This window comes from Acinonyx jubatus, chromosome E4, assembly GCF_027475565.1.
Source record: "Acinonyx jubatus isolate Ajub_Pintada_27869175 chromosome E4, VMU_Ajub_asm_v1.0, whole genome shotgun sequence".
Lineage (NCBI taxonomy): Eukaryota > Metazoa > Chordata > Mammalia > Carnivora > Felidae > Acinonyx > Acinonyx jubatus.
This window is the reverse complement of record NC_069395.1, coordinates 56,961,957-57,106,135: the sequence shown is the minus strand read 5'-3', so window position 1 is coordinate 57,106,135 and position 144,179 is coordinate 56,961,957. Positions and strand designations below refer to the sequence as shown.

At 46.1% G+C, this 144,179-nt stretch overlaps 1 long non-coding RNA gene across 12 annotated transcripts; it reads right to left on the bottom strand.

Annotated features, from left to right (window-relative positions):
• Nucleotides 1-33,765: 33,765 nt before the first annotated feature.
• On the bottom strand, nucleotides 33,766-143,947 carry LOC113595619 (uncharacterized). 12 transcript variants are annotated; one of them, XR_008292922.1, is made up of 7 exons: nucleotides 143,582-143,921; nucleotides 111,060-111,124; nucleotides 41,376-41,596; nucleotides 40,011-40,223; nucleotides 39,301-39,536; nucleotides 36,177-36,250; nucleotides 33,766-35,699 (listed from the first exon to the last, which is right to left on the bottom strand). It is a non-coding gene; the product is annotated as an uncharacterized LOC113595619 (long non-coding RNA). The 12 variants fall into 12 exon arrangements; XR_008292918.1 differs by having other exon boundaries at nucleotides 36,177-39,536; nucleotides 143,582-143,947; XR_008292919.1 differs by having other exon boundaries at nucleotides 33,766-38,393.
• Between the last annotated feature and the right edge of the window lie 232 nt (nucleotides 143,948-144,179).

Genomic DNA, 144,179 nt, shown 5'->3' with positions numbered 1-144,179 from the left:
GTTTTGTCCTATTAAAAACAAGACAGCAGGCCCCAAATGGAATTGCTTATGCTAAGCCCCACGTCACCAGAGACTTGACTTAATACAGTTCCAGCTCTTCCAGAAATGAAATCTTAAACCAGTCAAGGATCACCTGATCAGCACTAGTCAGATAATGTGCTTGATAGACTCCTACTATCCCCTAAAGGAAGACAATTTAGCAATAACCAACCAATGTGGCTTCTTCCTGCTCCCTTCTGCCTGAAAAGTCATTCACTTCAGAGCTTCTTTCTATCTGCTAGATTGGATACCGTGCAATTCAAATCATTTTTTTGCTCAAATAAACTCAACATTTTCAATACATCTCAGTTTATCTTTTAAAAGTTCTTAAGACAGGGGCGCCTGGGTGGCTCCGTCGGTTAAGCGTCCGACTTCGGCTCAGGTCATGATCTCACAGTCCATGAGTTCAAGCCCCGCATGGGGCTATGTGCTGACAGCTCAGAGCCTGGAGCCTGCTTCGGATTCTGTGTCTCTCTCTCTCTCTCTGCCCCTCCCCTGCTCATGCTCTGTCTCTGTCTCAAAACTAAATAAAAACATTAAAAAAAATTTTTTTAAGTTCTTAAAAGAGCCTTATGAGGCAGGTACTGACTACTGATCCCAATTTCTAGGTACTGAAAAAGTTGAGACTTGCCCATGTTTTCCCAGCCATGAAGAGGTGTAGCCAGAATTCAACCAAGGCACGTCAGTGGCTAAACAGTGCCTGTGTTCTTCAAGTCCAAAGTCCCCTCCCACACACACTGCCCCAAGTGGCAGGGTTCCATGAAAAATAAGGGCAGCCGGTGTAATCAATGCAACCTCAAGGTTATGTGTGCAATTTCCAACTCAAGGTTGTGGGCATAGAACATCGTGCACTTTACATTTTAACAGGGATGACAATTTCATTATAGGCCACAGAGATTTAGAGTAGCAATGAAATCGCTCCTGAAGAAATGCCCTCTTCATATTCAAAGAGATGCCCACCATTGGGTAGATGAGTTGAGCTACTTTACCCGTGACAAAGATGGAACGGCCAGGTACTCTCCGGGAGCCCTTCAACTGGCCAGACTGGTGATCAAGGACTTAGATTTGCAAGATTTGGGAGTGCAGAAAAAAAGAACGCTAAGCGGCCCATACAGGGATCAAATACACAAATCTGTGATTGTTAATAAGTACCATTAATTAGCTAAGCAAGCTTGCCAAAATTACACTGACATCAAGTTTATGTGCACAAGAGAAAACAGTTGCCCAGCAACTCTTATAATGGAAAAGAAAGGGCTGTTCATTTGCACATTCTATTGTATTGTTGCCAAATAGCATATCGAATTGCCCCTGTATTCAAAGCTGGTCCCCCCTTAGTGCTGGCGGCACAGGGGTGAGCCCTGGAGGGAGACTGCCTTGACTCTCCTGCTCTTGGCCCCTCTCTGGGCCCCTCTCGGGGCACCGGGGCGGCTGCCAGCAGCACTTTGGATCCTGCGGGACTCTGAAAAGGAGAGAGAAAGGACAAGAGTTTTGACATGATCTTAAAGAGACGATCGCCCCGGTGGATAGGGTTTCATTTCAATTAAATATTGGCCCCAATTGTAGATGATCTTCCTGTGCTCTTTTCAAAAACTAAAAGTTAAAAATAAAACCTTAAAAAGAATCCTACCATCATTTACAAAATAGGTATTTCCACTTGGCTATTGTTTTCCTCCACCAAAGGGTGCAAAGCAATTACTCAGAGGGATAATTATGGCCACCGGAAGGACTAAGGACCTGAGCCACCTCCAAATTCGTTCTCCATGCAATCTGCTCATAATTACCAAACTCAGATAACGAGCATGACAGGCCCAATGTCACGTTGGAGATACATGCCAATAACATCGACAACATAATAAGGTAAAAGATATTCATGTAATTGTGTTTTAAAGATACTACGAGCCGTTCGCCAGCTTGTTTAGAGAGAAGCAGAACATAACAACTCCTTTGTTAGTCCAACTTGAATGTCCCATCATTATAAGCAACGCAAGGCACTTATTTGTGTAAATGGGACACATAAGAAATGTACTGCAATTGTTATGAGATACGGCTAAATGTTCTGGGAAGACCAAACGATAGAATGTACGAGACCAACCTACCAGGATACCAGAATGGCTTCACCGAGCTATCGCAGAAAACTACAACATCTCGTAGAAGGGTAGCAACACTTCCGAGAATGGCTTCAGCCCACGAATATGACCACAAAACTGTGTCTCAGTCCGATACTCTAATTTAGTTATGCTTTGTTTTAGGCGCTTGAAAAAAAACACGAATCTCTGTACAACAATCGGTATTTCGTCTTACTGGAGAGCTTCCTCCCTAAAGTAACACTGTGTGAAATCTTTTTGTCCAAATGATCATCCTTATTTCATTGGGGCCTGCGGCCTCCAGAGGCAGCAATGTAACAGTATTTACTGAGAGGAAAAGGGAGGGGGGAAAAAAGAGGGGAAAAAAACACCTGTATGCCTTTTTCTTCCCTTCCTCATGATTCCTGAAAGGGTTCGCAGGAGGGTAATCAGAGAATAAAAACACACATCGATTGATAGGTTCTTTCCTCTGTCCCCGAATCTCGCTGGGACTTAATCACAAGCTCTTATTGGACGCTAATAATGCATAATGGTATTTCCATTTCACAAATGTGACTTCTTACATGAAGAAGTCTGGCTTGGCCAAGGCTATGGATACGAATGACATTCACTCAAAACGGTTATGAAGAAACAGTGACAGAACGCCCTATAAAATACGAAACCAACACTGAGAAGCTCTAAAGGAGCTAAAATAAATCCCTGGTTCCGGACAGAGCTGGCACAAGAGGTTCTCTCTGCTCTTCTCGGCCTCTCCCAAAACTGCTGTGGCCTTGCAGACCCCGCTGAAGGCAGGGTGACAAAAGGAATATCTGAAAGGCCTCTCACATGTTGGGAGAGTTAGTTCGCTAACTGTCGATGGTGGGGACGGGGGTGCCTTTCGGCATGAGCCAAGGGCCGGAGGCACGGAGAAGCCGAAGGCGGCTAGGGCTGAGGAACGAAGTGGGACATCTACAGTAGGGAAGCGCTGGGCGATGTCTGCGGGGCCGGGAACCACACCCCCGGGGAGCTGAGTACGCTTTTTCAAATGTCTGTGCTCGGGACAGCATTTCTTCCCAAGCACGGGCACCGTGCATTCAGCCACAACATTCCCATGGGCCCGGGAACACGAGAATGTGCACGGGCAGAGAGGGGCGGAGAGCCAGCAATTACAACGTCGCGAAAGTGACATTTATCCTCGGCCGCAAACAAAGAGAAATCCGTGGCGTGTGTTCTCCGCCTGGGACTAGTTGATTTGGGCTGTAAGTCTTCGTTGGGACTGACATGAATACTGTACCCTCTAATTTTCTAAAAATTGCAAGGTAAGTGTTGAAGAAAGACAGATGAAAACAGGGATTTGGTCCTTTTTGGGTTGTTTTTTTTTTTTTCTGTGCTCAACCTGAAGGGTGAGAAAATAAAAACTTCCTGCACGTCTCCACGCTCACGCAAAACCCTGGGCTCGTGCATGACCGGGGGCCGCGCTGTGTTCTTCCCTGCGGGACGCAGCGCTGCGTGGTCACCTGTGGGTCACGTCACATGAGGTGTTACGTTTCGGGCTCGGTTCTTGGGGATCCAGGCCAAAAGCGGCTCACGGTTCCAAGCAGGATCTCCAGTTACTGGGAATGAGCAAACCTTGTTGGGGTGGGCGGTGGGGGGTGGGAGGGGGCGTTGGGGGCAGAGAAAGGAGGTGTGGCGGGTGCCAGTCTGCCATCCAGCTCCAAGGTCATGCGGTATTATCCCATTTCTTCCTTTTCCTTTTCCCCCTTCATCTCTTCCCGCTCCGGCTTCTCTATGATCTCAAGCCCCGGCCCCATCTCATGGTTAAAGGAGCGGCTACAAAATAAGGACGAATTCCCATGGAATCAGTTTGGGGGGAAAATTTATAGTCTATCAGTTCTAGTGAAATTTTTCTCAAGGACTCAAAAAGATCTGACACGTGCTCTCTCTTCTCAGGGCTCATATGTGTCAGCGAGCCTCGCAGTTCTGTCTAGCACCTGCTACTGGGCTCTAAGCACTTTTTCGGTGAAATGTCTTCATTGAGCCATCTCTACGGCCCTAAACTACTAGGTGACCGTTTTCTGGATGAGAAACCCGAGGCAGGGAAAAGCAAGAGGTTTTCCCAAGTCTCAAAGCTAGTAAGTGGGAGAGCCAAAATTTAAGTCTCGGCAGCCTGTCATTAGAGCCCCCCCAGCCGAAATGCGTCCATGAAACCCCAGATGTAGAAAATAAACCGAATTTTACCAAGGCCCTTTCATACAAAGTTTTTACATTTTAATTCCAGTATAGTGAACACACATTATATTAGGTTCAGGTGTACAGTATAATGACTCAACAGTTCCATATACTACTCACTTCTCATCAAGATAAGGGTGCCCTGAACCCCTTCACTCGTTCACCCATCTCCCCACCCCCTCCCCCTCTGGCAACTCTCTCTGTTCTCCATCGTTAAGAGCCTGGGTTTGGGTTTGTCTCTCCCTTTTTTTTTTTTTTTTTTGCCTTTGTTCATTTTGTTTGTTTGTTGCTTAGATTCCACCTATGAGTGAAATCGCATGGTATTTGACCTTCTCTGACTGGTTACTTTGCTTAGCATTGTACTCTGTAGCTCCATCAATGTGGTTGTAGGTGGCAAGATTTCATTCCCTTTTATGGCCGAATAATATTCTATATATAATACATATTATATATTTTATATAATTATTATATATAATAATAGTATAATATAGTATAATATATAATTCCATATATAATATTATATATTATATTCTCTATATAATAGTAAAATATATTTTATAAACATTTTATAAATTTTATAAATTTTATAAATATAAATTTTATATAAATATTTATATAACATAAATATAAATTTTATATAAATATATATTTATATAAATTTATAAATAATTTATATAATATTTATATAAATTTATAAATAATTTATATAATATTTATATAAATCTATAAATAATTTATATAAATTTATATAAATTTATAAATAATTTATATAAATTTATATACATTTATATATAAATGTATTTATATAAAAATTTATATAAATATAAATTTTATAGATTTTATAAACATAAAAATATAATAATATAATATAATATAATAATATTATATAATAATATAATTATATTATGTATAATATATAATATAATATATAATATAATAATATATAATATATTATATAATTATATATTATATAAATATAATAATTATTATAATATATAATAATTATAATAATAATATTATAATATATAATTTTTCTTTATTCTTTATCCATTCATCTACTGAGGGACACTTGGGCTGCTTTACCAAAGCCTCTTGAAGGCAAATTATTTGAATCCATGAGAGGTAAAAACACCGCTCTTACACACCGGTTCTCCAGCCCACGGTGTCTGAACTACTGGACCACTGTCCGCTTGGACCTTGACTTCCCAGCCACCATCGTTCCCGAATCACCAAACTCCTCACCGCGACCCTGCCAAGCGCAACGTGCCCTGCTGACACGCGTGTCCTGATGTACAGAGTCACAGCACCAACTATTCTTCTGTCCCGCTTCCCTTAGCAAACGGGATGAATACCCTGCTATCGCAGAATGCCCACGAGGTCGTACGAAATTCAGTGAGGGAAGATGCTAGAGTAAATGCTGCAGGATTCTATTATCCGGCACTGTTTCCAGACCGCTCAGCATGTCACATTGCCCTGCAGAGCTGGGAATGCAGAAACAAAGGCCTCCAGTGTCGTTTCCATTTGTAAGGAGACTGAATTAATGTTGCCAGGGAAACAAAACCTAAGTTTCCTATTAAATTTACTTTCAGCTTCTGTGTCACACCTCCGCTAGCTTGGCTGAAATCCGATAAAGGAAGAAAACCACAGCTCTTTTATTAATACCTCTGCAAGCACGTATTTCCCAGGTAAAGATAATCCACAGGAGAAAAGATTTGGACAAATCTCACCTTCAAAGTGATTTGACTCCACTCAGATAGTAGTATAGGGTGGAAAAAACCATGTAGAATCATGCACCATCTGCATTTCTCTCTGTAACCGCAGGAGCACCCAACCCAGGAATGGCTCGTCTCTATTCCTGTGGCCAGTCGCAGCCTAACGTCCGTGAAGAGGTGTGTAAGCCAGCAACACGAGAGAGGGGGAAGACGGGAGCCAATGCGGTGAAGGAGGAGGCTAGCTGGTGAGGTAGAGAGTGGGAAAGTGGGGACAAAGAAAACAAGTCAGGGAGTCAACCCAGTCATTAGGGATGAAGCATGCTTTGAAGAGGGGGTTGACCAGTTGACTGACATTGTAAAATAAATGAAGGAGAAAAGTTCACTGGCTGCATTGAACCAAAACAGGTGTCAAGAGACGATTTGAAGGAAGAATGTAGATGCCACGTGGATGAGGTTGTATCTACCCAAGTATGGGCTCCTTTTCCCTTCGCTAAGTCTGCTGCCAACTTAAGAGCAAAACCTAAGCAAGCTCTCTGCTGATTGCTCAGATGTTAATGTATACACACTTCCAGTGGCTTGTCAAATCCCAGGCTTAATTCACCCTCCATCCCAAGTAGTACATATTTCCCAAATCTCAGCTCAGATGTCATTTTCCGGGGACATCTACCCCCATTCTGCAGACTAGATTCAATCCATATTCTACACTCTCAATGCTTGGCTGTCATTTCCTCTAAATAACTCACAGTTAGAAATGACATAGGTCAATGATTCTTTTTTTTTTTCCTTTCTGTTTTTCCTTTGCTAAATTGTAAACTTCTTGAGCGGAGGAAGTGGATTTGTTACCGCTAAGCACTGTGTCTCACGTTCCTGCGCAGGGTCCAGCATTTAGTGAGTGCCCACCTTACGTTGTTCGGTGAATGAATGAATGTATCCTAAACAGATACGTCCAGAAGGTAAAGAAACTACTCCATGAGGAATAAAGAGAGCAACCCTGCAAGGCCATCAGGGACCCATAGACGCACAAGTCAACTTCTGGCAGAACTCCCTTCCCAGAGGACACCCTTCCACCAGACCCAGCGCAGAAGGTGGGTCAGACAAAATCTGTGTCTGGGATGAGTTTTTTCTCATAGCCTTATCTGGCATACGACGTCAGTGCCCGGCTTTTCTTCTATGGCCACGGGAGGCTTTCAAAATGAGATCCTGAATAACTTCTTGGGGATTTTGGTGTACTACCTTCAGCCAAGGATCACTTGTATTTCCCGTGACCGGAAAGATTTGGGCCTCATGAGTAAACAGCCTCTTGGGGTCCGTCATGGGAATCATCTCAATAGCACTTGGAGATTCCCCAGCAGCCTGCAACTAACTACTGACCCTGCCAACATGGGGAGTTAGGATCCCCTTGCAGATTCTATAAATCTCCTTCCTGTTGAAAACAAGTAGCCGGAGGCACAAGAGAATAGTGACTACACACATTCTCTTTCTGCAACTGCAGGAGAATTCTGAACTACATCTAGCGCCCATGAGGAAGCAGACGACCATGTACTCAAGACTCATTACGGAAGCTCTTTGAGGCACACTGCTTTTAATCAAAAACTGTTGTATTCATTCGTGCTATTTCATTCGTAATACCAGAGTAGGTAAGGGGGAAAGTGTCAAGAAATATCAGAGGATACCAGAGAACGGCCAAGGGTAAATTTATAAGACCGTACTTAAGCTGTGCCTTCATCAGGATCAAGGAGAAGGGCACCAAGGAAGGACTGGTTCCGACAGATTCCGAGCTGTTGGGTCTTTTTAAAGTAGAGAATTTCCTTAGAAGAAGCAGAATGAAGGCTGAGTCAGAGGAACTCAGACCTGAATACTGGTTTGGCCGCTGAACTGTATCATCTTGGGCAAATTAGCCACAGTTGGGAGTCTCAGTGTCCTTATTTTAGAAACGGAGATAATAATTTGCTTTCCGTTGTCATTTCAGAGTTGGAGCTAATATTCAGAGAGATGCCACATTGGTGCCTGGCCCATAGTAAGTTCTGTCGTTCATGCCCTTCTTTCCATTGGGTGACCTCTCCCAGTCACCCCCCACCCCCCCCCCCCCCGCCGCTTCTCCATTTTTCTTATCTCTGTTATTGTCCTGGACCAAGCCTGTATCCTGTATTCATGCTACTGTTTTTCATGCAGCTTGCTGAACCCCGTGGTATCCTCGTCCTGGCTTTCACTATGACAGTAAGGACTTGGATTGCATATTACTTGCATTTTTGTGGTCTCATAGAATGAGAGAGAGCCAGAGGGGCAGAGAGAGAGAAAGAGAGAGAGAGAGAGCAGACGAGGACAACCAGAGACCAAGACAGAAACAGAAACCATATCTCATTATGTGCATTTGTCAGAGGCTGTGCCTGGTGCCCCTGAGGCTTGGGGACAGACCCATGCAATGACCAGGAATAAACATTGCTGGAATGGCACTCAGAAATGTGCTGTCCGCTCGGGCCCTCTTCATGGGTATTCTTACTCCTCTTTCACTCCCTGGTCTGTTCCCCCAGATTCAGTCCTCTCTGTTTCTGACCCAGCCTTTGGGCCTGCCCTAAACCTGCCTTCCTTCATGACCAGCTTGGTGAACTTTGGTCCCTGGCTTCCATGCTTGTCCCCATCCTCGATCTAGTCCACAGTGGCTGTCCTGTGTCCTCCGGCTCCATCCGACCCCAGGAGAGCCTCTGCAGTCTCCTCTCTGTTGGGCCCATTCTGGCTCCCAGTTTCTTCCCCTTCCGCCCCGCCCCAAAAGATTTCCTAAATCCAAGACTGTCCCCATGGAGTTCTTGGCCTCTTTGCTTTCTGGCTCTAGTTCTGTCTCCTGACTTGCTCGTTTTCCCTTCCCATCTTCTAGAATGAGGAAGGCCAGGAAAATCTCTTGGTAGTGATGTTTGCACATCCCAGGGCCAACCCCATCCCATCACAAGCCTGACTAAATGGTGGCCTTGAACTAGACACCGTGTGGGCCATCCAGATATTAAAACCTGGGATCTTGCCATCAAGAAGCTTACATACTTTTTTTTTTAATCTTTTAAAATTTCGTTTTTTTTTTTCCGATTTTTAAAATTTAATTTAATTTTTTAAGTATAATTTATTATCAAGGTGGCTAACATACAGTGTATACGGTGTGCCCTTGGTTTTGGGGGGAGAGTCCCATGATTCATCACTTACATACAACACCCAGTGCTCATCCCAGCAAGTGCCCTCCTCAATGCCCATCATTCACTTTCCTCTCTCCCCACTGCATCAACCCTCAGTTTGTTTTCTGTATTTAAGAGTCTCATGGTTTGTCTCCCTTTCTGTTTGAAACTATTTTTTCCCCTTCCCTCCCCACCATGATCTTCTGTTAACTTTCTAAAGTTCCACATATGAGTGAAAACATATGATATCTGTCTTTCTCCGAGGGGCTTATTTCACTTAGCATAATACCCTCTAGTTCCACCCATGTTGTTGCAAATGGCAGGATTTCATTCTTTCTCATTGCCAAGTAATATTTCATTATATATATAAACCACATCTTCTTTATCCATTCATCAGTTGATGGACACTTGGGCTCTTTCCATAATTTGACTATTGTTGAAAGTGCTGCCATAAACATTGGGGTGCATGTGCCCCTCTGAATCAGCACTCCTGTATCCTTTAGATAAATTCCTAGTAGTGCTATTGCTGGGTCGTAGGGTAGACGGAGACCTCATAAAAAAGGAGAATTACAAGCCAATATCCCTGGTGAACATGGATGCAAAAATTCTCAATAAGATACTAGCAAATCAAATTCAACAGTATTTCACATGATCAAGTGGGATTCATTCTATTTTTAATTTTTTCAGGAACCTCCACACTGTTTTCCAGAGCGGCTGCACCAGTTTGCATTCCCACCAACAGTGCAAGAGGGTCCCCTTTTCTCCACATCCTCGCCAGCATCTGTTGTTTCCTGAGATGTTAATTTTAGCCACTCTGACAGGTGTGAGGTGGTATCTCATTGTGGTTTTGATTTGTATTTCCCTGATGAGGAGTGATGTTGGGCATCTTTTCATGTGTCTGTTAGCCATCTGGATGTCTTCTTTGGAAAAGTGTCTTTTCATGTCTCCTGCCCATTTCTTCACTGGATTATTTGCTTTTCAGGTGTTGAGTTTGTAAGTTCTTTATAGATTTTGGATACTAGCCCTTTATCTGATATGTCGTTTGCAAATATCTTCTCCCACTCTGTCGGTTGCCTTTTAGTTTCGTTGATTGTTTCCTTTACAGTGCAGAACATTTTTATCTTGATGAGGTCCCAATAGTTTATTTTTGCTTTTATTTCCCTTGCCTTCAGAAACATGTCAATCAAGAAATTGCTGCGTCTGAGGTCAAAGAGGTTGTCGCCTGTTTTCTCATCTAGGGTTTCGATGCTTTCTTGTCTCACATTTAGGTCTTTCATCCATTTTGAGTTTATTTTTGTGTATGGTGTAAGAAAGTGGTCCAGGTTCATTCCAGTCCAGTTCTTCAAGCACCATTTGCTAAAGAGACTGTTTTTTTTTCCCATTGGATAATCTTTCCTGCTTTGTCAAAGCTGAGTTGGCCATACATTTGTGGGCCTAATTCTAGGTTCTCTATTCTATTCCATTGGTCTATGTGTCTGTTTTTGTGCCAATACCATACTGTCTTGATGATTACAGCTTTGTAGGAGAGGCTAATGTCCCAGATTGTGATGCCTCCTGGTGCTTTGGTTTTCTTTTTCAACATTACTTTGGTTATTCAGGGTCTTTTGTGGTTCCATACAAATTTTAGGATTGTTTGTTCTGGCTTTGAGAAGAATTTCAGTGCAATTTTGATTGGGATTGCATTGAATGTGTAGATTGCTTTGGGTAGTATTGACATTTTAACAAAATTTTTCTTCCAATCCATGAGCATGGAATGTTTTTCCATTTCTTTGTATCTTCTTCAATTTCTTTCGTAAATTTTCTTTAGTTTTCAGCATACAGATCTTTTATCTTTGATTAGGTTTATTCCTAGGTATTTTATGGTTCTTGGTGCAATTGTCAATGGGATTGATTCCTTGATTTCTCTTTCTGTTGCTTCAATTTTGGTGTATAGGAATGCATTGATTTTATATCCTGTGACTTTGCTGAATTCATGGATCAGTTCTAGCAGTTTTTGATGGAGTCTTTTGGGTTTTCCATGTAGAGTATCATGTCGTCTGCCAAAAGTGAAAGTCTGACTTCTTCTTTGCCAATTTGGATGCCCTTTATTTGATTTGTTGCCTGATTGCTGAGGCTAGGACTTCCAACACCATGTTAAACAACAGTGGTGAGAGTGGACATCCCTGTCATGTTACTGATCTCAGAGGGAAAGCTCTCGGTTCTTCCCCACTGAGGATGATAGTACCTGTGGGCTTTTCATATATGGCTTTTACAATATTAAGGTATGTTCCTTCTATCCCAACTTTCTCGAGGGTTTTTATTAAGAAGTAATGCTGTTTTTTGTGAAATGTCCTTTCTTCATCTACTGGCAGGATCATAGGATTCTTATCCTTTCTTCTATTAATGTAATGTATCATATTGATTGATTTGTGAATATTGAACCAGCCCTACAGCCCAGGAATGAATCCCACTTGATCATGTGAAATACTGTTGAATTTGATTTGCTAGTATCTTATTGAGAATTTTTGCATCCATGTTCACCAGGGATATTGGCTTGTAATTCTCTTTTTTTATGAGGTCTCTGTCTCGTTTGGGAATCAAGATAGTGCTGGCTTCAGAGAAGGAGTCCAGAAGCTTTCTTTCTGTGTCGATTTTTTGGAACAGCTTGAGAAGGATAAGTATGAACTCTGCTTTAAATGTCTGGTGGAATGCTCCTGGGAAGAAGGCGGCTTACATATGATTGACAGATAACACAGACATATTGACAACATAAAAAAACTAGCGGTATTGAAGTCCCATGTGGAATAATAATATTATGGAATAGTGCTTATCTGGGAATGAAAACACCTGAAGTATTCAAGAGCAAAATAATTCTAAGTGGATTTCTTTATGATCACCCACTTTCAAAGTTATGCCAATTTAATGAGTAAAACATGATTTGCTAAAATACAGTACCTGGGGGAAATAGAATCTGCTAAGGTAAGAATGACCAGCCACTGATTCCATAGAGAGCAACTTACTGGATACAGACTACATGATGCCCAGTGTAAGGTACACCTCCAAGAACATCCTAAAAATCTCATCAGCCATCGATAAATCGATAGTTCTTTATTGTCTATAAGGATATCAACTAATGGAATGTTCTAATGCATTGAATTTCAAATAAAACACACAACCACACACATACACACACCGTGCTCATGCATCTCTTTTCAATCATTGTGCGTTTTTACAGTTAAATATTTTAAACGTTACAACTATTAGACACAAATCAAGTTGCTAACATTGGATAATGCCATTCATTATCCAAACAAATGCAAACAAACAAGGGCTATTGGTTAACGAAAGAAAGCCTTATTATTCAAATAACTGAACTGGTGAATTAAGGAAACACGTCAATTGAGCATGTTAGCGATCTGCAGGAAAATAGTGTTCAGAGAGTATCTGGCCTCTGGTAAGAAGCATTTCAAAGGGGAGTATTTAATCAGGACTGCAATAGTCTCAGCCGGGTTCCCAACTTGAATGGTTCAGAATTCTTCCTTCGGTGTCTTAACTAAAGGCCATCATGATGGATAAGCTTCAGGGATATTTATTCCAGAGTTGAGCTTGATACAATGGAAGCAGTGAACATGAGATTGATGAAATCTATTCCCATGCGCTGATCCAGAGATTGTGTTTTCTGCTATCCTACCAGAGACTCCAAAGCCAACTGGAATAGTCACAGTGAGACAGAATATGAGATGTTCCCTGAGGCTTCTCCTTTCTCAGCCCCATCAGTCTAGACCCACAAAGGCACTGGGATACTTCTCATTTAACTATGGAACAAACGTGGAAGGAAGATCTATCACATGCCGGGCACTATTTTAGGCACATGGCCTGCATCGTTAGACACAACAGACAAGGTCCATAGACGCATGGAAACGAATGAGGGAGACAGAAAAGCATGAACTGAACAAATAAAAACTTCAAAAGGATCTGTGCTTTGAAAAAGATTAAACTGGATAGCAGGATCGCAAGAGAGCAAGGATTACATCATCTGGGCATGTTGTTTTGAGCCTGTTCTCTGCACTCCTGCTCATAGAGTAACATTCTTCTCTGAATTGTTTTTCTCTTTCTGTACTAAGTGCGAGATGGGCCTGGGATCACCTCCCTTTCAGAAGAGAATCATATTCCTTGAGAAGGTCTAGGGGGGAGGGTGTTAAGGCAGTTACCCTTTCTCCTGAATTTTCTTTCCGTCTTTCTTCTCTGCAACTAACTGGTGAAGATATCCAGGGTCCAGGAACTGGGTCCAGGACTGTCTTTAACACATCCTTTTGGAAAAGGACAAAGAGATTCTAACGTACCTCTGTGGAGTAAGAGAGGTATTTTTTCATTTTTTGCTGACTTTCTGTGTACCTCCCACGTGCGTCTTAGGAAAACTACAGGCTCCTAATGGAGACCTTGAGAGTTCAGGATCGCCAAGGTCTTTCTCTTTCGGTGGTGAAGATATAATTAGTATTGCCACTGCTTTTGTTAAAGGATTACCAGCAGCGGAACGAAACAAGTTTCAGATGTCACCTCTGTACAGACCCTCCCAAAGCCTCGAGAAAGGAGCTGGCCATGTGTTTACATGGTCACATATTATTGTAAGATTTACAAAAGATAGTGCATTTTTGTATCATTTTCTCACATTTCGTTTCAGGCTCCAAAACCCACGTCTGCCACCGAGGATGACTAGACATAGATAGAGCTTACCCAACTACAAAGCCAAGTAGGCTCCAAGTCCCCAGTAGCTCTGTGTTATATTAAAAATGGTTTAATTTTTCCTTTATTAAACTTAAAGATAAACTTTCTTCAAAGGGATGGTATGGGTACAACTAACTGTTCTGACTATTGAATTGTCACCTAGATAATAGTGCCCAGTTACAATGGTCCTCACCTCCCCAAATCAACAGAAATGGAAACTCATCCACTCACCTTTGTCTCCCAAAGTAAGTGAATAAACCACTGCGTTGAACTGAACTCTTAAAATACTTGCCCTTCAACACAGATGTAAGTAAAGGTGTGGTGAGCTTGTGTCTGATATGAAAATGTTTGAACGATATTTGTTAGTAATGAGTTCAGTCCATTTGCTTCCCAAGTTGTCTTTTCTTTCAGGGATGAGGGCCGCCTCAATAACGATGTGAAGAAGCGAACCACAAGTCGTGAGACATTAGGACTTCCCATCTCATGGACTTCACTCTACGGCACACACCTTATAAATAAAATGTGGCCTATGTGCCATTAATGGGCTAGGAACCACAGAAGCTCAGACTAGCCACTAGGGACTTCAGGACTTCAGAAGTCGTCCTAGAATTATATGGAAGACAAAGGATTTTACTGTGTCCTTAAGGCAGTGATAAATGGAGTCTTTTGTTCAAATTCATTCATAAGACAATGACAGTTTACCTCTAGATAATCCCCCCAAAGTGGTCCTCGGAGGCTCTGTAGTTAACTTCTGCAGGAATGAATTGAGTGACTGCAACCATGTCAATCTAGACGTGAGTAAGGAACTTCTATCTGGGTAGTGGAACTCAAGGGTCGACTAAAATATCACCAATCTCAGCATATCTGAAACTCCTCAGAGATTCAGACTCCTCACCTTCAGCTTCAGATTTTTTTTATTTCCCTCATGAAAAAAGATTTCATCAACCACACATTAAATTGTTGTATATAATTGTCCTTGATGGGGTCAATTCAACAGCATTACATATATATATATATATATATATATATATATATATATATAACAATGAAGTTAGATGAGAGAGAGATAAAAAGACTGAGTCTCGGGAGATGAGAAGAACTTTTATCTTCAAGGTAGTATATTTTATTGGATACCTGATAAGAAATTTATTAGCCATCTCTGTACATATCTCAATAGAACTTTATTTTAGGGAGAGAAGGAAAAGATAACTTGGTTTTTTAGTGTGATATTAGGATATTTCAAGATACATACTCATCTGATAAAGAACCATGAATATGCGTCATATTTATGCACCCATAATAGAAAATATATGTCATTATTGATCTATTTTGCCTCTCTCCAAAATCATACTTTGTCACCTAAAAGTCAGACTTGAGTAGGTCTGACTCCCCTTTTAGATCATAAGGATCTCATCTGGGAACAGAGACCATGTTTTTTTTCTTGTGGTAGTCTCAGCATCTAACACACAGGCTGGGACAAAACTTGCATGGAATAAATGAGGTCTGAAAAACAAAAAGGGGCTAATTAAGTTAATCACCAAACATATTTTAGCAGTCTAAAGGGACAAGAAGAAATAGAATATTTTCAAGGCTCACAGGAGTACCTTTATGAAGATGACAATGTTTTGTCAGATACATTATATAACTTCAAATTATGGAAAGCAAATACATGGCAAGATCATAAAGAAGCATTCTGGATATTTATGAAAACAGGCTTTGAGGAATATGTAAATTCCTAAAACAAAACTTCCCTGTTTTAGGAAGAAATCTGGGAAGGTGACAATGGATGATGATGTCCAGATAGAAGGACAGTCCAACTTCTAGACATTTGGATCGTACAGTCACAATTCCTATTGGTTGAAAAGAGCAAATATTTCCTCTTTCAACATTCACAACTATAGTTTTGCACAACTATCTTCTAATTTGCCTTTCCTTTTTAGTCATATTTCTTACACCTAAAGCAGAAGTTACAAACTGTTCGTCCCGGGGTGGGTTTAGACTTCCTCCAAATCCCATTTGGTCTGTAAAAAGCTAGATTTCGTTTTTCATATTAAAAAACCCAGATGTCCAGAGTTGTCTTCTCTGGAGAAAAAAAGTGTAGAAATGGGAGCATTAGACCCACGTGTTCAGTCTTAGCAAGAGTCCGGAGGTGGGGAGAAGCTGTACTCTTCACACAGAGTACTCCAGGCTCTGTGGGCAATCACATCCCTACCCAATCCGCATCACTTATTTATGTCACCACATGGCCCTCCTGTCATCTGAGTATATAACCTCCAAATAGATGGACACTCTTCACGTAAAATGAAATTTTTAATTGCAAGTCTCTATTTAGTCCGATCGGCTATTCCCAACCACGTGTTTAATAACCACAGTATTCTGGTATGCAAAGGATCTACATGCTGTCTTAACTGAGAAAATATTCTACTGCATGTTTACTTACTGCAAGGGTCCCAAATGTAGCCTGAAGACTTAGGTAAGACATTGATCTAAGTTTTTGTTGCACTGAACTTCTATTCTTCCTCCCTCAATCCTTTGTTGAAGGAAGTATTTCTGAAGTTAACACGAGTTAGGATACAACAGTTAGGATACAGGAATTTGACTGAGCACGTTCAATTCAGAAAAGGTAGGACAGCAATGAGACATGCCCCAGAGATCGCATAGGTGGAGGCAGGCTAACAGAAAATTTCGATAATCATATATAGACAGTAGCACAAGGGAGTAAAAGTTCCATTCACCTTACCTGGTCGAATCCCTATCAGACCCACAGGTCTGCTTAAGGCAAAGGAGAGTGACATGGGTAGTCTAAAATAGAAATCACAAGTAAATACCCCTGATTTCCTCTTGTCCATGAAAATCGCTGACACATAAACAATATAGGCTTGTGTAAGTCTTGCCAGCCATAAGGATTTTATTGGGATTTTCTCTCAGAAGTTGTTGTTACAAAAAGAATAGGGTTCTATATTAATTAAAAATGGTATTTTAGCAGTGATTATAGCTTTTCAAACTTTATGTACTGCTCCAAAGAATTTGTATGACTCCTAGGGAAGGAAAGGATGAGAATTGCTCCTTCAGGTCAATGCATGGAACTTTACAGTTTAGATCAAGTTAGATCTCCGTGGAATATCCAAAGTAGAGCCCTTGTCGTAAACTACATTCAAATCAGTGAGTCCACTGTGTGGCACTCCATGGGCAAGAGTCTCCTGAGTGCTCTTAAAACCATTACTACACACGTTTTCCATATTTAAGGACAATTGCTTCTGGAAAGACATCTCCAAGATTATGTAGTCATCTTAAGAAAACATACAGGCGCTCACAAGGCAAATTTTCATTTTAAGGAACAAAACACGGCTGTGCTATTTGATATCTAATTTGGAACTTTATTATGTTAACAATTACATGAGTGGAGTCTTTTCCAGGAATGTTTCCATTTGGTAATCCTAACCATTTCGTTCTGAATGACCTTTGGGCAAAGACAGGTATCACAAGCTCATGAAGAGAGGCAATTCTGAGTAGTATGGGCAGGAATGAGTCATAGGCATCATTCATAAAGTAATTATGCACCTGCGGTAAGGGTATTTCATCTCCAGGAAATATTGACATGCCCCTTCCACTCCATTGCAAGAGGAGGATTTATTGGAGGGTGTGTTGTACCAGACTTTTCACAAAAGTCTTCGTCTGGGGATAGTTTGTTTTCTAGAATAAAACAAATACAAGTCACTGGGATTTATAGTCAAACCTGAGCTTAAGGTAGACAATAGAATTAAGTACAGTGTTGGATACGAGGGATAAGAAGAAATCAGAAAACGAAAAGCCATGGCTTCGAGCACAAGAACAGGAAGGAAAATTTACCAATTTACCAGCTAGAACCTAAGGTGAAGGGAAGCATCTATTCTCACAACAGAGGCCAGACGCAGAGTGATGGCAGGCTCAAAATCAATCAGTTATAAGTACAATTTTTTGCAGGGAGGGTTGGGGAGGGGAGAGTGCCACTGAAAACACCCAGATTTTGTTCTCTAAAGATCCAGTTGATTCTTGACCCCTGTGAGTTGTCCTCGTCTCATCTGCCGTGACCCCCACACCTCATTTCCTGTGACCCCCCCACACCCATAGCCAATGCTCCCGTAAGAAATCTTACTTAGTTAATTCTCTTTTTATCCTGCTGAAGTACTTCCGTTGTTCAGGATGACTTTTGCATTCACATAGTCAAGGCTTCCAAATCAATTACTTGGCCTCGCCATCACTAGGGCCTCTCCCTCTACCCGCTTAAACTACCTCCTCCCAAAGCCACACCCTGGACTCCCCATGCCATTCCTGACATCGTCAGTTCAGGCTGTCCAAATGCAGTCTCTGTCCTGTATCCCTCGTTCAATTACTCCCACTTCACCTGCTCAGGATCCGCACATGCCCTCCAGTCCTTTCTCCCTTTCAAAGACTCCTCTTGTCTACACATCGTCCCTTATTCAACCTGGAACCCACGTCCAACACTTGGGTCACTGTCTTGCCACAACTTTTGCTACCTTAACCCTCTGTCTCTTCAATGTTCTCGTAGGGTAAAAGCCTAACATTGAATTAACCCATATCCATTGTCAGTTAGCCTTGGGTAGCCTGCTTCCAATCTCCCTCCTCACCTGCACCCCTCCTCATTATTGCCAGATGACCTTGCCTTTCACCTAGTGGAGAATACGACAGACAGCCATGAAGGGGAGACGACCTCAATTCTTTGTCCCGCCCCCTACGAGCTTACCTGCAGCAGCCATCAGTGCCCGTTTTTGCGACCTCACTGCCTCTCCGAAGCAGAAGTTGTCTATTTCTTGTCGTCTGAGTACTTCCTCACCCATGCTCTGGGTCTCGTAGCTTCCAGCTCCCATTTATTTATTTAAAAATTTTTTAATGTTTATTTATTTTTTTTAGAGAGAGAGAGAGACACAGAGTGTGAGCAGAGAGAGAGAGACAGAGGGAGGCACAGAATCCAATGCGGGGCTTGAACTCACCAACCATGAGGTCATAACCTGAGCCAAACTCGGGCACTTAACTGACTGAGCCACCCAGGCGCCCCCTTCCAGCTCCCATTTAATTCTATTTTTCTCATAATTAAAAAAAATTTAATAATTTTAAAAAGGAAGTAATTTCTTTAATTATATATACAGTATCTCTCTTTAGAGTATGCAAAATCACCATGGCTCTTTTTAAAAATATAGCCTTTCTTTTGGCCAGTTTCTCCAAAGCACCCTTTAACAACAGTGCTTTCTTAAACGCCTAAACCAAGTATTTGACATTAATCAGCACCTGCCACATGATGCAGCTATTATTCCTGTTCTACTGATTAGGGAACTGGGTCTCAGACAGAGTCACGCAAATTTCTTAGCATTCCAAGTGACTGTGGCAAATTTGGGGTTGAAATCCAGGTCTGCCTGTGCTGCTGTTTGTCTGTTTCCTTTTTGCTACTTTGCCTTGCTTGATTACCCTCCCCCAACCAACAACGCATCTTTTTCCTGTTCCTATCTCCTTATATCTGGAAAAGTCAAAGCACGGCTGGTAACAGTGGGAAGGAAGAAGCACTCACCGAGGCAAGGAACTTTTGTTCAAGTACTCGAAACAGAAGGAATTGGTAATACTCAAACGAATCTCATCCTGTCTTCTCCAGAAGGGATCTAAGGTGAGTGAATTGTGCCCTGAAGTGGAGAGGTAACATGATGCCCTTGTCACATGCTTTCAGAGACGGGGCCGCGGGGAGCGGGACCACATCGTGGCCCGGCACCTGGCGGATTAGCTTCGGATCTTAACCAGCAAATGGAAGTCACGGATCCCAAGACAAATACCAGCCGCATACAGAGCTACACTACTCACAATCAGGTGTTCCGGTGAGGGCGCACACGCTAGATGACTGGGTATCGGGGATCTGTTACGGAGTAAACCCTGTACTACGAAGGGAGATCATTACGGTTCCTTCTCAAAGTCGTGAAGTTTTTCAACAAACCATGATATCAAAGAGAGAACTGAAAATCCACGTGAGCATACCGCTCTGTGTACAGTTCATCCAGTGGTGTTTCAAAGATACGTTAATCCGATCGTCTGCTTTGGCAAATCTTGTAAAATTAAGGTGTAAATCTTACAAAAGATGTGAAAGGGCACATAAAGTTATGAGCTGAAAAGATATTATAAGTAATTCAACACAGACTGCAACAACACAGAGAACAAAATACACTGCCGCAAGGTTTTTAAGTATCTAGGCACTTGTTAAAATACAGATTACCAGGCTCAAAAGAGCGAGGGTCAGCAAGCTTTTCTGTAAAAAAGTTACAGAGTAAATAATTTAGGCTTTGTGGCGATATTTCATCTCTGTAAGAGATACTCAAATCTGTTTTTGTGGCAAAGATGCAGCCACACGAATTACGTAAAAGAATAGGCCTGGCTGTGTTCCACTAAATTAATTTCTAACAACAGCGAGCATTCAACGAAAGCTAAAACTAGTGGCCAAAACTTTGACAAGAAACAGGATATTTACATAATCACAAAGTAGACTCCCCCCAAATCCACGTAAGTACTTAAAACATATTTGTTAACTTCACGGTGGAGAAGCCTGGAAGAAACGTTAGCCAAGTGGTAAAACCAGCATCGCCGGGAGTAATGTGCCACCGATGCACTGAGACGAACACGGTGTCATTTCTGAGACACTCCGGCCAAAGATGCAAAATCTGAATCTAATCACGAGATAAAACCCAAAACGAGAGATCTTCTCCGGAGTAAAGGGTTTGGACGCATCAGACATACAAGTTCATGAAAGAGAAGGAAAAGCCTGAGGAACTGGCCCCGGTCAAGAGACTAAAGAGATAGGGCAAGTAAATCCAATGCACGATCCTTGATTGGATCCGAGACCTTGAAAGGAACACGATAGGGGCTATTAGCAAAATTTGTATGGATTGCATGGTAGCATTGAACACTTTCCTGATTTTCATGGTTGTATGGTGATTATTTAGGAGAGGGTTCTTGTTTTTAGAAGTACATACTGAAGCATTAAGGTAGAACAGGACAACAGAGCTTTCATTGACTCTCGAACCGCTGAAAAAAATTTAAAAAAAAACAAATGTATAACGATAGGGAATTAGAGGATGATAAATCAATGCGGTGAAACATTAATAATTGAGGGATCTGAGGAAAGGGTATATGGGGAAATGGTTCTTCACATCATTTTTGCCACTTTTCTATAAGCTCAAAATTATTACAAATAAAAAGTTAAAGGAACGGCAGGGGGAAAAAATGCCCAAACCTCTGGGAGTACATGGAAAGGATTTGAAAGCAATGAGAGACCGGTGTGACCAACTCATGCACGGGGCAGAGTGTCAACTCCTCAGAAATTTCCAGCTGACTTTGAACAGAAGCTTCTTATCTTCCAGCGTTTTCGATGAAGGAAAAAACCAAAACAAAACTGAGCGTAGCCAAATAGAAAATGCGAATGAAACCATGGTATACTTCAACATCCCCCAAATAATTCCACCAATGCTAAAGAAGCTACACGGATCAAATTTATAAGCATGGGTTATAACACAATCGTGTGCCACTGTGGTGATGTGTGTCTTACCAATGGTTAAGAGACGCCACCAGATTTAAATTTAAACCAATATGTCGTAACTAACTCTTGGTTGCAATAGGGCAAATCTAGATTATGCTGGTCCCTGGATTTAGGTAACTTGGAGATTCCTCTCTGGGAAAAACAAGATAAACTTACAAGTAAAATTAGGTACAACAGTAGATAGTTCTTACAAAAGAGAAGATAAATCATAACAAATTACAAATTTAGAAAAAAAACGGGCGAGTACAATAATCCAATAAATAATGTAATGTTTTTATTAATTAGATGCCCGACATGATTTCTCAAACATTTTCCTAGATTTTGTGGCTACTTATTCTTTGATCATGTTTTTATATGACAAAATTCTGGAATATCGTAGTCTACACGGAAAAAAGAAGGAGATCGTGCTAGTGAGGAGTCCAGAATCCTAAGCTTCATTAGCTACAAATAAATCCACCTCTGCCTGAAAATGTTTCTCAGGGATGTTGCAGTGCGTGCGGAGAACATCAAAAAGATGATGTCTTAGCTGACAAAGGCCTAGGTAAAAATTAGAAGTCCAGAAGCTCTACGTAACCCACTAAGCAGGCTGACCCTTGAATCATTTTATGGATTATATAATGTGAACGGTTAAATAATAAGCTTTGGTAATGATGGGACCTGGTGTTTATTTATGTATAAGAATGACATGGGATTAAAACCTATTGCTAAAGAAAAGCCTGGAAATGCTCCTTCAAAAAGCATAAACGAAAATTCTAAGGGGCGCCCAGGTGGCTCAGTTGGTTGAGTGTCAGACTTGGGCTCAGGTCATGATGTCACAGTTCCTGAGTTCGAGCCCCACATTGGATTCTCTGCTGTCAGCGCAGAGTCTGCTTCAGATCCTCTGTCCCCTCGCCCTCTGCCCCTCCCCTGTTTGCACTGTCTCTCTCAAAAATAAATAGACATTAAAAAAATATTTAAAAATTCTAAGTGATTAGACAGCATGGTGCCATGGTTTACTTGACCACCCCTTGAGTGTGTGTGTGTGTGTGTGTGTGTGATACATAAAATATTTGTGTATCTTATAATCAAGATACACAAATTTTATAATATAATTTTATTAATTTTTTATAATTTATTTTGCTTTCTTGCCTGTTATGAGGAAGTCTATCTGGCTCATAGGCCAAAGAGAGTAGGACAACTAAAACAAACCATTTACAACAAATGAAAACTTATGGTGATTTAAAACCCACTAGGTTGTGGGCAGGGTCGGGTCCAAGTGGATCAGCTAGGGGAAGTCCCAGTAGGATCCCGGTGGCAAAATGGAACAGAAGGAAGCGGGAGATGACGGAGCCAGAGAACGCACTTGAACTAACGTCCTCGTAAAGCTATAAAGTGCAGAAACCAATTCCAGAGCAGGGCAGGGAGGCCAAGAGTGAAAGCAGGTGGAACTTGGCAGGCCACCAAGAGCCGGTCCCTTGGTGAAAGTCCACGCGGCTCCCGCCTTGCTGTCCTGTCTCCTGATGGGGTTCCAGGAACACGGCCGGTAATCATCTACCACATCAGGAGCAGTGGAAAGAGTCACACCCGTTTCATCAGGAAAGCCAAAACCAAGGTGTTAAAAGCAGCTTCACATGACGGGACAAACAGCCATGCAGAAAAGGGAGCAAATTTATGCCACACGGTTCACGCAGCAAAATGAGAACCGACATGGGGCATTTACAAGGAGACGGATTCTGAGCACGGGAAGCGTGGACGCTACTAGAAGCATTTGCCTGTGTTCATCTGGAACGGTGCCTGGGTCATTCCAAATTGTCGATAATATTGGATTTGGCAGAGGGGAGCTGGACTGAAGCCTGCCACCATACAGGAGGTGAATTAAGTGCTCTTTTCCTACTTTCGGCGAGTCTCGGATCATTTTGGGTATCAGTTCAGTTTTCCTTGATGTCGGATCCCCTACCTTATTTTTGGCTAGTTTCATCTCGATGGTGGTGAGGCTGAACCTTCAGCCACGGCAAACGGAGGGCTTGTAAGGTACCATGACGCTTGAAGTGAGACACCAGATATATGGAGCGATAAATCCCGCTGGACCACGGAAGTATGGAATAAAAACTGAAACCTATTTCGCTTATTTGTTTATTTATTTTTTTGGTCTTCCTCCAGATTTTCCACCTCACCAAAAAGTGGCATTTGCTGTTTTTTTTTTTTTTTTTTTCAGTTTGCAAGAACTTAGAGAATTCAGCAGTCCCAGCTCGGTCCCCCATTAGGAAGGCTCCCTCAGCCTCGGCCACATGACACACAACCTTCTGTTTATTCCACTGCAGTTAATTCAGAGTCACAAAGCGCAGGAGCTGGTGATGTGAGCAGTGGGGGAGCCACACCGAGTGTGCCCAAAGAATAAAAACCACGTCAGTGGTCGTAATTATAGTGCTTAGGGAAATGCGTAGACAGGCAGGTGTCCTGGATAACAGGATGTACTTCTCAGCTAGGAAACTCTATTTCCGACGAAGACGTGAAAACATTTTGCTCTGAGGTTTCTCAAGGAATCTCAAGAAATATAATGTAGAACCGGATCCCCTGAAAAGGACTAAGCGTAGTAACAATTACCGGGCAACGGCCAGGTGGCACCATCCCTACCAGACATTTTGACATGCTTACCAAATTGAATCCTCCCAAAGCCAAGTTCACTAGAGGGTAAGCAGCAGAATTACAGTCTGAACTCAGTTCCTCGTGATTCCAGATTCATTGCCTTCCAACTCTATGAAGCTGCTCGACACATTAAGCGATACTTGTGAGCGGACAAATTCGCCTTTAGCAACGCATGCTGAATTTTCTTCCCCGAGCCTAATGGCCCATCGGATGTCTGATGTGGCTGTTGCGCGAGGTTACGCAGCCACACTGGCTAGCGAAAGTGTTCAAGAGTAAGCCCTTAATGCAACTGGCAGCAACTGACTGATGGTGCCAGAGCTGCGAGCGTTACGAACTTCTCAAAAAGAAAGCTGGGAGCAACTGACATTCTCAGTCTGGAAATGGTGGAGAAGGCAGGTCGACTCTAGAGCGACTCTATTGCACACTGGCACGTGGGCCTTGCCCACGTGATCTGCAGGCTGAAGCCTGCGCGTGTACACATGTATACATGTCTTACGTGATGAAAGAGCCAATCGAGGAAGTGCAATCCCATCAGAGAAGCTGGGACGGACATTGAAGACAGAGCTAAGGGAACCTAGGACTGCTCCAGAAGTCCTAGGCTTGGGTCAATAGACCTTCTGATGGTGGAGGATTTGGATACTAAACTGTCAAAGGGAAATGGACATCATGAATGAAGAAAAGAGATTCCAGAGATGCATACGAGCCATCTTCAACATCAGAGAGACTCACTGTTCCAGCTTCTGGAAATAAAACAAGGCCAAGTGACTAGATGCTATCAAGATCTCTCTTTTAGCCCATAGAAGAAACAACTTTCTACAAATCAGACTCAACTGAAGATGGAATGAGTTTTGTGGGGAGGTAGGGAGATCTTTGTTAATGGAGAGGTCATTCCACTCAGTAAAACACACACACACACACACACACACACACACACACACCCTTGCTTGCACTTAACCAGCCAGATGGCCATTGCCATGGGTCCTATGAAGATATCACGTAATTCTTGTGTCCTATGATGTTCCCTTAGTGCCTCCCGTCTTTCTCCATAGGAAAAGATCTACAGTATTTGCTCCATGTTTTCAAAGTTCTCTTTCCTGACTTTTCTCTGCTTAGAAGATGCCTCTTTAATGTTGATGGTCGCTTCCCCAATTTGAGTCAAATCATGCTTTTTTACAATTATCCTATTTGGGGGTGTCATTGCTCCCATATTTATAACCCTGTGGCACTTTACCCTTTACCACCTTGTCAATGGCTCACCTTCAAACCCATGAGATTTGTTGGTTTCTTTAACAGCAGAGGGAGAGTAAAGTACAGAGATCAAAAGCTAGAAGAGAGGTCAAGATGAAATACCCATCCCTACCAATTACATACTGTTTTGTTTGAATTGGTGTCTCCCCCATCCCTTGATTTACACATTCTCAGCTTCCAGAGAACACTGCCTTTGCTTTTTCGGGTCCATCATATGTTCTCTGCATTGGCATTCTCAGGCTGGCTCATCTGGCCTCCATTGTCGTTCCTGGCAGTTGGTTTGGGTTGCATTACCACTTTTGTATTCAAGGAACCATGGAATTTCAGAGCTGGAAGAGATCCCAGATATAATTTCACCAATTTTTTCATTTTCTAGATGGAAAACTAGAGCTCCTAGAGGTGAAACGATTTGCTCAAGGTCATAGAATTAGCAGAACTGGAACCAGTCATTCAGTGGTATCAGCTTGACTTCCCCGTCACAGGGAGGTTGTCCATTTTCAGGTAATGACCACTGATGACAACTGACCTACCCTGACACCTTCCAAATGACCATTACTGGAGCCCCAAGCAGCCAGGCCATGGCTAGTTAATCTCTCAAAATGTGGTAGGGAAAAAAAAAAACACTATACAGGCTTCTCTTCATCAAAGACAATCGCTCCTTTTGACTTAGAAATCTTTGCATGGAGACATCAGTTCAATAAGAAAGCTAGTCAGTTGTGCTTTTGGCAATATACTGTGTGTGTGTGTGTGTGTGAGAGAGAGAGAGAGAGAGAGAGAGAGAGAGCGAGAGAGCATGTGAAAGAAAGGAGGGAGAGATTTAAACAAAAGATCCGTGTGAACCCAAAATCAAGTGACATAAAGTGATACAAATGCTAAAAAGAAGGCATTTTTCTTGTCCTGTGCCACCACCTGAGTTAAAGATTCGGGGATTTTACCTATTTAAAAAGTAGTATAGATTTGAACAAAACCTATTTATTTTCTAAATCTGAAACAGAATGAAGCCGGGATGTCAAAAATCCCAAACCAAACCTGTGCCATACATTTGTATCTTTCATTTTATTTGAGTTCTTAATCAGTATTGAATTATTGCAGATGGCACAGATATTGTCATCCTATAAACATCAACTTGTCTAGAGACCAACAGGCCCACGGCCCATCTGGTAGAAGAAAAGAAACTAATATTTACTGAGCACCAATGAAGTGTTAAACTCTGCTATTCATGACCTCGTGTCAATGCCCATGACAATCCTGAGAGCTAAGTATTATTATTCCCTTTGTTTTTAATAAGTGAGGGAACTGAGGTCATATACCTTACCCATGGTAGAGCCAGAATTTAGGTGCATATCTGGTTAATCTGTTTCTTTACACCACACCACCCGTTTTCAAAGAGACTCTGGAAGACCAACCATAACCACATTCACGGGGTAGGAGTGTTTCCCCCATGAGAAAGTAGGACGCAAGAAGGAAAGGACTCTGTGGAAAGGAGGAGAATGTTCCAATGGCTCAGTAGCCTAAGCAGAGGAAGCATCTCCCATGGTACAGAGGAAAGGGGCCAGGTAGTCTGCTCCAGGCAAGCAGAGGCTGAGCCAGGGTCTCCTTGTCAATCCGCACCTTGAACCTTCCTTAGGAACTGGCCAGGGGCAACGCAGGCCAGGGATAGTTTGAGAGAAGGGACAGCAGTTTCCTTCAAAGCCCTGGATCCGCTGCATCAGTGCAGGGGGCACAGCCAGGGCTCCCCAAACTTATAAACTTAGCAGCACTATCTATGGCCACCCAAATCTTATACTACTCCAATCCAAATGTCCCTGTGCACCTGGTGTGCCAGAAGGGATAGGTCTCAGGAACTGTTATTTTTTTTTAATGCAAGTCATTTTCTAGGGACTATAACCTGTAAAGTTGTAGAAACAATGATAGCCAGCCTTCTTCCTCCCACCAAATCTACCCAGATTCATAATTCCAGAGTTAGAAGGGATGTTTACATTTTTTTCTTATTTTTTCCTCCCTTTATATATCCTTATCCCTTCTTTTCCTCAATTTTAAATTATTTTTGAAGTATTTACTGCGTGGCATGTGATGAATAAACTCAAAGAAAGACAGGGAACCCACCAGAGAGAAGCCATGGAGATAGGACATAATTATATAAGTAAATAACTAGTATTTATATGAGACTCCTACTATCTACACATTAGGTCTTTTTTTTTTTTCCTGTCTTCAATATTTGTCACTTTCTCTCAAACCCTATTTGTATATTCATTTCTTTTTTATTTTTTATTTTTTGCCTTCTCTTAGTCTATAAAAATATAAATCAGAACAGTGGTTGCCTTTGGTGAGTAGTGGGGTATTGAGTGGAAAAGGAATTTTCTGGAATGGTAGGAATATTCTATATCTTGATCTTGGCAATGCTACATGGTGTAGCCCTTTGTCCAAATTCATTGAACTATATACTTGAGAGTTGGGTGTCTTATAATATATATAATATACCTCAGTAAATGTGTGTGTGTAACCACCCATGGTCTGAACTGCTTTTCACCTTGATAACAACCCATTCTAGAGAGGCTGTAAGGTGTGCTTGGGCACAGATAGGTAGTGACATTAGGATGACCAGCTCATCCTGGTGTGCCCAGGACTTTTCCAGTTTTCACACGGAGAGTCTTGTGCCCCAAGAATCCCCTCAGTCCCGGCAAACCAAAATGGTTAGTCACCCCAGGTAACATCCTTGAGGCTCCTGATGCCCTTGGAATTGGGGCTACCCTTTAATTGGGGCTTAGTTCTTTCATTACCCATAGTATCTTGAAATGATATTGATCTTTTTGTATGATTATGAAAGTAACACAAACTCACAGTAGAAAATTCATAAAGAAGAAGAATCGCCAACAATAGCTCCCATTATGCTGTATAAATAGCTCTGCACTATGCTTTTTCACGTAGTAATATATGATGAAAATTGCTCTTCTCGCTAGAAAAAAAGCCTTTAAAATGTGGTCTTCGGTGACTGTGTGAATAAATGTACCGTAATTTTCACCATTCCTCTAGGTGAATTTGGTTTCATTCCCCCCACCCCAGCTTGTCCCTACCTTAAATATAATGGTTGACATTCTTGTATATAAATCTTCTCTGTAATATGTTGGGCATTGTCTTTTGACCTCCACCTTGGACCTGCCTCCCCCTCTTAGGGTGACCAGCTGTCTTGGTTTGCCTGGTTCTGAGAAGTTTCCTAAGATGTAGGACATTCAGTGCCCAAATTAGGAGAGCCCCAGGAACACCATGACAGTTGGCCACTTATCTTCGAGGTCACGGGCATCTTTGTGGAGTCAGCATTAAGGCATATCAATGGCTTCTAGTTCTGAGCTTCACATCGGGGACCACACGTTATCTAGAGCAGTGGCGCTCCCACTGCCCGCAGAAAGAGTGCACCTGTCAGCTCCGGGCAGACTTGAGAAGGGGTGCTAGTGTGAATGGGGAGAGTAGAGGAGGGCCGAGCAGGCAGAATTCTAGGACTGCAACTTTTGCTTCCATGTCAGCAGCTCGACTTGTAGTCATTTTACTCACGCATTATCTCTAACCCTCCCAAGGGCCTTGCAAAATGGGTATTCTCAGTCTTAATCTAAACAATAAATAAGCTCAGAAAGGTCGAGTGACCACATAAGCCCACAAGTAAAGCTCCTAGAATTCAAGAGTGGGTTTCCTGAGCGCCAAAGCCAGAGGATTTTCCAGTATCTGGTGCTGCCTTGATGGAGCACCCCATCACTCGCCCCACTATATTCAGTGTTAGGAGATGGAGTGCGCCAGTGTTTCAGGGCCACTGTGGTTCTCTAGCTTAAGATCTGAGCACTCCGTCTCTTCGGGGCAGAGTTTCAAATGACGAAGCGCAAGCTCTTCAGGAGTCTGGAGCCATTGTAAAATGGCACCCCAAAGCTTGGGGCACCGTCCAGCTGGAAGGCAGAGGCAATTCAAGGATGCATCAGAGGGAAACTGAGTCACATTATTCTCCTTAAGTTTGGTGTGATGGGATAACTCGATCTTATGGGTCACTCAACCCATAGGTTGAGTGGTTAACCTCAGGGTGGTTAAAGAGGAATATCACGCGATGTGGTGTGGGGATAGGAAAAATCTGAAACAGAGTGGAGGCCGGCCTTATGAAAAGTGACTACAGGAAAGGCAGTAGGAGGTCCAGGTACAGGGCCCCAAAGGGGCACAGTAACACTATTTGTTGAATTCCAGAAACTAACCACATCCAACTACTCCAGGTTGCAGGCACGGTAGAGTCACGGCAAGAGGTCAGGCCACCACAGTGGCACCGTACCGTGTAGAAGATCTGTCCACGCCCAGGGCCAGCCTGAAGCTGGAGCTATGGGGGAGCCATCAAACCACAAAGAAGGAACTGGTGTGAACTAGATCCACGACTCAAGAAATCGGGCTGGTTTTCAAAGACAAGGAAGAGAACATCCACGAAAGCCCAGGTTTGTGGGTAAGGCTAATGCAGCAGGCCACGTGCCATGGCTGTGTAAGGGACCACATATGTGTCCCGACTCACCACACAGAGCCAGGGGCTGGGTGTCAGGGCAGCAGATTTGTGAAGATAACAGCGGTGCCCAGAAATTGTGGCTGGGCCACCTGAATGTGGGCCTTAGAGCAAGACTTCATTTACTAGACAGTGCACGAGGAGAGAGGAAGCCAAGGAAGAGGGGCTGGGGTTCAGGACTCGATTCTGTGAGGTTGGCTCAGATGCCACAGCGGGGAATGTGCCATGAGAAGAGCCTGTGCGTGGCCGTCACCAAGGAGGCAGCTCCCGTGCTGGATAGAGACAGCCATCTTTGTCCAGGTAGGACCCGCGCCTCAGGCTAACCCGCTTCGCGAATGTTGCTTCCATTACGAAAGAGAAAAATGCCGAAAGCCAAAACTTCCAACAATTTCCTAAAGGAAAAAAAAGTAAAAGGTTGTCTTCACCAACCCCCCAATCCCACTCCACGTACGTAATCAACAAAATCAATTGAGTGTGTATTTTTCTATGTATTTTTTCACACATTTTAGCAAAAATATGCTAACTCTATATTCATCATGTTCTGCGATTTGGTTGTCTCTTTTAATGTGCCAGGCACGTCTTTTTTTGTATCAGTACATTGAAAACTAGTTCCTCAATGTTACTTGATGCACTGGTTTTCATAGTATAGATATAAAAATTTATGTAACCATGTCCCCAATTAAGAACCATTCTGACTTTTAAAGTTTTCAAAACTCATACCAACCCCAGCATGACTTTCAAGTTAATAACTCAAGTTAACACCAGCATTATTTCTAGTCATCATTTCGCATCAGTTTGGCATGGCCACTCTAAGGCAGACACCAAAATATCTGATTCCCCACCTACGTGGGCTTAAAAATGAGGATGGACCTGATTAATTAACAAAGAATGTAGTCCAAACAGAGAGAAAAGGGTGAGGCTGGAAGGAAGGAGGAAGAGACAAAGAGTACAGGTGCTCTGAGTATTGTCACAGACATATTTATTACACTTGGAAGTGGTTTATTACAATGGAACACACATGGATCTGAGGCGAGTCAGGAGACCTAGGGTTTGGGTTTCTTGCTATCCCAAACCAATGTCTCTGTTAACACAAATCTCATTTCAATAGCTGTTGAAATGTGGTGAACTGTGGCGATTCTCTGGGCTAGAATGCCTATGTTTACCTATGAAGGTAAACTAAAATTTAGCTCTGTGTGTGTGTGTGTGTGTGTGCACGTGCACGTGCACAGGTATACAGGTATGAGCATGTAGGGACCTGCCCGTGTCTATGGAAAAGAAAGAGAGAAGAATGAGACTATAAAAGCATTAAGAGAAAGACATTAACAAGCAAAAAATTACTGCAAAGTACATATTTCATAACCTAAACTCGAGATCCTGGTTCTTATGTAATCGGTATATCCGATGCTCAGAGAAAATGGGTCTGGAGATAGCTATGTTCATGTTGTAATTCAAGTTAATAAATATTATCCATCTTTCTTAAGTGTTGGCTAGACTGTTGAGAGGCAGGTAACCTAACCCTTATATGTGAATATTGTCAGACTTAGGGATCTTGTCTCCCATTTTATGGGAACTGAGAGGCTTTAAAAATTAGCAATGAGGAATCTGCTTTTAACACTGTGTTTAAAGCTTTCCAATAGAAGGATAAGGTTAATGAAGACAGTCTAAGTGAAAAGGAGATTATCACTTGATCCTTCAGAGTGTATGTTTGGAATGAAGTTTCACTGATGCAAAAAGGTTGAGATGTCAGGAAGAAAACACATTTCTTTCCAATCCATTGTCTACAAAACCATTGTTCTTAAGCACTGCTACTCTATTCCCCCTTTGACTGTCATACTGAAGGATTGTGTTTCTATCCGGTTATTTTTTTCGGTGTAATAATATATGAGATATAATGGAGTGAGGAACTTGGAGCCAGTGATGATACTGGTGAGAAACTTGCAAGGAGTTTACTGTTTACTGGGTTTCCAGAACAGGCTTCACACTTCGCTGAAGTGCCAGCCTTAGCATAAATGTATTCCAGAACCTTCAGTCTAGCTGCTTGGCCACCCTGTTTCCCTCATGGCCCCACTCAACCCCACACACATTTGCCTCCTTTCTTTTTTTGTTGTTAACTTTTTTAAATGTTTATTTATTTTTGAGGGAGTGAGAGAGACAGAGTACGAGCAGGGGAGGGGTGGGGAGAGAGGGAGACACAGAATCCGAAGCAAGCTCCAGGCTCTGAGCTGTCAGCACAGGGCCTGATGCGGGGCTTGAACTCATGAACTGCGAGACCATGACCTGAGCCGAAGTCGGACGCTTAACCCACTGAGGCACCCAGGTGCCCCACCTTTACATCCTTTCTTTCCTTGCTTTTCTTCTTCCCCTTAGTCATTCTCTCCTTCCTTCCTCCATCACTTCCTTCACCCATTCATTCATTCTGTTGACCCAGTGAATTTTGAAGGGAGTACCTGCTGTATCCCAGATCCTTGGGTGGCACTGGGGGTTCCAAGGTGGATGAGCGTGATCCCCACTTTCCAGGCATTCCCATTCTCATCCTCCACCTCTGCTCTACCCCCTTTTGTTTGTCTGGGCTTTTGACCCCCTTCTTTGCACCTTGTTGTCTAAATTCAGTGGACTCCTAAACGGGAACCCTCTTGCACTGTTGGTGGGAATGCAAACTGGTGCAGCCACTCTGGAAAATGGTGTGGAGGTTCCTCAAAAAATTAAAAATAGATCTACCCTATGACCCAGCAGTAGCACTGCTAGGAATTTACCCAAGGGATACGGGAGTGCTGATGCATAGGGGCTCTTACACCCCAGTGTTTATAGCAGCACTTTCAACAATAGCCAAATTATGGAAAGAGCCTAAATGTCCCTTAACTGATAAATGGATAAAGAAGATGTGGTTTACGTATGCAATGGAAAACTACTTGGCAATGAGAAAGAATGAAATATGGCCTTTGGTAGCAACGTGGATGGAACTGGAGAGTGTTATGCTAAGTGAAATAAGTCAGGCAGGGAAAGACAGATAACCATATGTTTTCACTCTTATGTGGATGCTGAGAAACTTAACAGAAGACCATGGGGGAGGGAGGGAGCCAAACCATAAGAGACTCTTAGAGACTGAGAATAAACTGAGGGTTGATGGGGGTGAGAGGGAGGAGAAAGTGGGTGATGGGCATTGAGGAGGGCACCTGTTGGGATGAGCACTGGGTGTTGTCTGGAAACCAATTGGACAATAAATTTCGTATTAAAAAAAATACAAAATAAATAAATTCAGTGGACTCCTGTTCTCGTCTTCAAACCCTTCAAACTGGTTCTCAAATGACCCGTAAAAGTGTGTAACAGAAACGGGTACCAACGTTTTGCCACAGGTATCAGTTTCCTGTTGCCACTGGAACAAATTACCACAAACTTAATGGCTTAAAACAATACAAATGTATTATCTCACAGTTGTGCATTTTGGAAGTTTGATTTATGTCTCACTGGCCTAAAATCAAGGTATCAGAATGGATTTCCTTTAGGGATTCGCTCTAGGGGAGAATCCACGTCCTTTCCTTGTCCAGCTTCTAGAGGCTTTTCACCTCCCTCATCACACGACCCTTTCCTTCGTATTGAAAGCCAACAATGGTGCATCTACTCCTCACATAAGATCGCTCCTCTGACCCTTCTGTCCTCCTCTTCCTCCATTTATTTTTTTTTAAATTTTTTTTAACGTTTATTTATTTTTGAGAGAGAGAGAGACAGAGCATGAACAGGGGAGGGGCAGAGAGAGAGGGAGACACAGAATCTGAAACAGGCTCCAGGCTCTGAGCTGTCAGCACAGAGCCCGACACCGGGCTCGAACTCACGGACCGTGAGATCATGACCTGAGCCGAAGTCGGACGCTTAACCGACCGAGCCACCCAGGCGCCCCCCTCTTCCTCCATTTAATGGTCCCAGTGATTATATTGAGCATACCCAGATAATCCAGGATAATCTCTTTTTTAAGGTGAGCGATTTGGCAGCTTTCATTCTATCTGTACCCTCAACTACCCGAAGCCATGTAACCTAATATATTCACAGGTCCTGGGATTAGGATATGAGCATTTGCGGGGTGAGGGCATTATTCTGCCCATCACCCCTCACCCTAGGAGCGTTTTCAGTATAACAGGTACCAAAGTTTCAAGGTACCAGGACAAAATTCCCCCAATTTCTGGTCTTGGCCAAAGGCAAAGGGAAGATGTTGGGGGCATTAAAGCTTCATCCGAAAGGGACATAAAGTTTTGGGGTCAGACAGGTCAAAGAGGAAATCCCAGATTCTGCGACTTACGAGCTTTGTAGCCTTGGGAAGCCCACCTTAATGTCTTCATTCTTAATTTGAGACTATCGGTGGCAGTGTTTTCACACGGCTGTATTGAGATCATCTAATCTGAGAAAAAAAGGGCTGGGCTTATAGGGGCCTGAGGGATGTTTCCTCTCTCTAAATCACTAGACCCCACATCCCTTAGGTCGTAGACCACCTTAGTTGACAGCCACTTTCATTAATACCTACTCAACCAGCCACCCAACATGCCTTCACAGCACTACAGGGACCCTCGGGTGGAAATCAGCCCCACGCCTTCTTCAAGGAGAAGAAGCAAGTCTGTGTGTGAGCACACGAAAGGTTACACAGTAATAGAAGACCGTTGGTCATCAACACAGAAGTCCTAAAACCCACTGGGACTGGTTCTGCCATAGAGGGTTAAGGGAAAGGATTGTGAGCAGGGCTTGGAAAAAGAAGGGCTAGATTTGGGCAGACTGTGAGGACGGGGCATTTGTTCTGGGGAAACCCTTTGGAGCGTGCCCCCAGTGACCTTCGAAGGTCTTATTTTCTCGCAGCTCAAGACGCGGCAATGAGACACAAGCACACCACCCGCAAACACTGCCGTCTCCCACCTCCTCTCCTCCGACGGCCAACCTCCTTGCCAGGCCCCTCTCTCCTCCTTCCCGTATCTCAGCACGATACAAACCAGCCTTCCTTTCTCCTGAAGATGGTTTAGAAGCAGTGCCCCATAATTACAGCAATCTTAGCTCCTTTGAATTCACCAAAATTACCCCTTTTCTTTCCATCAGCACCATGGCTACGCGACAGGCATTATTGGGAAGCTTTGTGTACTGGCGCAATGTTGTCTTTTTAAAGTGACATCTGTTCAAATAGACTAATGTTCCTATCTGACTGACTCATTTGGCAAGAACATGTCCACATGCCAACGTGAATGGGTGGGGGCTGCAGGAAGAGGGAAGCATTTGGAAGGATATTTTTTGGGGTTTTTTAGACTAAGGGTATGACTATTTCACTTCCTACAGAAGAGAAGTGAATGTCAGTTGTAACAGTAGTGAGGCCTAAATGTCTCCTGATGTCTGAAATGTACCGTGATTTAGGATGGAGATGATGGTCGGGCTTCTCAAACACATTTTCATGGCCCTGGGGATTTTCAGCCACCTTTCTCTGTTTCCCGATGGTTCCTCAGTTCATCTCTCCTCCAACTCGGCTCTCCTTCAGTGAGCATCTTGGAGGCTGCTCTGAGATTCCATCTGTGCACCTTTCTGCGTTCAAGGTCTGTGGTCTCATAGGTCCAGTGGCCTTCCCGACCTTGGAGTTCATCTTCAAATGGTACTGAGGAGTCAGAAGAGCACACGTTTCTCTATCAGGCTCCATTTACCCATTACTCAGGCCGTTCATAGAGCACCTCCTATGGACGCAAGGTTGGGTAAGTCAGAGCTCTGTCTTCAAAAAGCTTACAGTCTCGTAGGGCCTTGACTGTGCACGGGAAGCTCCAGGATGCGCTAAGAGGGGGCTTAGGTAAGGCTTTTCTGAAGAAGTGACTCCTGAGTAGGATGCAAAATGTTCATCTTTGCTTACAAACTTCCAACATGTCTCGGTGGCCGTTTCATAATCTCCCAACTCTCCTGCCTGGATTTCTAGGCCCTCCCTAATCTGATCCCCCTGGACAGACACATCCCATCTCCCTTCCTACCATCACGAATCACCTGCTCCTGTTGGGTGAGCGTAGCCCCTTGTTTCCCCTATACCCCCCCCCCCCCCACTTATTCTTGACTCTGGGTCTTTGCTCATGTTTTCTGCCTAAAATAAATCCTCCAGTAATAACATCCCACCAGCTCTCAGACCTTTGGCACGTCGGGGACTAGCCCGTTGCCTAACCATGAAATTTCCTCCCCTGCACATGATATTCTATAGCTCCTCCCATAGTACTTAAGCTATGAGTACAACTTAGATGATGCATGTGAAAAAATATTAGCTGAAGACTTGGAAAACACAATGCAGGCCTAAGTTATTGCCATCACCTTTAACCGGGAGGAGAACTTTGGAGGCCTTCACTAACAGTGGGTGTATTTCTGTAGGCGAGTTGGTTCTTCAGCTATGAAATAGGAAAACCCATCACAAGTTTGTTACAAAGATTAATGGAATATGTTGACACGCGTACAAATGTCTGCCTTGTGGTAGCAATGTTGACAGTTGCAGGGGTGCTGTTTTTTTCTCAGAGAGGATTTGTTCTTTTACAGTCCAGTAGACCGCGATAAGTGTGTGTTTGGGGATGGGAGAAGCAGAAAATTGTCTTCCAAAGGAAAGGTTGATCATGACTGATAAAATTAAACATCCTTCAGAGCTCTGCAACTTTCATCTCAAAAATCAGAGAAGAATTACAATATTGTAAAGGGCTGATGACTCCTCATTTCCTGTGTCACCACTTCTTGGCAAGAAGACAATGGCTTGGCCCTGACACTCCCTTAGAGACGAAGGGATCATTGTTCTCTGGACAGTATTTATCAGAAATAAAGGCGCTCACTGGCTGAGGGAAGTAGAGATGAAAGAAAGGGGTGGGGTGGCAGCTGCCCTTTCTGGAAGGTAGTGACTTTGTGACCTTTAGAATTAAAAGGTTCTCCAGTATATTGCTTGGATCTCCAGCATATTGCCAGTATATTGATGGCTGGGAGCCATCAACACACAGTAGTGGTTGTAAACTTGAGTGGTCTTACCCGCAACCCCCACCCACACACCACCAATGGGCATCTGACAACGTCTGGAGACATTCGGGGTTGTCATCACTTGAGTAGGACTGGGGAGGGGTCCTACGGCAGCTCGTGGGTAGAGGCCAAGAATGCAGCTAAACGTCTTACACTTCACGACGCAGTACCCCAGTTAAGAATTATCCAGCCCAACGTCAATAGTGTTGAGGCGGAGAAGCCTGCATTAGAAGCAGTTGTAATCATAGCCTTGGGTTCCACTAATCCTCTGCCGAGAAATCTGCGCCCCAAACCATTTCTCCCCTTGTGTCTCCCCTAGACCCAGGATCCAGAAATATCCAGTAGAAGTTAATTAATGGAGATTGGTCAGCCAACCCTGAAGATTCAGCACAAATGTCACTTCCTTTATGAACTTCCCTTTAGATAGAGTGGTACCCCCTCCTATACTGGCCAGCATTTGACCGCTTTACTTACAACTGGGGGGTTTTCATACAAGGAATTCATTCTAGGTGATAGAGAGCTGAAAAAATAAACAGGGTGGTGAAGCAACCCAGAGATTAACAACAGCAAGAAGTTACTATCACCCGAGGGCTGGAAAGATGAAGAAAGGAGGCAGCGTTACTAGAGTCCGTGGGCCAGTGGGGGCTGGAGTCACGGACAGACACAGTCATCGTTGGAGTCACTGCATGAGACAGAAACAGGAGGGAAGCAATACCTCCCTTTCTCCTGCCTACCAGTCTCCCACCAGCGTTTCCCACCGACTGAATCGAGGTGAAAGACGGCTGGCAGAGGAACCTGGGAGAGGCAGCCTGCAAGGGTCAGCCCTTTGACAAAAGAGACGCGGGCAGGAAAAAGAGGAGGAATGGATCTAAGGTCAAGGACACCCACGAGCAACACAGCACCCAGTGTACTTTGGATCTGCCTCTTCCGTGGCGCTGATTAGCGTTTCATAGTTACTGTTTGAGTATTATTCCCTTCTCTCCCCTCTCTTCCTATGGGATGGAATGATAGTAGGAACCGGAAAGGCCACATTCAATCACAAGATGAATGATGCGGCTTGGGGATGTCAAAGCAACAGGACAGGATTCGAAATGGCTATGGAAGTACAGCTGCTCACCTTGACTTCTCCATGAGAAATGAACTTGCACTGTGATGAATCCATGCCTACTATTACTTTGGAACTCCCTGTTATGGCAGCTGAAGCAAAATTCTAAATAACCCCCTTTCCTATGGGTGTTGATATCTAAAGCAGATCAGAGACTCTATCTCATTCTTTCTTTTTTTTTTTTATAATTTTTTTTAATGTTTATTTTTGGGAGGCAGAGAGAGAGCGCGAGTGTGAGCCGGGGAGGGACAGAGAGAGAGGGAGGCACAGAATCCCAAGCAGGCTCCAGACTCTGAGCTGTCAGCACAGAGCCCGACATGGGGCTCGAACCCATGAACAGTGAGACCATGACCTGAGCTGAAGTCAGACGCTTATCCGACTGAGCCACCCAGGCGCCCCTCTGTCTCACTCCTTCATTCTCCATCCGGAAACTGACAAGAACAGAAGGCAATGCCATGGCAACGTGAGGTTTCTCAAATCACCTTCCTTCTGCAGATATTTAATTTTTTTATTCCCATATCCCAAAAAAAAATTTCAATCAGTAATCAACAGTGTCAGTAGAGAGGGGCGTGCTCAAGTCCACGAAGGTCCTGGGAGTGCCGGGGGCTGACTTCTGGTCCGTGGTCAGTTTATCCTTTGTCCTGTCGGCCAGTTCGGCCAAGGACACAGAGAGCCATTCTCTCCATTTGGCAAGGGCAGGGGCCCATTCTGAGAGGTGCCACAGATGGGGAAAAGGGGGAGATCGGGGAGACTTGGGGGGAGACTTTCGATCCCTTTCCAACCCATCACAAATAAGCATACCATAGAAGTCAGGAAAAAAAAAAAAACTGTTCTCAGATTCAAGTGCAATTTCCATGCAAGCCTCCTGGCCTGCCACCGTTTTCCAACTAAATTACTATCCTGAGTACTTCCTACACAGAGAGACTGACACTGCCATTCCCGAAGAGTGTGGGTTAACCGCCCCCTCGCCCCCCTCCCCGACCCAGCCCTGCAGTAATCTATTCCACTTCCGTGCAGTGTGCATGAGATTTCACACAGACAGCAGGGCAGAATAAGTGATTCTGCCCGCCTGGAAATAAATGATTGGCTGTCTAAGTAGACACCAAATATAGCTGTTGACATCGCTTCACATAAACCCTCCTTCCTCCTCCTTCCCTTTCCTGTTTCTCCTCCTTCCTCTTTTATTTCTCTTTCTCTGCACCTCTCCAGCTCCCACCCCCACCCCCCACCCCTTTGAACGATCAGTGGGGCTTTCTATGGCTTTTAACTTCACCCAGAGGGGTTTCTTGTTCTTCCTGCCCTAATCTAGCCGAAGTCAAAGATGTAGGCAGTACCCACCTTTCGCAACGGACTCTCTGCTAGGCTTTCTTATAATTAGCCCAGTGGCCTGGGAGGATTGGGTCATCGGGGGCGTCGGGGCCCTTCCAGTACCGCCTCTGGGTCAGGCTGGCAATTGGCTTCCTGGCCTGCTTTATCCATACGCAGGGTGCTTGGCTCTTTCTGTCATCAGAGATGGTGTCTGCCTCGGGGACACACCTGCATGTCGTTCGTGGAGGTGAATCATCTGTCCTCACCTGCCGCGGAATAAGCCTTTGTAAACTGTTTCTTTCGAGGGTGTCCAGGCCTAATCGTTCCCCCTCCAGAAAACAAAACCCGTCGTGGAAAATCTTAGCCCTAACTCGGAATTTTGGAATTCTGAGGTCAGGTTTCTGAAATTCCTCTCTCTCTCTCTCTCTTTCTCTGTAATACAATCTGCCAAACGTGTTGTCATGTTTCTGGGCCCCGAGCTCTGTCTCAGTTATGGTGGTGACACAGCTCCAGGACAAGGATGTCCTATTAGGAGCAGATATAATTCTTCCCTGAAAGGGGTGTTTAAAATTGTCCCACACGGAATAAGTAGGGACAAAAGCCAGTTAACCAACTACATAATGAGTGTCCTGGACCAACTGGAGAGGAAAGTCCATGAATGCGTTCTAGAATGGCCTCCTGTGTGGGGCGGGAGATATTTTAGAATATTCTAGAAATTTTAGAAATATTTAGAAACTCACCAGTGAATAGTAGGTCCTAAAGCTCCCGTAGAGGGTTAAGGCAGCTAGCATGGACCTCCCAGCCAAGTCACTTTCTTGGGCTTATTTGTTCTTTATTGTTTAAACTAGACCGAAGGGATGCTACAGAGCTAGGAAACACTTCACCAGGTACATCTGCTTCTCATGCCTGGCTGAAGAATCCGTCTTAATTTCCCTGGAAGGGTTGGGTACCTGCTGAGAAAGGGCAGGGCATGAAAACTGGGGAATCTGAAAATTTAGTTCAGCTTCAAGTTCCTCGCCTTTGAGGCTGTCCACAATAATTGTCAAAATAATTTGGGCGTTCCTTGACAGTGGGTTTTTATGCACACACACACACACACACACATCTCTAAATCAATTACTCAATTACACAGTTTAAACTGGAATCATGAATTCTATCTGCCGGGGGTTCGATTATCTATTGCTACATAATAAACCATCCCCAAATGCAGTGGCTCACGACAGCAGCCATCTTGTTTCCTCTCACGGGTCTGTGGCCAACTGGGCTCACTGGGCAATTCTCATCCATTTGCAGTCATCATAGCAGCAAGGCTGGTATTATCTGGAGGCTTGAGTGGAATTGCTAGGACAGCTGGGTCTCTCTCCCTCTCCCTTAACTCCAAGTCTCTTCTTTATGTGACCTCTCTGCAGGTGCTCTCCAGCAGGAAAGCCAGGATCCTTTCACGGCACATGGCTTCCAAAAGTGAAGGTTCCAACAGAGAAGAAGCAGAAACTACCGGTCTTCCTAAGGGGTAGGCCTGGAACTGGGGCAGAGATCTGTTGATTAACACAAGTCCAGGCCAGCCCAGATACAATGTTGGGGGGTGGGGCTACACAAGAGCCTCCTCGGATGCCAGCTATCACAGTTCAATACTCCAATGTGCCAAAATCTCCTAAACTTTACAAATATTATAAATAGCACACATATACAGGTTCTTGTGACAAGGAATGTTAGTGCTTACCAAAGTCTGAGTTCTCCCTGCCTTCCCTGGGCACACAGTAAAAATACATTTTCCACCCTTCCTGGAAAGTAGGCTTAGCCATGTCAGTGAGGTTTGTCCAACGGAATGCACGTGGAAATGGCAGGCCCCACGTCTAGGTCTGGCTTGTCCAAATGTCCCACTGGGGTTAGTCCTTACTAGGATGGTTGCAAAATGATTGGCTCCCAACCCCAGCCGTCTCTCCAGTCAGCGCTCAGCATCACCGTAAGCGAGAGCACTCCCTTCTCGTCATTTATTTGTTTATCTATTTATTATCAATATGAGCTCATGAGTGCCCTTGATTGTTTTGGTGTTCAAGTTGTCCCGGATCTGGTCAGTGAGAGCCATTTCAATGTGGATACCGTACCTTTTTCTGTGTGTTTTAATCTCCTTACTCTCTGATGTAACAAAATATTCCAGGCCTATTTTCTGCCTACTCTATCCCAGCCCTGGGACTTGCTGTTTCTTCGGGAAGCACTGATTCCTTTTGTTGGAAAATGGTCATTAGAAACTTGGAGTTCACCTTGAGCTAATTGCTATAGGTGCCGTTGGGGTGGCGTTGCTTCTAAACTGTCGCTGCAGACAAAACTAGAAAATATATGATGAATGTTTATACATGTACATAAACAAACATGTCCATCAATGTGTGTGTGTGTTTAAATATACATAGTTTAGACGTCATAATTTTATAAGGATAACATTAAATATTAAATACAATCTATCCCCACGGGGTTTTTTTCTTGCTTATTCTCATTTCATATACGTCCCTTCTCCACAATGAGATACCTGGATCCCAACAAAATATACCCATTTATTCATTTACTTAATCCAATAACACATGTAAAGCAGTTTCAGTATTTCCGTGTCCATTCAACTATAAAAGGAAACCTACTCAAAAAAGCTCAAGGTTTGTTTGCTCTTCTCTCCCACCCAAGACTGAGGCTATATAATCAAATACCACATTCATAAAATAATTAAATCTGTGGTTATGCAATTTATCTGAAACACCTTAAGGTCTGTATGTTTCCGTTTGCTTTTAGTGTTAAGTTCTTTTCCCTTTCCCATCCTTGTTGATTTAATTACATATATTTTATATATTGAAAAAAATACGTGGTACATAGACGTGCTTCCAAAAGGCAAAAGCATAGAAAAACGAATTCTCTAAGAATAATTCTGTGTCCCTCTTTCCCACGCCCTTTCACCTCATTTCTCTCCCAGCACCCCTTTAGAGATAGCCGACTTCATTGTTTTCTGCTTGATTCTTCCTGTGTTTCTTTTTGTACAGATAACAAAATATATGCATATAGTTTTTTATTTCCTCTTCTCTCTTACACAAAGGGTAGCACGCCATGTTTATATGCTCTTTGGCACTTCGCTTCTTTCCCCTTAAAAATATCTCTTGGTAATCTCTCAATATCAGTTCCCAGAGACCTTTCTCATTCTTTTTTTACAGTTGCATAGCATTCCATTAAGGGGAGTGTGCTGTAGTTTACCCAAGCCATTTCCTATACTTGGACATTTAGGTAGTTTCAAAATTTTGCAGTATAAGTAATCTTTTGCATGTAAACGGTTTTTATTGTTAAGAGACATGCCTTCAAGGTAAACCCATTGGGTCAAAAAATAAGCGCTAACATTGACAGAGTCACCCCACAGAGTTTGTAACCTTTTACATATTCACCAGCGGCGTCTGAAAGTGCCTGCTTCCCCAGCCTCACTAATACAATGTCAAGCTTACGAATTTTTGCCAGTCTTGATGGACAGGAAACAGTATCTCATTTAAACATAGTGCAGGATTTTTCGCAGGGTAAAAAAAACACAAGTCACAAAAGAAACACAAATACTCTCCAAGTGAACTAGAGTTTACAAGCAAACTCTAGAAAATTTTCAGCTCAAGAGGTTGATTATCAACCATGATTGTGGCTCGGGTGTGAGTTCTTGAACTGCCCATAACCAAAGCCATACTTTCCAAAAGCCTTGCAGAGTCCTGTTTATAATGTGCTTCTGCCAGTTGGAGATCCAATTATCTTGCCTCAAATGGGGTTGTTTTCACAATTGCACTCCCAGATTTCTTTTATTTTAATGTGTATTTATTTAATTTGAGAGAGAGAGAGAGAGGGAGAGAGAGGGTGGAGGGTGAGCGGGGAAGGGCAGAAAGAGAGGGAAGCAGAAGATCTGAAGTGGGCTCTGTGCCCACAGCAGAGAGCCCGATGAAGGGCTCGAACTCACGTACTGTGAGATCATGACCTGAACTGAAGTTGGATGCTTAACTGGCTGAGCCACCCAGGCTCCCAAATGTCTAAATTTAACTAATTAATTAATTAATTAATTGTTAATTAATTATCTCTCAATTTAATTATCTAATTTCCCAAATTTAATTATTTAATAATGTAGTTTAGCTTTGTTGCCTCATTAAGGTGGGAGAAAATTCCCTATGCCAACCCAGATTGATTTACTGCTCCATTAGTTCATTTAATACACTGGCCACTTGACTCCACAGAATTTTTTGCATGTTCCTTGCCTCTGGAAAGACCATATATTGTATAGGGATTTAAGTGTCTGATGGTCTTCTGCATCTATTTCCTACATATATCTGGTTCTAGACCCAGAGCTTCTCAGCCCAGCCTGCCTTTCAAGTCTTCTCCCACATTTCCCGGTGCTGCTACTCTAGATCAGGGGTTTTCAATTGTTTTTATCAATTTCAACAATCGCTGACAATATCTAACAATATCTAACAGGTAGGAACTCCTTATGTGAAGATAAAAGGCCAACAAGTCTAGGGGCACCTGGGTGGCTCAGTTGGTTAAGCATCCAACTTCGGCTCAGGTCGTGATCTCGCGGTTTGTGGGACAGAGCCCTGCGTCGGGCTCTGTGCCGACGGCTCGGAGCCTGGCGCCTGCTTCCGATTCTGTGTCTCCTTCTCTCTCTGCCCCTGCCCCACCTGCGCTCTGTCTCTCTCTGTGTCTCGAAAATACATAAATGTAAAAAAAAAAAATTTTTTTTTAAAGTCAAACAAGTCTAACATAAAAGACGCGACGAAAGTATCAATTGTAACGCGTGATCACAAGGCAATATGTTACCTATTGGCTGAGTTATTGAACTGTTGGCTGCATTTCCCTGACAAGATCAAGCGACAAGTATGGCTGTGCCGGAGCCTTGCCTGGCAACTAATCGAGCGGAACATTCAGAGGCTGCAGTGTTTGGCTCCCAGGGGCAGAAATAAACGGATCTGAATTCCAAAATTTACCAGGGAGGTACGGACATGACCGACGTTCCTAATTAGTAAATATTTACAGTAAGTAAGACATAGGTACAGGGTGGTGAGAGAACAGTTCGTTCATACATCTGCCCTAACAAGAGTTATAACTAATGGATCTAAAGGGCACAATGGGTTGAGCACGGGCTTTTCCGTTCATTATTTAATAATTTAATAAATATATTTGTAATGAAGATAGGGGATAGTTAGATAATTTTTTTTTTTTGGCTGTCTCAACAGTGTGCCAGGCCAAAGGCTAAACGCTTTACATGTATTCTGAACATTAAGCCTCCTAACAATCCTGTGAGGTAAATAATGCCATTACCCCCATTAAGCTGAAGGACGGTTAGTAACACCCAAAAGCACTTAGCTTCTACAGATGGATCTCAAGCCCATCAGTCCCTCCGCTTTATTGCGAAGTTACTGGGAATTTCCAGTTCTCAGTGTCAAGCTTAGCCCCTTCCTGAATGCTCTCAGGCACATGAAGAAATTGGGGCATGGTGACAATTATATGGGAAGAGTATGTATAAACAATTACCAAAATACCGATTTTAAGGGACGCCCATTTTCCGGAAAAAAAAAATAGTTCAAAATAATGTTTCTATGTATAGTAAACTCCTTGGATACATTAAAAATATCACTCAGTTTGCCAGAAATCAAATCACACACAGTTCTTCAAGCTTTACTAAGCCTCATGCTTATGATATAATGAACTAGACTTCAGTATCGGCCCATCTTCTGTCCAATATGAGCCCAAATGGTATAACTTTAGGGCCTGTGGCAGTCAGCTTCAGGATGGCTGTCAACGACCCCTGCTTCCTGACATTTATGCCCTTGTGTGGTCCCCACCCTCACTGCACCAGAGTTGGTCTGTGTAACCAATAAAGTATGGCAGAAGTAATAGCATGTTTCTTCTAAGACTAGGTTATAACACTCATTGGAGCTTCTGTTGTCGTGGATCTTTCTTTCTTGGGCCAGTCGCTTTGAGAGAAACCAGCTTCCATGTTGAACAATTCCACAGAGAGACCCACATGCAAAGAACTGGGGATTTCCATCAAGCAAACAGCCAGTGAGGAACAGAGTTCTCCAGCCCACAGGAGTATAAGAAGCCATCTTGGGAGTGAATCTTCCCGTCAGGCCTTCAGACGACTGCAGCCCCAACTGACAGTTTGACTGCAGTCACCATGGAAAGACCCCAAATGAACGAGGACCACCCAGCTAAGCCACGTGCAGATTCCTAACCTGTTAAGTTTGGGAGTTGTTTCACGGAAATAGGTAACTACCATTAGACTTCTATGTATACTCTGCATCTTTCCCCAAGGCCCCTGGAGATATACCGTTGACCCTGAAACAACACGGGGCACTGACCCCACCAAAACATTCACACGGAACCTTTGACGCCCCCAAAGCTTTACTAATAACCCACTGTTGACCTGAAGCCTTACTGATACCTCAAACAGTCTACACATATTTTCTATGTGGTACGTGTTCTATACTGTATTCTTGCAATAAAGCAGACTGGAGAAAATAACATATTTTTAAGAAAATCATAAGAGAAAGTGCATTTATAGTAGCATTCTGTATTTACGTACAGACACCGTATATCTGTTGAAAAAAAAATCTGCGTGTCAGTGGACTCACACAGTTCCAATCCATGTTGTCAGGGCCAACTGTACTTTTTCACTCATTCAACAATTATTCCCTGGCTGTCTATCACCTATGTGCCAACTTGAGCCGAGTTGTCGAGAACCTAAGAATACAGCCATGAACAAGATTAGTAAAGTTCCTGCTTTCACAAAGTTCACATTATAACGGAGAGTTATTTATAGTTATTTGCATATTTGTCTTATCTTCCTCACAAAATTCTTGGGGAAGGAAACACTTAGTTTTATATCCTACAGAATTTTGGCAAATCCGGTTGTTTGGTATGTGTTTGTGTGAAGGTGTGTGTGTGTGTGTATATGTATGTATGTGTGTGATGAAACAGTGACAGAATCCCCCAAAAGATGTCTCTGTAGGCTGGACCCCTTTTGCTCCGTATTCTGACTTAACCTTCCGCTATCAGCATGCTGAAAACCAATGGGATTATGGCGAGAATCCTGCTGGAATAGTCTTAGGGTCACAGCTCTGTCCCCCTTCTCATTGTCCCCCTTCTCATATCCCAAGATATGTAGCCCCAGCCTTTCTACAGAAGTTCTGTTTCCCCAGTCTGGTCACGTGCTCAGCTAATCTCTGCTGAGTACAGGACTCCTGGGCTATTCAATCCTACACATAAGAAGAGAAATCAAACAAATGATATCGGACATGTTATTTAATCTCATCCGTCAAGTTGGGGTAACTTACTCCAGAGCTGGTTTTAATTATATATAAAGTGCTTAAACAGTGCTTGGTGAAAAGAAAGTTCAGAATACGTTAGCCATCATTCATACGTATGAAACGCCTAGAAGGTGCCCCGGTGGTTTACTGGGCATTTCAATATGTTATCTGATTGAACCAAAGCGTATCCCATGGTTCCTTGGATTCTCCCAGGGGAACAATAGTGAAACCATTGCTTAAGTTGGATTGACTGCACAAACCAGTGAGGGAAGGAAGAAGGAAGCCATTCTTTCTAGACCTTCTTCCGCCAGGCCCTCTGTCTTCTCCACTTTGGGTCCCGGCCAAGGGAAAGGACCAGCCAGGGTCTGTGTTTCTGCTTCTTTTACTGGCAGGTCTTGGAGCTGTTGACCATGTGTTCTATGTCATGGCCACCATTCATCCAATCATGGTGACGTATGTTTGTAATACAGCGGCCACGCCCCGCGTGTGCTATGAACCCCCCTGCGCAGCGTCCTGAAACAGGTGCGGTGGGTGGCTTTACCTACCGAATGCCAGGGTTTCAGCTTTCAGAATCGAAACGAAAGAAAAGTATGCACATGGTTGGGGGGTGGGAGGGAGGCAGAGAGCGGGGAAGGAGAGAGAGGCAGGGAGGAAGAAGGAAGAATTTTGGCCTTGCTCTGCGGAGACACGGGGCTTTACAAGAGCTCACCGACGCAAAGAACTGAACAGAATGTTGGCCAAACGAGGCTGCCTGCAAATGCCAAATAATAAGACGCCTTTATCAGGAACACTAGGAACCCTTTCAGAAGAGGACCACAAAGAATTCCAGGAAGCACATATTCAAAGCCCGTTTCCTAGGCAGCTGAAAGCCACCCACCTTCCCCTTGAACAAACGGAGCCAAATTCAGTTCTCAAATGTGCTGTTTGCCCTGCCTTTCAAAACAATCCCAAGCACTGGGCTGGTAGCTTTTGCTTTCTGAAAGCAGCCTGTGAGAGAATGGTTCCATGCTGGTCCCAACCTAGCCACGGGGAGTCCTTTCATCCCCAACCTCCCCGCCTCCCAGCCACCCAGCCACCCTGCCTCTGGGTCTGTCCCACCTCTGGGGTAGCCTCACGCCGAGGTGTCACATTAGTGGCTGTGGAGACAGAACGTAACAGTAGCTCTCTCCTGCAGGTCTTGGGAAAGAGTGGAGCAAAGCTAGATTCTGGGGTCCTCGGGGAGATTTCAAAGCCTGGTTTTAGTTGGAACATGAGACAAGGAGACCGATCTCGAGGACGAAATGAGAGGGTGCCGAAATAAATTGTAATACCTCAGTGTGACAAAATATTATACAGCCATTAAGAAGAGTGTTATAGGAGAGTACTTAATAACGTGGGCAAGAGTTTAAGGATAGAGTATTAAATGGGGAAAAAAGCCAGTTTTGAAATGGAAGTGTCCCAGCAAAGAAAAACTGTGTGTATCTAGAGGGAAAAAAGAAAAAAAACAGCCAAATGCTAATTGCGGCTCTAGCTGGGCAATAGGATTATGCATGGTTTTTAACGCCTTCTTTGTTTCTCTTTTCTTTCAAATTTTCTGTGATGAACACAGATTAGATTTTAACCATGAAAAGGAAATGAGTGTTAAGATGAAATAGAAGTCAAGGAAATAGAATGTACAAGCTGGGGGAGAGCAGAGCCGGCCTACAGCCAGGGGGTTTCCCGGTCATACGTCCTGTGTCACCTGACTTCTCTCCACATCCAGCACCGCATCTTTACAAGTCAACACTCGTCATACTTGGTCCTAGGCTCTTGGGTGGCCTTTTTTGAAGTGTATTTATTTATTTTGAGAGAGAGAGAGAGAGAGAGAGAGAAAGCTAGTGACCACGAGCAGGGGAGGAACAGAGAGAGAGAGGGAGAGAATCCCAAGCAGGCTCCATGCGGGGCTCGATGCAGGGCTCAAACCCACAAACCGTGAGATCGTGACCTGAGCCGGAATCGCGAGTCACAAGCTCAACCGACTCAGGCACCCAGGGGTGCTCTGATGGCCTTTTCCCCAGGACATCATCCCCTTTTTCTCTTGCCCACAACCCCCAGCTGGGCCAGCGTCATGGTGAGGACAGAGGGTGTATTCAGAGGTGCTAGGACCAAGGCGAGTCAATTGGCCCACGAGGAGGATGGATGGATAGATAAGCAATTTTGGGTTTTTTCCTGACGTCGTATTCCCTCTGAGAGAAGCGAGGGGATCTGCCGAACCACATCTTAATCGGAAAGAAATTCTCTCTGTCTCTGTCTCTCCCGCACACACAGTCTGTTTCTCATTGGGATCCCTGGTAGTACTTAGTAGATACTCCTTGAGTAAACAAAACACAAATCCCACTGTCATTCTGGAGTGTCACCGTAGACCCTAGTCCAGACCAGAGAACGCAGTAAGCAGGGCAGACCAAAGCACCCACGCAGGCACAAAGTTCACGGCCAGGGTGGAGAGAGAGGACAGACCACCCAGTAATGCACACTCCAGGATCTCCTAGCTTCCAGAAAGCCGGCAGGGAGCACTCTTCGGCGAGCACGCAGCCAAACACCGTCCTTTCCCGCTGCAACCAGCATGCGTGCAGGAGGAGGACCACGAAGAAGTTTCCGAACAAGCCGTGAGAAACTGGCAGGCCACCCGCCAGACGTGTTTTTGGTTTTGGTTTGGCTCGGTTTGACATTGAGCGCCCCGTGTTTTGCAAACACTTGATTGTAGATGCCTTACTCTTGATGGCACAGGTATGTCCAGTAGACCCGTCCTCCCCCCTCTTCCCGGTCTTCCTCACAGAACTTTCTCTAACTTACGTGACCCAAAAGCATCTGGGCCCAGACGCTCTGCTTGGAAAGCTGTGGGAATAGTGACTCTAAGACTATGAAGAAGGTAATAAAAATATTAACGATAGTAGCAAACGTCCTCCGCGTGCCTACTCTGTGCCACCTTCTATCCCAAGGGCGCTATCCGCCTGTATCGTCTAACTTCAATGCGGACGGAAGCCGACACTGGGGGGGCTTCTGCTCAAGGCCCCTTAGGCCCCTCGTGCTAGTTCTTGGTTTTCCTTCCCGGCTTGTAACTGCACACGAGTCTAAATGAGGCACTTACAACTGTTTGTCAGAGAACTGACATCCAGTGACTGGAGCCTGGGAACTGGCATCCTGCCATCCCTTCCTGGCCGTGACCGTGGGCTCAGGAGGACTTGTCCTCTGGGCTGGGGCTTCTCTTGGAAACTCTGCCCCTTTCCCGGCACACTTGAGGATTCTCATCCTACGTATGACGAAATCATAGCCCAGAGTCACCTGCCCTAGTGGACCCAATGGCAAATGGCGGGTTGCAGAGTATAGATCTGCCCGACGTGCCGAGGGCTTCCTACAGGCATGTTAAAACGTGACAGGAAAAAAAAATCACCCGTGAAAACGAAAACAAGGCCTAACTGCATCCTTTTCATAAATGATATATAGATCGTTCGTAGGGTGGTCGTGATGGCTTATCCAGCTGGGTCAGCCTGTCTCTCTTTCCATCTCCCTCTTTCTCTTCCTCCCATCTGAAGACTCTTTACTTCGGAAAATGGTGGACTTTGAAGAAGTTCGGTTGAGAAACAGTGTATTTTGTAAAAAGGCTGGCCTACACGTTGATAGAAGTCCACGGCAGCGGATGGATTATTCTCTGCAGCCAACTGAGCTAGTCTGCCATGTCACTGTATTGGTGGGTAAGGCACGTGACAGCTTAGCTAGGTGTTTGGGTACCATTTCAATATATTTGCCCCAAATAACTGAATAAAAGCCGAGTTACGTAGAGTACATTCAGCAGATACTTCCTGAGACCTACTCTGGGCTAAGCGTTGCGGTAGAATTCAGGGATATCGTTTTGAACAAGACAGGCTTTTGCAAAGTTATGCCACGGAGGAGTCACTCCCCGAGGCAGGGTGACGAGGACGACAGTCGCTATTTTCCCCAAGTACATGGGAAGTCGGGGCTCTCACCGCGGCCATGGTCTGTGACCATAGCAAGGGGAGATTCTCCGCAGCGGCGTTGCTGGTCTGCCCTCTGAGTTCTATCGGCTTCCGTGCTTTAGTGTCATTCTCTACATGGTACACAAAAACACAGGCACACCCACTGAGGACAGACTCCAGCCATCCTCCCCTGTGTGCCCCTTAGGCTGATAACTTGTTTTCTACATTTACGCCTGGACTCTGGTCATCTGGGTAGACACAAGCATGAGTCAAATGGTTAGCCCAAATCCCCGGGCACAAAGATTCCATTAGAAAATCCCAACATGACTGATAAAGCGGCCTGGATCCCCCTACGTGTACAATTTGCTGCAGGTGCTTTGAGTGCTTATTGTTCTATTCTAAGAACAATAATAAATCTTGGGTCCTACGTGGCTACCTTTTTGACGGATGTTTTAAACAAAAATGTAATACAATATAATAAGAATTGATACCTTTTAAAAATCTACTGTTTGCAAGGTATTTTATTGTGACATACGTATTCTTATTTAAATAGTAAGTACTTACAAATGCACACAATATAATTTAATTTTTAAAAGTTTATTCTTTTTTTTAACACTTATTTATTTTTGAGAGAGAGAGCGCGCACACACATACGCGGGAGAGGGCCAGAAGGAGGGAGACAGAGGATCCGAAGCAGGCTCCTGGCAGTGAGCACAGAGCCTGACACAGGGCTCGAACTCACGAACCGTGAGATCATAACCTGAGCCAAAATCAAGAGTCGGCCACTTAACCGACTACCCAGCACCCCTAAAAATTTCTTCTTAAAAAATACAGTAAGGTAGGAGCACCTGGGTGGTTCGGTCGGTTAAGTCTCCGACTTCAGCTCAGGTCATGATCTCACGGTTTCTGAGTTCGAGCCCTGCGTCAGGGTCTGTGCTGACAGCTCACAGCCTGAAGGCTGCTTGAGATTCAGTGTCTCCCTCTCTCTCTGCCCCTCCCCTGCTTGCACTCTGTCCCTCTTGCTCTCTCAAAAATAAATAAACATTAAAAAAATTTTTTAAATACAGTAAGGCAGATATTATGGTCATGAGTCTACAGATGAGAAAACTGAAGCTCAGAGTTTTTAAGTTCCTTGTCTAAAGTCATACAGTTCTATTTGTTTTTACTATGCAAACCTAGTGGTCGATGATTTTATTTGAATGGCTATTTTCATTTGCTTTCACTTTTCTTACTTTCGTATGTATCCCAGAGAGTATTTTCTTCCAGTGTTTATTTTCCATTTTATTCTGCCCCAATTGAAAGATAAATCAAAGAAAATCTACTTTGCTTTTATTCTCTTAGTGTAGAATATTATCTCGAAATTTGGTTATAAGGATCGTAACATTTTAATATTTTCCACTCTGCTTCCATAATTGAACAATTATAGCAAATGGCCTTCTGTTCCTGTCTCATTGATCAGTAATTAATCCTTTCTGCTCTTCAGCTGAATTAGTTAAAACATGATGTTGAATCAATATTAAGGTTGGAATCTCTGGTTGGCAATTTAGATCAATCTCTTTATTATCAAATAATAGTAAAAAACCCAAATACTTGTATATTGTCAGTTTAATATTCAGTTTCAAATAACATTTTTTGAAGCATTAGCTCGTAAGCTCTATGGAGGCAGAAAACATGTCTATTTGGTTTCCTGAATTTAAGTGCTGTGCTTGGCACACGACTTTGAGGGTATCCAAGTCCAGAGTAGGGAAAGAAAAGTAACCTGTGAGTGAGGTACAAAAGGCTGGCACAGAAAAACAGAGGAGTACCAGAGAAAAATAGCCTAAAAGGCCTGGTTGAGATGAAGTTAAAATTATTGACTCTCAAGAGGGAAATTCTTCACTCTAATCTCACAGCTTACAGCCCTACCCTTTTCTTACACCTCCCTCCTCTGTCAGTGTGCCCCGTGTTCCAGTGCCTATGAATACTTGTGGACAATGACAGAGAAGCACCAGGTGAGATGCTAATATCGACGGCCTATCGACTGCGACTGCCTTTCCAACAATCTTTATATAGCCCCTTCCCTATAGGATTGCATTGCTGTCAATAAATGGCATTAAGTTAGGATAGAAATGGGAAGTGGCCAATGGACCCTGGGAGGAGATCTCCCAGGCGTGAGTCTAGGTATTCGTTTTTCACAGCAACAGCAAAATGGGTCGTTGGTGATATTCAGAGAAACTCAATGAAGGAAGCATGGGGCTTGGGGCTTCTTAAAACTTTTTTGTGTAGGAGCTCTCTAAGGGTCTTACAAAAACCATGAACCCTCTCTCTCTCAAAAGAAGTGGCATACTTTTATCTATACCCATCCTTGCTTTGAATTCTCTTGGCTCTCCCATTCCCTGATAGACCCATGGGCTCCAAATCTATAGATGCAGGGTTAGAATTCCTGGTCTAGATCATTTTTTTCTTTCTTTATTTCTTCCATGTCAGTGTTATTTCTTTATTTTTATTTGGTTTTTATTAAGTTTTTTTTTTTTTGTTTTAATTCCACCACAGTTAACATACAGTGTTAGTTTCAGGTGTACAATATAGTGATTCAGCAATTCCATACATTACCTGGTGCTCATCATGATAAGTATGTTCTTTTTTTCCTTTTAATTTTTTTAATGTTTCTTTATTTTTGAGACAGAGGGACACAGAGCACGAGTGGGGGAGGGGCAGAGAGAGAGGGAGGCACAGAATCCGAAGCAGGCTCCAGGCTCCGAGCTGTCAGCACAGAGCCTGACACGGGGTCGAACTCACAAGCTGTGAGATCATAACCTAAGCTGACGTTGGATGCTCAACCGACTAAGCCACCCAGGAGCCCCATGATGAGTGTGTTCTTAATCTCCTTTACATACTTCACGCATTCCCCCACCCCTCTGGTATGCTTCATTTTATTTTTAAAATGTTATTTTTAAGTAATCTCTACACCCAACATGGGACTCCAACTCACAACCCCAAGATTAAGAGTCACACGCTCTACCAACTGAGCCAGCCGGGCGCCCAAGGTATGCTTTGTTTTAAATGAGTACCCCAGTTAAAGCTATTTTTTTTCAATAAGAACATTTTTCCTTGAAGTATACTTCAGTATGGTTTTAAAAGGTATCCATAAAACATTCCATCCAAGAAAAATAGAATACCCATTTTCTTCAAGTATACACAGAAGAATCTCCTGGTTAAATCACGTAAAAGGAGACAAAACAAATACTACAAATTTAAGAAGGCTCAAATCATACCAAGCATATTTTATAACCACAATGGTACAAAACGAAAGATCAGAAATAAATCAAAGCTGCAAAATCGATAATGTAAATATTAAATATTTAGTATGTAAATATTAAACACGCACTACTGCACAAGCAATGGGCCAAATAAGAAATCAAATTAGCAAATCAAAATACGTCTCAAAACAAAAGAAAAAGAAAACACAATATTCTGAGAGCTATGGGATGCAGCAAAGGCAGATGTTAGAGTGAAATTTATGTTATAAATTCTTATATTAAGAAACACAGTTCAACTAAACGAGTTAACATTACACCACAATGAAAAAAAGAAACTTAGCTGAAATTTAATAGAGGAAGGAAACAAAAAAGAAAAATCAGATATAAATAAAATAGACTCCAGAATAAACAACAAGGTAACATCGAAAGTAATGACCAGTTTTCCCAAAAAATAAACAAAATTGGCAATGCTTTAACTACATTAACTAAGAAAAACCAAAATGAGAAATGGAAGAGAAAACAATACAGCAGATAGCCACAGAAATACATAGCGTGATTACAGATTACTATCAACAATTATATACTAACAAATCAGATATTTTGGAAAAACAGATAATTCCTAAAAAGGCACAAGTTACCGCGATTGAATCATGAATCTTGACTCCAAGAAATAGGAGATTTTCGTAGACCAATAACAAGAATGAAAGTTGAATTATGAATCAAAAAATCTCCCAGCACAGAAAAGCTCAAGACCACATGGTTTCAGTGGTGAATTCTACCAAACATTAAAAAAAAAATTAATGACGATCTTTATCAAAACCTTATAAGTAACGTAATAGAGGGAACACATTTAAAACCGTTCTATGAGGCCAGTACTACCCTGATACCAAAGAAGACAAAAACAACACAAGAACGAAAGTCTACTTTGTCCAATATAAGTATTGCTGCTCTGACTTTCTCTTTGCCATCCATTTGCATGGTAAATGTTCTTCCACCCCCTCGCTTTCAATCTGCAGGTGTCTTTAGATCTAAAATAAGTCTTTTGTAGACAGCATATAGATGGTTCTTGTTTTTTTAATCCATTCTGATACCCCACGTCTTTTGATTGGAGCATTTAGTCCATACAAAGTAATGATTGACAGATAGGTATTTATTGCCTTTTTATTTAGGTCATTGTTTCTGGAGATTTTCTCTGATCCTTTCTTGTCTTTGTCACTCTTGGTCTCTCCTTTGCCCTCAGAGTCCTCCTTTAATATTTCTCGCAAGGCTTGTTTAGTGGTCACAAACTCCTTTAGTATTTGTCTGTGAAACTTTTTGTCTCTCCTTCTCTTCCGAATGGTAGCCTCTCTGGAGAAAGTGTTCTGGACTGCAGATTTTTCCCATTCAGCACTTTGAACATATCATGTCACTCCCTTCCGGCTTGCCACGTTTCTGTTGAGAAACCGGCAGCGACCCTTACGGGTTTTCCCTTGTAAGGTAACTCCTTTGGTCTTGCTGCTTTTAAGATCTTTCCTTTATCACCGTATTTTGCAAATGTAATTACAACATGTCTCTGTGTTGGCCTGATCTTGTTGATTTGGATGGGAGTTCTCTGCGTATCAGAAAAGCCAGTTATGTCTCCTGTTCCTGATAGTAATGGCCTAATGAAGAAGAGGCCGTGTAGTGCCCAGGGCCTGGGCTTCAGAGAATGTGTCCGGTGCATGCTGTGTGCACTCTGCTGTTGTGTTTTGGCTGCTCCCTCCTTCAGGCCAGTTGTCGGTAGAGGCTCTTGTTGCCTGTAGTAGGCAGTGTTTGGTCCCTGGCCTGAATGTGGTGACTTTCAACTAGGTGTGCTGTGGTCTGCTTGTGAAATGAGATCCGATACCAACTCCACCAGAACTGAGGCCCTGTAGAACTGTCTGGTCAGGAGGGGTGGTGTAGGTAGGGGTTTGTGCTGGTCTTCCGGGGGCAGGGCCTGCTGCATTGGAACTGATGCAAGCTTGACTGAGAAGGGCAGTCCTGCCAGAGGGCAGGGGGTGGGGCTTGGTGTAAACAATTGGGGCAGCCTGTGTGGGCACTGAGCTGCCTCCCGCCGGTGGCTCTGTGTTTCTGCTGAGGGGCAGGGGAGGGAAATGGCCCTGACCCGCTTCCCTCTTCCCAGAGAGGTGTCTCTGTGAACGTTGCCTCTCAGGGATGCTTTCACACATGAGTGAACAATCTCTCACTCATCTGTGTGCCCTGGAATTCTTCAGATGACTTTTTTCCACATTGTCTGCCTCAGGTTGTTTGCCTGCCTTCTCTCCAGGAGTAGAGCAGCACACTCAGGGCTCTATCCCAGCCAAGCCCACTGACTTTTAAAACTCCAGGCTTTAAGCCCCACTGGTTGCAAGAGCTCAAGAAATTCAGCCACTCTCGTATTCCAAGCAAATAGCTTTGGGGAAACATTCTCCTGTGTGTTCCCCTGGGCATCTCTCTCTCTCTCTCTCTCTCTCTCTCTCTCTCTCTCATCTCTCTATCTTCTTCCTCCACAGCACCTGTGATCAGTTTCTCCCTTAAACCACATCTCTGCACCTGCTCAATGTGGCCTCGTCTCTCCTTTTATTGGTGGAGTTTTTCTGTCAGTCTTCAGGTCAACTGCTGGGGTATTTAGGAGGATTTTATAGTTATCTAGTTGTGTTCATGGGATAGGACAAGCCTCAGGTTCTCTAGCTCTGCTGCCATCCCTGGTCTAGATCATCTCTAAGGGCCTTTTAGGTCTAACGTCCTATTTGTCTGAGATGGTTATATTCAGACGTCAACGCTGCTGAGGTTTAGACTTTAAGACAAAGAAATCATCCTGAGTTATGTGATCAGGTGACTCACTCGAGCCTCAAAAGCAGAGAAATTGTCGCCGCTGAAGTGAGAGAAATGTTATGGAAGAAGCAGGAGGAATGAGGTAGAGGGAGAGGCAAGATAGATGTGGAGCATGAAAAGGACTCCACCAGCACTGTTGCCTTTGAAGATGGAGAAAAGGCGTCAGGGGCAGGGGATGCAGGCAGCCTCTAGAAGCTGCAAACAACCCTTGGCCAATAGGCAACAAGGAAAGGGGGGCCTTGCTCCTACAAGTGAAAAATCTGGACTCTGCCAACAACCTGAGACATCCAGAAGCAGGTTCTTCCCCAGAGCCTCCGGGAGGGAATGCACTTCTGCCAACAACTTGATCTTGACCTTGCGAAACCCTGAGCAGAGCCCAGCCAAGCCACTGAGACTTTTGGTCTACACAACAGTTAAGACAGTAAAGGGGTGTTGTTTTAAGCCACTGGGTTTAGAGTAATTTATATTAGCCCTAGAAAACGAATACCGCTTCATTCTCCCATTCCTCTTCCCAGAAGAGTCAGCTGCACCCTGAAGTGAATTTGCACTGCAGTGTTTCTCTTCCTAGCTTTGGGGGGTTTCTTTTTTGTTTTTTGTTGTACCTCAGATTACACCGATTCCTCTGCTTATAAGTAAACTTTAGGGATTTTAGGCAGCAACAATCAAGAGGGAGAAGGTGTTTAGACAGCATCCTGTTTTTCCTTGGTCTTTCTGAAGTTACCCCACAGAGGAAACCTCCAGTCAGGCTTCCACAGTCAAGACTCCTCATGTGTGTTAGTCAGGATCTATCGGGACAGGTTCTCCAGCAACACCCTGACTTCCCTTCCAGAATGGCGTCTTTCTTTTTCCTGGACATCCAACCCCCATTTAGCCGTTCGCATCATCCTGAGATTGTCATCCACATTTGTGCTGCTTAGAGGATCCCACCAGGGACATGGTCTCAGAACCCCACTTGGTTTCTACATGTGAAGGATCGCTTCAGGAAGCCGGATGGATGGATGGATGAGGACATACAGAACCAAACCTCCAGCAATAGTCTGCTCTAATGGCTACTCCTGAGCTCCTTTGGAATTCTTCAGAACACCAATATTGCTGAGAGCTGGTGCGGCAGTAAGATTTTATCAAGTTGCTCCTTTGAAGGGAGTGAGACTTGTCTTCTAAACATCCAACCTGCCAGCCCACTGTTCACTTGTTAGCACAAGACACCAGTTGACTTGGCCTGGATCTACAGGGGGTCACATCTAAGGGTGCAGGGATCTGACATGACTGATGCACCTGATCTGAACGGGACTGCCCGGCACAGCACATCGATACGTGGACGCCAAATGAAATGAGTGCCAGAGAGTCTGTGCAGGGGCACTAGGGCTCATCAGAAAATCTGATCATACGGATAGTGCTTTCTTGACGGTGTGCTATGACGGGCCAGCCATGTTTACTAGAATTTTTGAAGTAACGTGAGAAAGAGATACTTGACTCTTTCCAGCTTCTACAGCCATTGTCAAAGGGACTTGGACCAAAACATAGGACAGCGTTTTCACTGTGTGCATGTCAGAAGGTTTTCGAGATAACAGGTGCAGAATATCTCTGTCTCATCCTAAGGGGATTGGCCTGGTTTTTCACGCTGGCTGCATTTCCACTGGCCTCTTTGATCTCCAGTTTTTCAATATGCCCTTGTGCTCAGCATTTCCGAGACTTGCAGCCACAGCTTCCTGCCTTCTGCCTTTCTTCTTCTTGTTATAGACAAAGCATTAGATTGTCCAGATTACAAATCCCAACTCAATAAATGCAACATTTGAGAAGGTAATTCGCCTCTCATCACAAGGCCCACTATGAATTTTTTCTTGATGTTGACTCTTTAGAAATGCGCACCAAGATTTAGAAACTAGCTATGAACAAGCTCCTTGTGAACATAGCTATTTGCTTAAAGTCTCTGCTCAGGACCGTGGTAGCAGAAGGATCCATAGGACACGGAGAAAAGAGGGTAGAAAGCCAAGTGTGGAATCAGAACTTCTGGGTTTAGACCCTTAGGCACCCTAAGGATGCCTTCAGCCTGGAATAAGTATGAGCCTTCTCTTTGCATGTCTTTTGAACTTTAAAATATAAGTAATTAAGCTTCCTTGTGAAGATTCACTAGAAACCCATGTTTGGACATCCAAGCCTCTCTGGACCTGTCCCCCGGGCCTCTTCCCTATCTCATTTTCTACTTCTCTCCCTTTGTTCCTCCTGCTCCAGCCACACTATTCTGCTAGAAATGTTCCTCACACCCAGCCTTCTCTCCCAAGGACATTCACTCTCTGTTCTTTCTCTTTAAAATGCCCTGGCCCCAGATAACCATCTGGTCTACTCCCCCAGGTCCTTGAGTGAGCTGCTCGAGTCAGAGACCTTCCCAAACACACACCAACGGCAGTATCTCACTGCCCTACATCACTCTCGCTCCCGAGGACTTTACATATAGCCATGGCCCTTACCATCCCCTGACACACTACTTATCTATAGTGAATATTGTCTATCCCCCACTCACCCCATGGAGGGTTGAGATTGATTATTTTGTTCCCTAACATATCTGTAGCCATCAGAAGTACGCCTGAAACATTTCAGGTACTCAAAAAATAAATGCTCAAAGCGTGACTGAGGAGACTAGAGTGCCAGGTGTAGCATAGGAAGGGACGATAAATCACAACTAAATGCGTGTATCTGAAGAGTAGGCGTCCAAAAGAAACTTTTCCCAGAGGTTTTCGGGGTAATTTAGAATGTAAAATTATTTCACTTGGTGACTTCGAATTTAAACTTACTGTACCTGGAAATTTGAGAGGAAGGGATATTTTGGATCTGGAGGACCCAGATTTAAATCATCTTAGAAGGAACTACCTATTGCACAACTGGGTGATTCTAGGTCGGCTCTGTGATCCAAAACGCGGATTCCTCACTAAAGAGGTCAGAGGTCATTCTTTCATGGACCATTCGCAACAAGACAGGACGCTGGAGCGAGAGGGGTGTTTGGTTCTCCAAGGAAGCGGTCCCAGGGAGTGGATTTGGGCACCACAGGATCTGGACTCAGTTGCTGATTCTACCCCTTAATGGCTGAGGAATAAAAGCTACTTTCTGCGAGTCTTAGACTCTCTTTATTTTAAGTGACGGCAAGAACAGATATTATCTTGCGGTGTTTCTGTTTCGTGTGCACGTCTCACTTGTGAGAAGTGAGGTCATGTATGTGACAGTGCTTTGCAAACCAGCAGTCACTGCACAGGGCCTGTCATTGTTATTATTGTTCAAGTGGGAGCTGTAGGCTCAACAGGTTCTCTTGACCTCCAAAAAATGCCACTTAGTCATGTGTACAAGATTCGGTCTCTGAGGTGTGAAGTTATATTTTGTCGGTTTCTTCCCAGTCTGGGACTTTCTCCGCTTTGAGCTTTGATCGCTGTCTAGCACGTTCGCTTTTATATTCAGAGGGTACCGTGCTTCAAGAAAGTCAAAAGGCTTTGCAGACAATTATTCACTCGTTCTTGCATTCGAAGAGCAAAGGAAGAAGAAAACTCTTTTGGAGGCCAGCAAAATGGACACAAGCAGGATCCAGAAAGCCAGGCTGATTGCTCACTTGTGCTTTGGCTTGCATTTCTCCGAGTCTGCAAAGGGGGGCTTTGTGCCCTCTTCTGTAGCCTGCTCCCATTTCTACCAAAATCTAGGTCAGGGTTTCACCTAAGGTATGTGGGAAGGAGAGGGGTTCTTACAGAAGATTTTGGTAGAATGAGAGCTTTAATCATACCGTAGTAAGGTTGGCCATTCAACGCAAGGCCTTGGCAATGACCCCAGCGGCTCATCTACATGGCTGCACCACATTACCTCACAGTGTAAGGCCATTGGCTCAGATCCTTGGATACCATGAGGCCCACTCTGGTCTCCAAGAGACTTTCCGTCAGCCCTACGATTCAAAAAGTTTAAGAGTTTCTCCAAGAAGCTCCTCGTGAGAACGAATTCACTCAACACTTCATTATTTCTTGTGTTGTGCAGATTTAGGTGGGTTCCTATTTGGATCCTCAGTCACCTGCCCAATCTTTCTCAAGTTACAAAAGTATCCGACCTCCACGAGATGCTTTTGACTGTGCCTTTCCACTGGGCACTGGGGTGACCGGAAGACCTTCCGGAAACATGGATGCTTTGGCTCCAACTTCAAGCTTTCTGATTAGTGTGTGAGGCCCATAAACAAATTGGTGGGAAAGCGTTTCCTGCAAAAGGCTCATCAAAATCCGGTGTGTGTGTGTGTGTGTGTGTGTGTGTGTTCCAAAAATAGAACTGGTGCCTTTAAAGAAACACAAAATTCAGAAAGGGCAAGACACAGGAGGACACAAATACTTCCTATAAATGCGGGGTTGTGTTTTTCCATAAACATTTACTTTTGCTCTTTTCTGATGTTCTTTGACCTTGTCTCTCATCCACCAAGTGGCTAGAAGTACAGGCTCCCCCAGGGACCCCAGTGGCCGGGGGAACAAGCAGGGGTTCTGTCCCTGCCAATGTCAGGGCCTATGGATGTCATGTACGCTCTCTTGGCTGTTCCTCTTCCTGGTCTCGGAAATGAACACATTACTTGACCTTATGTAAATTACAGATTAATGGGAGGGCAGCAGATGACTTGTAACCTACACGCAAGCAGGAGCCACACTGCCCGTAAACTGTCAGATGCAATTCGCTCAAAATGCCTATTACTGGCGGTAAGAAACTTCCTTAGAATTCTTACTACCTCGGACTTTGTGAGAGAGCACCCCAGTTACTTCCAAGAAAGCACCAGCCCAAGTCTGGTAGAAGGCTTGTGCTGAAGCTTTGGGAAAATGGAAGGTTTTCACATGGCAGCATTTCAAAACCTGTGACAAGAGAAAGTGGATTCCCACGTGCTCCCGAGTCTCGAGGCTCATCCTTTTCCAGAAATTCCTTGCCAGTCTCCATGGTCGCGTTTCTCTGCCTCTACCTTATCCTTCCCGATCACTCCTCTTGCCTTCCCACTGGCATCACGCACAGATGACTGTTAACCCCTTGTGCACAGACGTCCAGCTAGCAGGGCTGACCTCATCTTCCTCCCCAACAGGGCCATCTACTGCAGAGGAACGTTATACCGCTGGCCAGGAGGTAAGAGGGGTTACCACCAGTTATGGTTTCTAGCAACACTGTTCCCTCTTCCATCGCCCCGTATTGGAAAACTGTATTTTTAGCAAGAGAAGAGTCTTCAGTGAGTTCTTCTTGGAGTAACACCTGACATGGAACACACGCTTCCTCAGAAATTGTCATCAGTTCCTCTTCTACACATCCAAGCCTCGTTGAAGAGCCGCAGAACCTTGCAACATCCCGAAGTGCCTCGTCTTGGCGGGTTTACACAGCCGATCACGGTCCATGCTGACAGGAGAAAGGCAGGCGTTGGCAGAGGGCCTTCTGGAGCCACTCTCTCTTCTCATTTTTTTTTTCTTGCCATCTATTGTCTGCAGAGCAGCGGAAGCGATCTTTAAAAAAAAAAAACTCAAATCGGGGGCGCCTGGGTGGCTCAGTCCGTTGAGCGTCCGACTTTGGCTTAGGTCACGATCTCGCGGTTTGTGGGTTCGAGCCCCGCGTCGGGCTCTGTGCTGACAGCTCAGAGCCTGGAGATTGTTTCCGATTCTGTCTCCCTCTCTCTCTCTGCCTTTCCCCCACTCGCACTCTGTCTCCATCTCAAAAATAAATAAACAATTAAAAAAAAAACCCTCAAATCAAACCATGTCATTGCCTTGCTTAAAATTCTTCAGTGGTTCCCATGTACTTACTTATCTCTCTCCAGTCTTACTACCCTCCAGCTGTGATGTCTCCTCAGCCCCCAAACACACCAGGATCTTTCCCGCATCGGTCTCTTTGCCTTCTTGCACCCCCTTCCCCGCTGCCTGGAACTGAGCTGCCTGTTGCCTCTGTTCTTGGCACAGCTGGATGCTGCCCATCCTGCCTAACTCAGCGTCAGTGTCGCTTCCCCCCCTCCCGAAGTCCTTCTCTGACGACCCTCTCCTCACCATGCCCCTGCATTCTCCCCTGGGGCCTCCTTCCCCCCGTTCACACCACTTGCCACAATCTGTTATTATTTTATTTCTCGTTGGATTGCTTGGTACTTTCCTGTCTACCCCACAAGCTCAGGAATCGGCAGACTTCTCCTGCAAACAGTCAGATAGTAAATATTTCAGGTTTGCGCCATACGGTTTCTTCTGGGACAAGTCAATTCTGCTGCTGTGGTGCAGAAGCCACCATAGATAATACACGAGTCAGCACGATGCATTCCAATAAAACTTTCTTGATGGACACAAACACCTGAGTTTTGTTTAGTTTGCATGTGTCGTAGAATATTCTGCTTTTGATTTCCATTACATTTTAAATCTTTTTGTTTGTTTTTGAGATAGAGAGAGAGCAGGGGAGGGGCAGAGAGACAGGGAGAGACAGAACCCCAGCCCCAGCACGAGGGGCTCAGTCTCACAAACCATCAAGATCGTGACTTGAACCGAAATCAAGAGTAGGACGCTCAACCGACTGAGCCACCCAGGCACCCCTCTATTACATTTGAAAACGTAAAAACCTTTCTTGTTCGTGCAAAAACAGATGGCAGACTAGATTTGGAATCATGGGCAGTAGTTTCCTGTCCCCTCATGAGGCCAGGAATGAGTTGATTTTCTTCCCTCTTGAATCACTAACACCTACCCCAATTCCCGGCACATAATGGGTGTTCAAGAAATACATATTAAACGAATGGGACAACGATGTCAAGATCGAGGCAAAAGACTTATGGACTGGCAGGCAGTCCATAAGGAGAAACAAAGACAACAGTACAAACATGAACAAAGAAAACCGTCTGGGGAAAAATGAATATAGACCACTAAATATTGTGCCAAAATACCTATGCGCAATGTATTAGCCAGGAGGGCTCTTCCAGAGAAACAGAATCAATAGGAGGTTATATACATATAATATATATAGTAATATAATATTATGTATATACATATACATACATATATAATAATATATATTATATGTAATAATATAATATTATGTATATACATGTACAGACATATGTAATATATAATATATGATAATATAATATTATGTATATACATATACCGACATATAATAATATATATTATATATAATATAATATATATTATATACAATAATATAATATTATATATACATACATATATAATAATATATATTATATATAATAGAATATTATGTATATACATATACTGACATATATAATAATATATAATATATGATAATATAATATTGTGTATATACATATACAGACATACATAATAATATATAATATATAATAATATAATATTATGTATATACATATACAGACATACATAATAATATATTATATATTATATACAATAATATAATATTATATGTATACATATACATACATATGTAATAATATATATTATATATAATAATATAATATTATTTATATACATATACATACACATATATAATAATACATATTATATATACACTGTTATATTACTACACTATATAATCTATTATATACAGTACATTTTATAATAGTAGACATTATACATGTGTGTATTTATATGTACATATATGTAACTCATATGAAATTTGTGTGTGTACATATATCAATTCGTATATGCTATTCATATAACTATACACATATAATTGATTTATATAATAATATTTATTACATATACATAGATTTATTACAGGAATTGTCTCATGTGGTTTTGGAGGCCAGGAAGTCCCACAATCTGCTGTCTGCAGGCTGTAGAACCAGGAAGGCCCGTAGTATAATTTGACCTGAGACCAAAGGCTTGAGTTTCAGGGGGTTGATGGTGCAAATCCCCATCTGTCTGGAAGCCTGAGGACCACGGGCCCCCAAGTCCGAGGGCCAGAAAACACGGACGTCTCAGCTCCAGCAGAGGAAGCGAATTCACCCTTCCTCTGCCTTTTTGTTCTATTCAGGCCCTCGGTGTGTCAGATGATACCCACCTGCATTGGTGAAGTCACTCTCCTTGACTCAGTCTACCGATCACTAATTCTAATGCTAATCTCTCCCAGAGACACCCGCACGGACGCACCCAGAAATAATGTCTCACCTGCTATCTGGGCACCATTTCGCCCAGTCAAGGTGACACATAAAATCAGCCATCACACCCAATACACACTCTCTGATTCAAAGGACACGCAGTAAGATCCCAGGCGGTTCAGGAACACGCAAGGGGATGCAGTGGGTTTTATTACGTTTATGATTTTGAGACTGGAATATACTTGGTTTGTCAATGATGAAGGAAGCTCGTGGGATATATGACCCAGTGGGTCCTTTACAATTTGGGTAGTCTTAGTTACGTGAGAAAAATCTTAACGCTTAGCCATTAAAAGATAATAATTCAAGTTTATTTAATAGACTGATTCCAAAAATGTGAACAATTTAAGATTTGCTTTCCAAAACAACCGTCCCAGTTGTAATTCAAGCAGCAGTAAGAATAGTCTTATCAGTGCTCCTTGGCAGAATTGTGCTTATGTGGGTGCATGTCTTAGCCTGACTAATTTAATGGGCCAAAAAACCGAATTTCTGTTACTTTGTTTTCAAGTGGAATTTTTTGTCAAGTTTTTATCATTATCTATATCCATCATGTTCTTGGCCCATCTGTCTCCTGGGCTTTTCCGGTTAATTTGTATGAGGCTTTTATATTTTTAATATTTAAGGAGAACATTTAATTTCCTGACCTCATGTTATGATGGTGGGGGGGGGGGATGTTCTCTAAAGAAAAGATTCTTCAAGTCCTTCTTTGAAATCCTTCAAGTCTGGGGACGAATATGGAAAGGGGTAGGGGAGCAGTGTCTCGGAACTTGAAGAGGAAAAATGGTATCTTTACTTTTTTTTTTTTAATCTGTCCCTTGAAATTAGGATTCTTTCCACTCGAAATGTAAGCAAACAGCCACATTCGTATTAACAGTATATATTGCACTTGGCTGCCAATAAAAACCACAGGTATTTTTACATCATATTTCACATATCAAAATATGATACGCTCATCACTACATCAAAATCACAGCGGTTATCAGATCTGTCACCAGATCATGGTATTCAGTGGGCTAATTAAGAAGAATGTATTTTACTAGACCGCGAAGTTTTCAAAATATTTTTTATAACTGAATTTCAGCACAGTTGCTTCCCTTTGCCATAAATCGAATCCGTTTAAAAACATTCTGGAAGGGGCACCTGGGTGGCTCTGTCAGTTAAGCCTCTAACTCTTGATTTCGGCTCAGGTCTTGAGCTCACGGTTTGTGAGATCGATCCCCACGACCGGCTCTGCGTTGACAGTCCAGAGCCTGTTTGGAATTCTCTTCCCCTCTCTTTGCCTCTCTCTCTGTCTCTCTCTCAAAAACAAGTAAACATTTAAAAAATATTCTTTTTAAAGAAATTGTTTTATGTTTACTTATTTTTGAGAGAGAGAGGACAGAGCATGAGGGGAGAGGGGCAGAGAGAGAGGGAGACACAGACTCCGAAGCAGGCTCCAGGCTCTGAGCTGTCAGCCCAGAGCCCGACGCGGGGCTCGAACCCACAAACCTTGAGATCGCGACCGAGCCAAAGTCACGATCCGCGTCAGAGGACTCCTTGATTTGAGCTGCAATCAGAGCGATGCGGCCATGCGGGGGCTGTCGGGCTTCTTAGCTTGGGGACACGCTGCACAAACACATAATGTTTGCTTACGGTGTCATGGGCGGGCGAGACCCAGGAGGATCCGCTCAGAATCGGGGGCCGGGAAGAGTCTGGGCAGGCCCAGCCCTGCTCCGACTTTGCCCCTTACCAGGAGTCTGCCGCCAGCTCGGGTCCCTCATCCACCTGCCGCCGCAGGGCTCACGTCGGAGGGCAGACAGTGGAGGCCGGTACGGCTGCCTGCGGCCCTTCGTGCTGCAGGGGCACCGCTCATGAGGAGCCTGCTGGAACCGTAATGCCCGCTCCATCTGTCAGGTGCCCGAGAAGGAACCAGAGCCAGAGTCTCCCCCGCATCCCTCCACGCATCTCGCTCACATCCCACGCAAGCCGTGGTCGCACGGGCCTTCTAGTGTCCCACACACCGACAACAGTCCCAGTATCTGCCACCAAGGCGGCTGTCAGAGTCCCCGCCCCGCCTTCCTCTGCGAGTGTCGTCCGGGCCCCGCCCGTTGTCTGGGCGTCCGGCCAGCCCCAGCCATGGAAACTCATGACTCCTTTGTGCTCTGTGTTCATCAAATGACCTCCATTCAGCCTCGGCGGCTTCCTTTCATCCACTTCTAACTTCTGATGTTCGCGTTGGTGTCTGTCACCCCGGGTTCGTCTTCCAAGGGCTCTCAGGGCGCGTGCCCCCAAGCAGAGAAGGGCCTCGAAGTCTGGGGAGTATCTGGCCAGCTACGGAATATTCTTGAAAACAAATTCAGGGCAGCGCCCCGCCCCGGGATCTTGGAAGGGGGAGCTCGGAGGAGGGCACATGTCCCCCTCTGGCTCTCCCTGGGGTGTGTAGGTACACCCCACCTGGAGGTTGGGAAGGAAGGCCGGCTTCTCTGAAAGCATTTCTCCATCCGGTCGGTTCTTGTCCAGACTGTGCAGCTCTTGGGGACACCAACCAGAGCTTGAACGCTCCTTGGGGCACCTGGACGGCTCAGTCAGTTAAGCAGCTGACCCTTGACTTCGGCTCCAGTCATGATCTCACGGTTTGTGGGTTCGAGCCCAGCACCGGGCTCTGTACAGACAGCACAGAGCCTGCTTGGGATTCCCTCTTCCTCGTTCTCTGGCCCTCCCTCCCCCCCCCCACAACCCCTCAAAATCAATAAACAAACTTTAGGAACTAAACGTTCCTTTATCCGAACAAGGATTTTGAGAGAAGCACCTTGTCCCTGCCGTGGAAACATGCACGGGACACCCAGGGTCTGGGAGCAGAGTTTCAGCATGAAACGTGTCTTCTCTTCCAGGTGCTTGCTGAGGGCAGGCCCTGCCTCCACTGAGTGCTCAGCTTCTAACATAGCCTTGGCATTCAGAAGGCTTAGAAATGTGACCAGGGATCATACGTTTGACTGTGACCTCCTTGGCACTCTAGAACCTGTCCTGGGTACTAGCTTGTAGAAGTCACATTGGCTAGACTCGAAGTTCAGTTAGAAAGACTAGAGGGGCGCCTGGGTGGCTCGGTCGGTTAAGCATCCAACTCTTGCTTCCGGCTCAGATCTCACAGTTCGTGGGTTTGAGCCCCGCCTCCGGCTCTGTGCTGGCAGCGTGGAGCTTGCTGGGGATTCTCTCTCTCCCTCTTCCCACCCTCCCCCCTCAAAACAAATACGTTAATTAAAAAAATAAAGTAGAAGAACTGGGAAGAATGGCCTAGAAACCACATGTTTTGATGGACTCTCGAAGTCTGCTTTAACCCAGAGTGATCCAGTGTGGGAAAAGAGAATATTAAGTGAAGCATGTTTAAGTTGTTTTCACGTACTTGAGGATGGCCAAAGGGAGGGAGAACGATCTTATTTTAGATAGTTCTCGATGGGGGGTGGGGGGAGAAAGTGATAAATTTTACCTGGTTCAATAGGTAAAATGTACAGCAAGGCGATTTTCAGCTCGATACCAAAAACAAAGCACCTCGCTCACAATTTGAGCGGCCCCTAATGGGTCATGCCGTATTCGGAAACAGGGAACCTCTCACCACTGGAGATGTTCATTTCTTCTGCAGGAGATTTCTACATCGGGCGGTAGAATTGGGCAGATGACCCCTGAGGTTCCCACTAATTCTAATGCCTTACGATCACCATATCAGGGAGAAGACACGAAAACGGAAAATGAAGTTCAGCCTAGTTGCACGTTTATTGAACCTCCGCAGTCTGCCGGGCTGTCGTGGTCATTGGCTCACATGCTGTGCAAAGTCCTGGAGCTACCAAGAAGAATCAGATTTCCAGATTCTTTCATGCAACGATACATGGGATTATATACAAAAAAACAAACAAAAAAACCAAAACAAACAAACAAACAAAAACAACAGCCAAGGAGGCAGTGTCATTAATTCTACCTGAGTAGTTTGGCAAGGACTGGAAAGTTGAGATGACACCACGCAGCAGGGCTTTCAGAGAGATAGGCCTTCTGTGTGCAGGCACGCCCTCCCCCGTATACGGAAAGGGCCAACATGACAAACGCACAGCCATTACAAGCCAGTTGGGTCAAGCAGCAAAACGACCCACGCAGCAAAAATATGCAGCGGTGGCATGAAGAGATGGGACCCTGTAAGTAATAAAGGAAAGAACTTCCCAAACGAGTCCCCGCCAAAGAGAGCCCAGGACTTCTGGGAAACCTTACACCTGTTGCGGAGACGAGAGCCATCTTGCTCCAGGTTCTCTAAGGACTGGGTCCTCGTTCTCCCCTCCTATGACCCATTCTCCCTGAGGAGACTTGATGGGAGTCCAAACCTTTGGCTTTTCCATGGGAACAGCCCTATAATGGACGAGGGGAGGGAGGAGAGGAGAGGGCATCTGAAAAGAGATTCTAAGCGGGAAGCGGAACCTAAAATATGCCCCAGGGTATTCCACGCCAACACCCACGAGGTCAGGCGGGTCTGGCTTTCGCCACCTCTTTGTTAACTTGCTTAGGGATTTTCGTTGCTGTTTTTACTCTCTTTCGCACCTTAGTGGGGCCTCGAAGGAAACCATCTGGACCATCCAACCTCACATTAACTAGGGAGCACCTATTGCCCAGATTGTCTTCCACGTTTTACTTGTCCTTCTCTGTCCATCCCTTACTCGTTCAACAAGTCTTCACCGAACACACAGTGTGTGTCACCCGCTGCTTGAGAAAAAGCGACCGGACACTAAACAAAACAAGACAAACCCCGCCCCCATCCCTATGGGATTCTCTTCGACGCCCCCTCCCAAGCCCAAGCCCCGAGTGCCATACAGAACATACCCGGAGACTAAGGATCCTTCCTTGAAAACCAGCATGCTCTAAATGGATTCGCTTCTTGATTTGCCCACTCTGAATAAGGCTTTAACTGTAATTCTCAGTTGGAGCCCAACAGGCCCACAAAGCTATTTATAACTGTATCTGAAGGGTATTTTAGCCGAGGACTTTATGGAAATAGCAATTGAGGATGGTTGAACATCTTGATATCGCGTTACAATTTATAGAAAATTAAAGAAAACTCTGCTCCCAAACTGCTCTAATTTCCTAGTTTCAGCATCCTCGTCAGTCTGTTTCTAAAGATAACTTCTTCTCCCTCAACTCTACCGATGCCGGGCTGCGCAGAATGGCCGGGCAGAAATGACTTTGTCTGACAGCCGCCTGTCTCTTTCTGGGACTCTGGTGACTTTCTTAACTTCGCTGTGCCTCAGTTTCTTATTGTAAGATCACCTAATGATAGTAACTCCCTCATAATATGACAGTGATGCTCGAATGGGTTCAACCCGCAAAGTGCTTTAGAAAGGAGACAAGTTTAATAGGTGTGCCAGCTAACATTCACTGTTGCTGTTGTCCCTTCACCCCTGCCTTGTCCCAAGGTTTTATTATTTCAGATCCAAAGGCTACAAAGCGTAGTGCCTTGCCTCTAGTAGATACCCAATACATAACACCTCCAATTAATTAACACATCGGTAGAGGAAACGTGAGTCCCATCCTCAAGAAATTCGCAATGAGTAGAAGACGCAGAGACATTCACAAGCCACAACAGTCAGAGCCCATCTGTAGAAGTTCACACCACAACGGTATGACACATTAAGGCACATGATTAATTCTTTCTGGCAAGATTAAAGAAGGTTCCACCAAGAAGAGTTGATAGTGAGATCAGACAATACGATCGAAACGGATCGAGTTCCAGGTGTTGGTGAATCATTTAGAGATAAAATTGCTCGTGCGGAAAAACAGAGACATAGACTTGGAGCTCAGCGAGGTCGGTCAGAGCTATAGACACAGACGCAAGAGCCATCACACAAAGGCGATCAGTGAGACCAAGAATGGGAAAGGGCAACCCTTTGTAAAAACGATCATGGAGGGAGAGCACCTTGACGTTGTTAAAAGGCTGCAACATGGGACTTGGTAGCTGGTGGAGGTGCTGGCATTCATTAGAACGCTGACGGAAAGTCATGGGGTTTGTTGGTAAAGAATATCTCGTGATCTCTGAAAGTTATTTCTGTACACGGTTGGGGCAGAGAACGTAGTGGAGTTGGGGGAATGGGTGGAGAAAATTGGTGCACGTGACTCTACATGGTGCTCCACATGGGGCGGAAACACGCCAACAGAACACAGAGCCCATAAGCAAGCGTTTTATAACGAATAGCCATGACCCATTTGGGCATGACATAGGTCATAACGCAGCAGTACGTGGCTCGGGAAGAAGGAAGCTAATCAAGTCTCTGGGTATGATTTTCAGGTTATAGAAAATACAGGAGACTGAGGACCTCGTTAGACAGCACCAAGAAGCAGTAATCAGAAAATTTCAGACTCTGGGACATCTTATGGAATGGACCCGCTTTCCTCAACAAGTCAATAGCACGACAGGAAATAAAAGGGGGCTGGGAAAAAGTTCTTGATTAGACAAAAATGAAGTGACGTAGAAATCAAACATAATACGTAAGCCCTATTTGAATCCGAACTTAAACACACCAACTGCAAAAAGACATTTTCAAGACAATGATGAAGAAAAAGAAAAACTCTGATACAGTGGGGCAGAAAGCTACAATTGTTGAATCTGGGTGTGGGGACAAATTGCTTTGGCCTTGTTTTTATCACATACAAGGGTATTTTATTCTGCCCACTTTTGTATATGTTTAAAAGCTATAATAATAGAAGTTTAAAACAAAAGTATGAAAAGAGACGAAAAGGCGGAGGGACCACAGTCCCAGAAAAGAAGCACAGAGAACGGTTTGGGGCCACAGGAAGGGGTTTTGTCTTTTGGCACAGGTGAAAATCACCAAAGGACAGGCGCAAAGACTGTCCTTCAGGATGGAGGAAGGGAAAGTGAGGGAAAATGAGGAAGGGCTTGTTTGGGGACCTCAGAATTCTCAGCAAAGGAAGGGATGAACTTGGCTCCCCACGATGGAAGAAACAGGGCCTCGGTATCAGGGCTTGAGGAGGGAGAGACCATTGGACTCCGCCTTTCTTGATGGCAGAGAGAATAAAGCATGGCAGAAAAATCACTACATAGCCAACACCTAGGGCCTCAGAGCAGCTCAACTGCAGGGTTTTATGAGAGGCCCTGGTCAGAAATTCTGAGATCTCACCAAATAGGAGACAGCCATATTGTTTCTGGAGATTTCAATGCCTCGCATAAAGAGGTGAACTTTTTGGGGACTTTGGAACTCCGTCTGGACCAGTTAGAGGTAGATGGCTTACTGTTTGTTCATATATTTGTTTTTATGATAAGGAGATTTTTGTTATCTCTTGGATGAGGCCAGAGTGCTGCCTATGGCACTTCATTAGTCTCCAAAGACCCCACTCCTTGTCCCAGCCACACTTGCACCATAATATGAGGCACCCAGCCACATCCTCGATATAGACAAGTCTTCTCAGCACAGATCCAGTGCGGGCCAGCTCACTGACACATTTCGCCCCAGTAGAATTGCACCCAGTAGAATTGATAGAAATATTTCTTCATGTTGTTGCAGGAAAGCCAAGTCCCCTTGGTGCCGTGGGCGACGTTTTCCATCCCTATTTTTCTCAGGGCCCTTTGGATTCTTTCCCCCTCCCAGCCAGACTCTTTAAAACCCCACTGCAATCCCCTGCCACGAGCCCCCCGAATCCAGAGAGATGACGCCCCAAATACTAGATGTGAATTTCTTCAGAACCTTGAGTGATTCCCGTTGTACAAGAAACGCTGAGCCTAGAGTGGCCTTCGCGACTCAGAGAAATGAGCAAGTCAATCTTAGTTATGCTGAAGGAGGATTCTGTGTAGGTGAGTGGGGGAGAGACAGACTGTTTCCTCCTCGGGGAAGAAGGGCACACAGAACAGCAAATTAGAAACACCCTGGGTGTCCCCTGGATTCCGAGGGAGTAATCTAACTTACACGAGAGAGAAGAAATAGTGCTCCTCGCGTGATATGGGATCTTTCAAAGACTTTCCATCGCACCTGCCACGTAGCAAGTGTTCAAAAATACTAGTCCTCGGGGCGCCTGGGTGGCTAGGTCGGTTAAGCGTCCGACTTCGGCTCAGGTCATGATCTCACGGTCCGTGAGTTCGAGCCCCGCGTCGGGCTCTGTGCTGACGGCTCGGAGCCTGGAGCCTGTTTCAGATTCTGTGTCTCCCTCTCTCTCTGACCCTCCCCTGTTCATGCTCTGTCTCTCTCTGTCTCAAAAATAAATAAACGTTAAAAAAAAATTAAAAACAAAGAAAACCCAAATATACTAGTCCTCTTGTAAAATGACTTTGGTGAATCAAAGAGGGGCATGCGTGAAGCTTCTGTTTCTTGGGTTAGCTTCTGGTTACACAGGTGTCTTCAACTCATAAACATTCATTGAGTTGTGTACATACAATGTCTGTGCTTTTCCCCACATAGGTTATCCCTGAATTAAAAGCCACTCATTTTTCTTGTTAACGTTGCCTGTCACGAGTGAGTGATCTACTCATTAAACTAGGGCCACCTCTCCTTGAGTTAACTGAAGTCCTTACCTGAAGGATTTAAAGTTTCTATTTTTTCAAAGATTCAATAATTTGAAAATCCCTTCCAATCTTTGTCCTGGGTTTCTTTAGCAAGTAAGTGCAGGAGGAAAGGCAAGAAAGGAGGAATCCTAGAACAGTATCCTACAGTCTACTTTAATAAGACATCATAACTTTAATTATATAATTACCTGGGAAATGTGTGTGACTGTTTTCATAATGTCTGTCTCTCCCGCCGGATTGCTGGAGTGCGTGTGTCATGAGACCCAGGAGCATTTTCTCCCTTTCATTAATTATATGGCCAGTGCCTAGTGAGGGGCCAAGCACATAGTAGATGTTCAATAAACACTTGTTGAATGAGTGGACAAATGAATTTGAAATCCAGACTTAGTTTTAGTTGGGTAAGAAGCTAGGGGATACTTTGCACAAACCATGCATCAACCTAAATCTGTGCCCCCCACTACCATAAAAAAATAAATGAGAATACAGAAAAAAAAAAGTTCCAGGTGCTCTGACATTCCTTTTTGTGCCAAGTTTTGAAAATAAAATGTCAGATTGCTTTCTCCTTATTTTTATCACACACAATGTTTCACCTTAGTAGCACAGTGGGTACGTTGGTTTCCCTTATTTTAAGTGTATTAGTGAATCTTCACATTTATATGTAATAATCCTTCAGGATAAGGTCGCAAAGGACCCAAGGGAAGAAGGAATGAAAAACAAAAGTCAAGGCTGACTTTTTAACAACAAGAAGTGGCCTAGGCCAGGGAAAGAGAAAGTACCTGGTAAGCACTAAAGAAAAAGAAGAGAGAGAGATTATGTCAAAAGATGCAGAAGCAGGGATGAAGAAGACATTTTCACAAGAATTTAAAAGAACTGAGAGAAAAATTGTGCCTTTAGCGGCCCGGACATGGGAAAGGGAGGTGAGGGGCGAGGGCACCCATTTAAAAAGACATGTCCAAGTCTGGCCAAAGACAAGGCTCAAGGCAGAGAAGGTCTGAGCATCTACTCAGTGCTCTCAATCTCTTCTTTCTCCAGCTCAGGGCATCCCACGGGTGTCCTTACTCACCACCAAATGCCCACTGTCCCCGACTGGCTGTCTGCCCTGATCTCCCCGCAGAGTCGTCTTCCCATCTCCCTCCTCCCCAGGTGTCATCTCTGACTCCTGGATTGTTTCTCCTTTCAGTTATCTATCCTATGTCTATGCAAGGATCCAAGGTCTTTTCTCCACTTAAAAATTCCTTTCATAACTTTAAAAAAAAAAAATCACAACTTTATTGAGATAATTTACGTACCAAGCAATGTACGCAACTCACGATCTCGCGGTCCGTGAGTTCAAGCCCTGCGTTGGGCTCTGTGCTGCCAGCTCAGACCCCGGAGCCTGCTTCCGATTCTGTGTCTCCCTCTCTCTCTGCCCCTCCCCCGTTCATGCTCTGTGTCTCTCTGTCTCAAAAATAAATAAACGTTAAAAAAATTAAAAACAAAAACAAAAAAAGAAAACCTGTAGTAGTAACCTCCCCCTTTCTCCCCAACTCCCAGGTGAGGCAGCCACTGATCTGTTTCCTGTCACTATAGATTGGCCTCTTCTGGACATTTCACACGAATGGAATCCTCTGATAGGTGGTCCTTTCTGGCTGGCTTCCTTCACTTAGTGTGATGTTTTCAAGGCGCCTCCGTGATGTGGCCTATGTCAGTACTTGCTTCCTTTTTATTGTCAAATAATATCCCATCGAATGGCTCCACCGTCGGATGGACATAGCATCTATTTCCCCTTTTTGGCTCTCATGAATAATGTTGCTCTGAACATTAGGTGCTAAGCATAACGTGCTAAGAACGTTACGTTCTTGCATAGGATGTCCTTTCAGCTCAGGGGTCACATGGCACGGCCAGACGAAGATGTAGGAAGGCTAGGGAGACCAGAAGCCAGAACCCAACTTTCTGCACCAGCATCGCCAAAAGTAACTCTTGAGTTGATCACTTGGTGAACCACCATTACTTCAGCTCTAAATGGCTTATTTCATTTTCTACTGAAGTCCTCAGCTGAACGTCACTGAAACAGATGACGTTCTTCTGGTACTGTGAATATCTCTAGACGAAGGCTACTCCCGCAGACTTCCTCAGATTCTGACGCGTTCACTCAAATCCAACATCTAATAAGAATGTCTTTCTACCCTTAACCACAGGGGCTGCGAGTATTATTCCTTTGTTCAACCTGACATTATTCTCTCTGTTTCTTTGCACTTTTGTGCAGTTTTGCGTTGCCTTAGGCCGCTAACATGAGACACTGTATTTCTCCACTTCGAGAAATCCAAACCTTGCTGTTATCAGTTAGTCTTCGGATCCTGTGTTCATCTGTACCGGCCCAAGTTTTCCCTGTTTTACAGTGATCTGTTGGCTGGTGTAAGTCTGGGATCTTACCTTACCTTTTCAGGTAAAAAACCTGACTCTTAAACCTAAACTTTCTCCAAGGTCCCTTGCCCAGTGGGTGGTTTGGGCTCCTTGATTCTCTAAGGCTACGGTCTTCAAACTGGAGTATGCATTCACATACGTAAAATGTACCAGGGAGTGCATATAGGGTGTAGTTTCAACAGAATCAATTTCCAGATCCTCAACTTCTGTCTGAACTCTTTCCTCACTGATATGGGTGAGACCATGGCTGTTCGTGCTGCTTCCCTTGACCACTAATCGTGCTGGTTTAACTTAATGAAAGAAAAACTCATCTCCCGCCATTCTAAACTTACTTCGACACATTACTCCAGAGTGAGGGAAAGAACAGAAAAGAGAAGAAAAGAAAAGAAAGGAGAGGAGAGGAGAGGAGAGGAGAAGAGAAGAGAAGAGAAGAGACCCAAGACACCAGATAATGTCACAATCCTAAATTTGTGTGTGTGACACAAAAGTGTCTCTAACGACGTAGGGAAAAGAATCCACAAATCAGGTTGTTTCCAATTCTTTTCTTTCTACAGAATTGAAAGTGCTAGTTGATGGATCATTAAGAATCAGTTTTGATGAGTAGTAACTACTCACTACTAGTGATATAACCCCCTTTTTAGCTCTATTTACTTATACAAATGATGTTTCTCAGTACTTACAGAAAATAGGAACACTGGCTAACACTAAGTACCATGCATCCAAGAAGACATAAACAAATTGAAAACGCATAACTTCGTGCATTTGTATATGCATTTATAGTAAAATTTTAACTGTGTTGAACGTGTTTCAAAATTTGTGACATATTTATGTTGTTTTAACCAACTGAATGATAAAGAATGATAAAAGTTTATTTTAAATTAAATGAACACCCCAAATCTTACACTAGTACATAAAGCAAAACTTTTAAATATCTTTTAAGCGATAGAATTATGACAGAATTATCAAAATACTTCAACCTATAAAATTAGTTTACATCTAGATAAAATTGGGGGGGGTCAGTAAAGTAAAGATGGTTTGTTTGGTTTTTTTAGTTTATTTATTTGTTTTAAGAAAAAGAAAGATAGAAAGTGAGCAGAGGAGTGGCAGAGAGAAAGGGAGAGAGAGAGACAATCCCAAGAAGGCTCCACACTGTCAGCACAGAGCCCGATGTGGGGCTTGAACTCATGAACTGTGAGATCATGACCTGAGCTGAAACCAAGAGTTAACTAACTGAGACACGCAGGTGCCCCAAAAATGTTATTTTGAAGCGAAAAGAGGGGTGCCTGGGTGGCTCAGTCAGTTGAGCGTCCGACTTCGGCTCAGGTCACGATCTCGCGGTCTGTGAGTTCGAGCCCCGCGTCGGGCTCTGGGCTGATGGCTCGGAGCCTGGAGCCTGCTTCCGATTCTGTGTCTCCCTCTCTCTCTGCCCCTCCCCCATTCATGCTCTGTCTCTCTCTGTCTCAAAAATAAATAAAAACGTTTAAAAAATTAAAAAAAAAATAAAGCGAAAAGAACAATGTGAAACTTCTGACCATTTAAAAAGAACTTCATGTGATTTTTGAATATTTAATCACTATAATATTAAAAGGCAAAAAGGATATCGTGAGAAGAATGATATCCTAATTTGGTATTTCCCCAAATTTTCTTTATTTAAAACATGCTTGGGGCACCTGGGTGGCTCAGTCGGTTGAGTGTCCGAGTTGGGCTCAGGTCACGATCTTGCGGTTCGTGGGTTCGAGCCCTGCGTCAGGCTCTGTGCTGACGGCTTGGAGCCCGGGGCCTGCTTCGGATTCTGTGTCTCCCTCTCTCTCTGCCCCTCTCCCACTCACGCTCTGTCTCTCTCTCTCAAAAATAAATAAACACTAAAAAAAAATTTTTTTAAATAAACATGTTTTACTTCATTGAGGATAGTCATTAATAGCGACTTTTAACTTGTCTGTTAGTCCCAATATCTGTCTGGCCTTCAGGTCTGATCTGCTTCAAGTTCTTTTCTCTTGGGACTGTGTTTCATTCGTGCGAATTCTATGCCGGACATTACGCATGTTACATTGTGGAAAACCTGACTGTTGTTATTTTTGTCCAAAGAGAAAATTTCCTTTGCTTAGCAGATCGTTTCCTTGGCTTGGCTTGGCTTGAACCGCAAACTCTGTGTTCTACATGGAACCTCTCGTCTCTTTTCAGATCGTTTTTGTCTTCGGCTGGCTGCTTCGAGCCTCTTCTGCCAAAATGCAGCTCAGGAGTCCATGAGGGATGTGGGTTGATAGCATTTGGGGGTCTCCTCTCCGGTTCTCTGCCTTCCGGAAACAGTGGTTCTTGCCGCTTTCTTTGGTATTTAGTTTCCTCACTTCTTTCTTACTCTCCAGGCCTGAAAAATGGCAAGTTTTGCCATATAATGCTGCTGTCCCGGGCAGGACCTTATTTGTATAATCTAGCCTTCCCTCCCCACTTCTGCTTAGTCTCTTGTACCTTCAGATAATGCTTAAGAAACAAACTGGGTTTGTTTGTCAGCCATTTGACCTGACTCTCGCGAGAGCCTCCGTGACCACCAGCGCTGCCTGGATTCTGACCATTCGTGCAGCTGAAACCTGATGGTGTCTCGTCTCCAGCCTGTGCCAAGTGCCTCTTGCCTCCGTGCTGTTGGCCACGAGGTACGGGACGCTGTAGGACCCAACATGGAGCCCACATGAGCCTGACCCAGAGTTTGAGGATGTTGAGACTCTGTGGGCAGAACTTTGACAGATGGGAGTTGGAAACCAGTGGGTGAGTTCTCTTTCTCCCTCAAGAATAACTGTCCTAAGTTGCAGTTACCCAGCTCTGCAGGGTCAGTCCAGCGGAATCAAGCCAGTAGCTGTATTCAGTAGAAGCCAACTCGATAACGCGTTGTTGTGTTGACTTTCCCGCCACCCCTGGATCACATCCCTTTTCCCTCAGCCCTTTTTCCCCAAGATGGCACATAGTTGTAGCAGAGTTGTTTTCTGGGGTAGCCAGCTTGGGAAAGGAGTACACGAACCCCACCCATAGGCCTCTGGATACAGATTCAACAACCCACTTGTCACACCCGATCTCTGGTCTTCTGAGCTCTCTTGCCACTCTGACTCTGAAAACTTGCTTCTCGCAGTGATCCACTTTGCTCAGCAGCAGGGATTTTATGCCGGACCTGTGACTTTGGAGGAAACGGAGTATCTTCTAGGTCCGGAGTTTCTAGAAGAACTCTTCCCTAAAGAAACAGTAGACCCTGGGGCGCCTGGGTGGCTCAGTCGGTTGAGCGTCCGACTTCGGCTCAGGTCACGATCTCGCGGTCCGCGAGTTCGAGCCCCACGTCGGGCTCTGGGCTGATGGCTCGGAGCCTGGAGCCTGCTTCCGATTCTGTGTTTCCCTCTCTCTCTGCCCCTCCCCCGTTCATGCTGTGTCTCTCTCCGTCTCAAAAATAAATAAACGTTTAAAAAAAATTTTTTTTGAAGAAAAAGAAACAGTAGACCCTGGAACCCTGACTCCTCAGTCTTTCCTTTTTCCCCCTTTTCAAAACTGTTCCCCTTCTCTCTTATTTGTGAGACAAAGAATAAAGCATCCCTAGACACGTTCCGCCAGACAAGCTCTTTCTAACACCTTAGCAATTTCCTGCTCTTGATCATGTGAGTTTCATCAGCTATATTCGGCTCTCCTTGTCGCTAGGACGAAGGGCAGGGCGAGAACCAAGGGGTGAACAATGAAGAGAAGCAAATCGTCCTCTAATATAAGGAAGAGCTTGCCAATAATTGGCCAAGTTAAACAAGCAGAACAGACAGAATGAGTGCCCTGTGGGACAGCGAGAGCTCCGTCTGGAAGTGCCAGCAACAGAGATTATATCATCCTCTGTTTGGAATGCCTTGGGGCAGAAATACTCAGGCTCGATCCCTCCGAGTTTCCGATTCAATAATTTGAGTTAGTCTGAGAAATTGCACTTTTAACAAGCATTGAGGTGAGGCTCACAAGCCTGGCCCAAGGGCCATACTTTGAGAACTACTTGTGGCGATGTTCTCATAAGACAACCCCTACATTAAGATGCAGAAGAATGTAGTGATCTAGAGCACAAGCTTTGGAATCAGGTGAGACCTGGGTTTGAGTCTCAGTTTGGCCATATACTTACTCACTGTGGGATTGAGGCAGCCTACTAACCTCGCTAAGCCTGCCTCCTCATCTGCGTAACTGGAAAACAGATAGGACTTACCTTCCCGGGTAAGTGGGAGTAATAAATATATCAAAAGCAAAGTAGCTGTTCACATTATCTTTCATTCTTTGCAAGGAGCCATAATACGCTCTCCAATGTGGCTGCCATTACGATCTGGCTATCATCACTATAGGAAGGGACGAAAGGTCCTTTCCTTTCCAGGAGAAGAGCAGCTCTTCCCAGAGTGGAAGCAGGACCACCCATCTACAGCAGTAATCTACACAGACTACATATCAGGAAACAAGGTTGGGCAACAATTTGTTTTCCCACTAACACAATATGAGCCTGTAAACATCACCTTAATTTTTTCCCAACTTTCTGGGGAAAAAACAATATGGCTTCCCCAGTGCCAACAAACGCCATAATTAAAATAATCACCCGTCTGCTCAGGAAAGTCCATATTGACCACTCAGAGGGGGAAATCACTGTAACCAAACGAGGCTTTGTAAAAATACAGACAAAGTCCTCTTTAGGATAACAAGTACAACCCGAATTTTCCTTTGAAGGAAAGAGGCCAGTGAAATCTCCTTTTGACATCAGCGGGCATTCCAGGCAGTTCTGGATTTGACTGGAGATCGGTCGGAAAGCATCTCTGCTGACCGGAGCGAAAAACCTCAACGAAAGGGGCTGTTCCGTCACATCCTTCCAACATGTTTGCCCACTGAGGCTCCGTGCCAGTCTTCCCAAGCAGAAGTGGATTTGTGATTTCCTTCCCATACAGGTCTCTCTTCAGCAGAGCGAGGGCAATCCCCTGCGGACCCAAAATGGCCACCTGACTCACATCCCGGGCTTCGTTCACACAAGCAAAATGTGGATGGGTAAGGCCTCAAGGGACAAAGCGAACAAAAAATGGGAAGCAAAAGCTGTCTCGGAAAGGCACACGAGCGCCCAGAGACTTCCGGCCACCTCGTCCCCAGTTTCTGGCCAAAGCCCACACACTGGATTCCCCACAGTCATGGGCCACCTCCAGTTCCCATGGGTTCAGGCAGCTGGAGGCAGCCCTCATCAAGACAATACCTCTGTGGAGATGGAGAAGATTCTGGGAACGACGGACGCCTGAGAGAGTCCTGCTACGTCTGAAGGCAGTTCAGCTAGGAACAGGGAACGCCAGAGTCCATGTAGAAGACACAGAACACGAACCATTTGTCAGCTAGGGTGACGGGAAGCCGACACAACACCTGGTCCTGCCTTCCAGAAAGCCTATGGGAGCTTCCAGTCACCCACCGGACAACGTGAAAGAGTCGGCAACACCGGGTCTTGGATAACGTGTGGGTATTTGCACTCCACACAGCAGAGCCTGGAAGTCAGGGTGGCCGGAGGACAGAGTATCTCACATGTGTCAGTGGTGAAGGCTTCGCCCAAAGTCTCCGTATCCAGTTAAAGCAGTATTTGGGACGCACCTGACAGAAGTCAAGCCTGTCAGAGCCATGGCCTTATTATAATGTTAATACCTGCCCTGTTAGCTCATTATGACTGTCAGGAAGCCAACCTGAGAAATGATGAGTGTGGCCCACATCCAAACATCTAAAGAGTATGAACCGAATTGAGTTTTCTGGCTCTATGCGATCTCCTGCATTCTAATTATGTGGCCTCCCTGCCACTTGCCCCCGGGGCAGCCTCCGAGGGGACCGTCTCTGGAGAGCAGTTGTCATTAAGAGTTTGAGGCTCCTTTGGGGTGCCTGGGTGGCTCAGTTGGTTGGGCGTCCGACTTCGGCTCAGGTCATGATCTCGCGGTCCGTGAGTTCGAGCCCTGCGGCGGGCTCTGGGCTGACAGCTCGGAGCCTGGAGCCTGTTTCGGATTCTGTGTCTCCCTCTCCCTCTGACCCTCCCCTGCTCATGCTCTGTCTCTCTCTGTGTCTCAAAAATAAATAAATGTTAAAAAAAAAAATTAAAAAAAAAAAGAGTTTGAGGCTTCCACGGCACCCTGACGAAATGGCGGGGGGGGGGGGGGGGGCAACTGACATTGACCGAGCATCTGTGTGCTGAGACCCTTTCATACCTGCTCCCTGTTATGGGCTGATCATGTCCCCAGATTCATGTGTTGAAGCTGAACCCCCAGGACCTCGGGATGGTGGCTATATTTACAGACAGGGCCTTTAGAGAGGTACTTAAGGTACCCATGGCCTTAAGGTACCTTAAGGTCACATGGGTGAACTCTTAACAGGATACAACTGGTGTCCTCCTGAGACGATCGGCTGTAATTGAAGGAGAAAGCCCCGCCCCCCCCAAAGAAACTAACTGCGCCGCCACCTTGATCTCAGACCCGCAGCCTCCAGAACTGTGAGGAAAGTGGATTTCTATGTTTAAGCTGCCCGGTCTGCAGCCCTACAGACTAATAATACATTACCTCACTTTATTTTTATCATATCTCTGTAAGAGTGGGTGCGGTACCCATTTTTGAGGCGATGAGTCAGAGGCTCAGAAAGGTAAAGTCACTTTACAGAGGCCACACAGCCTGCAAGGGCCAGAGCCCAAACCTGTCTGATCGTCAATCGTCAATCGTCTCTTCTCTTTTGACGCCCCACCCGGCCTTTGAGGCACGCTCAGTGCTGACTCGGAAACTCCTCTGTGCCCTGTTCCAAAACATCAGGCTTAGAAATCCCCGCGAGGATGAAAACGTTAACGTCACACGGGAACCTGTCCCCCGGGGATTTCAAAGACACAGGACTGAGTAGAGCTGTTGGGGCCAGAGCAGCTATAAATAATAACCGGCAGTATTTGTAGAAAAACAAAAAGGAGACCGATTTCCCTCTGTGAACCACAAGGCTTTTTAGCCTAAGGAAACTCTCGCATTTTTTTTTTTCCAGTGGAGGAGGATTTGCCACATTTCGGGGGGGGTTCAGGAGACCAAAGACCGATGATGGATTTTTAGCTGGAAAATCTCCCAAAGAACTCTTTGTGTGTCTGTGGGTTACCTAATCAACATTTGCATCGTGGGTCAAAATGCTTAGTTTGAGAACTACATGCTTCAAATGTGCAAGAAATTCTGACTCTCTCTAGTTCATGTACCTATTCTGCCTGTTGGCAGAAAACTTAACCCAGTCCCTTGGGGTGAAAAAAAAAAGGCATTTTATTTATTTATTTTAAATGTTATTTATTGACTTTGAAGGAGAGAGAGAGAGAGAGAGAGAAAGCATGTGCAGCCAGGGAGGGGCAGAGAGAGAGAGAGAATCCCAAGCAGTTTCCACGCTTAGCGCTGAGCCCAAGTTGGGGGTCGACCTCACGAGCCTCGAGATCATGACCTGAGCCCAAATCAAGAGTTGGACGCTCAACTGACTGAGTCATCCAGGCGCCCCAGGAGGACGCATTTTAAAAGAGTCGTCAATTGAACCTGGTCATTGCCATATTCCCCTCCCCCACCTGGCTCACCAGGTGGCAGCTGCCAGTCCGTCTACCTTCGTCCGTTAGGGCATTTGCTGCACGTCTCAGACTCCATCGGGTTTCCGGCCCTTGCTCCACTGGGGTCTTTCTGTTTCCCTCTATCCTCTCCAGATACACAGGCCATCACTCAGCTCACGCGGAGCCCCTCCTGACCTCGCCAGACGACATCTGGGCTCTTCCTCCTGCTGGGTCATCCAGGCACCCAGTGCCACATCAGGCCCATCTGCCACTGGTGACCCCGTGTGGCCCTCTCTCCCCCTCAACTCCCCCCTCCAGGGGCACAGCGGCCCCTCTCTCCGATTCCCAACCCCTAACACCCCCTGAGCCCAGAGAGAAGGCCAAGGCCACCTTGAGCCCTTTCCCAGGGACACTGGCCTTGCTTTCAGGTCCACTGAAAGCACCTGTTCTCCCTTGGCCTTAGCTGGTCCGGCGGCCAGGGCCCCGGGGCCGCACATCTCTGTTCTGAGCAGCCTATCGTTTTTGAGCAGATTATTAAAAGCGATTCGACTCTTACAAATGGAAACCTTGGCTTTTTAAAACCACGGTTGCTGCTTTCGGGGTTAAGAATTTATAAGTCCCAGATTTCTGACCTCAAAACCGGACAGGATTATACCTACTTTTACAGGCAAATTACACAAATGAAGTGAGCCTCTTTGGAAACAGAGAAGCCAGGGACTTGACTCTTTGCCGTCCATATTTTGTGAAATCCCTGCCCAACTGTGCTACCGAGAGAGGGCAGGTCCAGGGACAGTAGGGAATTGCAAAGGGAGACAAATGCTTAATTATATTCTAAATCTTATCACCACTGTATCATACAAAAATATATATTATGTATAATATAACAATAATATGAATATGTTATTTATACTATATAATTTTTAAAAAATTTTTTTAATGTTTTATTTATTTTTTGAGACAGAGAGAGACAGAGCATGAACAGGGGAGGGTCAGAGAGAGGGAGACACAGAATCTGAAACAGGCTCCAGGCTCTGAGCTGTCAGCACAGAGCCTGACGCGGGGCTCGAACTCACGGACCGCGAGATCGTGACCTGAGCCGAAGTCGGCTGCTTAACCGACTGAGCCACCCAGGCGCCCCTATACTATATAAATTTATTACAGTCTGTAATACACAATAATGTAACATTATACTAAGTATAGAATTATTATTTTAGACTCACTCATAGAATGGGAGATTATTTGGGGCTGTGCTTTCCCTGCTGGACGAGACACCTCCTTAGGAGGTAACGCCCTCCGTTAACAGAGTTACCGATTCCCTTCTGATACTCTCTCCCTCGCCTCAGCCAGGTTTCTGCTCAGATGTCATCTGTCCAGGGAGGTCATGTCTGCCCCTCTCTCGAACGGCACACACCCACCACCCATCATCCTTCTTCTCTTGTCCTGCCTTATTTTTCTTCATTGCTCTCATCACTACCTGACATGTGTTATGTGTCTGTTTTTTTCTTCTATATTCTTTATCCCCACCCTCCCTGCCCCCCACACACACCTAGGAGGTCGCACGACTGTGCTCTGTTCCACGTCATACCCCCAATGGCTGGAACAGTCCCTGCACGTGACAGGCACTCAGGCAGTCTCAGTGGAAGGGAGGAAGGGGGATCAACAGGCTGGCTGCCACCCCGTCCCCTTGCTTCTCAAAGACACCCCCAAAGGCTCGAGCTCAGGACTACCCAGAATCTTGAAAAGAAGCATCCTGAGATTGGCCGTCTGCCTTTTCCCGGAACCCGAGTGCGTGTTCCTCCTCTGCATTTCTCCTGCCCCCGCTGCAGCTGCTGCTGACTCAGCAGAGTTCTCGGATGCTGCCTGAGTCCTTCTGCGAGCTGGCTTCCCCAGCGGGCCTATGCTGCCCACGCCGCCCGTCGCAGGGTCCCCACAGCCCCTCTGGGAACGGTGCGGAGAGAAGGGGCCCCGTCGGGGAGGAACGGGGGTCACGGGGGCGAGCAACTCTTCCCTTTCTTCAGCTGGGCTTACAGCCTCTTGTAGTCCCAGGTTTGCCCGGAGCTGGAGGAAGTAAAGCCACCAACCCACGGGGACAGCCACTCTGCCATGAGGCCAGTGCTCTCGTGGGCTTGCTTCCCTCGCATGCCAGGCTCCGGCCGCCCCTGCACTTCCATTCTGCCCCCCTCTCCCCATCGGGCTTTGGTCCATGAGCTCCACCGCCCGAGAATGTCCCTCGCATCTCCTTTGCCTGGTAAATTTCACCACCTTTCAGGACTCAACGCAAATGTCGAACCTCCATTCCAGCCCCACCTCCTTCCAGCTCAGGTGAGCCCTTCATCTTCCCCAGAGACCCCGTGTTCCTCTAAGTCAGGACTTGTCACTCTGCACCCTGGTGGCAGCGGTCTCCTCGACTTGTGAGCCAGCCCATGGAAAACAAAAGCTGTCTTTCTTTTGCACCTGCTGTGCCTCACCCAGAGCCAGACACACGGAGATGGTGAAATGCACGCGTGCTCACCCATTAATTCATCCTATAAATACCAGGGCACCAGAGCAAAGACGGAACACAGGATCTCTGTGCCCAAGAAGTTTATATCCTGATGGGGAAGATAAACACACAGACAAATAGCTAGGTAAGTGTTAAGATCGAGAAGGAAATAAATGAGGTCTTCTGACCCACATCAGCAGCAGAATCCGGCTTTAGGAGGAATGGTGAGGGGGGCACAGGAGAATGAATGCATGAAAGGAACAGGCATTTAAATAAATTAAATATTTAAATAAGCAGGCATTTAAAAAGGAAAGAAAGAAGGAAAAAGAAAGAAAGAAAGAAAGAAAGAAAGAAAGAAAGAAAGAAAGAAGAGACGGAGAAAGAAGAAAGAACAGAAAGAAAGATTGCAAACACAATGCAGCTAAGATGAGAAAGCAACCTAGGGGCGCCTGGGTGGCTCAGTCGGTTGGGCGTCTGACTTCAGCGCAGGTCACGATCTCGCGGTTGGTGGGTTCGAGCCCTGCGTCGGGCTCTGTGCTAATGGCTCGGAGCCTGGAGCCCGCTTCGGATTCCGTGTCTCCCTCGCTCTCTGCCCCTCCCCCCACTCGTGTTCTGTTTCTCTCTGCCTCAAAAGTAAATAAACATAAAAAATAAATTTAAAAACAGAGAAAGGAAAGCAGCCTAGTCACTAAAGGCCCCTCTCTCTCAGGAGAGTCTCTGTCATCTCAGAGTCCAATGGGCAGCAGAGGCTTCAGCCTTGCACGTGATAGTGAAGATTAATTCCCCCAAAGATCCTTTTCCAGCTACTCATCTTTGGGGTTCGTGAGGGGGGTGGCATTGCGGTGACGCATCATCCTGCCAGGATAAATACAGCTGTCCCCGAGAGACCACTATACTGAAGCCCCAAGGCTGGCCTCGGGGACACCATTAAAAGACCCGTGGAGCCGACATTGGAGCCCCGGGGAGGCGCAGGTGTAACCATTTAATGATGGCACCCGGGGAGAAGTGTCACAACAGGGCCGAGTGCACAGGGAAGCAGAGGCGAGGAGGGGCGGGTTCTTTCTGCGGGGCTGCGGAGGGTGATTAGCAGGGGCAGGCGGGGCGCGTTCCTAAGATTTTGAGCGGTTAACGAAAGGTTGGAAGCAGCAGGGATGCCTCCAGCAGAGAAGAAAGAAAAAAGGCAGGCCAGGGCGAGGTGCAGGGGGAGTCCGGGGGTGGTGAGCAGTGCAGGGTGCCGGTGGAGGAGGGCGGGCCAGCCAAAGGGTGCTAAGGCCAGACTGGCCCATGTAGGGCTCGTCTGTGACTCTTGGGGGCAGAGGATCCAGCAACAGGCATTTAAATTCAGACACGGCTTGGGGCGCCTGGGTGGCTCAGTCGGTTAAGCGTCTGACTTCAGCTCAGGTCATGATCTTGCGGTTCATGAGTTCAAGCCCCGTGTTGGGCTCGGTGCTGACAGCTCAGAGCCTGGAGCCTGTTTCAGATTCTGTGTCTCCCTCTCTCTCTCTGACCCTGCCCCATTCATGCTTTGTCTCTCTCTGTCTCAAAAATAAATAAACGTTAAAAAATTAAAAAAATAATAAAAAAATAAATAAATGCAGACACAGCTTCTGGAAGAAAGGCCCGGCACCATTGCCCCAGGAGGTGGGGCAGGGATGGTCCGGGCAGCCCTGACCACCCGGGCTGGGCTGGCCTTTTGGAACACAGCCTTCTGAGACGGACACCTGATGGGAAGCCAAAGGAAGGAAGGAAGGAAGCGGAGCCAATTTCTGGCTCCTCCAGACCAACAAGAGAGGAGAGCCCACCCCCACCCCAGAGTTCCTGTCACAGGTGCTGCTGACCGACCCAGACAGCACTGGTCGGGGAGCTACATTCTGGAAAGGTGGGATCCCGGGTGAGGACGCTTCTGCTCCTCTTCCTGCCGACCTGTGTCCTGCCTCGTGGAGTCTGAGACGTAGCGGACCTTCCAGTGACAGGTGAAGGGCACAGCCAAACGGAGCCCAATGTCAGCAATGGCATTTCCTGGGCCCCTGAAGAGCGAGCACAGCTCACACCTCATAAGGGGGTAGTGTGTGTGCTCTCCAGGGGAGGGAGGGATTGCCTGCGGTCCTTCCAGGTGTTGTGACACAAAGACCTCCTTGGGAGAGGTCCCCTAATGCCAGGCCCAGGGATCCGGATTTCCCGGATGGGAAATAAATGCAGACACGGGGCAGATAAAAGACTAGTTCCATAATAAGTAACAGCCCCCCTGCATGAGCGCTTACTCTGGGCCAGACCGCATGGACACGTGCTCGTATACCAGCTTCTTAGATTGCACTGGACAAAGACCCACGTCGACTGATTTCTCGGTTTCGCCCCGGATCACGGCGCATCGGACGCTGAGGGGGCACCTGCCTTTCGCGCGCCTGGGCGTGAGGGGTGTCTCAGGAAAGCCTCCACTCCTGTATGCTTAAGGTTCTCCATCCAGAAGGGGTGGGCGCTAACTCCTCAAACAGCCTCGGGTCTGACAGCTGAGGACACAAATCCCGTCCCCCCACCGCCCGGCAGGGAAATACTCGGGAACGCGGCCGGCGAAGTGTCCGTGCAGAAGTGGGCACCTGATTCTCAGTTGCTCTTAGCTCGCCCACGCACGGGTTGCCGGGAAGGCAGGGGGGCAGGTGTCCCGAGGCTCGCCACCCTGCCCTACCACACCCTGCGGGCCACCTTGGGCTCCTTGACCTGCTTCCTCGAGGAATTTCCCGGGTGGTAAATCTGCCCCCTCGCCTCCTCCCTCACCTGTCCCTTGCAGACGTATGTGTCATCCCAGTTTTGGTCTCCCCGGGTGCGTCCTGACCAGAACTGTGCTAAGATCGGGACCTTCCCTCCCTGGCCAGCCGGCCTCTGACCCGGGTCCATGCCCCAGCCCCACTTTGGCAGGGAGCAGAGCGGGTCAGACGCAAGAGATGGGGGAAATACAACACAGGGGAAAGAAAGAGACAGAGGTAAGAACCCAGAAGGGCAGCAGGTGAAGGGGAGAGAGGAGGAAGAGGAAAAGTGCTTTGGCCCATGCACAGGGCAGAAAGGAACGCCGACGGGGAGCCCAGGACGGCAGCGGGACGCAGAGGACGGGGCTGAGGACCAAAAGGAAAGATGATCTCCGGGAAGAGGCCACTGCAGAAATCTGCACTTGTCCTGGCCTGGTGCTCAGCAAATTTCAGTGCGAATAAAAATCAACTGGGCTGCTTGCTGAAATACAGATTCCCGGGGCGCCTGGGTGGCTCAGTCGGGTAAGCGTCCGACTTCGGCTCAGGTCATGATCTCACCGCTTGTGAGTTCGAGCCCCACGTTGGGCTCTGCGCTGGCAGCTCAGAGCCTGGAGCCTGCTTCGGACTCTGTCTCTGTCTCTCTCTGCCCCTCCCCCACTTGCACTCTGTCTCTCTCCCTCTCTATCTCTCTGAAAAATAAATTAAAAAATAAATAAAATAAAGTACAGATTCCTGGCCCCCATTCCAGGCTTCTGATTTCTTAGGTCTGAACGGGTCCTGGAAATTTGCTGATCTTTGGCAAGCAGTCCAGAGGCTTCTGATGAAGACGCTGAGGAACGCTGTCCCTAGAACACCCTGTGGCACACCAAACTAGGAGGCGGTCACCCTCAGGATCTGACACTGTAGATGCTCGACTTTGGAGCCCAGCTGATGCACCATGAAAGCAAATCTGGACCCCAGTGACGGGCTGGTTCTGCCCTCCAGCCACCTGCGGAAGTCTGGGAGGCTGGCAGATGCTTCCTGAATACAGGATTCTCATCTGTGGTGTGGAAGGTCAGGTCAGACGATCTCTAAGGACTCTTTCATCTGGAAGAATCCTTCTGGTTTCCTGAGAAGTGATGCCCTGCCAGGTCTAGCTAGCTGGATTCTGTATTCAGAGACCAAAAGCTTGCCCCCAATTCCTTGCTCGTCTAGCCTTAAGTGTGGGGCAATAGTTGTCTGTTTCAAGACAGATTTTGAGAACCAATTTTGTGCTCTATGACCTGCTTTAAAGTTGATGCCACTGTGGTAAATGATGTGTGCGATGTTTTATTCACGTCTTTCCATCTGAGTATTTCTAATTCTTTGCAAGGGAGATTACTTGTGTTGTAAGGAATTTGTAAAGCATAGAAGTCAGGATCAAGGCGTCAGCGGGTTTGGTTTCTTCTAAGGACTCTTTTCTTGGCTTGCAGTGGCTGCCTGCTGGCTGTGTCCTCACTGGAACCTTCTTTTGTGCCGCATCCCCGGTGTCCCTCTGTGTGCGCACATTTCCTCTTATAAGGACACCAGTCATATTGGGCTAAGCCCACCCCAACAGCCTCAATTTTATTTAAGCATTTCTTTAAAGGCCTTATCACCAAGTAAAAGCACATTCTGAGGGATTGGGGGTGGGGGGAGGGTTAGGACTTTAGCATATGCATTCGGGGTGGGACACAGTTCAGCCCAAAGCAGCAGGTCTGTGCCACAGGCCTGCAGAGTGGGGCAGGTGCCTGACCCAAAGCCAGACAACCAATGGGCTGACCGGCGGGTCAACAGCCGGCTTTATATGAAAACTACCCAGCGAGGGACAAAGAAAAAAAATCATATTCCTTCTTGAGAATTTGAAGTGGAACACAGAAAGAAAAGCTGGCAGTTGGAGACAGGAAGCAATGCTGAACTGTTCTTGTCCAGGGGCGCCTGGGTGGCTCTGTCAGTTAAGTGTCCGACTTCAGCTCAGGTCACGATCTCGCGGTTCGTAGGTTCGAGCCCCGCGTCGGGGTCTGTGCTGACGGCTCAGAGCCTGGAGCCTGCTTCGGATTCTGTGTCTCCCCCTCTCTCTGCCCCTCCCCTGCTCACGCTCTCTCTCTGTCTGTCAACAATAAATAAACGTTGAAAAAAAATTTTTTAATTGAGCTGTTCTTGTCCATGTGCAGTGTCTCCTGTGTCATGTATGCTCACCCTGATGCTTAACACAATGTTCAATACGAACTCGTTGAGTCTGGTTTGGAATGAGATGGAATTTTCCCGTGGTGTTACATTTCCAAGCGCTTTGTTTCTTCAGGGGATACCAGGCACCCGCTCCCTCTCTTGAACACCTAGTTTCTTGCTCCTAGTTTGCTCGAAATGAATGGTCTCCCACATCGACCTTGGAAAACGGCTTCTAGTTGGAGGCAATGGGAATGAGAAGGGGTAAGAAACAATGTTGACATCTCCCACGGGGAGGCACAAACTCCGTCCAGTGTTCTGGGGACTGTTGCTGTGGCACAAACTACCCCAAACTGACAACAAAATGAGACAAAACCATTATGTGCACGTGTTCTGTGGGGGAGGAGTTCAGAAAGGGTCAGCTTGCTGCCGTGCTACAATGTCTGGGCTCTGCTGGGAAGACATGAAGCTCAGGGTTGCTTGACATTAGGAGGTGGGAAGCCTGCCGAGGCTCTCGACTCACGTGTCCGGTGGTCAATGCTGGCTGTCGGCAGGGCTCTCAGCTGGAACACCGACACCTGGCCTCGCTATGTGGCTGCTCGGACTTCAGTGCAAGGCGCCTGGGCTTTAAGAGCGAGCATCCCAAGAGAACCAGACAGGATGCTGTATCACCATTTATGATCTAGTCCCGCTTTTGCTGTGGGTCAGGCGTCAGCCCGAACTCAAGGAAAGGGAACAGAGACCCTGCCCCTCCAAGGGAGGGGTATCGAGACTGCATTGTAGGAAAGCAGAAACGTCGTCGTGGCCATCTTTCGAAAATACAGCCACCACGGCTCACCCTCAGGCCACAATACTTCACAGCCTTCCCACCTGCAAAATAAACTCAACCCCTCCCTCGAGACCAACAAGCCCCATCCCACCATGACACCCGGTCAAAGCAGTAAAGTCAGGTTCAGGTGTGCAGAGTGATTCAGGGACAGCGGCTGAGCCCCACTCCTCCGGTCTACATGCCAGCGACCAGCTCCCCACTCTGGTGGGGCCTCACAGCTGTGGACCCACAAGCGAACGAGAGACACACAGTGCCACGGGTCCATAAGTGATGCTGAAATCGGGCTGCCAGTTCTTGACTAGGGCTCAGCTCTGCCGCTTTGTTTGCTGGCCCTTTGCTCTCTACCCTCTGAGGTCTCTTCCCTTTGCCTGAGTCTGGCCTGAGTTTGCAGCTGAGTGCTTTTCTCAGCCAGCTCCCCGTCTGCACGACTTGAGAGGCTCACAGATCTCCTTTCATTTCGTACTGTTTTCTTCTCATTTCATCCAAGCCGATACCATTCTTTTAAAAACTTTGTGAACTTTTGGGGTATTGATCCGTACGGCACTCCATTAGGCAAAAAGCCGTGGCCACAAACCTCTCAGAGGTTAGGGCAAGATGAAGATTTTTGGAACCGTCAATAGTAAACAGAGAGAGAGGCAAGATTCTAAGAGCCTCTCTGCCATGAGTGTGATAAATCTTGGAAGAGTGGTGAGGTGGGAGAGCCGAGCCCACATGTCCGCTCAAAGTCAAAAGCCACAGGGAGGCTGGAAGGGTACCTGTACCAGCAGCGGCAGGGTCAAACCCGCCCTGGAGGAAAGCTTCCCCGAGTTAGGCCACGGGACCCTTCCATCATGAAGCTCAAGTAATGAACTAAGGAAGATGACCAAGCACACAGAAGTCACGCCACTGGTGAGGGTGGACTTAGACACCCAAGAATTGCAAATGCCGGAGTGGCCAGATGAAGAAAATAGACTCATTAGGGAAGAGATAGCTCATGAAATGTTGGCTGTAATCACAAAGATGAGCATACAAGGAGCCGCCGGCGGTGGATTGCTGATGCATTAAACATGGGGGAAGAAAGGACCTCCGAATGGAAGAATCTGAGGGACGTCAACCGAACTAATCAAAATGGCCGGCATCAATAATGGGACTCTGGCATCTTGTGCCTCCTGATGTGACTGATGCGCTAAGAAGAATATGACATATGCAACATTCTCTCCACAAGGAGGTTTAATCTGAAGCCAGGCATGAGGCGATAATTAGATGAATCCAAACCGAGGGACACTTGGGGCCCCCCGGGTGGCTCAGTCGGTTAAGCATTCGACTTCGGCTCAGGTCATGATCTCACGGTTCGTGAGTTCAAGCCCCGCATTGGGCTCACTGCTGTCAGCACGGAGCCCGCTTCAGATCCTTTGTCCCCATCTCTCTCTCTCTCGGAAATGAAATAAAACATTAAAAAAATGAAAAAAAATAAACAAATGGAGGGGCACTATACAAAACAGCTGGCTTGAATTCGTCAAAAATGTCAAAACGATACGAGAATTTTTTTTAAAGGCTCAGGGACGGTCTAGATTAAAAAGAATAGGACGGCTAATATATTGAATAATTCTTGATTCTATTCTGGATTGAAGCAATGATTAAAACATTTCAAAATATTGTTGGGACACATGGGAACATTTGAACTTGGTCTATATATTAGATAATATCACGATTCGATGTTAGATTTCCTGAGCGTGACATTTATACTGCTGTCTAGGATAATGTCTTTGTGCTTAGAAGACACGTGTTAAGACATTAGAGATAATAACAATTGAATTCTCTGTGGAAATGACTTTCAAATGGCTTGCCAAAAAAATTTTTATGTGAACACGCACACATGTGGAAGAAAAGGCATAGAGCAAATGTGGCAAAATGGTAGCCATCGACAAATCTAGGTAAAAAGGAAATGCGTCTTCGTTCCGCTATTCTTTCAACTTTGCTGCAAGTTTTGATTTTTTTTTTAAATAAGAGGAAAATATTACCAGCTGTAAAGAGTGAGTGGCACGTACCGTGTTAACTATTCGTACTAACACTTGCACATACGTTCTGGGGCCTTCCTTTCTGCAGGCCAAAGAGAAGCTTCTTACAACCCACTTTAGGCGAGGTGCGCTGAGACGAGGGAACTTTCTCAAGGTCACACCACAGAACTGTTCATTAAAGTGTCTGATAAACCGAAGCCAGAAAGCCAAAATTTCGGACACCCTTCACCCACTTTCCAGCACTTTCCCATTCAGATGAAAAAAAAAATCTCCTTCACCTTGACTCCATGGAAAAACCCAAATAAAGGATTCTGTCCCTTTTTGCATTTGGCGGTGGGTGTGACCTGTCGCACAGATTAAAAGGCAGATTCGGGAAGAGAAGCTAGAAAAAAAATGAAAATTTTTCAAAACGAGATCAGGTGTGCTCGGGTTGTGGGCTTCAGGTTGACATTGATGTTCTCTGGCGTTTTCCTTTAACTCCTTTGATGTTTGGCCAGGGGGAGAGCGAGAAGGGGGATTAGCGCTGCTATGAATAACTGCCCTCAACCAACAGTTTAGGGAGTCACCGGAACAGAACCACCGCTCGGACTTCAGTGTCTCTCGGCTACACGTTCTCCTTCCCCTCGTTAACCCCGGGTGTCACCGTGTCCTACAGATGCCAGCCATCTGGCGCCTCTGGGCCGCTGGCCAGCTCAGGTCCTTGGGACCCAACCTCAAGCCTGCATCAAAGTCTCAGTGTGACTTAGGAGTGTGGAGGAGCGGGGACCAGGAGGTCGTGGAACAAATTTGGTCTGTGGCACCAAATACACCCCCACACTGGCTTCCCGTACTCAGGGCTCCGGCGTGGGCTTTTCTCTTGTTTCTTTTAGAGGCGACCACCTTCAAGTGCTTTTGCAACTAATGGCATATGTGTGATTTCACGTGTAACGCGTTCAACAGCAGTTTTAGAAATCTGTTCAGTTTTCCGGTCGGCTTAAAATAACGCCTTGTTGTGGAAGAGATACTGACTGTCCTAGGACACCGAGTCTCGTATGTTCTGAGCTTCTGTAACTCCGGGGTCTTGTTATATGCAAATCGTGGAGAGCAGAGGGTTGCCTGGGACATTCACAAGACTCCCCGCCAGGGAAAACAACAGCCCGAGGAGGACAGTGCTCCTGGCCGTCTAATAGAGGACCTAGAAAGGCGGACTGGTAGAGAAATCTCCGGCTGGTAGGAGATCATGGGATTTCTGTGTGGCCAACACAGAGACACATACACCGGGGAGACAGTAGTTCTCTTTCTGCTTCTCTCTCGGGAAGACAAGTGAGGTATAAGAATGACAGAAGAGAATGGGCTGGTATACTCATTGTTTATGTAACAGTTGTTCTGAATTACTTAGGTTATTCCCAAAATATAAGGTAGAGATAAATCCTGGAGCACGAGCTAAAGAAATGCAACCATCTAGGTCAAATGCCTTCTGTCACTAATTTACTTGTTTAACTACAACTCGGCCAATCAGATCTTCTAATCCCGAGTTGAGCACCGACTCTAAATGCCGTCGTGCAGAAGTCATGCAGACCTGATGGGACACAGAAGCTAGCGGTGGCTTTGCTGTGAGTGTCACAAAGCCTTTGACGAGCTGGTGACAGATACGTTAGCTCTTTTGCTGTTTGTTTTAATCAGACTTAATAGACTCTGGAACTGGCAGTATCGGGAAAAGTCCCTTATGGTTTCCTGTAGAGGAAAAGCAAGGAACCTGGTGGTTCAGGCAGGCAGCACATGACCCTGCCCTCTGTCCCACCAACGAGAAAGAGATTACTTGCGGTAACCGAATGTGCGTCTCATTTTTCCTTCGACATCTTTCAGGCCCCAGACCGCCAGCCAGTTCAGTAACATCTAGCCCCTACCAGGTACCTTCAAGGGTCTTTGCTCTTTTGAGTTTGTTGACATTTCATTTAACTTGACCATCAGCTAGTGTTCCAATAAAATTTTAAGGTAGAGAAAATAAATTCCCCACCGAGATTTAATTCTTCTGTTTTCTTCCTAAGATTCTCTGACTATCAGCAGATATTAAAGAATAGAGTAGTAGGCGTCCCGTGGGTGATTCTGGCCAAACAACTCCCAATTTTGGCGTCCCAACAACCGGAGTTCGTAGGTCGTGTCTAGCCAGGAGTTTCTCTACTACCAAGCAGATTGGATTCCAAAACATTGTGAATCGATCCATTTGTTCCTAAGGCTATAGCGAGGCTGCATGGGAACCAATGCGCAAGGTACAATCTAGGACAGGGATATGCAGATTCCTGGGTTCAAATCCCAACCCTACCATTTACTACCTGTAACCTGGCTATGTAATCCCTCTGTGCCTAGTTTTCTCATCTTTAAGATGGGGGGAGGGAATGATACCTCCTCGATGCGAGAGTTCAACTCATTCATACACTTGGAACAGGACACATAAAAAGTGTTCGATCATTGTCCACGCTAGCAGCTGGCTTTAACGACTTAAATTTCCCCCCAGAACTATAGACATTGATGGCATCGCTTCCAACCCTTCTGTATCACTTCGACTCCCTTAAAAACATGTTTTTATCTTCTCTGGTGTTCGCTGCGTATATAACTTAACAGAGACGAGGTCTTCAACAACTGTGGACATTTTCATGAATGTCTCTAAGTTAGGATCCTGGTATCTGGACAACAAAGGTGTCTTTTCAATAAAGCTGAATGCCTGTAATATTAAAGTGGTATTCCATACTCTAGCTTTTTTAGCTCATTCTTTTCGTTTTGCAAAGAAGGGCAAAACCCAGGAAACACACCTTCAGCCCTAAATGATGGCAAAGTTAAATAGCCACAGGTGATGGCTACCAACACCTGATGATAGGGCCAGAGCGGATGTGCCTTAGCCCCGATGCGTAGCTTTGCATCCACAAAAATGAATACACTGAGAGATCAGATATGGAGGATGTCCTAAACTAAAATAAAGAGTTGGAAAGCACATACTCTAAAAAAAAAACCCTGCAGCCTCTGTGCATTGCCAGTGCCCAGAGGAGTGCATGGCGTGAAAAGGTGCGTGGGGAATGGGTGTTGTTGAAACAGTGAATGACAAGGACTTGGGTAAACACCCTCTGTGTATTATCCCCAATACTTAAAGCAAAAAGGGTAGGATTATTGTCTGCACTCTACAGAAACCAAAACTCAGACTGGTGGAATAACCCGCTCCCGTGGTAGAACCATAACAACCAGCTCTCCGGCTCTAATGCCTTCCTTTCCCATGGTGCCATGCTGTGGGATGGGTTGGAATTCATCTCAAGGACATGCTGAGTACCAGAGGTAGACTGCCAGATTCGGTTACAGAGAGACCCGGAGGGCACAGCCTCTTCTGCTTTCCAGTGGGTTTCTTTCTTAGAGGATGGCTTTTTCATTTTCCTGAGTTTAAAAGAAATAGATCCTCATTGAAAATTTTCAGGCAATTCAGGAGCGCCTGGGCGGCTCTGTCAGTTAAGCCTCCAACTCCTGATTTCGGCTCAGGTCATCATCTCACGGTGGTGAGAGCGGTCAGATAGAGCCCCTGCCTAGCTCAGCGTGGGGCAAGGAGCCTGCCCATCTTGCTCTCTCAAAAAAGTTTTTTTTCAGGCAATTCAGAAAGACATTTTTTAAGTTTATTTTGAGAGAGAGAGAGACACACACACACAGAGAGAGAGAATCCCAAGCAGGTGCTTCACCATTGGTACAGAGCCGTATTTGGAGCTCGAACTCACAGACCATGAGGTCAGGACCTGAGCCGACATCTAGAGTCAGGCGCTTAACCAACTGAGCCACCCAGGTGCCCAACATTCAATTGAATTTTATTTGAGAGAGAGAGCCTGCACGAATGGAGGAGAGGGGTAGCAGGAGAGAGAGAGAGAGAGAGAGAGAGAAAGTCTTGAGCAGGCTCGATGCTCAGTGTGAGCCCCACGCAGTTCTCTGTCCCACAACCCTGGGATCATGACCCGAGCAGAAATCAAGAGTCAGACCCTAAACCCACTGGGCCACCCAGGCACCTCCAGAAAGACATTTTTTTTAATTTCTTTTTAATGTTTATTTCCGAGAGAGAGACAGAGTACGAGCAGAGAAGGGACAGAGGGAGGGAGACAGAGAACCCGAAGCAGGCTCCACGCTGTCAGTGCAAAACCCGAGGTGAGGCTCAAACCCACGAACTGTGAGATCGTGACCCGAGCTGAAGTCGGACACTAAACCGACTGAGCCACCCAGGCGCCCCTAGGAGCACACTTTTAAAACATGAGAATGTCCTCTAATCCCACCGCGTGGAGTTAATATTGTGCTGTATAACCTTCCAGGCGTTTTCCCTGTGTGTGATTGTGTATACTTTGTCGGTTCACAAGGCGGGACCTCTTTTGAAAGCCTGAGGCTGCACCCCGCAGACCTGCCTCCATCTGTCCTAAGAGCACAACAAAAGTTCACACGTGCTTTCCAGCACTCCCAACCTCACTGTCCTTTTGTAATGTCACAAGAAGATCACCATCCCCTACCACCACCCCTGCCTCGGGACAGGTTAGGTGTTTCCACTGCAATAAAATGACCTGTACACTTTGGGCATGGGGGAATGTTCTCTATTTAAAAATTGAAGTACACGATTCTTACTCCGGCTTACTCTCCGCCCCCCGCCCCCGTGGCGGATTAAAGGCACCTGCTACAGGCGTAGTGTAAAATTATGGCCGTGGGGATCTATGTAGGGCTTAACTAGGTGTGGGGCTTTTCTAGTATGCAGCATAGATCAAATCGGTCTTTGGATGCATAAAGTAAATTGTGATTTTGGGTTTTTACCTGGCTGAAATAAGTATGTTTATTGTTTTCCCCTGGCTGTCCTCTTTAATTACAGTGTTTTTATGGAACCACAGCAGGTGGCACTTATTCATGTGATTCACGCCCACGGAGGGATGGTAAAGCCTGGTCCCAGAAGCCGGCCCGGCCTTAGCAAGAAAGTGCTGTGGGGGCTGCACGTCAGGCAGAGACAAACAAAGGGCGGGCTACCTGCTGGACAGCATCTGATGTCCAAAAGGTGGGGAGATTTACGATCTCAAGTTCTGGACCAGACTGCCTAGGTTTCCATCCGCGATTCACTCCTCACTAGCTGGTATGAAATGGGGATGGTAATAGCACAGTGTGATGGCAAATGTTAAATAGGCCAATAAGTCAAGAACTTGCAGCGGTAGCCGGGTGTGGCCAACATTCAGCCGCTGTTGGGTGGGATGATGGTGCTAATTTTCCTCACCTCGTGCCCTACTCCCTGGCGTCATCGGGAACACAAGGAGCACATGCCCGCAGTTCTTTAGTTCCATTGCATTGTTTAATCCTGACAACAGCTCTGGAAATATCCTTAACGTACTCCTAACCCCTCTTTCAGGTAAGAAAGCTGGGATTCAGAGAGATCAAACTTGTTTAGCATCCCAACACCTAGAGAGTCCTTTCTCTAGACTAATAAGAAAGGGAGCACTTACGTTTTTTCGAGCGCCTCACTTCCTGTGTGCTCACCTAACACACGGAAAGCCACTAAATTCCGTCCAAATATTTATGGCACCCAGCGCTGGTGAGGGTGTGCAGAAACATTCTCTCCGGCACAGCTTCTGTCAAAAAACGGGTGACGTCTCTGCCCTTCACCCCAAGAGCTTCAACAGAAGGGATTTCCCACCCACATAACCATTGGAACAAACACTATGCCAAGATAAAAGTACCATGACAGTCATGACCACATTGTAACGCCGAAGTGTGATACCAAAAGAAAAGTCTCTCCGTACGGAACTAGGCAAAGCCTGGTCTACGAATAAAGAGGTATCACGTCACTTTTCTTTATTTTATTTATTTATTTATTTTTTTTAATTTTTTTTTCAACGTTTTTATTTATTTTTGGGACAGAGAGAGACAGAGCATGAACGGGGGAGGGGCAGAGAGAGAGGGAGACACAGAATCGGAAGCAGGCTCCAGGCTCCGAGCCATCAGCCCAGAGCCTGACGCGGGGCTTGAACTCACGGACCGCGAGATCGTGACCTGGCTGAAGTCGGACGCTTAACCGACTGCGCCACCCAGGCGCCCCTATTTTATTTATTTTTTAATTTCAATGTCTTATTTAAGTTCTAGCCCGTCAGCATATATGGTAAAATCAGTTTCGCTGTAGAATTTAGTGATTCATCACCTACACATAATACCCAGCGCTCCTCGTAACAAGTTCCCTCCTCAACATCCATCATCCATTTAGCCCATCCCCACCCTCCTCCCTCCGTCAACATTCAGTTTGTTCTCTGTTGTCTCTTATGGTTTGTTTCCCTCTCTCTTTTTTTCCTTCCCCTATGTATATCTGTTTTGTTTCTTCAATTCCACGTACGAGGGAAATCCTATGGTATTTGTCTTTCTCTGACCCAGTTTGCTTAGCACAATACCCTCTAGCTCCATCCACGTCATGGCCAGTAGCAAGATTTCATTCTTTTTGATGGCTGAGTAATATTCCAGTGTGTGTGTGTGTGTGTGTGTGTGTGTGTGTGTGTACATTTATCAGTTGATGGACATTTGGGCTCTCTCCATAGTTTGGCTATTGTTGATAATGCTGCTATAAACTTCGGGGTGCAGGTGCCCTTTCAAATCTGTGTTTTTGTATCCTTTGGGTAAATACCTACTAGTGCAATTGCTGGGTCATAGGGTAGCTCTATTTTTAACTTTTTGAGGAACCTCCATACTGTTCTCCAGAGTGGCCGCACCAGGTTGCATTCCCACCAACAGTGTAAGAGGGTTCCCCTTTCTCTGCATCCTCGCCAACATGTGTTGTTTCCTGCGTTGTTCGTTTCAGCCAGAGATACTGTATAGCTTTGAAAAGAATGCAACAGACAGATAGAGAAGGTATCCAAGATAATGTGTCTTCAGTGTCATTATAATTGTGTATCCGCTCTAAGTTCAAAGAACAGAAATGTCCGTATGGACAGAAGCAGCCAAGGGTCACTTCTGAGAGAACCTGAGAGGTGATTTGGGTCTCAAATACGAAATGGAATTATTTTGGCCGGGCTGAAGAAAAGAAGAAAGTCTGTTAGAGTTGAAAACCCATGGACCAGGGAATAATGTTGTGTAGTGAAGAGACACCTGGTTTTAGAGTTCAAACCCCTGGCTTTGGAGTGGCCTGAGGCAGGGCCTCCTAGAAAATATGGTAGGCTGTACATGGAAACATCCAGATTGGCAGAGAAAAGGGTATACATCCCCAGGAGACTACAGACTGGCCTACTGGGAGGAGAGATTTCTTTTGAAGTCTCAAGTTCCTTACCTCTGAATCTGGCTAATGAACACCAAATTGTTTCATTGTGACTGAAAAATTAGGACTGTTGGACTGAATTGAAGAGAGCTAGGACAGGAGATCGGGTTCCCATCAGACAATTCTTGTTTCAGACAATTCTCTTGTTATAGATAATTTCTTGTTTCTTTCTTAGAGACATGGTTTTTCAACGACCTGGGCTCACATCATTATATGGACATAAATGGTGGAAAGGACTAAGAATCAAGAGCTATTTTAACAGATAGTTGAACATATTTGTCAAAGCCAATGATTTTTATTCATTTCTATTTGTTTATATATATGTGTGTGTGTGTATGTGTGTGTGTGTATACACATATATATACACATACACATATTTTTAAAATTTTACAAGGTGACTAATTTTCAAGAAGTGAACTCAGTGATTGGCCTACATGTCCTCAGAAAGTCCCACTGCTTCTCCAATTATCTCATCTGTTTTGGGGTCCCATGTGAAACATCATTGGAAAGATCATGGCTGAAAAAATAAAAATAAAAAGGCACAGCTTGAGATGCTAGCTAATACAGATCCTCCTTGACTTATGAGAGGGTTACCTCCTGATAAAACCATCATAAATTTAAAATATCCTGAGTCAAAAATGCATTTCATCCACCTAGACATCATAGCTTAGCCTAGCCCACCTTATGCGTACTCGGGATACTTAACGTTAGCCTACGGTTGGGCAAAATCACCTAACACAAAGCCGGTTTTATAAAAAAGTGCCGCATGCAATTGACTGAATAGTGAACTGAACGTGCACAACAGAACAGTCGTAGGGGTATAGAACAGTTGTACGTCAGTTGCTGGTGACCGGGAGCCACAGCCCGTCGCCACTGCCCAGCATCGGGAGAGAGTACTGTTGACGTACTGCTAGCCCTGGAAAAGATCCAAATGCAAAACTCGAAATACAGCCTCTACTGAATACATATTGTGTTCACACCAACGTAAAGTTGAAAAGCTGTAAGTCGAACCATCATACGTCAGGGGCCATCTGTAATCCCTAGGCCAGGGTCCCCTACCTAGAGCAGGTAAAAACAGTGAATGGCAGCATCTGGTGTCACGTGGGTCATTTAAGGCTCCAAAAGAGCTTTTCCTCCCAGATGTAACTGAGATTGAAGAAACAGGGCACCCTTACGACTAACCAAGTTACTGATAAACGTATTTATTAGTAAAGAACTTTCTAAGTACAAAATTGCACTAAGACGCATAAATGCCTTCACTAAAATGCATAAAAACCCACATCTAGGACAGTAGCTTGGAGAACGAACAGAGACAGCATTGGGAAGAGAATGGACTCTGGCAGGCCACTATGTTACAAGCCATGGGACCTCAGACCAATTACGATAGCATTTGGACGCCGAGTTTTCTCAACCACAAGACGCAGAAAATAATGCCCATTTCATGGGTCCGCCGTAAGCCTTTGCCATAATCTATTTATAGCGCCTGACGCAGAGTAGGTTTCAAAAAACAGTGGTCATCATTAGCCAAGTCGCTTCACTCCGAGCATGGCTTCCTTGACTATACAAGGAAGCCAGTGATTCCTACTAAGAGAATAGATATGAAAAGGATTTCTGAGCTTTAAAGTTCTCTAAAGAGTTAAGATTATTATCAATAATTGGGACATCAACATATAAAGCATTAACTAATACAGAGTTAAATAAAAATGAGGGACTTCTATCTCAAAATATGGTAGGCTGATAACATGTAAACCTTCCCATCAAAGCCACATAAAATGCTGGGTCATATATATCAAGGCTCTCAAATCTATAGCTGACCTTGCATGTAAATAAGGAAACTCCCCCAGAGAGTGGCTGAAGATAAGGCTGTTCCAGGGTCAACTTTTGTTCTCTTTGTCCAAGGCAAAACCACATGGGAACAGGAGACAACGATCTCTTGAGCCACACAAGGTGGAGTGATGATGAATCCAAGACTCCTGCATAAATCCAGGAACATTGAAATTCTATGCTCAGTGGAGAAGAACAAGAAAAAAAAAATCTACCTACCAACAGAGGAGGCATAAAACAATACTTGCACATGTCATCTAGGGTTCTTTGGGGGAAAAAAAGTCTCCTCTGAGAATTCATAACCCCAACCTCATGTGGATTTGGGACTCATGTTTACCCTGTCTGTATTGTCTCAGAAACTCCAAAAGAGAAAGTGAACATAAAATGGCCCCATGTGGATGGCAAACTCAAGCTCGTAGCAGATGCTAAAAGAAACCATATCTGGAGGGACAGTTATTCAACACAGACCTCCCGGGAATCCCACAGATGATGCTAAGCTGAGCATAAACTTGAAAGCGAAAAGTATAAGGAGCAGAGAAAATAAGGCAAGCATCAGAAAAAAGTGAAAAGAGCTCAGCTAGGTGCCTCAGAATGGAGATAACACAGTTGTTGGTCACAAAATTTATAAAAATAAAGTAGGAGGTGGGCCGCTTTAGTCAGAGTGTGAGGGAAGCTTCCCCAAGGGAGGTGACGACGAGGCTGCCGTCTGAAGGCTGAAAACAAGTCAACGGTCGGCCCATCTGGAAGCCGGACCCCGAGAGGAAAAGCTTTCCTGCCGGACCAAACCTGGATCTGTGTGAGGAAGGGCACCAAGGCCAGAATGGCTGGAGCAGGGTCCCGGGGGGCGTGGGCAGGGACGTGAGGTCACGGAGAGGTGGGGACAGCTCACGTGGGCCCTGTAGGCCATGCCAATGAGTCTGTATTTTATTCTTCATGCGATTGACAGCCACGGGTGTGTTTTTACGCAGTGAATGGTGGGGCTGGACTGGAATCTGGGGAAGACCTTTCAGCCACTCTGGAAAGGCTAGATTCCAGACGGACCCAAAGAAGAAGCAGGATCCCAGTTTCGACCTGCATCGCAGCGACCCAGCAGAGATGGCGAAAGCCGGGTCAGGGTGGCCACCGCCGTGGCGATGGGAGAAGCGGACACACCCGGGACACAGCTCAGAGGTGGCGCCAGCCCGACTGGACACTGGGGGAGAGATGACGAGAACAAGCAAGAATAATGCCTGAGTCTGGGGCTCCTTCACCTCGGCCCGGTAGAGACCATGCCTGATGCGGGGGGGAAACAGGGAAAGACCAGGTCCCGGCGGCAAAGGTGAGGTGCCTATGAAAAGTCTGGAATATTTATTAAACAACCAAGGAGCCAGGTCAAAAGGAAGCTAGATAAACTGCTCTGGAGATGGGTGGTGTGGACAGGGAGTTAAAAGCATGGAGATGATTTTTGGAGACCCAAACCCGAAGTAGGTAAGAAGCGTTGGTGGAGAAGAGGTGGGGAGAGGGTTGGGTCGGTCCCAGGGGAGCCGCTAATGGGGGAGGCCGAGGGATCCTGAAAGGGCGATGAAGAGGAGTAGCCGATGTTTAGGGGAAAAAAACCCGTGAGTGCATTTACAGGAAGCAAAGGAACCCAGTTTATCAAGGGGGACCACCGTGTGGGAAGCCGCCACAAGGTCAAATAAAATAAGGACAGAATAGTGGTCACTGCATAGGGCAGGATGGAAGGTGCTGGCGACCTTGACCTGTGCAGTGTCAGTACCAAGGAGGGGGACAAAAAACCCGAAACGTTTATGGCTAGCGCATGAGATTGGAATTTAACGGAAAACAGTTGGCATTGTGATGGCCGTGACCTTGCTCAGAGGAGAGAGAAAGACAGAGAGAGAGCAGTTGTAGGAGCCAGAAGGGGGCAGGTGGGGGGCAGGGAGCAGCCGCATACACTGTGAGAAACTAAGGCAGAGGAAATGGGTGCGGACGAAAGTGGGGACAGGGGCACTCCTGTCTGATGCTGTGCGGGTGGCCGTGGACTCCTGTGTCTCCGAGGCCAGGGTGCACAGCTGAACCCCACCGGACCAGTTTCTCCTCTCCAGGCTGCACCCCCCACCCCGGTTCAGCTACCCACTTAATCAGTGACTGCCCTTTGTGACCAAGTCAGATAAAAATGGCCAAGGATGCCGCAAGCAAGACAGCCACAAGTCAGGTACTGGTCCGGGCGCTCGAGAACAACCCCCCTCCAGACTCGCTGAGGGACTGGCTGCAGGGAGGGGGGGGGAACAGGAAGGGCCTGCAGGGTTGTGTGCCTGGAGGGGTGGGTGACAGGAGACCAGCCCAGCGGGGTGGGGCAGCAGGACCGAAGGGAAGGGTGAGGGGTGAAACCTCAGAGAGGACACAGGGGTGAGGCGGGGCGGGCAAACTGCGAGCCATTTTCAGGAAATGAGAGCTCTGTATGAACCATGGCAGGGTTTTGAGCAGAGGAATGCTGGGATCTGTTCACCAGGTTGGGGCCTGGCAGGAGACCGAGAACTGTGAAACTCAGGGGTCAGGGTGACACCCAAGTGCAAATGTCCGGGCCCTCTTGAGGGTGCTCCGCAGAGCCACCAGGGCGACCTCAAGCGCCCTAAATTTAAGGCGAATTCGATCCAGGCACTTCCCCGTTTGAAAACTGGAGTGCTTCCTGCTGTGGGTGAGTCCGGATCCTGTAGTGAGAGGCACAGAGCGCCTCCCAGTCTGGACCGGGCCTCCTTGTGCGGCCTCCCCGGCGGCCTCGCCCCACGTCCTCCCTCACCTGCCGTCCTGCTGCCTGGGCGCTGGGCTTTAAATACTAACGGCATCCCCGGTCCGCAGCGGGTCTAACCCTTCTGAGAAGTCTCCCTGCCCCCCACCCCCACCCCCAGGTCCCTTCCAGGCAGCACCGACCTCTTTCTTCCCAGGGCCAGGCTCTGTAGTGGACCGACCAGGGGCCTCAGAATCAGAATTAGTTTGGGGCGCCTGAGTCACTTAGTCAGCTGAGCGTCGAACTTCAGCTCAGGTCGCGATCTCTTGGTTCGTGGGTTCGAGCCCCGTGTCAGGCTCCGGGCTGACCGCTCGGAGCCTGGAGCCCGCTTCGGATTCCGTGTCTCCCTCTCTGTCTGCCCCTCCTCCGCTCATGCTCTGGCTCGCTCGCTCTCTCTCTCTCTCTCTCTCTCAAAAACAAATAAACATTTAAAAAAAAAAAGAATCAGAATGAGTTAAAAGCTAAGCACTGGGCATGTTGTTTCAACTCAGCTTCTCACGAAGGTCGTGGGGCCTGTTTGATCGAATTCGTGTCAAGATTAAATAAGATAACATGAGTAACCAGGAAATAGAGGACCAGGCACACAGTAGGTCTTAAAACAGTGTTCCCCTGCAGACCTCAAGCCCCTGTGGGGCACATGATACGTTTATGTCCTATTTATATTACAGATGTCCCATCACTGGCTGGTCCCTGGCCCACAAAAGGCACTTGATAGACGTTGACCTGAATGTCCTGCCCCTGCCTTCCAGAACCCTGTGTGCAGCAGCCGTGTCCAGGGTAAGACGGGGATTCTAAACTGGCCCGTGGGGCCCCTATCACAGCAGTCACTTCCCCTCAGCGGCAGGGAGCCCTTACTGTGCGTCTCTAGGGAACATTCATCGATTGTCTCCACGAATATTTTCCTCATTGTTCTCTAGAACTTCTGTCACTGCCTGCCACCCTCACTGCCTGCTCAGCTGTCCTCCCACTGCTTGGCCTTGTTTGTTCTGTCTGCCTCCACCATTTTTCACCACCGCCACATGGCTCTTCCTCACGGACCCCGAGCTCGGGATTCACCGCTGTCCACAGGCCTCACCAGGGCAACCGGGGCCCTCAGGGTGGCTAAACATCCCTCCAACTGGCACCCTGCCCTTGGCTCCCTGCGAACCCAGCACTGCTCTGAACCTTCCAGAACATTCACGCTGCCAGCGACCTACAACCAGCCACGCGTGGGTCAAGCCAGTGGTGATCTTCCAAATACAGCGTGAGCGTGCGTGCTTAACCCTAGGGCGTTGGCAGATTTGTAGAGCGGGTCCGGAAGAAGGTATTTTGACCCATTTTTTTCAACCTCTTCTGGGATCAGATGAGGCAGCCCCCAGTGCGGAGGATGGAGCGTGGGCTCTGGAGTCCCACGGACACACATTTGGGTCCCACCGCCGCATCTCCTCGTGGTGTCTTACCTGCTCCGTAAGTTCTAACACCTCCGTTTCCTCATTTGTAAACTGAGGTCACAAGCGCCTATCCCACAGGGCTAGTACTCGGTGACATTTGTATCTGTCACCTGTGAGGGCATAATAAATCAACCCCAAACTCAGTGGCTTAAGACAGCAACAGTTGTTCGTTAGCGCTCACGGGTTGTGTGGGTCAGGAATTTGAGAGCGGGCCAGCTGACCTAGAGTCTCTCGTGAGATTGCGGTCAGCTGCTGGCCTGAGCTGGGTTCCTTCCTCGCTCGCACGCCAGGCACCAGCCGGGGCCGGGCCCCTCCGGGGTCACCGGCTTTCTTCCACGATGGATCAGGAGTCCCAAGGCACATGCCCTGAGAGGGAGAAAGAGGTATCAGCTCGACTAGCCTGGCCCCGACGGTCACACAGCATCACTTCCACTGCCTTCTAGTTGTGAGCAGCACATCACTACTGGGCGCCTGGGTGGCTCAGTCGGTTGAGCCTCTGACTCTTGGTTGGTTCAGCTCGAGCCGCGATCTTCAGGTTGGTGATCTCGAGGCCCTGCCTGGGGCTCTACGTCGACAACGCGGAGCCTGCTCGCTATTCTCCCTCTCCCTCTCTCTCTCCGCCCCTCCCCTGCTCGCGTGCTGTGTTTCTCTCTCTCAAAAATAAGTAAATGAACTTAAAGAGGCACACACCACCACCAATGCCAGCCCAGAATGAAGGGAAATGAATTAGACCCCTCCTTTTCGGGAAGGAGCGTCGAGAACTTGCCGACATGCTGCAAAAGCCCCGTAGCACGTGGGATGCCCGCTCATCCGTGAGCAGTGGCACTGGTTTTTGGCCTGATAACTTAAAAACATAAAACCGAAGACTGTCTCTGCCCCACCCTTCTCGTCCTCACCCCACGAAGACATCCGTCCTGTGAGGAGGTAAAGTCACTTGTCCAGCGTGGCAAGAGTTAAAAGGAAGAATGAGAAGAAAATGCAGAAATAGAAATTGTCAACACGTATTCATTGCTGGTTCCACACCAAGCCCCGGTTTAGGTGATTTATCGACATCATCTCTGTGAATCCTCAGAACGACCCCCTGAGTTTCCATCGTTGGCCTCTTCTATGATAAGGAGGAGAAGGCTACGGCCCACCGATGTTGCCAGAATTGTCCGGGGCCCCACGGCCGGTAAAGGCACAGCAGGGGCGGGGCCCAGCTCGACTGAGCCCCGGGCCTGCGTGTCCCACACTGTGCCCCCTGCCTAGACAGTGTCAGCTGAGATCAGCAGCCGAGAGGCTTTAGCTTAAGTGTTGCCTCCCCTGGTGGCTATCATTTGAGAAGTAAGGTATCTGAAGGATCAGGTGGAGTAGAACCCAAGAATTTAAGAGGTTCTTGGACCCAGGAGGAGAGAGGCCAGGCTGTTGCTGATGGAGAGAGAGAGAGGGCAGAGGCTATAGAGGCCCCGCACAGCCAGCCAGGGAGCAGGGGGCTGGTGCGGAGGGCCCGCGGACGGTCCCTAACGAGAGTACCTCGCACCGCACTGGGCCAGCTCAGCTACCTCAGCGGTGCCCCCAAACGCCTCTCACCAGGAGAAATTCAGGGGCTTCCCTACGTTTCCTCCGCGACGTGGAAACCACTCCCTGTGAGGACGGGCATCCTGAAAAATGTGCTGGGGTAGTTGAACAGGAAGAGGCCACCGAGGAGGGATGGAGATTCAGTCCTCCCGGCCAAGCCCTGGGGGACGGGCTAAGGAGACGGAGCTCATCTGGGCCACCAGAGCCTCGCCTGGCCGCAACCAGAGGCCCAGGCCCGAGAAGTCCTCGCACGGTCAAGATCCCGTGTCCTGGAGCAGCACCTCGTGTGGCCAGCCACCCTCCATCCACACCGCGCCCCCTCCGGCAGCTTCTACCTGGAGCTGGGCTCTGTTGCTGGGGGGCTCCAGGACCCTCCCCCGGGTGCTGCTCCCCATTCCTGCCATCTGAACTCTCTACGGCTTGGTGGCCCCCAGAGCACTTTCTCCTTCCTACTGCGGTATGGCCTTCAAAGCATCCCTCACTCAATCTCTTCAAAGTCAGCCATTCCGAACACACGTGCCAGACTCGGCTCTCGGCACCAGGGATCCTGCAGGGGACAAGAGAGGCCAAGTTCCCGGCTTCCCTGAGCCGAGGTTCTGGGGGCCTTCACAAAAAGAGGGTTCAGACTTGACCACAAAGGAACCTCCCGGGGTTGCGGGGGAGGGGGGCGCACGCAGAAGAACCTACCCGTTTGCCCTCGTGCGTCAAATTGAAACGGCAGCCTGCCAGGGTGGATGACACGCGGTGGGCATGAGACACTGTCCCCGGCGTTGAGCAATGGCTTGAGGCAAGTCGCTTGGCTCTCAGCTGCGATGACTCAGGAGTCACCTCTGCAGCCTGGGAATTCACCTCCACAGACCTTATCTGAGGCAGGAATGTGGTCTGTGCTCGGCTGCTGTCCCCACCACCTGCCTGGGTTTTCCAGGCTGAGGAAGAGAGGGAGAGAAAGTTGCTACATCTCCCCAGAGTACTTCCTCCTGCTCGGACCTCCTCCACGTTTGCAACGATAACAACAACAATAAGCCCGTGCGCTGTCGCAAGTTCTGCCCACACACCTCCCTCGGGAGGTAGGTGTCCTACCTGCTGGCATCATGTGGGGCACCTTGTATTATTACCTCGTGTGGGACATTCTCAGGGTGGGGGGAGCTAGATAATGTAACCGGTTAAGTCGGTAAAATGGGAGCTGGACTGGAAGAAAAATATACTGGAGGAAAGCGAATGAGAATTTCACGTGACTTCCACAGTTAAAGACGCAGGAAATCAAATAAATGGCAGCTGGCCGGCCGGCAGCTTTAGGAGATAATCTTACAGGAGATGTACTTTCCCTCTCCTCTCCTCGGCCCTACTCTGGGGGCTGGCGACAAAAGCTCTGATGTGAGGGGCTCCTGGGTGGCTCGGCGGGTTAAGCGTCCGACTTCGACTCAGTTCACGATCTCACGGCTCACGAGTTCGAGCCCAGGGCTCGGACAGCGCAGAGTCCACTTTGGATCCTTGTTCCCACTCCACCCCTCTTAGAAGCTCTGCTCTGAGACATATTCTCTGTGGGTGCCTTTGCTCCAGGAAGGGATACGTGGGGGCCAAGGAGGCAGCTTCATTCAGCCGCTCGCGGGCCTTCATAACAGCAAACCCAGCCAGACATGGCCCCGAGCGACAGGGACCAAGTATTCTCGCACGCGGTAAGAGTTTCCAAAGCAGAGAAGTTCCAAGGTCACGTAAATGAGCAGCTTAAAAATGTCATCACGGACCCAGGTGCTCTCCATGTTCTCTCTCCACCATCCCCAGCTCGTAGGCATTTGTTCTCGTGCTGTTCAGATGGCCACCTCAGTTGCAAGCTTCGGATACTCAACTGGCACAAGGACACGGAGGCATCCCCGTTAACAACAAGAAAAACTTACCTGGAGGGTTCCCCTACCCTAGCAGATGTCCCCACTGGACAGAACTGTGGCGCAGAATTACAGGCAAAAGGACCAGAAGTACTGTGACCAGATTCTCCCACCGCCTGGGGTTAGGTAGGGACCTGTCCTCCCCTGAGAGAATGCCGACCCACACCCGAAGCCAGTCTGTTCTGTCGGCAAGGCAGAATGTGGCTCGTGGCTGTCGGCAGGGAGGCACCCAGCAGTGCCAGTAACTCAGCACTCCCACCTTCCCTCAGCCCTGGCACGGATAACCCCGTGGGAAAAGGGAGATGATTAATTGGGGAAAAATAAATGTCAGCTGGTTGTCCATTTCCGACCTGAGTTTCATTACGTTCTGTTTCTAATCACATAATTTCTGCAACGCTTCATCAGGCAGGTCCAGCAGACAGCTTTCCAAACCCCGCATGTTTTGTCAGCTTGGAAGAAAAGAACAAGCCAAGGTCAGCTGAAGCCTGACCTTTCCCTCTGAGCAGGTTATGGATGTGTCTACCTACTGAGGGCCTGTGTCATGTGTGTGTACCCAGAGTCATTTAGGAGAGGCGTCGGAAGCACAGTGCCGGAAAGCTGGGTCTTGTCACTCATCCCCTCTCTGGATGTGACACATCTCATTGCGCAGATAAATGACAAAAGAGCAGAGGCGCTTGACCGAGGTCAGAGAGCCAGTGGCAAAGACAAGATGGCAGCCTCCTGGGATGCCGTCCACCTGTCTGCACAAAACCTCGGGGCTCCAGCTCGGGCCCACCTGACCAAAGAGCCGTCTCGCAATTCAATCAATACTTACAAATAACCAGAGTCCCATGGATACCACAGACCACAAAAATAAGATGGGACAAGATGGGATGATGGGAACGAGGGGTCTGGAGTGAGTTTCCTGAAGCACCGGCCTTCCTCAAAACGCACAGAAAGTGAGCATACCTCACCTTGGAGTTGAATAAAACTGGAGCGAGCTCATCTTCTGTAGCTTCTATGGATAAGTTGCGGGACCCTGGAGGCAGAAGCGAAAAGAGCAGTTAGCGATACAGTTAAAAATGGATAGGATGCTCGACTGTTCCTGGTTCGCACAGGCTCCGAGAACTTCCTTTTGGACGCTCTCTCTTTCTTCCTGTCAGACACGTTAAGATGTTCCCTTATCACACGTCAAAAACAACTGTACAACGTGGTAACAGTCGCATTGTGTTACAGTCGACTAACTGGAGGAAACATTGTGTTTTAATTTACTTAAATATGAATGTTCTTTTTTCCATATTGCAGTTTTGAGTTTACCCGTGTCCCGCATCTCAACCATTTTAAGAGACCCTTCGAAAGCTCCAAGCCCAAGGCTCTATGCTGTCAGCAGTGCGTGGTTAGAGTGAGAATCTATAGATGTGTCGATCACCTAATTCCACACAGAGGGAGCCATGAGAGTTGGGTTGAGGAAGGGGACTATTACACCAGTCACCTACCTTAGCACCTCGTCTAATAGGACCAGGTCACATCCATGTAGTACTTTGTCCCTTTCCCAGATCTTCCATGTACCTTATTTCGTTTCATTCTCTTCAACAGCCCCGTATATAGACGCTAAATCTGTTTTAGTGATAAGGGAGCTTGGATTCAAAGAGGTGAACTTGTGTAATATCACATGACTAGTAAGGAATTGCTTACTATATCCTAAGGAATTACTTATTGGTAAGTAAGTAATTCAAAGGAATTACGGAATGGTTTTAACACCCCAATACCTGTGCACCTTGGACCATGACTTCACTTCCTTGTTGACAACCAGCTCCTGAGTTTTCTCCTTCCTGACGGGGAAGGGAAAGAATTAGACGGCCCCACTTGTCTTAGAAGCATGGGACCCTAGCTGCTCTTGGTGGAACGCCATTCTTTCCAGTAAAATAGAGCCCATCAGAAAGATCTCAACTGTCGTTAACACGTTATTTCTCTTTGGTCTGATTTTCTCTATGGTGAGCACCAGAAGGGTTGGCATTGTAGGTGGTGTGGGAACCTGGAAGTAAGATCTGAGCCCTTTGGCCGACACCGCATTGGAGCGGGAAGCCTAAGGGAGAGAGGCTTCAGGTAGCCGCAGGTCTGCTACGCGATTAAGGGAGATCCCCAACGTAAGCCAAAAAGCACCCTCTTCTGGGTGGAGTCGTCAACATGCCACGATGGGAATGGTCGGAAACACAACAAGTCAACACTTTGACCCGAGACCTGACCCCCCAGGAAGAAGGAAGCAGTTTGAGAGTGCTGATTAAGAGAGCATTTGAGGCAATCAACCTGTCTTGTGTCATGGCTATGCTAACTCCTGAGAATTTAAGGCCTGTTGTCTGTGACCATGCCCTGGCACGAAACAAACGCCAGCACATGCCTGTGGAATGAAGCCCTAAATCGCAGGGGAGGAAGGCAGGGCCTTCTCCCGTCTGTCAGTCCTGCCTCCAGATTCCACTATTACCCACTGATACTGGGAAAGTATTTGTGAGACAGCGGTATTCTGGAACATACCATTGGCTTGTTTTGTTTTCGTGTTCTTTTTTTTTCTTTTTTAACTAAAGGCAAGGCCAAAGCCTTAGGGGCCTCACACAGGATGGCTGGGATCTTTCTGACGGGCTCTATTTTATTGGACAAAATGGCATTCCACCAGGAGGGCCTGGGGCCTCTTGCTTCCGGGATAAGTGGGATCACCTACTTGGAGTGAGACATCACTGGCTGGAGTTCATTGGGTCCAACTTGCTCATTTGAACAGAATAAGATCAAATGTCTCTCTCAAGGTGACAGGCCCCGACTCCGAACTCTAATGCGCCCGCCTACAACCTCAGAAGCACCCAAGTTTTTCTACACGGGCTTTGTGCGGCCTTGTTCTTCTTCCTCTTCCGCGGTTGGTATGACGTTGGGGAAAGGCCTCCACCCCTACAAAGAAACTGAAAGCTTGGGAAAGGACCATGACAGCCAGGGTCCCCGGCGTTTGCACAAGTGTGATGCCAACGATACAAACATAGGATGGGCACGGACAGGCCATCCCCGTCGGCCGCTCTATTCCTGGGGTCCTGGAACAATCCCGTGGGGAGGAGAATCTCCATATTCTCGCTCACCTGTTTGCCTGGCCAAGCCTCGCTAACGGTTCACAAACTCTTCTGTGTCCTCAGCCCTTGGCCACTTTGCACGCAGTGTGCTATGTCAGACAAAGGCCAGCGGGGAGGGTATCCACATCGTGGCTGATTGTTCGAATGCGCTCTTTCTGCCATCCCCAATATCCTACTGTTTAAAGTCCTTGAGGACAGGGAGCACTTCATACGCTTTTGTAGCCACCACGGCATCCTTCGTGGTGCTGGGCATGGAGTAGAAGCTCAGTGAATACGTGTTTACTTTGAGTCACTCTGGCTGAGCCTCCAGAGGCCGGTTCAATGGAAGAGGAGTCATATCTGAAGGTTTCACAATTACTCCCATCAGAACTTCCTTTGAAAACATTCTTCAAGTTCTCCTTTGAAGGCCATTTGAATATATTAATAGTGCTAATCCTGAGATCCTAACTCCCACACCGGACACAGTAGAATTCAGAGCAGGCACCACTCTTTCAAAAGCTCCGAGGTTTCAGAGGAAACCAAATACTCGTCCCTTCTTCCTTTCAAGGACACGGTCCTCCCTTCACCCTGGAAGTGATGGCACCGAGTTTCTGAGACGGGGAGGAGGAGTTGTCCCGATGCGTTGTCCCCCCTGTGACTTCTCACCTCACTTGGAATAAAATCCAAAACCTTTCCTAAGCTCCTGCTCACTTCTCCAATCTTACTTCCTGTTTCTCTCCTTCCCCCACCCAGTCCCTGCCCCCCCACCTCCATAGTCCAGCCACAGGATTTATCTTAATTTCTTAAACACACGGGTCTCTTCGAAGAAGTCTCCCTGCCTGGAAAGTTTTTCCGGGACTGATTCCACAGCCCTCAGGTCTTGTTTTGAATGTGACCTCCTTCCTTGACCACGGAAATATAGGAAGCTTGCCCCTCACCCTCTGTCTCCTTTGTATTATCTACGTTTTATCCTTGAAGCACTTACTCGGATTTGTAATCGAGTATTTTGTTGCCTTCTTGGCCTCCCTCAGTAGCCTGGAAACCCCTGAGAACACAGGCCACGTTAATTTTGTCTCTGACTATGTCTCTAACGCCAGCACCAAGCTTGACTCCAGGGAGGACCTCAATAAACCCTTGTTGAATGAATGAATGAATACTTTAAGAGAAATTTATCCCTTGCTCTCTGGCTCTCCGTCCTATTTTTTTTTCTTTTTTTTTTTTTTTTTTTTTTTAACCTCAGATCCCTCCTGGACGCCAAGAATCATTTTTTTTTTTCCAATCAGGGGACTCTAAGACCTCGAGGGGTACAGATAACTTAGGTTGGGGGCGGGGGAGGGAGGGAATTAATTCCTATCAGCAGAATACGGTATGAAATGTACCATGAATGAAGAAAAATGTACAGACCACAGATCAGGAGTCAGGGGGAGCTCAAGAGCCCCGTTTCTGGGGCAGAAATATGTCCTTACAACCTAAAGAAACTACTCGTTTTAGAGCTACCCGGGTCTTAGTAGGTGACAGATCATAACTTCTATCAAACGTAGGTCATGTGGGGAAACTGTGGGAAAACTGTTTCCTTCTCTACCCACAGAATACTTCTGTACTCCAAATGTATCGGGGCTTTTCCCCACAACCAAGAGATTCTCCAACAGCAGCTGGGTGTCCTACAACTGAACCCGATTCTGACACTATTTCCCTAGAGACAGCATCAGATCCCACAGATGAAGGCCTCATCCCCACAGAACTGCTCCCCCTGCAGATGCCGGTCTCGGGTCCCACGTTGTCCCTTGTAACCTGGCCAGCTATAAACCGGAGAGTCCCATGACCCTCCCACCCCCGAGTCTGATCATTTGCTACAACGGCTGACAAGCGCTCAACACCAACAAACAAACAAACAAAAACAGTTTACGATGACTCATTACAAAGGGTATCGAAAAATGGCTTGCATCTTCTGAGATGTGTAAACTGAGCACCCAATTTACCCCTGCTTCCATTGTAGCTTTCCATGGCATCCAAATTCAGGTGTCCCGGAACCACACGTCCTCAACAGACCTCAGCTCAGCTCGGTGCACGTGGACGGAAGAAAGCTGGCTCACCACGGTTTTCCCCGAGTGCTCCGTTTTCCATAGTATCAGGCACAACTATCTGCTGCACCATCACTGGGGCTCTGTGGTTCCCGGTGGTGCCGGGGGAATGTGCAGGCAATTTAACCTACTTGCTGTCCCATCGTTGGCTAGCGGTCTACTTGTGACTGAATCTCCCCTGCCTGAGAGCCTAGTTCTCCCGTAGGCAGATTTATTGCAGATAAGACTGATAAGTAGCTAGATCCTTCGTTCATGTCTCACACTAACCCTGTGATCTTGGGAAAGTTATCCTCTGGCTGGCTCCATCTCCTCATCTGTAAAATGAGGATATTCGTATCTGCCTCACAGAGTGAACGATCATATGCGAAGCACATAGAAATGCTTAATAATAATTAGTGCTCCAGAGAGGAGGATAGTTGATGTGACCAATATTTCTGTACTGGTGTTTTAAAGTTAGCTCCTGGAAAAGCAGGACACTGAACTCACATTATTCCCATGTCCCAGGGGCCAGGACTTGGACTCCCCTAGCAGGTACTGTCTGCACCGTCCAAATTCTGCTTTTTTGTCACCCCGTTGCTCGCTCTGACTTCCAGGGAGCAAATCACCCGCCACCAACTGAGCTGTGGTTTCTGCAATTACATCTCATTCACGGAGCACCTGGGTGGCTCGGTCAGTTAAGCGTCCGACTTCAGGCTCGGGGCGTGATCTCACGGTTTGTGAGTTCGAGCCCCGCGTCGGGCTCTGTGCCGACAGCTCGGAGCCTGGAGCCTGCTTCAGGTTGTGCGTCTCCCTCTCCCTGTCCTTCTCCACTCGCACTCTGTCTCTCTCTGTGTCTCAAAAGTAAATAAACGTTAAAAAAAAAAATAAGATCTCTCATTCGCTTTTGCATGCCCCACACCATCTGGCTCAGGTTAGGTGCTTGGCAAATCTTCACGGCTTAAACTACGGCATCTTTTAATCCTGATAACAAGGAAATGGTACAGGTGTGTGTAGGAGTATCTGGAATGCGTGCGTTTACACACCAGCGATGCCATCATTTAGCAGAGGGAGGAGATGTCAAATTAGCAGAGCACTAAGACTGGGGCTGACAGGCAAGAAGGCGCTAGACGTGCTTGCCCACGGGCTGGACTATATACCAGACTGTATGCTCCTTGGGGACAAAGACCGAGTTTCCTTCTTTCTCCGGCGCCTCGCACGGTGCCTGATGGGTCCCATGTGCTCGATAAATGTCAGTTAAGTGGTGAATTCACTCACGTTTGAAATTCCAACTTGGGAAGCTCCCACTGCTTTCTAGTGTTGGATATAGTCTTATCAGCACGCCCCTGCCCCGGCATACAGAGCTCCTGCCTCCCTCCGTTCCCACCACCAGGTACTCTCCACCCCGGGGCTAGATCCTCACCTCAGTTCTGACTTGGCAAGAGGAGGGTCACACCTGGAAATCATGTCTGTGCCAAAACAACCACAAACAGTTAACACGTGGCTGGCATCTCTCTTCCTGGTGTGTGGGAAGTACCTCTGCCTCCTGTCAGATGTGAGAAAACCCTTCTCTGCTACGCCTTGGATGTACTCTCTTTTTGAACCAGCTCAACCTCAGGAAATAGTTTTCCCACCAGTGCCAACTCTTTGGCGAGGATTAGCAGAGGATTACAAATCTGCCAGGACCACCAGTCAAACACGGCTGCTTCCCTTCCCATCTTTTGGTTTTGACTTACCCGGCCAACGTCAACTTCCCCTTTCCAAACAAAGGCTATGTAAGATGCTCTGGACAGCGAAGGATAGAGAATCTAACCACCAGGGCCCGCCCGATAAGGATGTTTATTACTTTGCATCATGTCCAGTTTGGAGGTAGGACAGTTTCGGAGCGGGGTCGTTCACCGACATAGGAACGTCGTGCATCTAGCTTAACAATTCTGCAGCTTTCTCCCCCAGTCCCCAGATCTGCTGTAGGTCAGGCCTCACGTGCCAGAAACCACCTTCAGAAAGAGAAAAAGAGAAGGCCCGCATCTTGCGTCCTTCCAGAGAAGGGGGGCTGGTCCCCTACGTCTCACTGGCCAGAATTGGCACAATCTACCCATGCTTCAACAATCCCGAGGCGGGGCGAGGCGAGGCCACCGCAATTGGCCTAGACCAATGAAGACTCACCCTCGGAGGTGGGGGAGAGTCCAAGTTCCTGTACGGGACACAACCCCTCAGAGGAGGGCAGCCAAAATTAAGATTCTGAGAGCAAGGTAGCTAGAGGGAAATAGCCCCCTGATAGGCAACCAGCCGTGTCTACAACAGACAAAATTGCCCCACCGACCTCTAAGGAGAGAATGAATAAAATTACACTAATTTCATTCTTGGGAAAATCAAACTATCCAAAGACAAGGATTTTGTTTACCCAGAGCTACAATCTGATTAAAGATATAAAGCCCTTTCAAAAGCATTAATTCAGAATGGCCCAACCGTCATTTATCTGTGTGGGCTGAAGCAATAGAAAGGCTCCACCAAAAGCTTCGCGTATGCAAAATATTAAAGTAGGCTCACCAGCGCAAAGAAAACAAAGCCTTCTTGTAGTGCTGAGTCACCTGGGCTGATGGTACACACATTCTGATTCCAGAGAAGTATCGAAGTCGAAATGGTGATATGTGGCCCCGATTTCACTCTCTGTTACAAGACTGACCAATGCCCCTCTCTGGAGGATATAGCACTCTTTTCATAAGCAGGAAACACAATTCACAACTTTATTGGAGACCCTGCTGGGAGCTGTATAAAGGTGCTTTTGGAAAAGCTTGAAATCTTTTCATCCTTATGAAAAAAAAAAGGACTTTGACCAAAAGAAATAGGTCAAGAAACTATTTGATCCTGAAGACATGCCTAAGTCTTCCTCTCCAAGATTTGTATTAAGTATAAAATGTGATGGTCAAGTAGCCGATTCACTGATCACTCGCTATTCCTTCACTTAACTTCGGGTTGGTCCATTCCTCTCCTGTTCATACCCCCCCACCCCAGAATCTGGCAGGCCCCCAGTGCTGACAGCTCGGGTTTCCATCTTGTTATTTTCAGAAGGGCTAAAAGGGAGCACAGGGCACAGCCTGTGGGAGCCTTCTCTGGGTTCTCCCTACCCCCCCCACCCTCCTTGGAAAGTCCTCCCCATTGCCTCCTGCCTATCTCGGTGCCAGCCCTTCCCCAAGCTGCTGGACCTTCCACCCGGGACAAGTGCCATCCAATGCCCAGATTCCTCAGCAATGAGCAACCTATAGTATCTGTGTTATGAAACCTCTTCCTTCTCTGCCTCTGCCTCTTTCTCTCCACGGAGGGCTTGGTGTATTTGGGGGCTCCGGCCACAGAAGCAAATTTCCTCTGGAAGAAAGAGTTTGAAAAAGAAGAAGTGAGCCACGGAGCTGGAGAATTAAGTTACGCAGAAAACTCCCCAGAGAAGGTGGGGGGGGGGGTGGCCAGTTAACTGAAGGGTAGTCATCTCTGCTGTGCCTCGTCTGAGAGAATGAGCTGGCAGGAAGCAGAGGAATGAGGCAAGTGAACCTTCAGGAGGGCTGAGTTTCAAATGTTCCTGCCAGACAGCATTATATGTCCTCAGGCAGGTGTCCTTCCCCTGTGGCCCTTGGTATCAGCTGCGTGTGGCTTTTTTTTTTTTTTCAAGGAAATACCAGTCCACGGTTAGGAATTGAGATTAGTATGAGGGAAGAGAGAGAGTCTCCTACATTGTCTAAACACTAAGCAGACTACCGAGGTTAAAATCCTTGTTCCACCATCCACTTCTCTCCAGAATGGGAATGATAGTGGCCACCTCACCAAACTGGTTGGGTGCAATTAAACAAGATAGGGTCACAAAGCTAGCAGCATAGCAGAAAAGTCAGGACAGGAGTGGCCACAACCACCACAGCCACAATGCGGGTTGTTACGAACCAAAGGGAGAGCCCAGGCGAAGAACACAGAATTGTGAGAGCTGTAACACAAGGGTCAGCCCCACATTCCTATGTGGTGGGGAGGAGGAAGCAGAGAGGTCAGTGAGGAAGCTGGGGGCCAGGCCAGAGGTCCCTCCAGGGTGGAGGCTTGGCGGGTGGAGCCAGTGTTGGCCAAGACCTAAGGATGGAGGGGGAGGAGGAGGGGGAGGGGAAGGGGAACCGGCCCCATAGTACTGGAGTTCCTCCTTTGTTCAGCTGGGCCAAGTTCATTAATAGAAGTGAGCTAATGCTTTTCCCCACTGGAAGCAATCAAGTTACTTCATCTCAGAAGCAATCTTCCCCAGGAACTATTATACTTGGAATTATAACAACAAAAGCACCTCAGACACACCCAGGGCAGCAGCCCAAGGCTCACAGCCCCAGAGCCTCCCGTGGTGAAAAGCAGACTGAAAAGTAGCAGCCCCTCTGTGTTAGGTCAACAGTCCTTCCAGCTAAGAGAGACCTTCCAGAGCGATGCTTGTCGGCCAGCCCAGGGTCAGTGGTGTGGCCAGTGCTTTTCAGACTGAAAAGCTGAACTTAACTAGGAGGTTCTACTCTTAGCTCAGAGAGAAGAGTGCTAGAAAAGTCAAGGCTGTTTTTCCTCCACTAACAGAATATTCACACAGGCCCTAGTGTCCATAAAAGTTAGCCATCGGGGAGGAGATGGTTGTTCCAGAAAGGGTTATAGTGAAATCATTTACTATTAGGGAGAAATACTCAAATTTGAACCTCATTGTAAATTCTGTATAAAAACATTTTCTAGATGGATTAAGGATTCTGTGTTTATAAAAAGACAGAGCAAGAAGGAGAAGCAGCAGCAGTAGCATACACAAGCTAGAAGAAAAGGTAGGTGTGCTTGTAACTTACCCTGGGATAGACTGGCAACATGAAAATATGGCCACAAATAATATGATAGAGCCCATGAAACCTACTTGAATCTGGGCAGGTGGAGACTGCTTTGACCATTAGAGCAGTTGGCATCCAAGGCTACGTCATAAAAGGCTTTCTTGCTTCTGCTTTGTTTGCCGGAACACTTACTTTCAGAGCCCTGAGCTGCCATGTAAGAATTCTGACTACGCCTAAGCGGCATGTTGGGCAGGCCACATGGAAACATTCAGGGAACTGTCCCTACTCAGCCCAGCCTTGTGGCCATGCCGCAAGGCTCCCAACATGTGGGTGACGCCATCTTGGCTTCTCTCAATGCAGAGAGACTCCATGACTTCTGTCAACATCAGGCGTTGCAGAAAAGCCACCAGCTGAACCTGCCCAATTCCTGACCTACAAAAGTTATAAAATGGGAGACGACTGTTGTTTTAAGCCATTACATTTTGAGGTGGTTCGTTACACAGCAGCAGATAAATGGAATGAATAGAGAAGAACTTTCTAAGCACAAAAGCTTGATAGGAATCCAAATAAAAGAATAACAGACTCGATGGGGCGCCAGGGTGGCTCAACCGGTTAAGCATCCGACTCTTGATTTCAGCTCAGTTCACGATCCCAGGGTCATGGGATTGAGCCCCACATGAGGCTCCATGCTGAGTGTGGAGCCTGCTTAAGATTCCCTCTCTCTCAGAAAACATACTTGGCTATTATGATGTTCTGTTAAGTATGATGTCACCTGTAGGTTTTTCAGAGATGCCCTTTATCAGGGTGAAATAGTTCCTTTCTATTCCTAGTTTGTTGAAGACTTTTTAAAATTGTAAATGGGTGTGGGGTTTTAATTTTTTTTTTTAATGTTTATTTATTTTTGAGACAGAGAGAGACAGAGCATGAACGGGGGAGGGGCAGAGAGAGAGGGAGACACAGAATCGGAAACAGGCTCCAGGCTCTGAGCCATCAGCCCAGAGCCCGACACGGGGCTCGAACTCACAGACTGCGAGATCGTGACCCAAGCTGAAGTCGGACGCTTAACCGACTGAGCCACCCAGGCGCCCCGGTGTGGGGTTTTAAAGGGTAGTTGCCTGTATCTGTTGAGAAGTTTATGTGACTTCAGGACCTTCCATTTTCTAGTATTTTATTAAAGATTTCTGTGACTATATTCCTGGGTTATACTGATCTGCAATTATACTTACTTGTGGCGCCCGTGTATGGCTTTGGTATCACAGTATAATACACGCACAGAATTAAGTGAAAAGCATTCCTAGATGTTTAGGAGTCCTGAGTATTGATTCCTCATTAAATGTATGTTATAGTTGATCTAAGACATCTGGGCCTGGGCTTTGCATTGTACAGATAATGTTATTTAATACATAAATAATTGAATTTATTTCCTTCTTCCAAAAAAAAAAAAAAGATTCTCTCTCTCCCTCTCTGCCTCTCCCCGGCTTGTGTTCTCTCTTCTCTCGAAAACAAAATATAAATAAATAAATAACCCAAACAAACAAACAAACAAACAGACTTGAAATTGTAAACTGCTTTCTGTCAAGTATCACATACAAATCAAAAGGCAATGGTGCACTAGAAAAATATCCTTGTAACACATGTGACAGACGAACCACTAAGAAGAAAAATTACAGTGGGAAAAAAAAATGGCAAGGAACGAAAAGCCGTTATCAGAAAAAAATTTTAAAGGCCAAAAAGACATGTTTAACACCAGCAGGAACAAAATAAATGCAAATTAGATGACCAGAGAACTTTCTGCTTTCCAATTCGCAAAGATTTTTTGAAATGATCATTCTCTGTGCCTGCAAGACTGTAGTGAGGCAAGCGTTGTCTACTCCTGGAGGTGGAAATATAAATTGGTAGCCTTTTGGGAGAACAAGCTGAGGATCCAAAAGTCTTAAATACCCTTTGCTCAAGCCTTGCCGCGTCTAGGATTGAAGAGGATGTACGGCCAAGCATTCTCATCACAGCACTATTTCTAATGGTGAGAAATTATAAACAATAAACCGTTCAACAATGGGAGCAATGTTGCAAAGTTTCAAATAACGGAACCCAATAGCGTTATCAAAAGCGTGGCTTCCAAATCATTCAGTGACAAGGGAAGGGCGTGAAAAACAGTTAAAAGTATACAAGGGAATAGCCACAATTTTATGTATGTAGATGGATGGATAGACAGATTAAAACGCTGGATGGAAACACACCAAAATATTAACCGCGGTTTCTGAAGAAAAGGTTTGCGGGGGGGGGGGGGGAGGGTTATTTCGTTCTTTCTCCTTGTCTGAGTTTTCCTATTTTCTCAACATGAAACTGTATTAATTTTATAACCAGAAAAAAATTCTTCTTTTTAAGTTGGTAACTAAAGAGAAAATTCCAAGGCAGTAGCTCCGGCAAACTTGAACACAGGGACTTTCAAGTACTGAGAGGTCTTAGGAGCCAAGAGCTCTCCCTCCAGACACCTGCTGGGGTCTGTGTTTTAGAGTTTCCTGACCTCTAGGCCTTCCCTCCCCCCAGGGTCTCCAGGCTTCAAAATTATCTTTCTATCACCCCTCCCTTTGCCGATCACACCTCGCCACCACAGGCATCCATACACAAGTAAACATTTCTATTCCTTCAGTTTCCTTCTGTTAACAAAGATTTAGAAATCACAACCAGAGAGCCCTGGACCAAAGAGATGGTTTTTCTTTGACATCCCTTCCCGAAATTTGTTACTGTTACTTTTAACTGGTTACCAACATTAAAAAAATGAGGACAGATTTTCACTTCCAGAAAGCTGGAGCAGACTTACCTTGTTCCACGCCTCCCACTAAGTACAACTAAAACCTTGAACACTGTACATAAAACAAACAGAAGACTCTAGAAAATAAAAAAGAGAAGCCACGTTGGATAGGAGTCTCAGGACCTGAGAAACAACACGATAGTGAGTTCCAAGAATTTTCTTTTTGGCTCACATATCCCAGGCTTAGAACTAAAGCAATCCTGGGGCGCCTGGGTGGCTCAGTCAGTTAAGCATCCGACTTCAGCTCAGTCGGATCAGCTTCCGACTTCAGCTCAGCTCAGGTCATGATCTCACGGTTCATGAGTTCAAGCCCCGCGTCGGGCTCTGTGCTGACAGCTCGGAGCCTGGAGCCTGCTTCGGATTCTGGGTCTCCCTCTCTCTCTGCTCCTCCCCCACCCATGCTCTGTCTCTCTCTCTCTCTCTCCTTCAAAAATAAGTAAAAACATTAAAAATTTTTTTTGAAAAAAAAAGAAACCTGCAATCCAGAAATGCTCGTGCCAGTAACAGGCGCAAATAACAAAAGCTCCAAGAAAAGCCTGCTTTCTGAAGCCTGAATGACAGAAGGACAGAAGGACAGCCCAACAAGACGCAAAGTGTTTACACGATAACTGCTCTACTCCAGCCAGACACCTCAGAAAAAGATCTGTGGCCCCACCCCCACCCGCTAGTGAGAAGCCTTGATTTCCACTCTTGTGAGGCTCTAACCCCAACCGCCCAACTGGGGTGGTGTCAGAGATGGCCAAGAAGGGAGCCAGGATTTCATCCGCTATGACTGGTAGACAGCCCTCACCTCCCCCTTCATGGAGGGCCTGTCAGGCAGTAATGAGGCGTATCTACCATTCCTCAAAGGAGCGACCCCCCCACTTGAGTGTCAATGGAGGCCAAGTGGTGAGCCTGGCCGAACCTCGCCTTCCACCTTTGCCTGAAAGTGGCAAGATGGCAGCCCGAACCTCCCGCCAAGATGGTGTCAGCAGAGGTCAGAGAAAGGAGTAGATTTAAACAACATCCGGAGCCTCCGAACACAATGCAAAAATGTCCCCGTTCCAATCAAAAGTCACCCATCACCCCCCAAGCCAGGAAGATCTCAAAGGGAATGAAAAAAAGACCTTCCATAGATGCCAACACAGAGATGACAGAAATGTCAGACTTACTCAACAAAGATTTCAAAACTGCCCAAGATAAAAATTCCTCCACAAGCAATTGTGAACGTGCTTGAAACTTATTAAAAAAAAAAAAAAATTTGAAACCCTCACAGTGCCTGGGTGGCTCAGTCGGTTGAGCATCTGACTCTTGACTTGGGCTCAGGTCATGACCCCGGCATCGTGGGATCAAGCCCCACGTTGGGCTCCGTGCTGAGTGTGGAACCTGCTTGAGATTCTCTTTCTCTTTCTCAAATAAAAAACATTTTTAACTAAAAAAAAAAAAAGACCCACAGTTTAGAAAAGATAGAAAGCCTCAGCAAAGAAACAGAAGATACGAAAAAGAACGAAATGGATGTTATAGAACTGAAAAATACAGCAATCAAAATTAAAACTCAGCGTATGGACTTGCCTTAGTTTCTTACTGCTGCCGTGACAAATTATCGCAAACTTCGTTATCTTAAAACAAAACAAATTTGGGGCACCTGGGTGGCTCAGTCGGTTGAGCGTCCGACTTCGGCTCAGGTCATGATCTCACAGCTCGTGAGTTCGAGCCCCGCGTCGGGCTCTGTGCTGACAGCCTGGAGCCTGCTTTGGATTCTGTGTCTCCCTCTCTCTCTCTGCCCCTAACCCACTCACATTCTTTCTCTGTCTCTCTCAAAAATAAATAAACATTAAAAAATTAAAAAAAAAAAACAAATTTAATATCTTACAGTTCTGGAGGTCGGAAGTCCAAAGTGGGTCTCATCGGGCTAAACTCAAGGTGCGTCAAGACTGTGTGACTTCATGGGGACACCAGTGAGGAGTCTATGTCCACCTGCCTGAGGCTGTGCCCTCGTTCCTTGGCTCATGACCCCTTCCCCCGTCTTCAAAGCCAGGAGTCTATGCCAGTCCTTCTCACATGGCATCACACCGACAGTAACTCCCTTGTCCCTCTCTTTCACTTGCAAGGACCCTTGTGGTTTTCTTGGGTGCACCGAGGGAATCCAGGATAATCTCCCCGTCTCAAGATGGTCAGTCACGTCTGTAAAGTCCCTTTTGCCATGGCAAAGGTCATCCATTCACAAGATCTGGGGATGAGGGCGTGAACTTCTCGGAAGAGCCACTGTTCTGCCTGCTCCAGTCTGCCCTCTGGCTCCCAAAGATTCATGCCCGGCCCACAGGCAAAGTGTATTCACCCCACCCTGAGGTCCTCAAAAGTCTCAATCCATTACGGCATAAACGCAAAGACCAAATGCTCATCAACTCAAATTTCCAAATGTCATCATCTCAGTCATTTGCACAGTTATGGGAAGACTCTTAATTACATCCAGCCTGGAGCAAAATTCCTCTCCATCTACGGACCTAGAAACCAAGTCAGCTTCTCCCAAAATGCAGTGATAGGACAGGCATCAGTTACCAAATTATCGACATTCCCACTCAAAACGAAAAAAGGAAGGAAGACGGGAGTTACTACTCCCGACCCATTTTGCAATCCAGCTGGGCAGATTTTAGGTTCTAAGACCTCTGTGGCTCAAGGATCCATTCTGTGAGCTCACAGCCCACAGAACTTCAAGCTCACAGCCTTGAAGTTGTCCTTTCCTTCTGACGGAAGGTAGACTTGTTTGCAGCTGAATAGTGTTATCAGCATAGTTTATATCTATAGAATATCGGGGGGTCTAACAACTCTATAAACTCTTAAGGAAATGTAATTACTAATTTTTTTTTAAGTAAGAGAAATCTTTTTTCATACCGTTTTGTCTAGTTTTAATATCCGAGTAACACTAGCTTCATAAAATACATTGGGAAATGTTCCCTCCTCTTCTGTTTCCTGAAAGAGATTCCATAGAACAGATGTTTGCGTTTATATTTGTGATGAGTACTTGGTGTTCGTAGTTTTCTTCTCTTGTACATGAGGGATTCTTACGAGGATGGAAATATTCTGTACCTCGCCTATATCAATGCCAACCCTCGTTATAATATTGCAAGATGTTACCTTTGGGGGAAACTGGGTAAAGGACCACCAGGGAGCTCTCTATATTATTCCTTACACCTGCGCGCGAATCTACACTTCTTTCACACGAAAAAGCGTAATGAAAAAAATTTAATGCAAGTCTAAATGTTTATCTTCTCTCAAAAAAATCACAAGATTTTTGCAAAAACCACTTGCACGTATGACCGAAATGGGCCACGGTGGAGCGGTGATGCAGCTTGCCAGCTCGCCCCAGTCCCCACTACTCCCTATTGTCTCCCTGTCACCGGGGCTCAGCATTCTCCGTGAGTCAATATCCAGTGGACCCCGCTAACTTTCTCACATGCAGTGAGAGACCCCTGTCTGGCACCTGTGTAGACATTTGAATGCCCCACTTTTGTGGACTTGGAGTCCTGTAAGCAGGGTGGCGGCAAAATTCAGTCGTGCTAAGGCGTGAACTCACGGAAACATCTTAACTCTGTATCTCGTGCCTGAAACATGTGTGCCTGAGACATGATACCATAAGGCGGAAACTTGAAAGTCAGACGGACCTGAGTTAAAATTGTGGTTTTCCCACCTGACCTTGAGCCAATTAGTTGAATTTTCACATTTTCACTTACGAACTGGGAATGATAATACACAATTCAATGTAATCCAAACCTCTAATCCAAACCTGGTGCTGTGAGCACCACAGCATAGGTGCTCAGTTAATATGTTTTCCCCATAACAACAGGATGCCTCTCTCTTTTTTGAAACCAACAGCTTATGCCAAAGGAGTTTGTTTTTCGCTGGAGCGTTGCACGTATATTTGCCGTTACCTGGGAAGGCGCAGGCCGCTTTGCTCAGCATCTCACCAGCGCTATCTCACTATCCTCACGATAACCCTGCACAGAAGGCACCTGTATCATGCCCCTCTCGCCCCTGAGGAATTTGAAGCGTAGAGTTATTTGATTATTTAAGCTTTGGCCAATAATTCCGATTCCAGAATCCAGAGTGTGCTGTGCATTCAACCGCTTTTCCCACTGCCTTGCTTGGCAGAGTTTGGGAGAGGTTTCCGTTCTAGACTCTCCCCAGAGATGAGCCCCTGCTCCGTGCAGGTCCCCCCTTGTTACACCTGTAAGGCTGACAGCGACGACATTGTGGTCGGCCTCGACCTACGGCCTTGGAGAGACTTTGCGAATCCCATCTCTGCTTCGTTTTCTTCCCCTGACGCATGAACTCGCTTGGGATAGACATGTGACTCACCTGCATACAGATTGCACCGTGTTTGAAGGCTTATACATCCTGTGCAGCAAACGCAGACTATTGCTACCTACCAAGGGTATTTTCCTATAGCTGCTTTATTGACATCCCTTTCATAATCCGATGACCTCTTACCGGCACTAATTAATTCCTATTGGCAAAGAGAAGGGGACAAAAACCAGACAGAACAGGCTGAGCGAAATGTCAGCTCTCCCCTGAGGATCGGTTGCTGGCTGAGCTGCTCAGGGGTTTGTCACTCAAGTGACAAGGAACAACAGGATACTCCCTGGCTCCTGCCAGAGTGTCCAGGAGCTTCCCAGGATATGAAACCAGAGAAATGTCTTGAGCTTATTCCTGAATGGCTAAGACGCTCCAGCAGGACAAAGCTGGCCTTGATCCCTGGCTGCCCCACCTCTCAGCTGGGCGAACTTGTTAAAGTTCTTACCCTCTCCCGAAGCCTCAGTTTTCCCATTTTGGAAAATGAGAGCAGAATCAGAGCAATGCCTCCCTTAGAGGGTCTTGGAAGGAAATAAATGAGATGACACAGGAAATGTTTCACCAGAGTGCCTCACACACAGTAAGCCCTCAAAAACATGTTAGTATTACATCAACGGTGGGGTTTTTGCTGATGAACTGGAAAGATTAATAGCCATTAATGTAAGTGGTGGGATTTGCGATATGTTCAGGAAAAAAAAAAAAAATGGTGCCTCCGGTGGTGGTATTTTAGTCATTATCAGGAAAAAAAAAAAAAAAGGCAGGGGAAACTCACTTCCTGCAAAAGTTGTATTCATCAGAGATTCTCTGCGTTTGATATTTAAAAATCAAACCATGTTTCCTATTAGATTATAATTCCAGAAATGTTCTCTGTTCAATTTTGATAAATAGAACTGTCCTCTTAAAATAATGTACCGGCTTCACCTGTTGCTAGCTTTGCGACCTTGGGCAACACTGTTTGTCAGTTTTCTCATCCCTAAGGTTCCGCTCTGGAGTCCCCTGAGACAATGGACGTGGAGGTTCTTTGTAAAAGTGTAAAATCCCCTGCAGAAATGCTAGGTTACAATGGCTCCACACCTACCCTTAGCTGTGTTTCCTCAGATGTTTGCAAACTATACGTTCAATTAGGAAACAACAACTTGGGGCGCCTGGGTGACTAAGTTAGTTAAGCGTCGGGTTCTCGATCTCGGCTCAGGTCTCGATCTCATGTCGGCACGGAGACTGCTTGGGATTCTCTCTCTCCCTCTCTCCTTGCCCCTCCCTCCTCTCAAAAATAAACCAACATTAAAAAAAATAAGTCTTAGGGGCGCCTGGGTGGCTCAGTCGGTTAAGCGTCCGACTTCAGCTCAGGTCACGATATCGCGGTCCGCGAGTTCGAGCCCCGTGTTGGGCTCTGGGCCAGTGGCTCAGAGCTTGGAGCCTGTTTCCGATTCTGTGTCTCCCTCTCTCTCTGCCCCTCCCCCATTCATGCTCTGTCTCTCTCTGTCTCAAAAATAAATAAACGTTAAAAAAAATTTAAAAAAAAATAAGTTTTAGAAAAGGAAATCAAAACAACAACCCGATTGTCCTCTTCAGTTTGATTTTTACATATTACCTTAAAGGAAGGCACAACTTTGGAGAAAACCAAGCTCGCCAGGCACAAGTACGGAACACAAAGGAGAACATGTGACCAATTTCATCTCAATCTTTGGAAGGTGAGAAAATTCCCTCCGTTTTCCAGAAAGCAATTCTGAGGGGTTATCACAGAATCAGCCTCCTTGACATCAGTCTCTCTTATTTCCCAGACAGCCTGAAACAAATCCCCGAACTAATCCCAACCTGGAGGTTTTCGTTTTATTGCTCTCCTCTCAAGAATTGCCAGGAGTCCCTAACTGTCTATGTAAAAAGCTCCGGCCCCAGCGCCTGGCATCTGTCCTGCTTTGCAACATGGTCCCACGCCTTTTCTCTAAGCTGGTGCTCGCCATTCTCCACAATCTGCACCTTCAACTCTGTCCCTGATGCGACGTCCCGTGGACAGTACACACTTGCCTCCCACTCCAAACCCTCCACCTGCGCCCATCCTTTGCTGTTTCACTGATGTGAATCCTACCTACCCCTGGTTATTTTCAGCCCACCTATGTTTTTGCAGATGACCTGGTCATCGATACAGAAAATCCAAATGGATCAAGGACAGCGACAGCAACAATAACCAAAACTCCTGAAACCAATAAGCGGTTATAGCAAGGTTGGAGGATGTTAATGCACAGAAGGTGGGCGCCTGGGCGGCTCAGTCGGCAGAGTCTCCGACTTCAGCTCAGGTCATGATCTCGCCGTCCGTGAGTTCGAGCCCCGCACCCGGCTCCGTGCTGACAGCTTGGAGCCCGGAGCCTGCTTCGGATTCTGTGTCTCCCTCTCTCTCCGCCCCTCCCCTGCTTGCACTCTGTCTCTCTCTCTCTCTCTCTCTCTCTCTCTCTCAAAAATAAGCATTAAAAAAATTTTAATTATCATATGCCAGTGATGACAACGCGAAAATCAAAATGAAAACCACAATACCGTTTCCTCTGAGTTCAGGAATGAGACCAGGATGTCCCCTCTCACCACTTTCATTCAACATAGTACTGGAAGTCCTAGCCACAGCAAGTAGACAAAACAAGGAAATCAAGGCACTCAAACTGGTAAGGAGAAAGTAAAACTCTCACGATTTGCAGGTGACATTATATTATGTATAGAAAACCCTAAAGACGCAATCAAAAAATGAAGAGACCTGATAACTGAACTCAGTGAACTCACTGGATAAAAAATCAATGCACAGAAGTCTTTTTGCATTCCTATACACTAGCAATAAGGCAGGAGAAAGAGAGATTAAGAAAACCAACGATCCCATTGGCAATTGTACTAAAATCAATAACGTACCAAGGAATAAACAACCGAAGAGGTGAGAGATCTGTACTGTGGGAAAACTGGAAAACACTGATGAAAGAAATTCAAGACAATTCAAAGACATAGAAAGACATCCCGTGCTCATGGGTTAGAAGAACAAATATTATTAAAATGTCTATACTTCCCAAAGCAATCTACAGGTTTGATGCAACCCCCATAAAAATACCAATAGCACTTTCCACAGAACTAAAACAGACAATCCTAAAACGTGTATGGAGCCACAGAAGACCTCCAAAAGTCAACTGATCTCGACAAAGAAAAACAGAACAACAGGTATTACAGTTCCAGATTTCAAATTGTAGTCCAAAGTGGTAGTAATTTAAACAGCAGGATGCTGGCTTTGGACGCAAAAATGGACGCACAGATCAACAGAACAGACTAGAAAGCCCCGAAATAAACCCATAATCACATCTCCAATTAATTTTTGACCAAGGAGGAATGCGCATCCGATGGGAAAAAAGGGTCTCTTCAACAAACGGTGTTGGGAAAACTAGACAAGAACGTGCAAAACAATGAAATTGGACCGCTTTCTTTCACCATACACAAAAATAAACTCAGATTAAAGACCTAAATGTGAGACCTGAAACCATAAAAATCTTCGAAGTGAGAACAGGCAATCATTTCTCTGAGAAATCGACCATAGCAACATTTTTCTAGATATGTCTCCTGAGGCAAGGGAAACAAAATAAAAAATGGACTATTGGGACTGCATCAAAACAAAAACCCTCTGCACGGCGAAGGAAGCATTCGGCACAAGTAAAAGGCAGCCTATGGAGTGAGAGAAGGTATTTGCAAATGGCATGTCCGATAAAGGGCTAGCATCCAAAGCACATAAAGAATTTATGAAACTCAACACCCAAAAAAACAAAATAATCAAATTTAAAAATGGCCCGAAGGCACGAACAGATACCTCTCCAAAGAAGACCTCCAGGGGGCCAACAGGCACACGACGAGATGCGCCACATCCCTCCTCATCAGGGAAGTGCAAATCAAAACCACAATGAGAGACCACCTCACGCCGGTGAGCCGAGCTAAAATCAAAACAAGACATTACAAGTGTTGGCGAGGACGTGGAGAAAAAGAAAGCACTGTTGGTGGGAACGCAAACCGGTGCAGCCACTGTGGAGAAGAGTACGGAGCGTCCTCAAAAAACGAAAATCGCACTACCCTACGATCCAGGAATCACCCTCTTGGGACACGATGGAAGCAGCCCTAGTGTCCATTGGTAGATGAACGGACAAAGAAGATGAGTGGACGAAGAAGATGAATGGGCAAAGCCATAAAAAAGAATAATATCTTGCCATTTGCTAAACCGATGAGAGCATAATGCTACACAAAATGAGTCAGAGAAAGACAAACACCGTATGATCTTATTTGCAGAATCTAAGGAACAAAACAAGTGAACAAAGGAAAAGGAGAGAGAGGCAAACCAAGAGACAGCCTCCTCACTACAGAGAACACACTGATGGTTACTAGAGGGGAGGTGGGGGGGAGGCGAGGGGGGTGAGATAGGTGATGGGGATTAAGGAGTGCACTTGTCATGATGCAAACATAATAATAAAAAAATGAAATAAGGTTATTGTAACAGAAAAGACTTCAGATGAAAGGTGAATTTATTATTTACTTATTTATTTATTGACTGTATTCATTCAATAAATTTTTGAGTTCCAAATGGGAAAAAAAAAAACAAACCACGATACCATTTACATTACTTCCCAAAATGAAATTCTTAGGTATAAATCTAACACTGCATGTACAGGAGCTCTACCTTAACTTCCTGGAAAGATCTAGATGGTTACTGCTGTATGACTTATCTCGGTGGGACAAGTTTGAAAAGTCAACAGTGTTTGGAGTGGGGATTATTCGGATTCTTGTTTTTTTTTTTTTTTTTTAACTTTGGTACATCGATCTATCTAAACCTGGTGGGGAGAATTGTCCCCAGGGTCTCACAACCCCCCCCCCCGCCGCTTGCCACTGTGCCCTCCGTGCTGTCCCATCTCTTCTGTCCTCACTCTGATACCAGAGTGCAGCAATGCCCACAGCTACCCCAGCTCTGGCCCTCGCACCCCTTTCACAAAATAACTCGTGACCGGATCTCCTCAGCTATCCACTATAGCTTAGGAACTGATGCCACTGGGAAGGATGTACCCCTAACCATTTTTGGTTTTAAGCATGGAGATGTTGGGAAGGGACACGCACCCACCGCGGAATACATAACGCATTACGACCAAAGTGTAAAGCAACCTCTGTGAGTTGCCATGTTGGGAAGGAGGGATGGCCGGGCAGTGGCTTCAACCACAGGATGGGGACTGTGGGGGACAGGGCGGGACCTCATTTCCTCTGCCCCTGTTGGCTATTAGAGACCTGTGCGTGTGTCTAAAGAAAGTGATTATCTTTTGTATGTAAATATTAAAAATGATTCCAAAAGTATGTAGGAGATCTCTATGAGGAAAACCACAAAACTGATGAAAGAAATCAAAGAATGAAATAATTGGAAAGACAGTCCATGAACATGGATAGGCAGACTCAATCTTGTCAAAATGTCAATCCTCCTCAACTTCATCTGTAGATTCGGTGCAATCCAAATCAAAAGCCCAGCAAGTTATTTTGTGGACATTGACAAACTGATTCTAAAATGTATATCAAAAGACCCATAATAGCCAACACAGTGTTGAAGGAGAAGGAAGTCAGAGGACTGAGGTAGCTGACTTCAAGACCTACAGTGGTACTATAATAATCAAGACGGTGTGGTATTAACAAAAGAACAGAAAATAAAAAAATTAATTGAACAGGATAGAAATAGGCGCACATAAGAATAGTCAACTGACCTTTGGCAAAGGAGCAAAGACCATATAACGGAGCAAAGATAGCCTTTTTGACAAATGGTGCTAAAACTGGACATCCATATGCCAAAAAAAAAAAAAAAAAAAAGAATCTAGACACAGACCTTACACCCTTCACCAAAATTAACTCAAAATGGATTAGAGGGGCACCTGGGTGGCTCAGCTGGTTCAACATCTTATGGTTCATGAGTTAGAACCCCTCATCGAGCTCTCTGCTGTCAGTGTGGAGCCCGCGTTGTATCCTCTGTCTCCCTCTCTCTCTGCCTCTCTCTCTCTCTTTCTCTCAAAATGACACAAGCATCTTAAAAAATGGATCAGAGACCTAAATGTAAAACACAAAAGTCCAAAGGTCCCGGAAGGTCACACAGAAGAGTTGGATGATGCCGGATATGGGGATGACTTTTTAGACAACACCAAAGGCGCGATCCATGAAAGTAACAGTTGATGAGCCGAACTTCATTAAAATTAATAAGAATGTCTGCTCTGCAAAAGACACTGTCAAGGGAACAAGAAGACAAGCAACAGGCTGAGAGAAAATATTTGCGAAAGGCACATATGACAAAGAGCTAGTATGTAAAATATGCAGAGAACGTTTAAAACTCAACAACAAGAAGAAACCCCCCAAACGACCCAAATAGGACAATGGGCCAAGTCTTAGCAGGCACCTCACCAAAAAAGATATACAGATGGCAATTAGGGTGTGTGAAAATAAACTCCACATCGTCTCTCATCATGGAAATACAAACTAAAATGACAACACGATACCACCCCATCCCTATCGGAATGGCCGAAATCCAGAACACCGACAATACCAAATGCTGGTGAAGATGTGAAAAAACAGACACTCACATTCATTGCCAGTGGGAATACAAAATAGCACAGCTACTATCGAAGGCAGTTTGACAATTGCTTACAAAGCTAAACACACTTTTACCTCATTTACCCAAAGGAATTGAAAACTTATATCCACGCAAAAACCTGCACGTAGAGTTTACGGCAGCTTCATTCATAATTGCCAAGAATTGGGTACAAACCAAGATGCCCTTCCCTTCAGTCGGTGAATGGATAAATAAACCGTGCGACATCCAGACAATGGAATATTATTCGGCGCTGAAAAGAAACGAACTACTAAGCTATGGAAAGGCATAGAAAAACCTTAAATGCCTATCATTGCCGAGTTGAAAGAAGCCAATCTGAAAAGGCTTCATACGGTGTGACTTCAGCTATACGACCTTCTGGAAAAGGAGAAACTCTGGAGACAGTGAAGAGACCCATGATTGGCAAGATTCGGCTGGGGAAAGGAGGTGACAGCAGGGACCAACAGTCACGACGCAGAGGACTTTTAGGGCAGTCACAGTACTCTGTACGATGCCATAATGACGGATGCATGCCACCATCTATCTGTCCAAACCCATACTACGTCCAATACCCAAAGTGAACCCTGATGTAAACGATGGACTTTGAGTGGTTCAGTTGTACCAATACGGTTTCACTAGTTGTAACAAGCGTAGCACTCTGCGGGGCAAGGGGTTGTGCAGGTGTGGGGGCAGACTGGGTGTGGGAAAATCTTTGTACCTTCCTCTTAATTTTGCTGTGAACCTAAAACTGTTCTAAAAAATAGTCTCTTAAAATATAATGGGCTTGGCTGTGGGAGTGCAGGGGAAAAAATAACTCACAGATGGTGGGGGGTGGGTACCACTTTTCTTCAGGGCAGTTTGAAGATGTACATCAACAGCCTTCAAGTAAGAATGGCCTCCGACCAAGCAATTCCTAGAAACTTACCGCAGGTAACCTTCTATTCTGTCCTAATAGTTCTATGTGCCTTGTAGAGAAGACGTACGTTATTTTTTCAGTTTTCAACGTCTTTAATATGAGTCAATAACGGGAGAAGACAGAGATTGTTAGGACTGTAGCGCGTGTGTGGCAAAGACGAGGTTCTGAACGCGTTCTGCATATCTGGGGTCAGCTACTTTGCGCGATAGATGTGTACAAATTGAGCTGAGTTCTCCATTATGCTAATGGAAGAAAAGTCTGCAAGAAGCACAAAGAATCGTTTAATAACGTGAGTAGCTATCGCCTCGTGTGTCCGTTTTAGAAGTTCACATCATTTCAACTTTTAGATTCGCTCAAAGCCAAAAACGCCCAAGTCATTATTCTCTTGTAATGTCCCGGTCAAATTGTTAAGGGCGGTCATTCTAAGAGAGCCCTAGCTGTGTGTTGTGTTTTCACCGTCTCGATTTACCGGGTGCAATCACTTTCTCAGCCATTCTGGGGGCAGCCTCAAAGGGAAGGATTCACGTGCTAGCAGAATTTGGTTGATCTCTGGAATAAGCGAAACTCGTATACAGAAGCAGTCAGATTTAGTCTGCTTCTAACACGCTCTGATCAGGAGACCAAGCAATCTCCAGGTAGAGAAAAACAAAGAAAGCAGACACGTGTGGGTACAATCGACCGCTCAGAACATTCCTTGAAACACACAGAATAAAAACATCTAGAGTGCACCTATCTCCAGAATGCTTGAGCTGTGGCTGTGCGTCACCTTGGCCCGGCGCTGTCCCAGCTGAAAGAAAGAGCGAAACAGGCTCCGAGAGAGTGACTCACCCAAAGTCATGTCCAACATCAGTGGTGAGGTTGCGATTAGAGTCCGTCGTCTCCCAGAAGCGCCAGTAGTTCTCACAAGTAAAACAGACAGTGTGGTGTAAGGAAAACACTACCAGACTAGGAGTCAGGAAACCCGGGATTCCAAGTTGGCTTCGTCACTGAATCAGCCACGTGTCTTTGGGCAGACGACTACCCTTTGGGGACTGTGCCTCTTTGCCTACAATATGAGGAGGTTCTACTAGAAAGCACCAGAGAGCTCTGCAGATCTAACAGCCTGTAGTTTCTAAGTAGCTCCTTCCTTCCCCTTCCTGTCCTTTCAGATTGAGACCTCGCAGGCACTCTCGCCCCTCCAGTCTCTTTTCCATCCACAGTTCCCGGGGGCACACCTCTTCTGCAAGGTCCAGAAGCTTCTGCAAGGTCAGAAGGATGCATCCAAGCTTCTGCAAGGTCAGAAGGATGCCCCGTGAGCTGTGGAGCAGGTGCTAAAGCATTTCTCATGTTGCTGAGACTATTTTAGCGAGAGTCATGTTATTTTTTTTTTCTGCCTAAATGGATTAACTAGGCACACATACGTCTGTAGACAGAACACCATTGAATACACTTCGCAGAGTACATAGCAGCTTAATTTTCCTTAAACAGACATCAAGTGCCTGTAGATGTAGGAGGAGGCCAGGAAAGACGATTTCCTGAGGCAGCCTGCCTCTCCCACAGGAAGGGGCTACCCAGGTCCTGACCCAGAGAGGAGGAAGAACACGGGGACGGAAAGAGGGGGTTCTGCCACATTCAGCTAAGCCAAATCGCAGACCAAGGGAAAGGAGAGACAGACAGAACTGGGTTGTGTTATCAATCAATTTTCAACCTCGGTTAACTTTATTGGCATGACAAGGTAGACGCACTGCCAAAGTCAATTAGATCTGTGTGCCTAAGGCAGGCTCTGGTGCTAATGGGAGGTTTTAATGCCAGACATTCTGTCCTCCGAATGTTTCCTAATGTCCTTCCTTCTTTGTCTCCAGCTGCCACATGTTGTGGGTATGATCTTGCTACTGAAGGTCACGGGACTAAGCTTTGGGCACCGAAACCAAGCTCATGAGAAGGGCCTTCTTTCCCGAAACTCTTAGTATAAAAGAGTTTGAAAAACCCTGTGAATTTGTGTTTTTGTTTTATTTAACATACGGTACCCAATAATAAAAATAAACAAGTCTTTTTAGGTAGGCTATTGTTAAAATAGTTCACTTCCTATGCAGGTTTTTAAAGTAAAAGATGCTCACCAAGAAAACGACCTAAAATTTCTTTATCAAAAATGCTTGCTATAATGTTTACATTTTCAGTTGGCATATAATTAAGCTGTTAATATCTAGGATCTTTATGAAAAGCATAAATCTTATGGGCAATCTTATGGGCAAAACATTACCCTCACCCGGTAGCAGCATGCACTAATGATAAGAGTTATTATTTCTTGTGAGCTTCCTGTATTAAATAATTGACTAAATGCATGTATCCCTGTAAAATCTGGAATATTTAAGATGTAAGCAACCTACTAAACCTGTTAGTGTAATTCCCCTAATTTTACAAAAACTGAGATCCAGGCATTTTTGTTTTCCCCCCGTCCTGAGGAGAAATAGGGAAATGACTTTTTTCTGGTTGGACAAAGTTTTTTTTTTTTTTTTTTTTCAGGATCTTAGTGGCCCAGATATGTACTATATTATTCCTACCAGGACCCCAGCCCAAGCTTCCAGGCCAAGAAGCATTTATAGGCGATAGATAAAATCAGATCATGAGCAGACCGAGACGCGGGCCAGCAAGTACGTGATAATGGCTAAGCTTAATGTTTAAACAAGTATTTGTTTTAAAGGAGGCAAAAGGTGACAGTATTACATATGTTTCAGATATGATATAGATACGGCATGCCCAGATACAACACAGGTATGGCAAAAGCCTACAATTTGGAGCACACGATCTTATGGGCAAAACATTACCCTCACCTGGTGGCAGCATGCACTAATGATAAGAGCTATTATTTCTTGTGAGCTTCCTGTATTAAATAATTGACTAAATGCATGTATCCCTGTAAAATCTGGAATATTTAAGATGTAAGCAACCTACTAAACCTGTTAGTGTAATTCCTCTGATCTTACAAAAACCGAGATCCAGACATTTTTGTTTGCGCGTTTGCTTAAGGGCAACGTTTAACGACTAAGATGATACTTGAATTCAGGTCTCTCAGCTCTCAGAACAGTGAATGCCCCATTACACAAGGATCTTATTGCATACTTGGATTCTGTACTTTGCCCTTGACATATTCATAAAAGCTAAAACTGAAGTCTAGAAAGAGGTCAGTGTCCATCAGCAATAAATAAACCGCTACATTTTGCCTATTGTCCACTTCCAGCCATTTACTTGTTCATTTGACAGTTCCTCTCAGGAAAGGCGCTTGTTGGTTCATCAGTAGGGTTGATTGATTAAAGATACCCTGCAATTTAATTTAACAACCAAGGAGTACTCAAGGCCGTCTTCATTCTGTCGGTTTAATAAGCATTTGCAAAGGAAGGTCATCGTTCTTGCTAACACAATCACAGCATCAGTCAAATGAGGAAGAAGATGTATATATATCGTATGATGTGTGTGTATCATGTATACATGATCTATACGATATATGTGTTATATATGATATATATGTTATATATTATATATGTTGTATACGTGTGGGTATGTGAGCCGTATATATGTACATTTATATGCATATAAATATGTATACTCTTATCTTCTAAATGTTTGAGTAGTTCTCCAAAAGTTGCCTTTATCAAAGTGATTCTGCATGGCTAGTGAGAGTAGGATAGTGGGACAGACTCGTCTCTGGACTTTTCTTCCCCCCCTAGTCAAAGTTCTCTGAGCCAGGCCCTTAAGCATTTCTCTGCACTCTAAGCGTGTTATGTTTGGGATCCCGTCAAATTCCGTTTGAAAGGTGTCCAACTGAAGGGACCGGGGTGATATCAGGGACCGGGGTGAACCAGGATCTCCATCTCTAAGCACTGGGAGAGCTATATTATCCGGAAGAGTAGTGCATCATACCTTGATCAGGGAAGTTAAAATATTCTCCAAGATACTCTGTTTATAAGACATTTTCCAAATTGCATTCCAGTTGCAGAAATATTTTTGGCAAGTAAGCCGCAGGGGGCTGAGAGCCTGGTCCGTGCCAGCTTGACTGACTCCAACAGCCAGGGTGGAAGGTCTGGGCTGGAAGAGGACGGGCGAGCGCCCGCACGAGGGGAGGGAACGCCCGCTGGCCAGCCGGCCTTGGGCCCCTGAGCACCTCTGATTTGCTCTCCAGACTCCAAGGACAGTGTTGCTACACTGAAAGGTACCAGTTACCGACAGAGACGGTGAGAGGAGGAGGAAGAGGAACCAGGGACCGAGGCCCCCCGGATAAGCTACGCCCCGAGGCCCAGCGAGGGCGGAGCAGGAGGATGGGATCCACCTAGGGTTGTCCTAGAGTCCACACGGGAGCCAGCCTCCTACCACAGCTACCCCTTGCTGCCACTGCCATCTGGCCCGGCACTTGTGGCCAGGTCTTGGTGTTTCCGTGGAACAGAAACAATTTCACCCGAGAGCGGAACAGGCCACCCCGTGACGGCGATGAAGCGAGTTCCAGACAAGAGGGCTCTGTGATGTGTCTGAACAGACAAGAACGCGGGCATTGTCGAAACCCCCAAACGAGCCAACATCCCCTTCCTGACTAGCAGGAATGACTGCCGTTTCTGTCCCGATCGCGTCTCTCGCCTTCCTCCCAACCTCCCCATCGCGGTGATCTCTGCTCTCTGGCAGCATCCGATTCATAGCAAAGTCGGCTTCCCGAAGCCCCGCCCCAAATCACCCCAACACGAGCCAGCCCAAGCCCCTCCTAAGTCCTCTCTAACACCTCCTTGCCCACAGCGTACCGTCTGTCTCCATGCAATGAGCCATAACCACCCCTGGGTTCGGCTACAGGTGTCTCCCTGCCGGCCTGTAGCCGGAGGGTCAGATGACAACGTTTGTCTGCTCTGTGCCGACCAACGGGGGACCTGGGAGAGCCACCTTTTTAGTGTGAAAGTCTCCAACTCCTACCCGTTCAAAAAGTCCCTTCAACAGTGAGCAAACCAACGTCCTGGCCAAAACTCTGCTCGTAAGCTGTGTGGCAAATGTCTTCCTTTAGATAGAATATGTGTTTCTTTCTCCTCCTTCTTCTTTTTTTTTAATATTTATGGGAGGGGCAGAGAGAGAGGGAGAGAGAGAATCCCAAGCAGGCTCCACACTGTCAAGTGCAGAGCCCAATGCGGGGTTCGAACTCACGAACCCAAACCAACATCCAGAGGCAGACCCGGGTGACCAACCAGGTGCCCCAGGTATGTGTTTCTTAACACCAGGAAGAGTGAGAATGAAGCCTGGAAAGACGTGAGAGAGCCAAACCATAGTATTTTATAGCCCATGTTAAAGAGAAAATCGTATATATTTACTGTTTTGTATATTTGTAATTTTTAAGAGAATTGGGCAAATTAGAATGGTCGCCTCATAATGCCACTTTAAAATACAATTGAGTAACGAATGCGGAGTTTTACGATTTTAAGTTGAATTCTTACTAACTTTATTGGAACATATAAGACAACTCTGCAACCTTGTATTTATAAATTTAAGGGCTCAAATGTATGTAAGTATGAAAGTACTCCGGAAAGCTTTGTCTGATCATTCAAATAGATATGCATATATACGTGTGTGTGCTGTATATATGTACATGCGTATATGAATGTGTACATAAAATTTGGAATTACGGCTCAACATGTTAAGAGGTAATTACCACACTTTATTCGTAGGCCCTTTAGGAATGATTGCTAAGCTCTGTTAGACTAAGAAATAAAATAATTACATCTGTAAGCTGAACAAAAATAAACTATATTTTTCTAATTTTAACTTTAATAAGTAGAATATTAATTTTTAACCCAAAGCGTAAACCTTCAAAATATTGTTTTCTACATACAACAGACACTAGACAGAAGACGTCCAGGAACTCATGTGAGCATAAGCAAACGCCCTGCTGTGTGGTTAAGGGCTGGGACGGGGAAAGATAAAATGCTACATGGCAACCAGCCGGAGGGGCCAGGAGGCGCGGGACCCTCAAGGAAGACGAATAGGGAGCCAAGAAAAAGGTGTGAGGACAGAGGGAGGGAAGGAGGGTGGAGCCACACAACTGTCACTCATTTACAAATACTGAGTGCCTATGGCACAAAGCTAGGGGCCAGAAGGGCCACCCGGACACCCCTGTAAATCAAACATTTTAAACCTTCCTGAGGCTCAACCACTCGAGTTACCAAACTACAACCCCTTAACCCAGGGGGGGCCCCTGAAGCCCGTGAAGGTGGACAAGAAGCGATGTAGGAACCAGCATGATTGTTCGGGAAGGACCCTGAGGACCCACACGGGATAGACCTTACCTCTCAGGGCTGCCAAGTGTTGGCTGAATCTTCTGCAGATCACAGGTCTTTGCAAAAGAGAAGATAGATCCTATTTTCTAAAGACCAAATGGGGAGTGAAGAGGTTGGCGGGCGGGGGGCAGAGGGACAGAAGGTCTAGGAGGGTGAGACGCCGGGACCAGGGTTGGTAAACTCCGACTAAAAAGGAATGAGGCCGGAAACGACTCCCGGATGAAGGAGTTCGAGATCGCTGCGACCCACCTCAAGGTTTACGCCTCTACAGAGGCTGTGGCTTTACCCATACAAAGTGTTCTGTAAACAACACCAAAAAGAGAAAAAAAAAAATGGCAGATCGGGGATTCACAGAACTCATTTTCAAGTAACCAGGCTGTAGCCTTCAAATAAATCTACCCCACCTTTCACGTCTAATGGAACAGGTGTGTGTCTCAGGGCGGATGGTTCGAGATGCTTTCCCTCTGACGGTCCTAGGGGCACTGTGAAATGGGTTTAAAGAACCACTTCCATCAATGGGTGTAGACCCTCTATATGTGTGTGCCGTCCTTTTTGTCTGAGGTTATCAGAACATCGAAGCCTCTCGTTCCTGGGAATAGCGTCTGGGATTGTCTGGTGACTATGTGGCTATGAGGGCCCTGAACATTATCTTCAAATCTCCATAGAAGAATCGCCCCTGTGTTTCATGTCAACAATAGTTGAGCCAAACTGCCTCTGACGTCCCTGGAGTTATCTGATCACCCAGATGACACTGAGCAGAGCTAGATGCTAGGACTCGGCAGCTCAGCCCTAACATCTGCCCGAGGCCAGCAGTGAGGGCTCCAGGCGTCCCTCCAGTCCATCCAGTCCACCATCTGTCGCCGGTTCACCATGCCACCTTGGGTCACTGAGGCCCCCATTCTGTGCCATCTGTGAGATGCGTATAATAGCACGCCCGGTCCTTCTGTCCCGCCTCTGCCGTCTCCTGCTCATGCTCTCCCTCCCTCCCTGCTTCCCTTCCTCCCTCTCTCCCTCCCTCTCTCCCTTCCTTCTCCTCCTCCTTCTTCCTCTCATTCTCCCTTCCTCCCTCTCTCCGTCCCTCTGTCCTTCTCTCTCTCTCTTCTGCAGAAGATAATGCGTCTGAAGTGCTTTGAGCTCCTTGGAGATAGAAGGTCTATAAATATAAGCTGTTATCACTGTTACCATGGAAACACTCCCAGAGAGCTGTGCTCCATTCCTGTGTTTGCTGGGCATCATTCTGGCCTTCTTGCCCTGCTGGCTTCTCGAGGGTGTTAAAACAATCAGTGATTTTATAAAGCGCTGCGGCCAGGTAGGGGGTGGGGACCCAGGGCGGAACTTATTGGGGTTTTTTGGGTTTTTTTTCATGTCAATCTTGAAAAATGGTACTTCTATCTGCTAAGGTAGAGGGTCATGCAAAATTGGCCAAGGTCAGCTATGAATCCAAGGATGCCGGTGATGACACCCAACCAAGGACCCTAATCGATAACAAGGTTTGGGCAAGCAGGAATTCCAATGAGCTTCAGAAATAACATCACCTCCATTTCCTAATTTGCTCTGAGTCCTGATTGAGTCCTCAGCTTCAGAACTATGGCTAGCAAAACGTTGAGGTTAAGAGTCAGAGCCTTTCTGCCAGTCTGTGGCCTTCTGGAAAGCAGGAGCTATGCCTTTTTCATCATGGCCTTTGCAAGGCCTCGTACGGTACCTGGCACACAGCAGGGTCTGGACAGAGGTTTGTGAAGAAAGACGAGTACGTGGCCACCACCTTCTATGACGCAGCTGGACGTGCCACTGGGTAAGACAAATGCCACAAGTGTTGGCTTGGACCCAGGTCCCAGCGTATGCTTTCTGCCCCCCACCCCACCCCCATCCCCATCAGTGAGGCAATGATGTTACTTCAGTTCTGATTTCACGCGCGGTCCTGGGAAAGTTGCTCTACAGCTCAAAGCCTGATATGGGAGAGTAACGCGACCAAATTGTTAACCAAACAACTGCGAAAGGTCCCGTGCAAGAAGGAAGGAGTGAAAGCCGTGGGAAAGGTCATGGAGAGTTTGGAGGCAAAGCTATGAGCTCGAGGGCGGTTTTCCAGGCCTCAGATGAGCAAAAGCAAGGAAATCAGAATGAGCTTTGCAGTCAAACCAACCAAAGAATTCAGTGCCTGGGCCCTGCCACTCACCAAACGCCCTGAGCCTCAAGACTCCCGTGTGTAAAATCAGAATAGCAGCCCTTACCTCGTGGGTCTGAGGTGATGGTCAAAAGAAATAAGTATGTGAACCCACAGCCTAGCAGCTGGCCCCGGTCAATGATTAACCCGGGTTCATTCCATTTCAGTACTTTCGCAACGTGCATGAAGAAAGCAGACTATTTTGAATAGTGCATTTACAAGTTTGTTCTAAAGGCCAGGTAGATTTCAGATTCCTCCCGAGGTGGGGCAGGGGGTACGCCTGCCTTTGAGCAGGGGAGCGGGGAGCCCTCTGTGGGAGAGAGAAACCGCAGGGGCGCACCCAGGGAGCCAAGCAGGGCAGTTACATCATTACAGAGACCGCTGCAAACCGAAGGTGCAGAGCGGCTCGTCTGAAACTTACTAAGAATCTCAAGGGGGCCACGGCTGACCTCGGTGACTGCACGGGGTTGCCCACCCACCGAGCCGGGGCGGCGGTGGGGTCACCGATCTGGCCCCCGGCACCACCAGAGAAGCTCAGGCTGATGAAGTAAGCAGAGCCAGGTTCACGACGTTAACCAGGTGCTGCTTTGGTGATCGCGGCGGGCCTCAGGCAGTCCGAGAGAGGCTGAATCGGGGCTGAATTCCTCAGGCTGCTTGGGGGACGCTGGATCTGTCTCGTAAACTACACCTAAGCTGTCGTGAAGGTCATTTCAGGAGGAAAAAGCTCATAAAACGGTGAAACTCCACGTGGAGCAATTAATGATTGCATAAAATGTGCTCAGAGGTTCAGGGTGTTCTTGTGTCCTTGTGCACCGGGGCGGAGGTGAGGTCAGATTACAAAGCACATAAAGACATTCGCCATTTGCTCAACTGCTATTGAATAATCTCCTGCTGAATACGAGACACCTAGGCCCTGTCTAGGAAACAGATTATTTTTACGATGTCTAAAGTCCCTTTCAGTTCTAGCATCTGAGGATTCCTTGACAAAGACGAGGGACCTACCTTTAAGAAACTTAAGT